Below are 144,179 nucleotides of genomic sequence, written 5' to 3' on the forward strand. Positions count from 1 at the left end.
TAGCGGAATATTAACTACACTGCTTATTTGTGAACTTTGTGACACCTGAGAGCGTCATTAGTTTTGTCCTCATTTGGGGAAACGAGACAAAGATTCAGTCAGGCCTTCAGGTCCTCTGAAAGGCCCACCATCATTGTGTTGTGTCCTTCAAAGTACCGGCGTCGGCACACAGTCGAGGTCTGACAGAATCACTGAATGCAGCCTTTTTCATACAAAAATTCTGAACAACAAGAAAAAAAATTCTTGTATGCTTTTAAGCAAAACTCAACAACAATAACCAAACATCCACAACAAAAACAGCAGCAGATCATCCCTTTAAGCTCTAGAAATCAGTACACCCGTCTTTGACGTGCCTTTTCCATGGCTGGATTACAGACAGGGCTGATCTGTGGAGGAATCCTCCTCCTGCCTGTCAGATACATATGAAAGCTTCTCTGGGGACACGGATAGCTGACACAGCCTTCAGACTCTGAGCGCTACCGTGTTTGTTCTCCGTCAGGCAGCCTTGTTATTGACTTGAACACACCTAAAATTCAATAGCCTGCAGCTCTGTGTCAGTGAATTGAAAGCTCTCCCCGTCATCCCCCTCAAATCATTTGAGTCTTATTATATTTTCGCAATTGGACAAGTGGTGATTCTCTGGTATGCCAGGAGAATTCATCTCCATTAAAGAGCCTGCATGAAGTTTCATTAATCAGCTCCTCTATGAGACACCAGAGACGTCTGAAAAGTATACCAAAGCAATTATTCTTTTGACTTGGAGAGACAGAATGTTATGGACTTGTGTAATTACATGAGCTGCTATCAGAGATATTGATTATTTCTATCGCAGGTTTTCATCAGAACACGTGCGTGTAGCGTGACGGCATTGATCAGATATGCTACCCATGTGGGTGCAGGAACACGCAAAGCTAAGACTATGTTTAGATCTAGTTACTGAAACCAGGGAGTATATGGACCCAAGTGCAACACACAGGACAAAGACAGTAAAGAGCAAAAAACTTTATTAATTAGTTAAAGGAGGCTTTGCTGAGGCAGGGAGCAGGGCTGGTCAAGGAGTCCACTGAAAGGTTAAACAACAAAAATCCTTTTCAGCAAAACTTTAGCCACAACGAAAAAAATCCTTCTTACTAAATAAAACCTCCACAAAAGTCCAAAACCAAAAATCTCTTCAGCGAAAAAATAAAGTTACAACAAAAAACTCCTTCTTCAAAAAACAAAGGGAAAAAAAATCAGAGTCTACTTTAACAAATGAGAAGGCAGGAGGGAAAAATGGAAGCAGGCAGGGTTAGCAACTGGCAGGGCAAACAGGAATACAGAGCTGAAGAGTCATGCAGAGAGGAGGAACAATCTGAAAATGAGAGATGGGCAGGGGTTGCCTTTGTAACCTGTGTGGAGAACAGGTGAGAGCAGTGAGGCTGATTGAGGTGATAATGAGCTGAAGGATGAGGCGTTCAGGGGAAAAACAGAAAAAAACAGTGACTTAGAGACAGCAGATCATGACAGTTACTGGCAAAGATTTTTAATCAGCAGAAAACAACCTACATGCTGTTTGCTGTTAAAAGACTGAAATCAATATCACAGTACTATTATTCCAGAGCTGAAATGATTAGCTGATTCATTAGTTGATCTGAAAATTAATCAACAATAGCGGTTGTTGGAATCGATTAATTAAGACATTCTCGCAGCAAAAATGCCAAACATTTTGGAGTTTTAGCTGTTTTTTTCAGACAAAACAAGCAATTCGCAGCCATCACCCCAGGGTCTTAATCAGAGGTTTTCTCTATGTCATAGACCAAAATAATAATCAGTTAATCAAGAAGAAAAAATCTCTGATTATTCAGTAATGAAAATAAGTTGCAGACTTTTTGTGTTGTGTTGTTGCTGGGATACAGACACGTACTACAGTTTGGAAAGTGTACAAACTTTCATGTGAAATAATCATATCCATGTTGAATACGGTGGACTGTATTCCACTGTTATGGATTATAACAGGAAACATTGTTGACAAAGAATAAAACAAAAAAGTGAATTTTATTATTTTTGGATTATAATAAGAAATTAGTTGGAAATTAATTAGAAATCTGACAACATTGTTTTTTTTTTTATATGATCACATCATTACAATGTGATTTCACCAAAAGTCTAAATATAATAATATCAAATTATTTTTAGTGTACAATAAATGATGGCAAATATGTAATTCTGATGCACATTGAAAAGTGTGGAAGAAAAAACATTAAAGGAGCCAAGCAAAACTTACCAAACTGACTAACATTTCTTTAATTGCATGCATAAGAAAAAGAAAGTAAAGGAAAAACATTGCAAACAGGAGTTGCTGAGATGTGCTGTGCCAGAGGGTGGCACCACTGTTGAAGTGGCATTGAACTCGTGCCTGTAATTAAAGTTGCACCATCTAACAGCGCTGCTTTTCTGGGAAACTCTTGACAAATTAAGTGCTTTCAAAGCCATGGTCACCCCTGAGAACAGATATCTACAAACAACCCTAAATAATTAACAGTGGTTTTTTGGTGCAAGTGCTGTCTGACCTGCTTTAACTAATAATTCAGGATATTCTTAGTTTGAGTTGGCCTCGGGTATCACTAAATGAAAGCAACATTTTCATTATCAGGGTCACGTTGCAGCGTACTGCATGAAAAACATTCATCTCCAAATCTTGTTATGAGTTCATAAAAACATCCCTGTTTTCAAGTGACAATTTATTTTCCAGGTCTTCAGTTTTTTTCAGAAAAATTAAAAATCGCCACATTTGGAGGTTCATTGTTTGCACTTGCAGCAACAGGTAGATTTTAATTCATTAATATATGATTTTTAAAAATATGGCCCCAGGACACTGCCCTGTGGGACGCCGCCAATTATGAACAGCAGTGCTAGTAGACTTCCTGTTAACATCATAAAATAGAATTGGACCCGTTTTATGGCAGCTTCACAGGTGGCTGCTTTATAAGCACAGGATGAAATCTCTTGCAGTGAGGCTGTGCAGTAGGCAGGAAACCTTATTTCCCCTGCTATGTATTCACATTGTTTCTCTGTCCTCCAGCTCTCCATGTCAGAATGGAGGCACATGTACAGATGCTGATGGCCCAGCAGCCTACTCTTCCTGTTTATGTCCCTCTGGATTTTCTGGAGACTTCTGTGAGATCAGCGTTGACAGCTGCCAGCCTAACCCCTGCCTCAACGGTGGCAACTGTACAAATCACGGCCTAGCCTTCACATGCGTCTGTCCACACGGCTTCACTGGTTTCACCTGCAATGACACCACCACTCTCTTGCCCTGCGCCGGCAGGCCCTGCGCCAACAGGGGCACATGTGTTGGTCAACCTGATGGAACCTTCCGGTGCATTTGCCAGAAATGGTTTACGGGTCCCACATGTTCTTTGCCTCACAGGCCGAAGGCCAGGTCCAAGCTGGTCGGCTCCAGGCCCGTGGACCACAGAGTTTTTGCACTTACTCCACAGCACTACTCCCTCCCTGCTCACACCTTCCACAAGCTTCTCAGACCTCGTGAGAGAGACCTGCTAAAAATCACCCTGAAGGAGACGGTCCACTCCCCTGGTGTCCTCGTCACCCGCGGTCAGCTCGTCTGCTTTGGCATGCTGGCCCTGCTCACCTGCCTGGTCATCCTGGGCACTACAGGCATTGTGTTTTTTGGCCGCTGTGAGACGTGGCTGGCTAATGCCAAGTACAGCCAGCTTGTTCGGCAGCAAAGGGAGCACCTGCTGAAAGAGGCTGGCAGCGCGAGCCAGGAAGAGCAGGAGCACTCAGTTAACATCATCCTGCCGGAAAAGATTAGACTCACCAGCTTTGGGAGACACTACACCTCCATCTGATGAAATCATCTCTTCCTCTTCCCCTCTCCCTCTGGAAGGAGTTTAATATGAGTGTCTTAAAATATCATGAAACAAATACTATGACTGTTGTGCAGTTGTGTTACTATGGCGAGATATACTTTACTACACTGGAATGTATCTGAATGTACAGTCTACTCGAGTAGGTGGACATCCATGATGCCGGATTGTAAATGTATTTTTAATTATACTGTTGATATACTACCCTTGATGGCTGATAAAAAAAAAAGAAGATGTCATTGTGTTGTATTTCTTAAGGCCATTTTTGACTTCTTCAAGTTGATCTGTAATACAATAAAGGGGATTAAAATTACAAATAGAGAAAAAAAATTGCCAGTAACAGAGCAGATACAACCCAGATCAATGTCCTTTCGGTGTTTGCAATTAGAGTGTGTGCACCACTGATTTTTAAATTCACAAATTGTGCTCAGACTGCCTCGAGCTGCAACAATTAATCAATTAGTCAACTGACAGGAAAGTAATCCCCAACCATATTGAAAATTTAAAATGTTCAGCTTCTCACATGTGAGGTTTTGATGCCTTTCTCCGTGTGTGATACTTAACTAAAGATCTTTTTTGGCCTGTTGGTTGAATAAAACAAGCTACAAAATATGTTACCAGGACATTTTTTTTTTTAAGACAAACAATAATCAGTTCAGAAAATAATGAGCAGATCAATGAACACCTAACATCTCCATACAGCACACTGTGAATTTGCCATTTGTTAATAAATGCATACAAATACATTGTGAGTTTGTACTCTATGTGCTGTTAAAATGTGTAATTTGTTCTTACTACAGGCCACCCAAGCAGCTGTACTTTCAAATCCTGCAAGTGTCAACTCTACAGTTCATCTAAAGGCACTGCTGTACAGTATGTACCTGGAGGAAGTTCCATTTTCTCTCTCTCTGCAGATGTTGGTGTTAAAGTTCTATATGTAGATGTGCACTCTGTTATGAACAGGTTATTTCACACTTCCTCGAGAAATGCCAATTTCATATTTCCAAAATCATCTATTTGCATCCATGCCATGAATATCTTCATACCCTCGCCAACAGACTGATCTCATTTCCAGTTTCTCTGAGATTCTGACTGATCTTCCAACACTACGTCTTCCTGTCAGCGTTGGAATTTAACAGGTCATGCGCCATGCTTCTCCAAGCCCTGAAATCAATACTGTAATATCTGTTAAATGTTATTGGCTTGTTTCATCGCGCATGAGATGGTCACCCACTTCAAACAGGAAAAAACAATTGTCTGTTACCCAGTAAACATGTGGAAAATATTCCATGTAAAATGCAAAATGTTCAACAGCTGACATGAGGATTATTGTCGAGTGAGAGTGGGAGATCTTTTTCCCTTCGCCGTGACAGTGATACATCCCTTTCAGCCTCCGTTCTGCCCGTAAGGACTTTCTGTCAGTGTGGTGGGTTGTGTTTATCACAGTTGTGTGATAGGGTGGTTATCTTGTGCCAATAAGAGAGTGGCATATCAGTCTGTGCATTACATTATGCTGTAGTTAAGTTTGAATCATTAACGAGTGGCATTTTTCCAGGGAGGAAGTGACTGCAACAGTGCAGTACTTCTGAGTATTTGTTCCAGTCTGGGATTATTTGCCGTTGTACTTTGGCCAGATGTTGTTTTGTTGTCTGTTCATTACTTTTAATAAAATATATAAAATTTTATTTTGTCTGCTTTGGCCTGTTCAGGACCTTAACAAAAAAAAAATCACCAGATTAATCCTGAGTCTCCATCTTTGAGTTGCTGATACCTCTGACACAACAAACAGGTTAACACAAGATCAGATGTTTGGCACCATGTCAGATGTTGCACAGTGTGAAATCCAATCCTGAAGCACATGCTGTATGTGCCACCGCCTACCTGTCTCACATCTGCTCTCCTTTTCTGTAAAGCTTAATAAGTTTCTCCCCAGGGCCAACTCATTATTAATCAACTCGATGACCCTGTCAGCACTTCTCCATTGTCCCTCATGGTGGGACAGATTCAGATGGCAGTCTCTGTCTCCACCTTGTGGAGAAAGATAACTACGTCACCAGGACTTGAGCTTCAGAGAGATCTCAATGAAGAAATACAGTTCAGTTGGTAAAGTCAGCTCTGTCTTTCCTTAAGAGACAGCTTGTCCTTTTTATTTCAGCTTTTTTTTCCAGAAAAAATCTAGGTATTACCTGGAAGTAAAGAATCTGAATTTAAGAGGAAAATAGGCTGCACTTAATATCCAAACAGACATAGTGAGGATTTGGTTTGCACCTCGCTCTGCATGTTCGGTCCTGTGTGCTGACACAAGTGATTCAGTTACACTGATTAGACGTCAGGTCAGGTGAAAGTGGGTGGACCTGAGCTGGTAATTATATTGTCACAAAACTATGTGCTAAATGAATTCCTCTCCCTGCTCATTTCAGTGAAGAACAGGGCGAGACATATTGCAGAACTCTAAATAGGAACGACAGCAGGGATGGCACAGACCTCGCATTCAAGAAAAGACTGACGCGAGTGTAAGAGCTGTGAGAAAGGCTGATGACATTTCCTGTCCTACCTGCTTTTTGTTACGCCAACTAAGTTCACCTGGCAAGTCCGATCGTATAGCAAGCACAGTTTGTACACCGTGTACTGACCTGAGAAGAAGTCAAGTTGGCTAACATAAACCTGCACAAGCTTTAAAATCGACATATGGAATTGAGCAATTTTGGTGTTAAAATGAATGGATTTCAGTCTGAACAATGAACCCAGTTAACTACTGTATATCATCGGGATATATGCAAAATGGATTTTTTTTTTTCAGCCAGTGTCAAAAATCAGTAATCACCTGCTTCTAATAGCCGATATCGATGAGAGAGCAGAAAATTTCCCATTTCTGTATTTTAAGAAGAAGTTTGATACCTGTAGTTTGTGCACACCTGTGGGTAACTAAGGCTAAGATGCAGTGAGAAAAGATGGATGATTTATGGATGGATGTATCTGCCCATGGGCTATAATTTCATCATCAGCCAATAACATCGATTTCTCATCATCAGCCTGATATGCTTTTTATAGTGCACGTGCACTAATATAACATTTGATAATGTTTTTTTTATTTGGCCACAAGGTGTCATCCACCCGAAAGGAGACACACAGACGAGGCTGACTACATCCAGGAGGTCAGCACGAAGCGGTGCCTTTCACTGCACAGAAACCCTGCATTGAATTAACACACACGCCAGTATTCAATAATATGTGTAGGACGCCTGAACAAAAACAAGTGAAGCTTTCAGTGTTTCCTGGTCTCCATTTCACTGATCTTCTTCTTCACATCAGTGAAGACCATATGAGAAGTCAAGGATGAATGATGCCCGTCCCATGAAACTCATCCCTCATTTTCCACTATTTCAGTCAGGCAAGCTGTGGAGCTTTTTTTCCCTGCACTTCATCCACCCATTCCTCACTCATTATTGGACAATGTCTCAGAAACTCCTGCTGTGTTATTGCATGATCCTAACCTACAAAAACTGGCCTTAACAATCTCTGACAGATCTGCAGAGATGCAGTAGATGTGAATATGTTGTAGCAGTTACATAATACATAACAGTTACATCATAAAAAGAAACTGAACGTTAATCAGCATGGATTGCATATGGATTATAATCTTGTCTTGATGTTGCAGCAGCTTTCCACTAAACCGCCTCTTACTGATCTTACTAATTCAGTCTGTACTTGTGACAATGCTGTGACCAAGGCTCTGGTAAAAGTTCCCAATTAAACTTTCTTGAATTACAGCACTTTCGGTTCCCTAACAGTGTGTGTATTCCTGGAAAAATGTCCACAAAGGAGGCTCAAGACTAGAAAGCTGTTTAAAGCAGGGTTAAATGTTAACATGTTTAAACCAGAAATCACACAGGTTTTACTGAAACCTTTTGTGTGTGCTGGGGCCCCAGCTCCCCACCACCAGACATTCATATGTGGAGTTATGACCCCAGGGAGCGAGGGGCCCTCACCTTCAAAGCTGACCAGAAAAGTTTAAAAAACCCACCTCAGCAGACCCATAGTGCTCCCTCTGGGATATTAAAACAAAAACAGAGCAACAAAAGTTAAATACCCCCTCCCCAGCTCAAGACCCTTAACCCTTTGTTCCCAGTCTGCCTTTTCACTGTCAGACGAAACTCAACATCCGCGGAAAATCACACATGGAAAGCATCCAGATCAGACTCTAGGAATTCCAGTAGGGGTTTCTCTTTGGGGGTGCACACCAGGTTACACTTCAAGTTATATTTCATTTCTATGTTTGTGTGTTAAATGTATTCCAGATGAGAAGTCACTGTAAAACCCCTGCAGTCAGTCCAGCACCATATTTTCTAATGCCGCTGGACTTATTCCAGTTTCTGTGACTGCAATGGCTCCAAACATTTTCCTCTGACCCACTACACACTGGATATCTATTGTCTCAGAGCAGTTTATCCAAGGTGATTTCCTTTCATTTTCTGATATTTAGAGGCCGGTAGAGTTTGAATTGGCTATAAATTTAAGAAAAAGAAAGCAAAGATTAGACAAACATGTGGAATAAAATGAATAGTTTTTTTTGTTTTGTTGTATCATTTCTTTCCGTTTTCCTACCTTTAACTGTCTCGTGTAGGGCTGCAACTAACCTTCAGTCTATTGTCTTATCTTTTAAGCATCAGGGGCCGATCACAATTTTCCAGATCCAAGGATGTCTACAAACTGGAGGTTTTGTTTGAACCCACAATCAAAAGATATTCACACTTAAAGATATAAAAGAGAGGAAAGCTGCAAATCTCATTCATATTCGTGAAGCTAGAACCAGCAAACATATGGTTTGCTTGAAACTACTGATTGATTGACTGTCAAAATCTCTCATGAATAATTTTCTGTAGACTGACTAATCAATGAATGTGTTTCGTCTCTAGGCTTTAGATCAGATTTATACTGTGACCCTTAGAAAGGTCCCACCACTCAGGTTGGGACCCACTGTTATAAAGTTCAGGTATATTACTGCATCTCCAATAAAAGTACAAAAGAAGATGTTAACTTGTTCCTGCAGACTAAATTAAAATAACCAAATCTGTCGCTTCACATTCACGCTGTCCTGCTGTTCAACAACATAACCTCCACATATGTGGACACAATGCGTCAGAGTTTTAACTGCCAGGGACTGAAAACTAGCAAGACACGATCAATTTTATCACCAAGTCTCAGACACCAAAAAAATTATGGATCCTGTTTTACTGGCAAACAACAAATGCTTTCTGCTTCTACTTTATCACTACTACTAATTTCAAACATCAAGTGATATTTACAGCAGACAAGCTGTCTCGAAATTGCTCCAAAGCTGCAATTCATAAGCACTGTTTTCAGGTAAAATTAAACAACAATACGCATCCTTGTGCCACATCTGAGTTTCTAAAGCCCTGTTTGTATGGTGCTGGTGATTTACAATCGTGGTTGTTTCTGGAGGAAACAGCTTTATGTTCCAAAGCTGACTATGAATTACAACACTGAGAGAGAGAGAGAGAGAGACAGGAAATCAAAGAATCTGACAAGGTGTTGCTCCAAATGTGCAGGTTTTCATTTGGTTTCCTTAGTCATCTGTAACTGAGGCATTGCCCCCCATTGTGACTGCAGTGCGTCACGACTGGAGGGATTTTCCTTCACTTTTAGATGGTGTAGAGTACAAAGCAGGATGAAATCCTTTTCCAGGAAAACTCTAACATGGTGAATTTCATAGCATTTGGTTTATGTTTATGGTCAAGACTCAAGGGAGTAGCATTAAATCACTGCAGGGAGTTACAGATATTTGAGTATGTCAGATGCGCTGCCCAGGGGAATTCTGTATGCAGCTACGTGCCTTTGCTCCAGACTGTTTTTCTGCTCTGGGATCGCTGTGCTAAGCCCTGAAAACATTTGTGTGTTTAGACCCTTATAGGTGGATATATCACTCAGCATAATAGGATCAGGTGTGATTATCCTCTTTTAATTGTGGGAGGTCAAAGGCTTAGGAAGGGGCTGTGGAGAACAAAGCTCGGCTTTTTCCCCGCAGGGTTAACCAAAGACCTACTGTATAATCACAACCTGTACGGTTTTAAGGGTGTCTGGCCACTAATCTGACACGAGATATTTCATCCTCCTCATTGTGGAGACCAAACGTGCCTGCAGGACGTGGCTGATTTTGCTTCTCATTTAACTTGAGAAAAATCGAGGCCTATGTCAAATTAAAAATCTCTGTCTCAATTAGACAGTGATCTTGTGGAAGGAAAAAAATGTTAGCTTTTCTTCATTTTGAGATGAAGTTGGTTTTAGTTGCAAATCACCAGGAATCTGTGTTCAATAATGCAATAATATTCGCTTTTAAAGAGCTTTTCTGTTTGGAGATTTGGAGCGATCTTATCCGGTTTGAAGTGATTTAAAAGATTTCTTTATATTTTTTTCGGTATCTCCACACCGATTTCAGGGACTGCACTTCTGAAGGGAGACTTGTTGAGGAACCCACGGGAGGCCTGTTGTGGTTTACAGTGCAGGACAATCACCCTTTTGTCTTCTTACTATAAGAGATCAAATTACTGTGAAATCTACAAACAGCATGTTGTTTTTGCAAAAAGAGACCTTGAAAAACGCACCAAGAATGCAAAAAAAAAAAAAAAAAAAAAACAGTAATGCAACTCAATGTAGCCTTTTTGTTTAAAATAAAATAGGCCTGCAATGAAGGAGTAAATCAAAGCATTTTATTGTATGAAAAATATCTCCATAAAACGGAACAATATTTACAAACAGTTGCGCCATGCAGGACAGACAGCAGCACCTTCACCATGATCTCCAGTATGGAAAACATCAGTCTCGGTTCTCTGGTTTCAGACCGTTTAAAAACCGAACTTCACAACAATACTGACGAACACAGTGATGCGCACATCTCGACATCCTGACTGATTCACTGAAGGCGCTTCAACACGAGGAGAGGTAATTCAAAACAAAACGTTTGACACACTAAATACTTTTGTTCACAAACAAATGAGGTCCAGACAAACTAACCTGTTTATGGGTGGATCCAATATGACAGGAAGGAGCCTACTGTGGTACATCCTACAAGGTTGAACAAACTACTTTCATCCAAACATATCAAAAATAAATACACTTAAACCATTAGCATTAAATCAATCTAACCGGAGTTATAATACTGAAAAATCTGCAGCATTTGTTTTGTTCGTCATAGCAGCTCTAAAAAGATGGCAACTAATCTACACATGGATAACTTGATTACTGGATTTGTCCAGCTTCTTTCTGTATTGATCCAACCAGTCTCTGAGCTCTGTGATCCGATACCCTTCAGGTCCTCTGCCACCCTGGTAAACTATCTTTCCGTCCTGTAGTATATAAAGTCTGTCGAAATAAGCTCCGTACGCAGCGTTGGAGGAGTTTTCCATGCTGTCGACCACGACCAGGCAGCCGGGCACCTCCAGGTGCATCAGCTGGGCAGCGTTCAGCCGGTCCTCCAGACACCGGTGTCTGGGGATCTGATAGGGCGCGTCGGTGCTCATCCAGCCGTCGGAGGGATGGGCTTCCTCGATGTACACAACTACAGAGTCTGCTATATCTGCGTTCTGCTCCACGACTCCCCGGAAAGCCTTCAGACGCGCCATGAACGGTGGTCAGGTGCAGCTGCCAAAGTTGAGGATGAGCGGTCTCTTGTCCTTTGCGTAATCGAGGATGCGGCTGCGCCGCTGATCCTCCAGCTGAACAACTTCGGTGTTGGGCGCTCCGTGTCCGAGATGCGCTGCTTTCAGAAAGTCCAGTTTTTGGCCGTGCCACACCGCCTTGAGGGACTCCAGGCTGAAGAACCGGTTTGAGTCTGAAATGCACAGAGGGGGGTCGATGGCATCACCCTCCTGCTCCTTCATTCTGAAGAAAACCCTTTTTCTAATGCATAGAAAGTCAAGCAGCCAAAACATGACTGCTGCCATCAGAAAACGGGGCAGCAAGACGAGACAGACTACTGCATTTTTAACTGCTTTGACTGTATTCATTATCACTTAGAATAACGACCCGTATGGTCTAGTGCCTTGCCACGATCTTGTGGGTTGAAGTTGGGTTACTTGCAACTCCCCCTTTTTATAGCACCGACAGATTTCAATGAATCACACCCCGCCTCCAAACTGGGGCCGAGGCCTCACATGGTGAGGATTACCTTCTGTCAACTCCACAGCTTTGAGTCACAGCCAAAACCTAAGGGTGCAGGACAGGGTGCGGCACAGCAGTGCGTTATACGGACAGAGTCTTCATGTTTTTGACAGCATGCGCCTGTTTAAACTGACAGAAATACCCAACTGCTCGTGTTTTGTGATCAGTGAATGTTGTAGGGTATCGTGTGCGACAACAGCCCTAAGTTGGTGCTTCTGCAGCGCTTCTTGCCGCAGTGACAACGAGCGTGTTGCCGGAACACATTTCAGAGGATGCGGAAGAGCTTAAGTCCACGTAAAGCACACGTTTCTTTAACCACGAAGCTGTCCTCAAGAGTTAGAGTCACCATCACGTTAACCATAATATTAGTCCACATGCAATGCGCCATCAGTCCAAAAATGATGGACCAATGCTCGTCACATGAGAGATATCAGCAACAGAGACGCTATATTCACATGATGTTAATGCAACCACGTGTCTAAACTGCTCAGATGTTTAAATCACATTTGTCTCTTTAATAATGTATAATATGATAAATCAGGTGTATGGTGCCTGGCCATGTAATGTAAGGCAAGAATCAGAGACGGAGAAGTGACCGCCATTAATGTCACATGACTAAAGCTGAGGAAAAACTGAGAAAAATCCTGATTAAATAAAAGTCAGGAATCCGTAAAAAGATTAAATTCTGAAGTTGGATATCTGAACATGAACAAAAAGTCAGAGCGCTTTGGAAAAAATGCCACAATTCTGGAGTCAATTCAGATAAGCGAAGAAAAGTCACAGTATGGAGGAAGAGTCATTCTGAAACTTATGTCTGAATGAAGCACTATTTTTCCACTTGAATGATATTATCTATCAATTATCAACCAAAGCACGCATGCACACACCTGAGTAAGTACTCAAAGAGCCACCCCCCAAAAAACAACTACATATATATGCACTTTTGCCCAGTTCCACCATGAGTTTAACTTTGACTAGCAGTTGTCATGACATTAAAGTGCATGCTGATGAATCTGTTAATCTGTTCGACACCTCAGCAGAGGGTTTGGGAACTTGAGATGTTCGAACGTCACACTGATCTGCTCCTGGCAGCTTGATATCCTTGCAGTTTTCGTGAGAATCAGCTTCATGACATTGCTAAGCCTGCAGAAGGGATTAACTAATTTTACAAGATTATTCCACGAGGTATGGACTGTTTTGCTATCTGCCATCAAAAGTAAGCAGGTCAGTTTCATGTGATGGTTTATTAGGAATACAAATGAAAGACAACAGTTTATGTCATGTTTAAGTCTAACAAACAGGGACTAATATTTTATATGAATATATACACTCATGTTTAATTGCTGTTGTCTTGACAGAATAAATACATAAACTGCAAGACTAATGTGTGATTAACTAAGTTCAAACACAAGCTACTAATAATGAAATCTCAGCACATCAAGCAACCTGGAGCTCAAACCGGTTCTCCAGCAGACCAGACAACTGAGTCTCCAGCAGACCAGACAAGTGAGTGAGGTCTGTAGCACACGACTAACACTGGAGATTTTCAAGCTGCCGGACCTTACCGAGTTATCACAGAGAAATGCACAGCAAGCAGATGGCTGAGCTCTTTTTTTTTGTCAAAAGAAAGAATAAATATGTGAGCCACACTAACAGTAAGATTAGAGGGAGAAGATTACAGATGACTGCTGCACACAGACTCTCACTGAATTCAGCTCATCAGCACCTTTATTAAGATTCTGATTTTACTGGTATGATCACAAGGCAACATGACAGAAGCTGTAACCTAAATAGTTTTATATCACAGTGTGGATATGTAGTCATTTATTTTAGTCTAAATCAATTAAAAAAAATGTTATGCGCAACAAAGGAACGGTTGTTTTTGGCTAATCCTGCAAATTAAATCAATGCAAACATCATACTGGGGTTTGCAGATTTGCCCATTGGCCTAATTTAACATGTCATCAGTTATCTTCTTTCTGCAGTTAATGCTGTTCCCTTCATCTTTTTGCTTTCACTCTGGTTCATTCTGCATCGTTGGACCAAAGTTTCTGAGAACAATGCCAGCAAAGGCTACCTCCATACATACATTCATGCATACACCCTGCAGTCAGCCCACAATTTCTCACCACAGTTGTTACAGACATCGTTAAAGAACCAGGAAACACTTCAGAAAAAATCTAGAGAGGCTCTGGGGGAAGAAAAAGAAAAACATTTGAGAAATATTACACAGGGACTGTTACAGCCTTATTCAAGGCAACTGCCAGGCACTATAGAAAACACCTTAGAAAGCAGCCAAAGGACATCATACAAAACACCCACAGAAATAAACACAACTTCATAAGCTACATGTGTAAGGCCACTAACTAATTTCCAGAGCGATTGTCAAGAGAGGGCCAAATGCCTCTTCTCAGAGCGGTGTTGTGAGGAAATCTTTCACATATTCAGTCTGCCTGCGCACTTCACCTGGAGCACGTGAGTCCAAACGAACAGCAGATCAGAAAGCAGTCATACTGACGTACTGGGCAGTGCTGTATTTGTAGTAGTGAAACCAAAACAGACAGAGGAAAAGATGGTAATGATGAAAGAGACAAGCAGTTAACATATAATGTAAAAATGAGGACTTAATAACAGGGGTTTTAGTTGTACCTTCTGTAATCGCCTGCCTAAAGAAAACACATCACTCATGTTACCTCTCTTTCTCGTGTGTACATCTCTCAGTCTTCACGCACAAAATGCTGATTTCTCAAGGACTTAATGCAGTTAAGTTGTCGGCATTTTTCTGAACACTTTTCTGTTTGATGCTGTTCACCTCCAGAGTCCATTGTGACCAGTTGCCCTTTAAATTTTTCTATTGAAATTACTTCATCAAAATTTCCCGAGGTCAGCTGGGGTGAGCGTGAGGGTGCGTGTCATGTACCTTTAATTACACTCACACTTTTGTCTGTGTTAACTTCATAAAGCTGAAAATGATACCCGTCACTATATCTGTTACTGCCGCTGCGGACTCGCTGTGAGTTACTCCTGCTACAAATGTGTGGTCAGCAATGTTCAGACCACATTATTTATTAAATAGGGGAAATTGATTTACTGTTGTTTCTTTTTTTTAAAATCAGTAACAATAACATTCAGAGGGATTTCACTGTCGGCTTCATGATATTAGGTAAGATAAGATAAGATAATCCTTTATTAGTCCCATAACTGGGAAATTACAGAAACATTATCTGTCTTCTCTTACAACCCCGATTAAAAAAAAGTTGTGACGCAGTGTAAAACATTAAAACAGAATGCAACCATTTACAAACTGTGTTCCTGAGCCCGTTTATTAATATGCTTTATACATTCAAGTTTTACACAAAGTGAGAGCTCCTTTCATACTCCATCTCAATACTATCTCCTGTTACCGATGAACTTGTTTACCCGTGGGATGTTCCAAACGAGTGTTTTTTGAACATTTTTCAGTCGTTTGTTGCCCCTGTCTCAGTTTCTTTGATACGTGCTGGCATTATATTCAGGTATATATTTACAAAATGACGCTGATGAAGTAAAACATTAAATGTATTGTCTGTTTTCTGCTTTCACTTTGGTTGATATCAAAAAGGGTCAGAGATTGTTTTCAAAACATCCCAACTGTTTTGGAATTCGGGTTGTATTTCAAAATAAAGATAAAAATTAAAAACTGATTCTGATGTGTACATTTGAGAGAACAGCGATTGTTTCCCTTGTACTTTTATCTAATGAATATACAGTACTTGCTAATAGTTACTATGGATTGCTAAAAATAAAATCTAAAAAAAATAAAAAATGCAGTCCTTAAACTGAACAGGCAACTGAGGAAAAACAAAACAAAAACACTTTTGTTAAGGCCAGTGATTCACAGCCCCTCAGCCCCTCTGATGCTGAGATGACCGCACATCCATATTTTCCATTACAATGTAGATACATAAGAAGCACATTTATCCTCCTCACACAAATGTCAACGCAGAGGCTGATGTTGATGATGTGTCAGTGTTGGGTCTTGCGCACTGAAGACTGTTTCTGTTCAGTGTCTCTGTCTCTGAGCTCCACTGGAATTCAACATCTGGACACACATATTAGCCATTACTGGCCAAGTGCCATTCACTGGTCTGGTGTGCTTATTCAACAAAAGCATTCCAGGTCTAGTGAGCACATGGTATATTGGTTAAGCCCCAGTCTCCTGTTACGGTAAATCCATGTCATATTTGACTGCAGGGTGACTGTAAACCAGACATGGTGGGGGGGGGATGTCATTTGTCTGTACTTCACAGTCGTCGTGATGACTCATGCTCCAGACGATGGGGAGTAAACAGTAAGCTGATATCTTGGTTTGTCGCAGTTTATAAGCGGCACATCGCACATTACATCGCAATGAGCCCAAAATGCTGAACTATACTAGTAATGAACTGAAAGAAGCATGGAGCCCTGTTCTAGTCAAGAACAATCAAACTAATTTTAGGCTGCAATCTCAGATAAAAACAAAAAATAAAAATCTATTTGTTATTTGGGTTTTTTTTATTGTATTGTTCTTACTTTCAGTCATTTATTTATATCTTACTTTCTCTGCTTTGTGCATTATGTGATTTGGCTGTGGCCATAAAAATATGGAAGATTTGAAATACAATATATGCACGCACACACACACACACAAACACACAAACACACAAAGCTTTTTACTTTGGTGGAAAACTTTATGTATCAATGAAAACAAAATGCGACAAAGTCCAATGGAGTCAGACTTAACAAATTAAGTATGACATCCACCAAAGCAAACAGAAAAAGACAGCAGACGAAAACAATTCATCTGTGCGGAGCGACGAGGACACTATTCCTCAAAAAATATAAAATACCATATTTACATCACATCGTTTTCCAGTGTCTGAGGCTGAACTGTCATTTCTCTATGTACGTCATCTCGTTTCGCCCTGAGTTGTTTATCTGGATCAACAAACTCCTCTTCAGTGCATTCTTCTTTTGCATTTTCCTTTAAAATTTCTGGAAATTCAGTTAAAAATTGCACTACATTTGGATAGGGAACCTTTTGACAATTGAAATACTTTTCTGTCAATCTTAAAACAGCAAAGTGATAAATATTTTAATCCATTTATCAAGCAAAAATGCCAAACCTTCATTTCTTTTAGCATCTAAAACTTTTTATTATTTTATTATATTTATTTTACTTGAAATTAAACACTTTGGTGTTTTTGATTGTGGATTATGGACATTTTACACTATTTTCTAACTTATTATAGAGCAATTAACTGATTAATCCCCATAGTGTTTGTGTTATTTTTATGCACATGCAAATCAAATATTGTACAGCTTGTTCAACTGTGCGTACCAGACATAATATCAACACAACGTCTGACTTTACAGAAGATAAATGGGGACCCTTGCTAATGCGTCTGCTGTGCTTCATTATTGCTACATATGACAGGCTGCTTCTTTATGAGGTCAGCTCATTTAGGTTGGGAGGCAGAAGAATTACTAATGAGCTCATTCTGCTGTTCTCTCTCTTTTTGCAAGTAAGACATTTTAATGAATCTTTTGTCTTTTTGTCCTTCAGTTCTTTCACTTTGAGGCAGTTTTCCCTCCCTATCCTTCCCCCTCTCCTTTCCTGCCCGCACCGAAACTGTATTAACACTCCATTATCTGAACCCTCTTTACTTTCTCACAGCAAGAAAACAGAAGTGTTTTCATGAAAAAAGGCTCTCCCACTGAGTCTAAATCTGCTTTGAGGAATTGCTCTTTTCTTGTTGCGGTTGAAAACCAGAGATGTATTCTAACCTGCTTACTTTTACCTCCAATAAACTTTGCTGGATTTCTGGCAGCGGTTCCAGGTTCATCTGGGGACAATGCAGCTCTGGGAAAACAGCCCCTTTTTCTGCTGCTTACTTATTGAGGTGGCACAGTTCCAGAAACCACAACTGATGGAATATCATAAAGACTAACCCACAAAACAGATTCATGATATCTTTCAGGTCTGACCCATTCTCTTTAAAGTCACTGATATCTCTTTTTTTTTTTTTTTTTGCACTGAATAGAACAGAGGATAAAATCTACCTCTTCCTCATCCTCGCTTCACCTTCCACGACCCCGTCTAAATCAAAGAGCACCAGTGTTCACGCTCAAATTGAATGAACTGCTGTTGCCTGCCTTCGGGGCTGTTTGTATCTCAGCAACTGGCGGGCAAATGAGGAACGGACTAAAATGTTATAATAATCCATTTCATCTTGCTAGTCACATCGCTCACGTGCCGTTTCAAAGCAGCAGCACAGTTTGGACTTTGCTTTCACTGACAGACCAACAGGCACCCATTAAAATCTCAATAACAAGCAGCAGTGTGTTAAAGCATTTAAAGAAAGCATTTTGAGGGAGAGTGAAGGATTTTGAAATCTGCCGTCTATAAGAACAAGTAAAGCTCAGTGTTATTGAAATCGTCACCTTCTGTGTGAGTGTCAAAGTATCACTAATACTGTAACATTATACTGATGGTTACTGTGATGGCATTGTGACGGTCTCTGTGGAGTAGCTTTAGGGTTCATGGTCGTGTTACAAATACAAGACCCAGAGAAGTTCAGATGACCAGGTATTAGTTTAACTGTCTGTCTGAGATGAAGAAAAACAACACCCGTCTGAGCCAAATCTCCAGAAAACACTGACATCTGATCAGGTGGCGGTATGACAGAGGTCGGTATTTCATCTTGCAAACAATCTCAAGCAAACACACACGAAAAAAAAAAAAAAAAAAAGAAGAAAAAAATACGTTACGTATATTATTAGCAAATACAGGGAGATTTAAAATGTAAAGCTACTTTCCTTGCATGTAGACCTTTTTCCATCCTAAACAATTTATCACAGTATAAAAAGCACATATAATAAAATTAGAATCTGAATTCCATTTAGCTGCATCAATTTCAGGATACTGGTGTTATGCATGCTCAATAAATCACTGCCGTACTGTCATGGCTTACTATGAAGACCTGTATTTTCTCTGCGTAGATCAGTTAAAATGTCTACTATGTGAAAAAGGCCCGTAGGTGGTGCAGTCCTTTTTGGATTGGACAAGATTAACAGTGTGTCCTCTATTTATTTGTGATATCATTTTGGTTGGTCACTCAAGGCTTTAATGCAGGCTGCAAAATTAGTATCCACCACTTGCCTAATGCAAGTAAAAAACTGTGAATAAAACTTTGATCACTCCTGCACACAAGCTGATTGACTACGTTTTGGTTTGCATCGACCCTGCACACTGGGGGCTGGATGCATGCCATGTAACCATCAGTAACAGTATGACAGGACTTTGGCGGACCCTTGCTGTCCAACATAGCTATAGTTATCCAGCTCGCTCAGTGTTTCCGCTGGCCACATTCATCTATGGTGTGTAGTGTTACGTTTTACATAACTCTGCAGTGAATAACGCAATAACATCACACGAAGAGGGACTTTTTCTTCTTTATCTTCTTCTATGACCACAAACACAATACGCAGCTTGTCAGTACTCGCCATGTTACAGGCCATGTTACACTAAAGTTATAAGTAACTCCATGGACTTTTCTTTAGGTTGTAGCTGTAGTAAAGGAGGAGTTCATTTTTATCGGTTTTGTACAGGACTATAGCTAATTTATAAGAAAAAAAACCAAAACACTGAAAATAGTGAGAAATGCTGTCACAAGTAATTAAAGGGAAAAGCAACGAATGCTCACATTTGTTACAGTTATGGCCGGTTGAGAATCATTGTGGCATTAACAACCTGACCAAAAAGTTAAGTCTGAATGCTGCTTTAATGACTGTTTGTTGTCATCTTTGAAAAAAAAAAAAAAAACATCCAATAATATTGTTGTTCATCTCTCTAGATACGTAGTCGGACAAATTCTGCATTAAACTCAGAGAGCAAAAATATATGCTTAATTGCATATTTAATTCCTCTGGATGAAAAAATAACGAGGCTTTATGAGAGATTAAGAGAAAGGAAGGTGAGACGCGGACCTTTAGATTAACCTACATGCATCTGCGACAGCAACTCACTTTGAACCCGTAGTGCGACTTTTTACTCACTATTCATCATAACTGCACAAAAAAAACTAGTCTGATTCTCAGAGATTCTTTGGACTCTGGGGCTTCCTGGCAAGTCTTCACACGAGCTAGCGTCTGCAGTTGTCTCTGCCCTTATTTGCACTCCCCCAGTAACGACGATGATGAGCATGTCGGCGGATGTCCTCATGTGGCTTCTCTCACTGCTGCCTGTTTGAGCTTATTAGTGCGTGCCCGTCTGTACGCTCATTGATGCCAGTCCTCAGGGCAGATGGTGGCAAGACAATGCGAGTGAGAAAACCTTTGACACACAGACACACACACACACAAACACACTCCCTCTCTCTCTGACTCTATGTCGCTCACCCTCCGTTGCTGTGAAGAACTTTATAGCTCATATTGTGTGATTTTTGTGACTAATGACCTGTTAAATTTGAATACGCAGAATTCATACAGCTTTAGCCGAGATATTCTGCTGCAACATAAAGGGTTACTACATATCAATCTATTTACAGGAACACTGCAGCAGCATGTATCCTAGATTGTTTGCATGTAATCTATTCCAGTTACTTCTTTAAACAAACCTGATTTTTTTTCTATGTATATGTTTTCTGTGTATAGAGTGGAAAAGGTTAATATGAGGTTTACAGTAGGCTCTGTGTGTTTACCAAAAACCAAATCCCCAAGAGGAGAATCAAAGCACTGCTGTCCTCATAAGGTCATTGTGCACTCAACAGTGTTTAATAGGATGTGTTTTCTGCCCTGAGTTGTCTCTGCGGGAGACCGCTAAAGCAGTGGGACAAACATCAACTGGCAGCATTTGTGATGCTGGACAGGAAGGTGAAGCAAAACACTGATGGCTGAGATCTTCAGGCGAGCTGAGGGCAGAGGAGGCAAACAAATTGAGAAACAGATTCTCTGTGAAACGTGATTAGCTGTGTAGTATGCGTTTGAAAAGCTAATCTATAGATTATAAAATAATGCATGAGTTTTATTTTGCAATATTTAGGAGGTAATCAAAGCTCAAAGTTACTGGTCAAGCTGAGTACGATCTTTTCTTTATCATTTTTCATGTCTTAACATTGTGGTAAGTAGAGAAGCAAAACTTTAGTTTATTTATACTTATTGTTTATTTTGATTATTTTCTCAATAATTTAATAACTTTGTAAAATTACAGCATTGCAGAGTCATAGGTGACGTCTTCAAACATCTTGTTTTGTTTGACCACCGGTCCAAAACCCATTCATATTGAATTTACAGTTATATAAAACATAAAAAAGCTGCAGTCAGACAAAGTGTAAGGACATTACAGAAGAGATAAGTGAGCTTTGAACCTTGCACATGCAGGTGACAATTACTTTGTGCAAAAACCTTCCAGAAAACCTAATCAAAGGTAAAACCATTGCTGAGCATGTGTAGCAAGACTCCTCCACACTGGTGTGTCTGGATACATGACACTGCATTTATCTCTACATGGTTTAGTACCCCGAGGTGCCTGAAAAACATGGTGTTCCTTATTTATCTCTTTAGTTTAAAACTGAAACAACTCGACAAGGAAAAACAGCAGGAACATATTTTTAGTTTCTTCTCTACACAGCAGTTTGAGATGTTTCTTGTCATAAATGTCTGGGTTGGCTTTGTGTCACGCTTAAGTCCAATAAACAGTTTACAGGTGTATGGGTGAACAAATGGTGTAAGGATGGAGGGATTTAAAAAAGGTGTGTTTAAACAGGTAATCATAGAGTTGAAAACACAATATTAGATTTCGCTTGTATCTGACGTTCAGGACATCAGAATGGAAATGTTCAACAACCTAAACATGAACTGGGATGATTTACTGTAAGGCGTATGATTCAAATTTATTCATGCCCAATGTGGAGAGAGAGAAATTATTTCCTCCAAAGTTTTTCTCTGCAACACAGAGCCAGGCAATAAAAGACTTTCACATTACCGTTGTTGTGCATTACTTCATTTATCGTCATCCACAGTTGTGAGTGATGGCTTTATATTTTTCTCCCTCTCTCTCCCATCCATCTTGTTTTCCTTATTTTCCCTTCTGTCTCTCACCAATCTGCGACTATACACCTTCTCCCATCCCCACGTAACCCTCCTCTCTCCTCTTCATTATTGCTTTGGCTTTGTAAGACCCCCTGGTGAATCCTGGCATCACACTCCCATTTCAAAGGAATGAAAATGCAGCACTGGTCTGTGCCATCAGTTTACTCTATTCCTCCTTTCATCTGCCTGGATGTATTAAGACAAGACATGCGAAGCTTTGCAGCAGCTCCCACACGAATCAGTCTGAGCCCCCCAGTGGGAACGTGTGCTGGTCATTTCAGGTCCTGTTTCAGATGAGAGAGAGCGAGGGAGCGAGAGAGGGAGAGAGATTAAGTTAGAGCAAGTACGGGAGGCAAGAGATAGTGACAGAGAGACAACTTCAAGAGAGGCAGAAAGAGAGTGAGGGCATCCGGCTCGTTTTTTGAGGACACAGCCTGTGTTGCCCTGGTGTCCTTGTTTCCTGAGGACACTGTATGCTTTAATTATGCCTCTGTGAAGCACTGACCACTCAAGTAAAGGAGGATCTAGGGCGGGGGGCGGGGGGGAAGGCAGCAACAGCAACATCGAGAACGGCATTATATATGTATTAAAACCCTGTCTCCGAGAAATTATGTTTATATGGTATTAGGTGCAATGTGTAATAGCTCCAAGTCATTTTCTCGTGATCATTCGTTTAACAGTTTACTAATGCTTCCATTGCTTCGAGCAGACACTACAAAGAAATTAAATACTTAGGCAGCATTTAATTAATACATTAATAGAGGATATCATTTGGGTGTCATTTCGTTTCCATCAAAACATACTCACTTGTACGAGTTATTTGTATTTAAAAACGTTTCTGTCAGACAGAGTTGTGTATTCTGATACATGGCTGGAAAACAGAAATGTAAAGGAGAAACATTTTACCATATGTAATATATGTTGTTAATTATCCAAAATTACATGCATACTATTTATCTAATGGCAAATACTATACCTATATGACTGAAGTCTACAACACGTTTGGTTATTCAGCCCTTTCACATGTGCGAACATGGGGCCCTCGAGCTGTTAATAAGCTTATACCTCCCTTTAAGGTGAACATCCAGAATGAATAAATGCCTGATTCATCCAAAATAAAGCAAATTAGATCAATATGGTTTAAGATCCTGGGAAACAGTGGGGTACATTTTGTTTGTATTGTAAATTGCCAATAAGGCAAGGGGCGAGGTGTTTTGGATACAGGTTCTGGAGCAGTAAAAAGGAGGTTAAGAGGACCCATGTTTAGCTGAGGCTTTGAAAGGAGAGATAACTGGGAAAGACACAAGCAAAGAGTCTACAAAAAGATGCTTGTATGGGCAAGAGGAAAGGAAGCCAACAGTGCTCACAAAAACCAGAGAAAATTAGCTTGGGGCACTTAAGAAGAAAGTATCACTATACAAATTAGATTTATTAGGGCTATGTCTTGTACTGAATAACTGGAGAAGGAAAGGAACTGCGTATATACAGAGGCTTGTATGTGATGTTATCAGGCTGAGACACCAGGATGCTGTCATATTGGATTCACAGTGGATGAAAGATGCAGAGTAATTGTGCATTGGGTTCCACTGTAAGTTTCATGAGAATCAGGATGGCAGTTTTTCCGTAATCCTGCTGACAGACAAACAAACACGACTGAAAACGTAACCTCTTTGGCAGAGATGACAAGATTTCACAACCTTCCCACAATGTCATAGCCAGTCACATTCTTGTATTTATAATTGATAATATTCCATGTCTCACTTTCTCCCCTTTTCTCACCCCCGCGTTTTGAAGGTGGCCTTGAGGGTAATGTGTATTCGACACAGTCTGGCAGGTGTGTTTAACCACAGAATCATTGCAGTTATTTTCTTCTGGTGAGGATAAGCTCTGAGTTTTTGAAAGATCTGAAAAGATTAGACCAAACAGGTGACTGACTCAAAGACCCACAGCATTTTATGAGCTGTAAAACTCCAAGAAAACTTCACTTCACAGTATGTCTTACAAGTGAAAGTTCTTCAAACATGAGTTTCGGGCTGGTGAAAGCTTTTGTTGATACCCTCTGCCTCCTACACAGAACTGAGAAACTTTTTGTTCAAAATCATCACATCCTGACAGTCTGGTTACATAAGGAGTCAATACACATCCACTTTCAATTTGCGATTCCATATTTAATGTGTTTGTGGGGGAGGTGAGAGTAAACACCTACCTACGTACCAGCCAATGTGTTGGAGCTTTCTGAAATGGGGAGGAGGGGGGTACAGACTCAGGAGTTTGAGCTGCACACTACTGAACAATTTTGGTTTAGTGAGAACATATTGACTTGGTAAATGGTTATCAAAACTGGTTAACAAAAAATAAGGCTACCTTGGTCAGATTTTTTTTAAAAAAAAATGTTTTTATTTTGTGGCAAGACAGCTTTAAGTTCCCTCAAAAATCTATAGTTTTGTGGTAATATAATTTCTTTGAGTACAATTTTGGATCCCAGTTGCCTGTAGTTTGGAGAAAACCATTGAAATGAAGGTCATACATTTCCACATATTCCAGGTTTTATAGTGTGTCAGTGTCCTGATCATTTTATTACATTTTAACATCTCTGAACGGCCATTACATTTGCTATCTCACTCAAAGCATCGACTTTTTATGGTTCAGAAGAGAACATACTCGTAAAACAAAACAGAAAGGACAAGTTAAAATGCAGATGAGAAGAAGAAAACCTGGCTTGATCACATTTACACCCAGTATTAAAGTTATACTTGAACCTGAATTCAAAGGGTGATCAGAATGTGATAAGACCTGCCAGACCAGAGGTGGTCTGGCTCATACTGCGGTCAGATGTCAGCCAGAGTCTGCCAGGTGTAAAGCAATGCGGTTCATGCAGTGTGATTCTTGCATCTGTAAGAGGTAGTAGAGAGGTCATAAATCACCTCAAATCTTACATTTCTCTGGCAGCAAATGGCTTTTCATGGTTTCTGTTGCCTCCTGCAAAATAAGTCACAAAAAAATGATCTACAGTATCATGTTTAATGGTTTACACTATGGTGTGCCATCTAGTGTTTCAAAGTAGTAGAAAGCATTCATGTCAGCCTATAGTTTGAGATTTGAGTCATAGATCTCGGAAATTTCTGACAATGGTGATGAACTACAAAACAAAATGTCGTCAAAGCCAACAGTGCTGTCAATTAATATCTAAATAAAATCCTAAATGAACAATAGCACAGACAGTTTAGTTATTTTAAAAGGAGTCATATACTGTGCCTGGTTTCACCTGTTAACATAACAGCACAAAAAAAGCTAATATTGGCTGTTTAAATGATGTAACCATAAGGCTGGAAGAACAGTCCAAAGTCATAACAGGAGGTTTTCTCGTTCTTTCCATTCTGCTGGCAGTGCGTGCAGCATTAGTCCACCCCTGCTCTTTTCTACTACCAAGTAGAAGTAGTACTACTGCACTGCATTTACTGTCCTGCATTTTAAATCTGAGATTGGTGTCGTAAGCCACCATCTCTCTTCAAAGATGGATGTTCTACCTGGACATAAATGGCCTCTTTCACACCTCTCTCAAATCATCGATCTTCTTTGTTCAAAAGGTGAACATTTGAGTCCTCAAAGGTGCATCCCTTGACATGTAGATTTACAGCCAAGTCTTGTCCAGATGGGCTGACTCTACTGTGCTGTGCCATGCATCTGGGGAGTGGTTGTTTGGTTTCCCCTATGTAAAGGTCTGAGCACTCCTCACTGCACTTTACCGCATATATCACATTGTTTAGTTTGTCTGTAGGTGTTTTGTCTAGGGTGGACCGATCTTTGTCTGAGGGTATTGCTGAGTTTGAAGTGTGTCGAGATGTTGTGCTTTGAGAAAATCCTTTGGAGTAACATAGGGAACAACAAAGTTTTTCCATCTACTCTATGCATCACTGGTTGAAGTTTGGTGTTGTTTTCTGCTTCCTAGTTGATTTGACAAAGGCCCAGTTTGGATAGCCACACACTGTGTGTGTGCGGTCCACCTCTCTTCCCTCTTCCTTGGAAGGAACGCCCTCAGCCTGGTGGTATAGCATCCTGATGACTCCAAGTTTGTCTTCCAGTGGGTGGTAGGAGTCATAAAGTAGGTATTGGTCTGTGTGGGTTTCTGGTAGACCTCAATGTTCAAGTTTCCTATGAAATTTCCAGTTGCAATTGCTTCTAGCACTTCAACTACCATGACCCGGATGACTGAGAACCTCCATCGACATAATACATATGAATATTCAAAAAACTGATTAATAAAGTGGCTAACTGTATCAGGACTACTACTACATGGCACAAAGGACTGCAGTGACAAATTACTAGTAATAGTAATACAAAATAAGAGATATCTTTATGTATTTTGCAGACAAGGGACTTGACATACCACATTAATTGATAATTACTTGATCAATATTTGAGTGTGTAACTATTATAATTGTACACAGTCTTGGTAATAGTTATATGTGATATGTAATGTATATTTATGTGTGTGGATATTTGTATGTCATTTGAACAGATACCCTCAGGATGTTGGAAGGTGTTGGACTAATCTGTTGTACTCAGTCTCATGCTAAAAAGTTACCTGGGATCTTTTGCTTCTTCTGACTATGGATATGTAAGTAAGCCCAACATAATTATCACATCAGTTCCATGTGCAAGTGGAAGTGATAAGCATGAGTGTATATGGCAATCTACCATTCTATAAAACTACAAAATGAGGGAGACTGAACCAGAAGATGCACTTTTAGGAGCAAATTATGTTCATATATATACATACATATTTTTTGTTTTCCTCAATTATATGTGCATTGCAAACATCATTTAAATTATTTAATACATCTGCTTTTGTTAATGACTTTGGTACCTCATTTGTCACATGCTGCTTTCTACTTTTGGTGCAAAAATACACTCCTTGCCCTGTCGTGTCACACACAGAAAATCAGTTTGTTGCTCAAGAACTACACAGCAAAGGCTGTGGCCTTTAGCACTCCTGGGCGGGGGGTGGGGGTGGGGGAGCTGAACAGATTATTTTAATTTTACTGGTGGCTTATGAAACTGCAGGCTAAATCACTTTGGTGGACTGTCAGTATCATCATCATTGGACTTTATTCAAGGAGTCACCAAGTGTGAAGATATGACGTAGCTGTTATCATGCTAGTCACTGGGATTTAATACTATGACGCAATGCAGTATTTTTAGTTTTCCTGCTCCTTCTGTTGCACTAGTTGCCACGGAAATAAAGCCCCCTTTTCACCTCCATGTCATCAGTGCACTTCTCATTAGGAGAGAGAAGATGACTTTTTCTGCTGTTTATGCAACATTGATGGGCGTATGCGTGTGTGCATCTGTATGCATGTGTGGCTCTTGATTGACTGCATCCCTCTGTGTCTCCGTCTGCAGCTCTGCCTCTTCTTCCTCTGCTGTGAATTCCAAATGAAATTCCTCTCACATACTTATTCCTGATATGAGTCCAACTCAACAGAGTCGCATCTCAGATCTTACTTGCTGACATGCTGTGAGCAGGCGGGAGGCAATGGAGCAAAGCAAGCTAATGCTGAGCAGAGACGGAGAGGGAGAGGGAGGCTAAGCAACGGCAGCAGACTCAGCTGTGTATATGCATCCACCCAAAGTTCAGATGAGGACAGACTCGTACACTCGCTGCCTTGAGATTAGCCACAGTCTTTTTGGAAGGCAGCAGACAGGAGAGAAGGAGTGAATTTCAACTGTAGAAAATGCATCCCATCTACCATCCCAGCTATTTTCACGTGATGATACACAAGACAAAAATCGAGCACACATCTTGTCTGACTATTCCTTCTTTTAACATATTTAAAAAGGTCCAAAAGAAACATGTAGGGATCATAGGGGACCTTTACGGCTCACCAAGCATAAGGGAAGGATCACATGTGGAGTTGCACATCTGAGCAGAACAAAATGCTTTTAAAAGAAGGAGAAAATGTCCATCTGAGACACAGGCTTCTCCGTGGTAATTCTGTTGACACATAAATGGCTAAAAGGCTATAGGCCTGGGGGAAGGATGTCCTCAACATAATGAGAAGCATGTAAGTAAGCATAATGAGAAGCAGAATGTATGTGGAGAGCTCCTAAACTACGTGCTCTGCATGTATGAGGACCAGCACATTTGTTAACTGGCTTAGGTCAGCCTTGCTCTCTCCCTACAGATTGTTTTCCACTCATATTTTATTATCAAAGCACTAAACATTTTAAACGATGCCCTCTCAAAAGTTGTAACTCGATGCAAAGTGACATAAAAGGTTGTCTTTCTGTGTTGCAGCCTACGTTTTCTGTTGTTTCTTACACTTACTGTGAACTGTTCCCTGAAGTTTCCATAAACTATGTGGTGAGGCCCCTTTTCTATAGCCTACAGTATGGACCTCTCCAAGAATCTGGGGGGGGGGGGGTTAACCTAAAACAGCTCTCCCCTGCCAAACAAGAACTTTTGAATGTCAGCCCAAGAGCTTGTCCTTGAAATAACCAGTAGAGTGAGTGAGTGAATGAGAGCTCACGGTTGATTTCCACTGTAGCCTTTACACCCAAAAATGTTAAGGTTGTCATTTGTGAAAAGAGTTTTAAAAAAAAAACTCTGCCAAATGTATGGAGCTGCAATTGCATGTGTAAATGTGGTTTTAAACTTTCTGGTAGGAGTAAGATGCTGTCAGATGAGAGGAAGAACCAATAAAGAAGTATGCAAATTCATTTGCTACAGCCGGCATGAGCCAAGAATACACTGACCTACTTGACAGGAAAGTTTATAGAGACATTTGCAATCATTTGGTTTTCAAAAATCTTAATGGGCATCTTTCTTTCATACTCATGTCACACAGATTTCTGCCACCTTGTGAATTACTTTCACATAAAGCACAAAGCCATGACTAATTGCTTTTACTGTCTGGAGAAAACAGTCAGGATTTCTCAGAAGACAGTGAGGTTTTTTTTTTTGTTTTTTTTTAAAGGAACATGTTTTTGTGATTTGCTGCTGCATCAGTCATGTCTCAACTTACACTGTTAAGATGATGATGATTTCCTGTAGAGGCTTGGGAGCAGTCAAGACACTTTTACTGGAAGACACGAAGAACGGTGGGCAACACCGTGACTCACTTAAAGTTGAGCTGTAGCAGCGCTAGTTCTGGTACAAAGCCCTATTTGTTTCACTAGCCTGCTTTGAAAATGAACCACAATTCAACTTCCTTAAACTGAAATTACATTTGTTTTTCTAAATGTGCATAATATGTGACAATGTGACAACTGTTTCAGATCATGCTTCCAAAGCATTTAAAAAACATATATCATGACTAGCACAAAAGATCCATTTTTTTTTTTTTTGCCAAAATTACTTTTAGCTACACATTATCAATGACATTGACATTGCCTCCCTGTAAAGCAAATCATTAGTTTACATTACTTATGTAACTGACAGCTGAGGTCTGATCATTTGAGGTGGTTGCCATTCATTTCTTTTTTGGGAGCAGAATGAGATGGGTGGTGGAAAAAGGAGCAAAATGATTTATGTCTGGTTTAGTTATTTTATCTTGCTTTTATTGAAGCATTCCAGTGTTGTCTATTAATAATACACGGTAGGGTTGCAACAGTGTGAAATTTTCACAGTATGATAACGGTCTTAAAAAAGTATCATTATTTCACAGTATGCAGTATTGCACAGTTTTTATAGTTGTTATCAGATACAATGACCCTTAAAGAAATGAAAATAGAAGGGTGTTTTTTTGGTTGATCAAATGCTTTGCTATTATTATACAACACTAACACAGTAGAAATCAATACCACACATAAGCAAATACACATGGTGTGATATAGGATTATTCACATCTATCGTCAAAAATACTGTAAAAAAAAATTCCACCTCCTGCAATGTGTAAATTTAATGGAGGACACTCCCATGCATGGCACACACACCTGTGTGCTATCCCCTGTATAATGTTTGGTAGGAGGTTGACCCTGACCCTGAAGAAGACTGTCATGTCAAAAAGTCAGTAATTTATGAAAGCATTTTTTGCATCGCAGCTACTTGAAATATGTATTGACATGAAATCATATGATGTCAGTTTATAACTGGGGGACAAAAACACATTTAGGTCAGTCCAGTCAAATGGCAGCACGGTTTTCCCAATTTGTCACCAGCCAGTTAAGCAGTGGGGCTCTCAAGTCTTTCACAGGGGTGACCAGATGGAGCCACTGAAAATCTTAGAGTGGTACAACAAAATCAAGTCATAACGGACTTTCAGGAAGTTGTACAGCAAAATAAATGCAGATAAAATACTCCGTTCTTGATAGGTTCTAGAATTAGTTTGTAGAATTAAATTCCAGCTTAGTCATTTTGTGGGAATCAGTTTAAATTGTGTGCAAAATGAAAAGAAAACCTGGAATGTGTTTTGAGTTCAGGAATCAGATAAAAACAGCTAACGTTCAAGACAGCTTTAAATGTATAGTGTTTCGCTCAGCCATCTCACCAATCATTAGGTGCTGGGAGACAATTGAAACTCATTCACCAAATGCGTTCCAGATCATTTCTGAGACAAACAAGAAAAAATAAACAAACAAAACACAACTCCAAATCAAACACTTCCAGCACCTGCAGCACAGGCTGCACTTTGTTTCAATTAAGATTAAATGAGGTGAAACCAGGACGTTTATAGCATGACTTCATGGAATCATGAGAGAGAAATGCAGAGATAAAAAAAAACAAAAAAAAAAAAACTAAACAGCCACTGTTGCACAAACCGGTATAATTTGGCTTCTCTAAAGTTGTCAATTCAGCAATCGGTTACCGGTAGTAAACGCTGACCTTCAAAACTGAACTTTGAGTTCAACCGTATTTATTTCACATATTTGTCAGTTGTGTCTAAACGAAGAATGAGAGATAAAAGCATGCACACGCATACACACAAACGTACTGCAGATCATCACGCATAAGTCAGTGGTCCTTTTAACTTCTTGTTGCAGAAGAAGTCGCATCCTGCTATTCCAGGAGCACATAAAAGGATATATATTACAAATTCATGGGGTTATTATAAAGATCAGATCTATGTGTGATTGGGAAAGAGCTAAGGAGCAGAACTGATGCAGAGAACTGCTCTTCTGGTGCCAACCTTCAGGGTACTGTACCTATCACAACACTTCCGCCTCCAGTGGGTCCTGGAGCTGAGAGCAGAAGGACCTACCGTAAACGATCCAATCCATGTGCTCACTGGGGCCCGGGTTCAAAGCAAGGGCTTAATGTAATTCTCAAGCACAACAGGATTTGTAATAGTCCCAAAGGGGTCAGTGAGGTTAAGAGCCGTTAAGTAGTAGTGTTTAAATCCTTCCTAAGCTCAGCCACCACAATGCAGGGCCCCCCACAGTCCTCTGGACTCATTTCACCTCAGGGTGTGGTTTCGACAACTGGAAAGACAAAGGGAGAGATGACAGCTAATGCATGAGGAAGCCAGCCTTTTTTTTGAGGATTTTTTGATATTGTGAATTGCATGCATCCAGTAACTAGCGAGTGTGGTCGTTTTGGTGTTGGTTCTTTGGGTCTTGCAGCGCTTTCCCTCGGTCTGTAAAAGACTTTGGTATGCATGTTTTGTGGGTGAGGGGACGTTTTACATTTTTTTAATTTAAGAATATACAATTTCACATCACTAAGATAGTGCCCAAAACAACATGGGTGGGCATGAAATGACTCAATTATTTAACCAAGCTTGGTTACTGTAAGGGTCATCTTGAGTTATACAGACTCCTATGTCTTAACTTGTCTAATGTGACTTTTCTATCCAAAACTCCTACCGTCGCCTGAAAATAATCTGAAACACGCAAACAACTCTTGATAAAAGAATCACAATGAGCGAAAGTCATGCACTGCAGCACATGGAAGTTTATTAGAAAAAGTCACTAGAGCCAGCATTTGGCATTTGGCTTTGACCAGTAGTTGGTCGGGAATACTGCATGTGCAATTGTCTGTAGAAACAAGAATTTCCCTCCAGGGATTAATAAAGGAATTCTGATTCTGATTCTGATTCTGATTTGCTTTGTTATTCAAAATACGCACAGCTGAAGTTTGTCGTAATTAAGAACAGATTTACTTGACATGCAGATTACATCAGACACTGGCATCAACCGTAACGGGCACGGTCACGGAGGTAAATGAGCTGGTGACCTGGTTACAGATCTGCACCTTCGGGTCAGAGGGCTTACTAGGAATCACTTCAGAACGTGACATGGTGCCCTATTAATACTGTCATGACAGCAGGAGATGAAATGAGAACTATTTATGTGGTACAGCTCTACAAGTACATAGTGGAAAAAATGGAAATCTTACCTGATTATATAGACTAACATCCAGACCAGCAGGGATTAGGGATTCTTTTCTGCCTCCAAGACATTTAGTCTTGCGACATTTTAGGATTACATGGACTAAGATCAAGTAATTCTGATGTATGTATAGTTAGATGTAATTTTACCTTGAAGAGCATATTTGTTAAGATAAATGTTTGATAAAGTATCACTAGACAGGGCAACACTTGGTTCCAAAGAATCTTTCAAAATGCTGGTCTAAAGTGTACCTCCTACGGTGGTGGTGCAGATTTACCTTAGATGAACTGAAGTATTTGGCTGCGGGTAGATGTGGGTGACGGAGGAAACCGGGACAGAGAAGAGGAGAGAGGGAAAAGAAGAGACAGAAAGAGAGACAAAGAGAGAAGGGTCTGTCCCTGAAAAAAGATTGTGATTGGTGGAATATCTCTCTGCTGTCAGGGATAGAAATCAGAGACGGATCTTAAACAGTACAGGTTCAATGACCACAAATTGGAAATGGAAACAGAAAAAAAAAAAAAAAAAAACCTCTTGGCAACCAAAATATGTGCCAACACATGCTCAGTGCTCAACAGCTTCTCTTAAATGTAAAACATTCAGTGAAACAAGGAACATTTACACACACACACACACACAACAAGTGAGAGACAGGAGGAGGGAGACCAATGTGAGCAATCTGAGCAGGCTGAGCAGCAAGAGGTTGATTTATAATTAGAGTAAAAGTCTTTTCAATACCCCTGCTGTTCTGGTGATGGCTGTGGCTTTGCTGCTGTGAACTTAATTTGAATTTTGAAGGACCTCATGTCTTCCAGCACTTACAGAAAACCTGGGATAATGCAGACTTTGAACAAAACTTTCATTTTTGAATGTTTCAGGCCATATCTTGGTTGCAATTGGCCAAATATCAGCAATAACTTCTCTATAAGGATTTAAATTGTTTATCAGACACATATTTATAACCACAGATTAAAGTATAACAATATCAGTGAAACAACAATATCAATGTTCTGTCCATCTGTGTGCTGGAGCGTGCTGATGCATTCACACTCAGCAAGCAAACATTTGACCTGTCAGATATACACTATATAGACAAAAGTATCCAGACGCCCCTTACTTCCAGTGAAAGGAAATCTTAATGCTACCAAGACATTTTGGACAATGCTATGCTTGGACAAGACCCTTTTCTATTCCTTGACTATGTCCCAGTGCACAAAGCAAGGTCCATAAAGATAGGATGGCCTGTACAGAACCCTGACCTCAACCCCAGCATCAGTGCCTGAAGATGGCAATTGATATGATGGCTGTTTAAATATTTGCATCTGGACCAATCATGAACCACTATCTAAACAGCGATCTTTTTTTTTTCAATTGTGCATTAAACTTGATTCTCTTTTTGAATTTTTCACCTGCAATTCAGCTTTCACAACAGCAAGGGAGCTGCATATGGAGGAGGCTAAAAAGAATGCGCTGAAAAACACTGCGAAGTAAGACATTAATATCACAATCAATACGATTCACTTGAAAAGAAGATTGTGGATGCGTTCAGGATCGATCGTGATCTAGAATCATCACATTCCCCACCCCTACTTCAAAGTACAGTATATTATGCAGCTTCTGGTACACTTACCAGTGCATAAATTATCCTGTTTTGAACTTTACAAAAGTCAAAACAGCATCATCGGAGATAAAGTGGGTTTGCTCACAGCATTGTATTCAACAGCCATCTGTGAACATGCTTAATTTTATGAGTTTACTGCCAGTTGTCCTCACTACTTTGACATTATATAAAATACCAGTGATTGCATGTTATGCTGTAGAGTGAATGCTGCCATGAATTCCTCTCAATAAGTCACTATACCAACCATGAAACTTGACTGTCTGCCAGTCACACTTCACAGTAGTCAAAATAACTTTCTGTATGTTCTAGTTACCACTGGGGCAAGACTTGATGTCCCAACATGTATACACTGGAGATATACATTCTCTGTTATTATGGATATGGAGGTTAATTCCCAAAGTTCCAGCAAGTACAGTCAAGAATGCATCTGTGCTGCCTGAAAGGTTTTCTTCAAAGAGGTATATAAACATTTAATAACTATGCCAAACACTAAAAAAGACAGTTGGTGATGAATGAACTTTCCGTCCTGCCCATCATTAACTGCCTCAAATCTGATTCAAATCTCCAGTATATGTGGCTCATAAAAGAAAATGGTACCCTTTGCACCTAATAAAAGACACAAATTAACCCACATCCTCATATTTTTGGGAGACACTGCAGGTTAGAGGGGCATCTAAATAGTTCTGCGACTGCGGCTTTAAGTTCAACGTTCACACACTTACTTAAATTGTCAGTATGTCACGCCATGTAGGATGTGGACGTATATAATTCAGCAGACCTGGTCTTTCCTGACGTGTCAGTGTAAACATCTTGCCTTCTTATTAACATGGTAATTAAAGCTCATGCCATTAACTTCCCACATTCATCAATATTCACAAAGCAGTGTGCATCAGCACTGCACTCTTCAGATGTTTGTCACTTGTAAAGTTTGCCGGGTTCTATATAATTACAGATTTCAACATCTTCGAAAAGTGGCCAGCAGTAACTTTCAAATACACTCTCCTTAACATTTTCTTTCATCTCACAACGGAAAGTGACAGAGGAGATGTGTGAGATATGTGAGGGGCTGAGGAGAGAACATGTGCCGTAACTCAAATAAACCATATGGAGAGATCAGCGGGAGACATGAAAGCTATAAAGAGGAAATGTTATGTAAATAGCTTGCATGTGGGAGGAGTACATACCAGATATTCATTAGTCAGTACGTTGACAATTTTCTCCAACACAGCTAAATCTGTGCAAAATGTACAGATAAGTTTATCATTAAGTACCCTAAATTTGTTTTTTGCCTTTCAGTCAATAAAACTAATGCAGAAATCAAATGAACCCAGAAAGCTTCAACAGCTATATAATGATAAAAAACTGCATGAAATGCATTGGAAGCGTGTCTATGTATGATGCCATGAGGACAGGGGTTGCTGTGGTGAAGTAAAACCTCAGTGAGGTGGTGGCCCTCTGTGACCTAATAAATAGTAGCTGGTACTTTATTAGTACCTTTATTGTTAATGTTAATGTTATTATTGTAACAGTTTTCATATAATATGGCTGAATGGAGTGATGTCAGCAAATTGCAACCAGCAACATATCTGTTCATTTCCTCTCGATCACATGTTGTTTCATCTTATATAAAAATCAGTAAAACATGGGTCGAGAGCCTTCAGCAAAAGGCAGTCATGATGATGTGAAGTTATGTAAAAATAATGGTAATAATAATATATAAAATATAAAATAATAATAACAATAATGTGGAGCTCCTCTTTGATTCTTTTTATTAAACTGTTCAGTAAAGTAGGGGTGAATTGATAAGCGGGATTAGCGATTTACACCCAACATCACCCCCAAATAGCCAACCACTCTATTTTTCTATTTTTACTTAGTGTAACATACCCAGACAGAAATTAAAAATTACATTCAAGTTGCTCATAAACACCCTACAAAGACATCTGCAAATGTGCATCTAATTTGTTCTAATTTATTCTGCTCTGTTTTCAACACTCTTAGGTCCTCACTCACTGAGGATTTAGCAGTGCTAAATCTTGTTTATTTCATGTCAGAAGAGGTCATCACAAAGTACATTTCATGCGGTTCTGCTTAGGATTAGTTCATCAAGTCACTGTAATAAGACTGTTAGTTAAACAGATAATTAAAAACACATTTCCGTGTCTTTAAACTTAAACAGGTTTCTATTTTGCACTGTATCTCATCTCAGTTATCTTAGCAGTCATATCCATTTAAAACATCATTTCTAGGCTAAACACAACCTTCTGCTTTAGAGTGCATTTCACAGCCTAGATGACAGTATGTAAGGGCATGGACGAGAGGCTCGTGTTTGTCACAGGACAGGATGTTAACATTAATGGCGTCCACCCTAGCTCAGCTCCAACTTTAGCTCAGGTGGTTAGCTTGCCTCTTTTCTATGAGTAAGGGCACATTTCCACTGTGATATGGAAGGAAACTAGTTCCACAACAAGGTTTATGGGTGATCTTGATTAACTGGGTCATGATGCCAGGAAATAGACATTACTGTTTAATTCAGCAGTTTTTTTCAATTTCTTCTTTTGCTTTTTTGGCACTTTGACCATTATATCTATTTCCATTATATCAGAGACTGGACAGACATTTCTACATTTGACATCTCCAAAACTCAGCTACTCCTCTCAAAACAATGTAGATAGATAAACAGCATGCATTTTGATTTTGGGGTGAACTGTCCCTTTAATATTGGATGCCAAGTTTGGCTGCAGCATAGGCCACACAACAGGAGCTCAACACTTTGAGGTGAACAAGTTGATTGTGAAATGATGACAATATTACAGTTAATTAAGTAAAACCTAAAGTCACTTACTGCAAATCAAGTAAGACATCAGTCACATTCAGATATAATCCAATGTTTCATTACTCTTTAGCAGACCCAGTAGAAGAAACCGCAGGGGAGGACGTACAGCCAAAACCAATTCAGGCCACAACAGTCATAAAACTTTTAAAAAGTAACCACTAATCAGAAGCATGAAGGCATCATAACGTTTGCCAGACAGCAACAGCCAACAGCCAAAAGCTCAGCCACGAAATACACATTTAACTGCTGAACAAATAAACAAAGCGACAAACTCATAGCTAACTTAAATTACCAACCTAGCACACCAGCTCTTAACCACGTCAGGTCCAAGACATCGACCATCCAAAATACACGTATGAGCAACAGCAGTAAATACTCAGCTTGTTGAAGTGAGGACGTGTGTTAGCAGGTCGGTGTGTAGAGTCAAAGCCCAACTTACACACAAGTGGCGTTCGAGGTCGACGGACAGAGGAATGACGAGCGCAAAAGCATAATATTTTGCAAAAAGTAGGCTAGTCCGAAAATTGGCAGGTGCGCTTGATTTTAACAAGATGGATATTACTGCATTATACAGAGAGGGTTTTCTGTTTTCTTTCTCTTTCTACTGAACTACACTGTATCACTGCGCAGAAAGAAATGTGCATCTACTTACGGATAAGAGGCCTGTGCTCGTGACAGGGCTGAATGGAGATACTCATGGCGTCGTCCTCGGCTAAGCTGTAGCGTTAGCTAGCTTATTTAGCTAGTTTAGTTAGCTGTGTAGTTAGCTAGTGCTTCCCTCCAATGGAGGTCACAGAAAGATAGAGAAAATAGTTCCTACATTAAACATCTCACAGAAAGGTCTGTGAATTATCTTCAGCAAATGTGTAATTATTTCTTTATTTAATTATTTCTTGAAAGAGACACTGTTGCTGAGTTCTTCAATTGAATTCCTTTGGTGCTTTAAGCACCACAAAGTGCCATTTGGTGCCTCTTTGTGATTTCAAGACTTGCAAGATGAAACAGTGTTACATTTGGTTGAACCTTGAATTTGATTCATTCATAAAACTTTCACCGTGACCTGTAATCTGAAACCACCAGTGTGTAGATACTTAAGACAGATTGTGTATTATTTGTCCAAAACAAATACCACTTGATACAGTCTGATCTTAGGATATAGACAAAAGTATTGGGGCACCTGACCATTGCACCAACAGGGACTTTAATCACATTGCAGTCTAAATATATAGACAGCTTTGCAGCTATAACAGCTTCTACTCTTCTGGGAAGGCTTTCCAAACCCCATCAAACACTATGGGTTCGATGGGGTTGAGGTCAGGGCTCTGTGCAGGCCAGTCAAGTCCTTCTGCACCAAACTCATCCAACCTTCTCTTTATGGATCTTGCTTCGTGCACTGGGGCACAGTCATGCTGGAATAGAAAAGGACCTTCCCCAAACTGTTGCCACAAAGTTAGAAGCATAACATTGTCCAAAATGTCTTGGTATGCTGAAACATTAAGATTTCCCTTCAGAGGAAGCAAGGGGCCGAGCCCAACCCCTGAAAAACAGCCCCATAAAGAGGTATACAGTGTATATAACTGATTTCCTGTGGCTGTATTATGGTTTTCCTTTGGTTTATTTTTTAACCTTTTTCATTCCTCTTATTATAAGCTGTATATCAACAGCAAGTGCTTGCTAGTAGACAACTGGCATGTACATGTACTGTAGCTGTAACCTTCACTTGCTGCTGTTGTGCATTGTGATTGAAAAACTATTTATGAGAGAAAACTGTTATTATCAGTTATTATCTATTTTGCCTGAATAGCATGAGGAAGTCCTTGCCTTTCTGACATCAGTACCACCACCCCCTCCCCCTCATGATTAAGCCTTAGTATAGATGTTGGTCTTAGTGCTATAGTGAACGGAAGTTCATATTAAATTACTTGGAAAGAAACACAACAAAAATTTAATATAGTATGCTAATAACTTCCTTTTCTTTGCTGCTTGCTAAGTATGGGGAAACATATAATTACCAAACAAAACAGCAAATAACATCATCTGGAGTAGGTATAACCCCTCATATGATTATAAATCATAATCATATGATTACCCTCAAGACAAGAAAAGATTAAAATCCCCCTCAAACAAAGTACACTAAAACATATCCTGGTTGCGCAGAGGTTTTCAAAACTGTACGTACCCAAAATGACGATAATGAGATGAGGCACATCACTTGAAAACGAGGAATGAGCTCTTCTCATCCCTGGGAAGTGAGAGAGAGGTGCAGAGGCCAAGAGAGTCTCTGAAAGAGCTGATTAGATTACCCTGATGGTGCTGTGGTGAGGCTTTAGGCTGCGACTACCACTCCACCACTCACCTCAGCTGCCCTCTCCTCCATCTCACATCTTTCTTCATCACAGGCTTGTGGTCCAGCCCCTGCAGAGTAACACCTCCCCCTGTAGGATGAAGGCAGGACTTCAGCCTGGAAACCTCAAACACCTGGCTGTATCTCTAAGGCGAGCCACAGCACAGGTTTTGAGTGTATCTTCTTTCTTTTAAAAAATTTTCTTTGATTTTAGTGAAGACAGAAATTGTCATGATTTCTGCAGTGTGTTCAAGACAACTCTGGAGAAAGATGCATCTGCCTCTCGTGTTCCGGTTTGCATCCTATAGACATCCCTAATATGGCATCAGCCACATCTGATTGGTGTGGCAAGCTGCAAGTAGCATGTCCAGTGTTAGAATGCATATTTTTATTATTAAACAATATTTAATGCAACTTTGTACCTTTGGGACAGCTTTTATATACTTTTCAGTGGCTGCCTAAAAGCAATTTAAAACACCATATCTTTTATGACAATCAGCAAAGGAAACATGATCCTACCCAATGACAGGTAGATAGTCTGCGTGTGTTGACAGCAGATGATTTCTGTAACTTTAAGCACATAATAATAATAATTATTATTATTATAGGGAAGAAAAAATGGTGTTGCTGAGTCATCTAAGCATCAAGGGCACTCCCAGAAATTTAGTTCAGGCAGGCTGGAATGTGAAATGAAAAGTTGCAATTTGTTTGCAATTCAGATATGAAACATCCTTGTCAACATCCAGCATGACATGTTATCCTTTATGTCATGCCTTTAATTGACTGATTGATTCACATCATGGGCCACACTGATTATCTGATGTCTTTGGCATTTCTTTGGGATTAAGATTAATTAACCTCTTTAATGTTACACACCTGTCCACACCTTGTAAATTATATGAACCTCCCAGCTAGTTAATATAACACGAAACACAGGCAGACAGACAAATACAGATAGATAGATAGATAGATAGATAGATAGATAGATAGATAGATAGATAGATAGAAAAAACAAACATTTTGTCTATGAGCTGTGGCTGTGGCTGCAGCCTGTGATGTTCCAGATGGTGACAAGTTTCCCTTCCAGCAGTCTGTCTGTCTTGACTCTGAGCCACCTCTGAGTCAGGTAGGGCAAGTGAGGACAGCTTGGCAACGATACACTGCGATACACAAGCCCAGGAGATGCTGTGGGATTTGAGAGCAGACTGGTTTCTGACCTGGATCAGTAAGAATTTATTTCAGTATCGCCTTTATCTCAAACACGTTACACGTGCATTTACAATTCAGCTAAGGTAATGCTGAAATAAAAAGGTAGTAAGGGACATGGGAAGAAGTTATTGTGCATTTGCTTTTCTTCATTTGCTGTTTGAATATATCCATATATAAGGAATATTCACATGATAATAGACTGAAAAGGCAGAGTCAGTAGTTTTAAAGTGAGCACATGATGTTCTCCTCAGGCCAGCTGCACTGCAATGAATAGTAGAGCTCATAATGGAACACTTAAGTGTGGAGATACATGTGATCATATTAACTCTTCTGATGTGAGGTCTCGGTATGGAATGAAAGTAAACAAAATAACTTTTTAAGGGAATGAAATTAGTCTTGCACAGAATTAACAACTTTCACTGTAATAACCATGAAACTGCCTTTACCAAAGACAAGTGAACACAGTAAACATGTAGTTGTAATGGGTGAACTTTAAATTTCCCCATTGTGGGACAATAAAGGAAATCTTATCTTAAATTCTAAAATGAAGTATTAAGGGGATGACTAAAACAATTCAGTTCTTCATCCTGTTAATGCTGATAGTAAACCTTTAGGGCAATTAGGCTCCCCCTAAGGGGAAGCGGGTTTACAACATTGGTACTTCAGACTAGCTGTGTATTGCAGGTTTATTTGCACCAGCAGTATCAGCCTGGGACAAGAAGACAGATCTTGTGGAAATGTCTCAGGAAAACAACAAATGTCTGGTTTCACTGAAATCATCCCCTTGTTTCCTTCCGCTCACCAATCCTTTGTGACTCACAGCTTCTCTGTAACCTTGTATAACATCAAGATTTAATACTCTGTCTGCATCGGAAGATAAGCTACCACAGCCAACTGTTGCAACACAAGGTCATCAAAATGCAAACTCTCTCATTACAGAAACAGGAAGTAATCCATAAAGCACGTGTTGTAATAGAAACAAGGGTTGACTCTTTTCTTATCCTGTTCTGAGAAAAACCTGATTCTGCCTCACTTTCTCAGATGTAATCTGCTCAGATAGACTTAAAGTATATTAAAATATTAGTAGCAAATAACTTTATTTTGAGGAAGAAGAGTAAGAAGTGGATTTACACTCACTTATAGCTAGAGAAACAGTTTTTTTATGTTTTGTATTATATGTATTAGTATTTTTTAGTATTTATGTTGAATAGCAGAATTTAACCTGAATTCACCTTTCAAAGAAGAAAATATTGATTGTCAGTTTATTAATCTAGTCTTGAAGCCACGTAACCGTGTTCCTCATAAATGACAACCTCCTATAAATATATACACACAGTTAGACTCCTAATTATACACACAACTAACAGCTACAGGTGAATATGAATGAATGAATACAGCAATGAATAAATAATAAACGCATGAATGAAATGATGAATGCAGGTTAAATGATTAACCGCTAAATGAGGACCAGCGTACACCATATAAAACAATGAATTGGGGTAAGAATGGAGGAAACATGGCTTTAATCAGCAAAATCACCATAATGCACCATTGAAAGCTGAGAGGGTTTTTTTGGGACACAAGTGAAATAATTTGAGCATTTCCATGTTATTGCCCTGTTAGACTAATGGGAGATATTATTTATGACCAAATGTTTCTTAAGTTACTATCAGAGAATAGAATAGAATAGAATATCAAGCATTTGATTCACCTTTGGGGGTGTGGGGGGACGCTTTGGATCTTGTATGTCAATGCCACCTTTAGTTGGTTGTCTGTCTGAAAAGGTGGTTTATCCTCACACACCCCTAACTGGCTGGGTCTGCATTCGAAAGAAAGGTGGAGAGTGAAGTTAAAGTGTATTTTGTTTTGTATTAACTCGTGTTTGATTGTGTGTGGGACAGATTAAACTTGACTAAACCCAAATATTCACCCGTGCTGACGAGTGTCTCCAGAATGCAGCTACAAACAGCTCTGACACTGTTCTCTCTGCAGACAAACAGAAACGGTGGTTTCTGAAAATAATCCATCTGTGGTGAATGCTGGCAGCAAACCCCTGTCCACGCATAGGAGCTGCAATGTGGTGGACCTCTTAAAATGATTTCACAGAAGGCTTTAGGTCAAGAATTTGTCATGTGCTGCTGGAAGCCAGTGAAACTGATGTCTTTGTTGCTGTGTATGTGAGAAGCTGATTGTCAGGTTTAGCTTTATGTTTTGTTGCTAGTTAGTGAACGCCAGTACAGCCTTGAATGCAGATGACTGAGACCCAAAGTATGCAATTTCACAGACTACTGTGAGTAGTGAGTGGTGTCCTTTTATTGATATCTGGCTCCCCCTTGTGGTGAAAGTAGTCCATTGCCAAAGTTTCCAGACAGTGCAGGAACCAAAGTTGCTGTTTGATCCAAATTTTGATAGTTCTTGTCATAAAACACTCTTGTTGCTAAACTATCCTAATCCCTCGTCACAGCAAATAAACCTCGGTATACAAACATGCCCTTCCAGTAAAGCCAAAATGGATGCATGGTTGAAAATATATATTCAAATAATCTCTTTATTCGTTCTATATAGTTGTACACCACTAAAGACAGTGATAGGAGCACACAACGGGCAGGAACATTTCTCAGTTATATAGAGGAGGAAGGAAACTTTGCAGATTTTCATAATAAAAATGAGAATTTTTTTAAAATCCTTGTCTTGCTTGAAAGTACATCCAAAGCAGAAGAAATAAGACGGTATGTGCCAGATTGACTTCTTTCACTTGCTATTGATGTTTTATTCTGTACAGAGGGACAATTTGTACAAAAATTAATCTAGATATATAACACTACATGAAACAAGGTAAATCATATATACAATATTAAATGAATCATATAGTACAGGTCACATACAAAAGGACACTTTAAGTTATCATGTTCTTGAAATAATATGTTAAAATTAAAAGATCTGCAAAGGTCCTGCAGAAACAGAATAAGCCACCAAATCTTTTGTTTTTTTTTTTTTTAAATCATCTCTTATCACAGGTGACTTTTTTTTCCAGCACTAAAATAAACCTCATACATCTCTTGACTCATACTCATAAAACTCAAAATCCATAAAACATTTCTCCCAGGAAGTGGGACTGTCTCATAAATGCAATGACCTTGACAACAGAAATCAACCGGTTTGGTGAATGGCATTCCTCCAGGGTAAAAGGTACATGTTTAACATGATAGTTTTAATTTACATCTTTTGCATTCAAGCAAATACAGTATTAATACAGTTAACAAGCCAAGTCACAATGTCAGTTTATTTTCATCATCTGGCATTTTTGTGGCCATCTGATACCAGTGTGTTTCAGCGCTGGGCATCCTGCATGGCCAGAAAAAAAACTAAAACAAAATTCAAAACCTGACATCCACGCTGCCAACCTCCAGAGACAAGACAACAAAATACAACACATCAAATATGAAGAACTCTAGCAGACCGTCTTAGTTTAAACAATGGTACTGACTGGAAGATTCCTACCTTGAAAACCTCTTCTTCTCCTCCAAGAAGGATGCAATATGCATAACCAAACACCTACAAATAGGAATGGTCGCAACACGTCTCACCTTTAAATTTTAAGGAAGACATTATTTTGGTAGCTCTCATCAAGTAATTTGTGTGTTATAAGCTACTGAGAATACAGGCCCATGGGACTGATAATAAATTAAAATTTTAATTATAGAGGACATTAAAATCTTTAAAGCGTACAGTGCATCAGATACACCTTCACACTCTTCACAAAACAAAATGCGCAAAGGTTCTAATGTGGTAAACGGCTGCTAAAAATCATCAGTGAGGGTTTTGAGGCATCATGACAGCACAGATCTGCACCTCTTCCACCATTCAACAAAAACTGATCTCTGATTATGTCTCCTTTATAAAGATAATAATCAATATTCAGTTTACAGTATATGTATAAAAGCCACACTGTTGATCTTAGCTTTTTATTCAGTATGCAGTAGTTACATGCAGCTGACGGCTCTCCTTGCCACTTCCAAACTGTGGATATTGCTACTGCAGCATATATGCCTTTGAAATTCAACAAGTAACAAAAACGTAAACCCTCACTAATTTCTGGCTATTGTCTTCAGTGGGAAATTGTACAATCAGTATTAATTCCCAGGTCAAATGACTCAGGTATTTATTGGCTCCAGCTGTGGTCGACTGCGATGGAAATATGACATCCGGGTGTGATAGCAAACAACTTTCATTCAGGTTCATCCTCAACTACGAGTACTACCTTTCAAAAACAGCAAGTACCATTGTTTGAACCATCTACACATCACTACGATCTGGTTTTCAAATATTGCCAGTGAACATAAGGAAGCAAGCATATAAAAAGAGCGTCATATGGCACAAAACAATAGAATGGAAAGCGTCAGATGTCCACAGGACAACTTCTCCTTTCCTTGCCATCTTTCTTGGACATTGCAAGGCAAAGGACAGGTCTCAGTTTGGTCTGGTATGCTCCGTGAAAACAAAAACAAGAAAATCTTTCAGACACCAGTGAAAAACAAAGGCAGGTGTCCTTGTTAAAGTCACAGATGCTAACATGAAACAAACATGAAGGACACAACAGTCTTGGCACTGACAAAATGTCCTTTAGATTGAGCAAAAAATAAAAACTAAAGAAGACATAGAACAGATCGTGGGAAAGTCTTGTCTTTCATCTGACCAACAGGTTCTGTTTTTGTTCCCTTTGACAGAAAAGAAAACCAAGCAGAGACCAAGAGACGATCCTTCGACAGTGAGTCTGTCAGTTCCCGTGTTTCCACGTCCAATCCATTGTGAACACGTTTGCAAGAAGGAATGGAGGAACCAGTGTTGTGGCGTCCGTACTCACAGGGTCCACATTTACAGTGAACACACATGGGGGTGGGGATGGGGGAGATAGGAAGGTAAGGTGGAACAATGAGGGGAAATAACTGGAAAGCAAACTGAATGTGGCGAGGGCAAAAAAGACACACAAACACACACCTGCTTCTCTCAAAAAAAACCCCAAAAAAAGCAGAAATCTGAGGGAGGTGGATACACAGGGACAGCAGGAATGAAAGAGAACTGAGGATCCTGGGTAAACTCAGGGTAGGAGGAGGGATGGAGAGCCCAACATGAGTCGCCAGTGTAATTCTGGCACCTGGGCGAAAAGGATGTCCATGGCTGTCAAGGGTAGAAGGGACAGTTGAACCATTAGCCGCAGGTGACGGGACCTAGAGTCCATCATGAGTGGTTAACATGTCTTCAGCTCTGCGGTGGGACTCCAAGGCTTTTGTGGTGTAGATATCCTGAGGCAACTCAGATTTGCGTCGCACCATGGGCCGCTCTTTCCGCTGGTCATGCTGCAACTGAAAGGAGACGATACAAGTTCAATTATACCATTTGTCGACGTCGTGTCCTGTCAACGCGTCCAATTGTCCCTGGTGTGATCATATCTTTGAGGCGAAGCACAACGGCTTGAGCACAATTCAGTTACCACAACAAAATCTAATTCATGGAGGAAAACCATGACCGAGTTAAAACACGATGCAATGTGCAAGTCGTATCTGAACCAAGAGTATTCTAATGACAACTCCACAAACACAACATCAGACAATCAGCACTCACGTTATGCAGCCTCAACGAGTTCAATATTGAATAAGTAAGACGTTGTGACATAATTGTATGAATAAATGGTGTCAAATACATCCAATACATTGCTGAAGAATTAAATTTTTCAAATTCAGCAAATAATGAAATATTTTCCTTTCTATTTATACTTATCTTTCTTATACTGAAGTTTTATTGATTAAAGTTAATTTTCATATATTGTATTTCACTCATTGTAATAAGAAATGTAATAAGAAATTTTATATATCTTATTGGAGTTTCTTGCAATGTCAGTTATCAGTTTCTTGCCTCTTTTCAAGACAAAAAACAAAATATATTATCTAATATAATACTGAACACTTTGGGGCTTCATATTATTTAGACAACATGCATGGGGAGAAAGGCACACAAAAAAGAAAGTTTTGATTCCAATGTTGAGTCCATGGCCAGATTTATTCCTGTGCTTATTGTTGTTTTTAAATCAGTCTGACTTTTAAAAACTAAAGAGAAACAACCATAAAAACAAAGACTAGAATTTACAGAGAAAGTAAACAGTGATAATTACTACTGTTTAAGTAGCTTCAATTAGAAGACTTGGCAAGCTTTTGGAACACATAAATCTATTAATAAATAGAATGATATAGAATAATAAGAGGAAAGACGAACAGACAGATAAAGTCAGGTTTACCTGAGTCGCACCCTCTTCAACTGTCTTTTTTAACCTCTGAACATCTTCTATCAAAGGGAAATCCGTCTCCATTGCTACAGGACTATTGAGGTCAGAGGAATCAACATACATAGAGAACTATGTTGAAACAAAAACAAAGGGACAAAAAAAGAAACACAAGGATAGAGAAAAAACTTTCAGTCGCATGCAGAGAAGACTGAATCAAGAGGCTCTGAACTGATTAAAGGAAACAACTACAATCTATAACACTTGTCAGTTGAATATGTCTTAGTTGAGGGGTAGGAATCTAAATCACTAAAAAACCACTTTGATCACTGATTCATTGGGTGTTACAGCAAGGGTGAAAAAGCTTTCTTGCAGAGAGTTAGAGAAGACTGATGGCACTCTCACATCTGTCCTGTAACTAACATATGTGGCTGGAGCCAGCAGGATGTTAGCTTAGCTTGGCACGAAGACTGGAAATACAGAGAAAACAGCCAGCACGGCCTTTGTGCTAAGCTAACTGGCTGCAGCTTCAAGTTCAGTGTAAAGATGCGAGAGTGGTATCAATCAATTTATCCAGTGCATTTCCCAAAATGCAAAACTGCTCATTAAATGCCACACTGAAGTGATATTGCTCCACAGTGAAATCTGTTCTGGTGAGGGGCTGAGAGTTCAAAACGCAGGACTTCCAACCTGTATGACATCTGGTCTTTAAATGAATCAAACGCTTCTTCAGAGAGACTTTTACATATGTCTGATTCAACCACTCACCACAACTAAGCACATTTCTTAGCAAGACCAATCACGATCATCCATCTTTTACCAGCAGTGTCATTTGGAAAATATTAACTACCAAGACAGAGTATGAGCAAATAAGAGTCTAAGCAAACATAAATAAGATAAGATGGAAAGGGAACTACAATTCAACAACTGGCTTACACAAAACACAAGACACTTATTTCATATATATTAGTTCTACAAACACAGACACACTTAGGTAGCAAGAGGGAAAACGGGTGTGGCTAAATAACTGCACACTCTCACCTGTGGATTTGACTTGGCGAGGTTCTCGATCTTGATCCAAGCCTCTTCACGTTCTTTTGACTTTGCCTTCTCCCTGTTGGACAAAGCACCAAACCTCATGTCATCACACCTTGTTCCACTGCACCGCTAAATGTGAAACCCAACTCTACTTTAGCTGCAGCGATGAAGCTGATTGTAATTGAGTGTCACTCAGACATCATTACGAAAAAAGAAAAGAAAAAAAAAGACTGAGTGGGAGAAGAGTCTGTGATGCCTACTTGTTTTTCTCAGCCCTGAACTGCTGTGTGCAGTCATCAAAAAGCTTCTGATTCATCTCCATGAAAAGCTTCAGAGCATTGTAGATGAGGCCATGGATGGTCCTGTGAAGCAGAGAGAAGAGAGAGAAGTAAGAGCCGGTCAAGAGTCAACTTTTTACAAACACAAGCAACATAAAGGCTACTTTTGTCCTCCAGTAAAAAACTTAATATGTCAGATTGACAAGTGAAAAAATAAATATTGGCCAAACTGCATATTACTGACAAAATGATGCTGTGACACTTTTATATTTGATGTAAAGCAGGCTGAGTTTAAGGTGTCATCTTCAAATGCCTTACAATAATATATTAGACATTTTCTTATTGAATTGATTAATTAATAAATATAAAAATAGTTGCTGATTACTTTTCTGTTCATGAACAAAAGGATTAATTAATATCCTGCTGAGGATCCTGGTGCAGGAGAGTACATTTTGTGACCACGCTCAAATATCTACACACACTTGAGAGATCATCACCATCGTGATGGACTAGTGTAACATGCAGTGTGGAGTGCAGCGCTGTTACGGACATTAGTAGGAACATGTGTGGAGAAGGTTAAGTGTCTCACTTGTTCCAGTGGGTCTTGGAGTTGCGGTACAAAGCAGGGAACATAATTGGCAGGATCTTTGCTGCGTTGTCGCTTATCAGGCTCATGATGTACTCGTTGTTCCAGTAGTACAGAGCTCTCTCTGCCACCTACGGAAAACAAAACACCTCAGTCAGGAATAGACTAGACACCACCTACCACCAATGCACCTGAAAAAACCTCAGTTATGAATGCGATTGGCCAGGTATGGATGCGATTGACCGTCAGGCACCTGGAAGTGTGGGCTGGACACACACTTGGCCAGCTGTCTGAAGAGAGGCTCCTGCACTTTGACAAACTCAGAGGGCTCGATGACATCCAGGATCTCCTCCAGCTCGTTGAGGAACATCACCTCCTTGGGACTGTGAGTCTTTGGCCAGTACTTTAGTAGAGCCATTACTACCTGTTAGGGTGATGAAGAAAGATAATGCTGACTAACCAATCAAAAAGGATAAAAGAAGAGCAGTTTTGTGGTAAAAATTTAAAAAAAATTAAATATAACTTGGACAAGAAAAATTATTTAGGGATTTATGATCTTGCCAAAAACCTTCAGAGTTCCACTTTTAGAATCAATTTGAGCATCAAATAATTAGTTTCACCAAGCAGGATTATACAAATTTATAAAAATTATAAAAAAATTTTTGGTCAGACATACCGGCTCAGTTAGAGTGCTGTCCTTTTCTAAAAACTGCACCACACAGTAGGCCAGCTGCAAAACACATCCAAAACAAATCCAAACATCAAAATAACAAAGCATTTGAATGGAGGCACAAGCAAGCTAAAAGGTAACATGACAGGAGATGTGTCATGTCTGGCAGGAACATATAACACCAGTTTTTAACTAAACCTACAGAATGACCTGCTGCACTCACAAAAGAGAGGTTTGGACTAACTGACTTAAAATACTTCAAAAAAAGTGACCTGTAAACAATTTATGTTCTGTTTCTCCCTTTCTCTACAGGATCTCCAACTTCATTCTGTGATGAGCAAATGTACCTGTGGATGGTAGACACTGAGTGATTTGACTTTGTGCAGAGGCAATAAAACCTTCAACAGGAAAATCTTGTGCTCTTCTTTTAGTGGTAAGGCAAATCCATTGATTATGCTAAGAAAGAAAACGCAAAAGTACAAAAATCAGGACACTTGAAAAGTGGTGGAATTAAATAGCCAATAATTAGGAAGCTTTCTCAGAACTTTAGCTCAGGGCCTTACCTTCCAAGTATTTCCAGTAGTTCAGCTATACCATTATGGTGCTCTGTCTCATAGATAAATCTGTGAGAACAAACAGGGACTTCTTTCAGTGAGAAAAGACACAGACACAACACATTATGTTTGAAAATCAGCAGAGAATTGAACTGACCTATAGAAAATGTTATTGATCTGTTTTCTGATGTACGCTCTCAGTCCCAGGAACTTTCCATAGATCCTGTGGAGGGTAGTTTTGAGGAAGTCTCTTTCTCGGGGATCCTCGCTGTCAAACAGTTCTAGGAGCTACAACGAAAAGACAGGTGAAATGTTAACGTAACGGCAGCAGATCGTGCCAAGCAATTTAGTATTTCTGTCATACATTGTTGAGTGCTTGTAAAAAATATTCTTGTCTGACCTGCATAACAAATTTCTGGTCGATGTATTTCTTCGCTATGTTGGGCTGAAAGTCGGGCGATTCTAAAAACCTAAGGAAAAATTCATAGACGAGCTGCAGCAGAAACAAGAAGGGGGGAAAAAAAGGAATGAATGCTGGGAAGAAATCAGAGCAAAACATACAAACGCACAATTGTAAATATGATATGGATACATATACAGAAGGAATAAGAATTGTCTGCTTCTGCCATGCTGGGGGAGCTTGGGAATAACCCCCTGACTGCTCTGCAGATGATTAAATGATTAAATGATTTAAATGTCAACCTGGAGGTGAGGCCATGCAGCTTCAAGGGTTGGCTCATCTTCCTCTGGATCAAACTCTGCTCCAGTGGGGTTGGACGATGGAGGCAATGTTCTGAACATGTTCACCGCAAACTGGAAGAAGAGGAAAAACGAAAATGATACCACAAATGTATATTCCACTGGACGGTACGCTGTTTAACTTAACTCCCCTTTGATTTTTTGACAAAAAGCAGCTAGACCTCGACTTCCCCTTATAAGTTTCCCATCATGACATCTGGTTAAACCAACAGTGGGAGCGCATCAGTACATTTTTCATTTCACTCTGCTTGAACAACTAACTGCTTTAAACAGTGCGTGCAGTTAAAGCACCAGCAGCATTTCTGTTACAAAGGCTTCCTCTGGGATACATCTCCACAGTCTGAAGCACGTTAAGTTTCCTCTTAAAAGAGGATTATAAATGTTGGTATTATATGAATATAGTACCTTTATTCAGTGCCTTTGCATTAGTGATGAGGACCTTCTTGTCAATTCTTGATCAAATCAGTAAACATTCTAAAATTAATTTTCTTTTTATAGTTTAACTTTGTCCTTGCAACTGGCCTCTAAGGGTTTTGGGCCCACAATAATCCAAGTGTGTCGTGTTTCTGGTCTCTCACAGTGTCAACTGACTCCCCTGTGGGCTGGCGTTCCCTGCCAGGCAGATCATGGGACAGTGCAGGTGGCCTACTAAAACACTGGAAGCCTTGTTTGAAAAGACAGACTACAAGGTGGATAGACTCTCTGTGCTGTATGGCACTTCAGCCCAGAACAGGCTGTGAAGATGACTGTGCATTAACTCCACAATGTAGACAGTAAATGGAAATGTCATAACTGCAATTATATCAGTGCAGCTGCTGGCTTTAATGATGAACACAGAACAGTTTGGCGTTAGTGGCAAAGTACAGTGTTTTCATCATGTCTAGATCATGTCTAGATGTCAAGATCATATTGGTTGGCTTGGATTCTCTGCTTGGTGAAGTTTAGCTATAAATCAAAGATAGGAAACCTGTCCTCTAATTTCAGACAAATTACTTTGCTTCTGCTAAGAGGAGAAACAGACCGTAAAGTATTGTTTTCATTTCACTTTTTCATTTTCACATTATGCTGAACTTCCAGCTCTGTTAAATACACCACACCACAGACTGCATGGGTTGCAGTAATGGACCAATCACGTAATACCACGTTCGTGTCATATTTAGTATGAAAACATTAGGTACTTAATGCTTAGGCTGAGTGGATTGTCATTGCTTTTAGGTTGTGTTAAACACCAAAATACAGTCCAGATGATAGCTCTAGATAAAAAGCCCACTTAATTTGAGCTAGGCAGTAGCAAGCGTACTAACTGAGTACAAATATTCAGAAAAGGCAGCTGAATAGAGTATCTGATCACCTCAAGAAAATCAGATCTTCTGCCCTAAGCAAATAGCCCCATAAAAACCTGATCACAAACACAAACCCACTGCTCAGTCACATAATCTGTACTCAAATCCGACCAGCTCTGCCTCAAAGCCACAAACTGCCCCTATTGACCCTCTCTTCAGCTTTAAGAGCAAACTTAACCCCACCGGCTCCACTAACCATGTGCACCACCTCCGGGTAGATAGGCTCTGTGATGACATTCCTGTTGTGGGTGATGTACTCCACCATCTCGCTCAGCGCCGCCCGCTTCACTTCCTTCCATTTCAGGTCACTCAGTGGGTCAGACAGGAAGTCAAAAAGAACGCAGCACTGTCGTAGCTTCTGGATGAAGAGCTTCTCTTGCTCTGCGGGCGCCACATCTGAGGAGAAGAAGAGGGCAGAAAAGTGAGATGGGTGAAGAGTCCCAGGTGACCAAAAGAGAACTGAAGGCGTAATGAGGCTACACAGCCATGGTGAAGTAAGGCAGCTGAGAGTATAGGAGAATGGAGCCATGCTCAAAGAGCGAGGGGTCAAAAAGAGAAAGGAAGGAGGTGATGTAATGGTCAAAGATGACAGTTAAAACAGCGCTGTGATAGAAAAAGAAATACAAGGCAGCAAGAGAGTGATGAAGACTGGCAAATGAGTCATGAAGACTAAAGTGCATTGAGAGAAAGGCTGAGATGGTGAGAGCCCGGGGGGGGAGGGGGGAATAACGACAGAGCTGAGTGGAGGAAAAGACAGGATGGAGGAGGAGAGGAAGAAGAAGGATTTGGGAAATAGGTGAGCGGTCACAGGCGAGCTGAGCCACGCAAGCTGAGGGAAAAAGATATTTTTATAAAAGGAAACCTGTCTATTTAAGTCTCTCATTATATTTGTCCGTGGTGGTTTGAGGACTTCCTGATTTCCACCTGAGCACTCAAGAGCACAGCCTTGTAAACAAACAACCTCTGCCAGAGTCAACACTTTGCACACGACAACACAAAGAGGAAACAATAATTTTGGTAACTTTAAATTCCTCTCTGCTCATCGGGTGCAGCAATAAAACACAGTGACACCGTAATTATGGAGGTATGTGCCAAAACTTGTATGATGTGGCTTGTTTCTCTTCATGATGCTTGGTTTGGTCTCTGATAATCCCACTTGAGCAAAATCTACATGTTTCTAACTACTCAAATAACCATGAACAATGAAATCACGATTTGGACACCTAAATAAAAAAGTTCAGGCTATAAACTGTTCAAAGAGAGTTTAACATTTTGGAAAATAAGCTTAATCTCTTTTAGATGAGATGATCAACCACAAGATTAAACTATGAACAGCAGCTGGTGAGCTTAGCTTAACTAACAACTATTTATCAACACTTCACCTAACCACTGCTTTAAGGTCAATAAATCAAGTTTGTCGTGTTCTATAGTACAATGAAAAATGCCTCAAAATCTGTATTTGAAATTACATTTCTGCCTCCCTGCATGCGTTCTGATAGTTCTGAGACATGTTTTTAAAGAATGTTTTCTCAAGTTTCTTCCCTGACTGACCTGATCTAGATCTGATACCGACTCACTGATTCAAGCCCAGCTGCAGCTCTAACAAAGATAGGTAAATTCATAATGTCACCGTACTCCTTCACTAAGCTCAGGTGTGGGTTAACTGAACTGACAGAGGCAACCGCATGCAACATAGATAAGTGGTCTGTTAAATCAAGATTCTCTCATTTGGTCGATAGTGATTTATGAAGCGCCAACAAAACAAAAAATAAGTTAAGTCTGCTCGATTCACATTTATATCTTTATTAGTGTCTCTGCTGGGAAATTATGTTGTCTGTGTCTAATAAAAGATGAGGTTAGGAAGACACGACGATTGAGATTTTGCTGTATTTCTGCAACCACTGTGGTCTCTTAAAAACAGGTACTCTACTCTATCTCTATATAGTAACAATGCAATAAATAGACTTAAGGTAATCCAGTAAGCAAATTCATTCAATCGATTAAAAATAAATACTTAAGAACATTCACTGTGTGTGATGTTAAACCCCAGTGCTGTTAAAGCTATGTTTCCTCTACCCCATAATTACTAATCAGCAAAGGGTGTGGTGTTAACAGCGGGCTAGCACTGAGGCTCGGAGACTGTTTGCACATGATGAGCACATTAGATTAGACCAGATGTACATACATGACTTATACGTCAAAGGGAAATAAACTAGATGAATCCCATTACTTTTCCGTCACCGTGCTGCAACCTGCGGGCAGGGCACTTCCGATTACTGTGATAAGCAAATCAGGCTGTGAGACAAATCGTGATTTATGAGTTTGGCACAAGGTTAGAATGGGGAAACGGGATAAATAATAACAAACCGATGAAGGCAAACAGAGCACTGAAACTGTGCCGTGCGAATGCAGAAATGTATATAAAACCCACGCTGCTCAGAGATAAATTAATTTGATCTCTGTGTTATGTTGCTGTCTTCCATCTTCTTTTAATTAGACTGAAAGTAATGAGCAATTAAACGAATCAGAATAAAATTTTTCAAGCCGGTGTGCAATAACAAGAAAAGCACTGCTGAAAAACCCTGATACAGACAAGTAGAGGGAAATAACAGGCTGTTAAGTCTGTTCACTCATGCTCTAATTTCAATTAATGTATATAAAGGGTTACAAAGGCCAAAGGACAGAACAGAGACGGACAGACACACACACAAGTGCTTGACATTCTTGCAAATAGGCAGATTCTAGGTAAGAAGAGAGATATCCTATTCAGACATGAAGGAGAGTTGGCTCGGACACACGCACACACTTCTGCAGTGTCAGTTTCAAGTCGGCCAATTCGTCTTGATGACAGTGAGAGGTTGGGAATTCCAGAGGATGGAGGGCAAGTGAGTGAACTGTCATTATTGGCCAGTTCCATAAAGATTTGATGGCCAAAAGCACCATCACGGTTACAAGAGAACAACACTGGAAGTGCCAGTGCCAATAAAACACATCAGAAAGAGAGAGAGGCTCATCCAAGACATTTCTCTTTATTAATATGTAGGCAAGATCAAGCCTTTTAGGTCAACTAAGGTGCACCAGACAACTGGCGGTAAGGAGCATTACATTACCATTTATTTATATTTTCAACACTTCTAACTAACTACCTCTGTCCTCGGCCTAGGGTTTGTGGTCTAACAGATTTCCTAATTTGTGCTGGCTGCACTGGGACATGAAGCAGGACAGGAATGTGTTGCCATGCCTTGCACCCCTGGCTGTGTCAGACTTGCGATTCTGCCATTACATAAGTTTGTCTGCCTTCGTTATAAAGTTTCTGTACACTCCTAAAATACCCCAGCGGGTTGTTGTGTAACAGATAAAGGCCCAGTGTTGTGATCCTAAAATTGATGTTAGCCACAATGTGACCTCTATTAATATAACAAACAGAGGCCTTAGGAGGGGAAAAAGCACGAGCATGCACACACACGCATGCACGCAAACGACTATCATGACCTGTAAAGAACAGAGCAAGATTTATCTTGATGCCCCTTGTTCAAAACAAAGATAATAAATAACCAGAGTCACATTGGAACCTCAGTCTCTAATTTTATGCTGTAAATGGGTCAAATGAGCAGCTGCTAATCGAGAGTTAGGGCTGGTTTGGCAATTCACTGTATCGACAGTATGTTATGATCAATGTAAATATTGACTGATCACTATTTATAGTTATGCGAGGGACAGTGTGTTGCCGTTTGGAAGGGATGCGAGTAGCTACATTTGGCACATTTATTCATTAAAAATGGTTTTGGTAAGCAACACCTAAAAATGCATCCGGGATATACACAGTAGAGGAGCATTCTTGGATTACTGCCCAGGTGTTGTCTGGGAATATTCATCATTACCACACTTGCAATTGCACTGCAATTTGGAGGGTCCCTTGTGATTAATAATGCCCTGTTTGTTATTATTGTTATTAAGGTAATATCTTCCATTTCAAAGAAACAAAGAGAAAAAGAGATTCAGAGACCTAGTTAACACTGTGTGAAAATGCATCATTGGCGACTCATTTAGTCTCCCTAAATTTCTGATAACATGAACATGGCTTAAATACAAAGAGGCAAGAGAGCATCCAAACACACCGTGGAAATGAGCCTGATTCTGTGGTGCAGTTTGAAAGCAAATGCATTTCCAATAAAGCTAAATGGCCATCTGATCATTCAAGCTCAGGAAAACATCCCAAACGTGGTTAATTTGTCAAAACTGAACAATGTCCAATTTTTAGTTTAGTAGTAGTTTCAGTTTCTCATGTAAAAACGCACATATGAAAAGGGAAGTGAAAACCACACACAAGTCATCATCCTAACATTAAATGAAGATTCATTCAGGTACAAGGGATCATCCGCAATCTGTTCCAACAGAATCCCGATCCAATGCAGAACGGATACACGACATTTGGTATGAACGCGGTCAGAACGATAGAGACAAACAAAGAGGCAGAGAAAGTGTGATTGTTCTCCAACACTGAGTTGTCATTCAAGGCAGTCGTCTCTGTGGCTCAATAGAGTGTAATCAATAACTGCCCAAGGCTTCATCTAACGCTGGGCTGCACCCGAGTACAGTGGTAACAGGCTGGGCCTTTCAAACATGACTGAGTACATTGTACACACATAAAGAGGCCAAGCCTGGTGCTGTAATCCTAAAAGTTGACTGCTATGTTCTGTCAAAAACGGCTGGGTAATACTGTTGACAAAGATATTCAATTCAGAACACCGGTCAAATTTTATTTCCTTGCCTAAGCAGGTCGCTGACAGGAGGGTAACAAGGGAATAGGGTGGGGAGTTGGAGAAGGGGGCTGCTGCTTTGCTGCAGAGCAGTGGCTGTCTAAGCCTACACACTATGACCAATTTGTGCCCAGATGAACTGGAGTGTGACAAAAACGCTGGGCTGGGCACAGCAGCAAGGAAGGAGGTGAGGAGGGAGGACAACACCGGAGTCCAAGATTTTCCTCCACGGCTGCAATCAGTAATAACTCTCATCATTATTAACACATAAATATGGAAACGCACAAATATAATAGAACACATGAAAAACTAAGGAGAAGACCCTTCCCTAGGCTATGACCTCACTTCCTTTGACATCACTAGCTTGGCGGGGGGATGGGCAGCTAGCTAGTAAAACCAGATTTTTTACGTAGCTCCCGTCTCTCGCAGTAGTGTACACAAGCCTTTCAAACAACAAATACATTAGTTCCCGTTCAAACGCGATACAGCTGCTTCCCAAACGACAGTCACAATTACAGTATCCGAGACGTCTGAATGCTGACTAACCAGGCAGTAAGCAGTGGAGGCGAACAGGAGCAAGCAACACACAGCTCTCTCTCTCCTTATTTCTCTAAGAGGATACAGAATAAATTGTCCTTACGTACCTCTGAAGTGCATAAGAGCCACCGGCTGAAAAGGCCCATTGGAATTAGGTGCATCCACAACCATCCTGTCTCCAGATTTATTGCATGTCAACATCTAAACCTCAACCAGGAAGGCGATCCACTCAGGGCGAGAGGCCAGCCTCCATTTTAGCACAAAAGCAGATCAGAAAATGAAGCTCTCCGCTGCTGGAGGGAACTGGCTAGTTAGTGATGTAAGCAATGAAGGAGCCAGCTGATTGGCTGAGCTCAGAGCGCTCTGGAGCAATGAATGCAACGGCTGCCAGGAAAAGGGGAGGGGATTGGCTGGGAGGAGGCAAAGGGGGCGGGACATGCATTGGAATTTTTTGGTCCGGCTCCTCCTTTCCACTCACTGACGCTCTACAAGGCAGGCCCTGCTACAGATCTGATCAGATTGATTTAAGTCTTTCCCACAGTTTAACCGTTGGCATGGTTTTCAGCATAATCTGACTTAATTTAAGAAGCTGGAAATAACTTAGTCACTTAGTAGTGCTTATACAGAGACAGGCCCTAGCTGGATCTTCAAAGTCTTTGTCTGCTCCTGTCATCTCTGCTTGGTTCTTTTTCAAAGGGAGGTGGGAGAGGGTCAGAGGGGGCCCTCAAATGCTTGGATTCAAAGAGGAACAGAAGGATACAAGAGGAAACCATATGAGGGACTGAGGACAGAACTAGCGGGGACTCAACAACAGCACTCTTCTGCAATAAAAATAAGAGAAATTTGGTAGAAAGCTGCAGTTTGATTATTCACAACTAAAAAAAAAAACCCACCAACAACACTGAATAAATGATTAGATCCAGCCCTGTTTAAGTCTAAGAAGAAATAAAATAGATGGTTCCACGTTTTCTAATCTCCAGTAAGAACAACATGAAGCTTCCATCCTTAGTGGCTTTACATAATATATTTTGTGAGAGGGTTTTATGACTCACACAGTGTTCAGGGCAATGCTAGAATTTGCTGCATTATGATATTCTGAGTGACGTTCATGTGCTTTACGAAATTAGCTGTAAACAGGAAATGAAAGCGAGAGGACAGAAAATTAAGCGCACAGGCACACAGTGCAGGAAACTGCTGCAGTTCCAAGAAGCATTATGTTGCCTACCTGAGAAATCGTCTTAATAATCAGTATGACACAAGTTGACTAAAAAACATATATGATAAAGGTTAGGTACATTCAGATTAATCCCTAAGTGTATAATTATTTCAAAAATCATGTTCATCATGCATAATCTGCATTTCATCTTTGCATAATGAAGCAGCGTGAGTATGAGTTATCAGAAGACACAGGAAGTGAGACAACATTCACACCAAAATGCCAACCAGGTTTAGGGTTCAACACCATTTTCACAGCAATATCACGCTCGTTTTATATCAAAGGGACTGTGTTGTTTTCCAACAATCAATGTCAGACAGTTACCCAGCAGCTAAATAATTAATCAACCAACGAGGAGGATGCGATTTATTTTTCATGTTATAGTTACTTACTAAACTTCAACTTTTTCATTGTCATATGCCCAACAGTTAGAAATTGGAAATGAGGTGGAAATTCTTAATTCTTATGCTTCTCCCAAAGATGCTCAAACAGTATATATAAAAGGTGTACAGGTACACAGAAATGATAAAATGGACTATCTGTAATGGGCAGGATTTCAGACTGGCCATGTACTAAAATATAAATATACTGTAAAGTGATGGTTACACAGCTTGTAAACAGGTAGTAAAAGAGACTGTTTTGCACTTTGTGCTTAACACTTAGATGAGAAATGACAAATTGAGGTTTTTTTCACAGTAAAGGGGAATACTCGGATGGTGCGACGCTGAGAAAGAGAAAGGAGGAGAGGAAGGCCAAGTGTGGCGCTAAGCAGTTGTGTCTCTTAGCATTCTCTCACTGAGGGGCCAAAGCCTCTCCAAGAGGTGCCATTACATTCCACAGCCATGACAACGGGCGGCGGTATTTTCTGAAAGCTGCCACTGTGTATATGTGTGTGTACGGGCTCAGAAACACCCCAGAACTCCTGGACTTTTATTAGACAAGAAATTATTGTGGTCGGATATATTCTACATTTTTGTTTTTGTCAACAAACCACATGAAAAAAAAAGAAAAAGACAACAGACAAACAACATAAATTGATTTTGCTAAAAAGTGTTATGTCTGTAACAATAAGCAACTGGGTGACGTGTTTCTTCAATACCATGAACACACATATTGCAGTTTATTTTGAGTCAGGCCCCCACCCTGATGCTGTAAATACTCACCAATGCACCAAGTGTGTATTATTCTGCAGCTGAAAATAGTCTGCAGCACAGGAAATTTTCAGTCCTGTTAGTGCAACGTTTGATACACACTACAGTTGACTGTCTCTACTTAAAAATTACATGTTTTCACTAGAACCACAGTCTTTCAGCTAAGTGCCACAGAGAAGGTCAGGAAATCAGAAAATATTGACAGTTGGACCTTCTTGATTTTTATCTTTTCAAAGCATTTGCTGACACTGACAAGAGTGCTAAATGGCAACAAATAAAAAAGGTCGCATGTTATACTGAAATACAGCAAAAGAATACCAAAGTATTACTGTAAAAGCTGACTTTTACAGTTAAAAAAAGAGAATTTCCCTCTTCAGCCAGAAGATGGCAGCACATGCTGGACCACCTACCTAACAACCGGCTGTAACACAAGCCCATCACTAAATGTTTCACTGACACTTGGAACAACTTACTGTTTACCCGTCCTCATCAAACATGCATTGTTGCCCTGCTGACAAAATTGTGTCCACACCAGAAAGTAAGACTGCAGTCACATTGAGTAAAAGACAAAAAGCGAGATAAAATGTCTCATATCTGAGGAGACATTTCATTCCGGCTTCCTCCGGCTTCCTCTCTCTCGTACACACACGCACACACACACACACACACACACACACACACACAGATACAGATAACAAAACAGAGCCTGTGGCACTTGTATCTTTGAAAAAAAAAAATCAATTTAAAAAAAACAACATTCATATATTTTAGTGGTCTTTGGTATCTCATAAGCACTGACTTATGAGGGTGAAGCAACAGAGACACTGACATGTTACAAAACATAACACATAAAATCGACATTTAAGAATTTTCTCTTCTATCCCAAACTCTGCATATAAAATCTGCCCAACAGGGTCCCTAAAATACAACAATAATCCTACCAGAGGAACTCATTAGCACACATTAAGGACATTTTACAAAAATGTACAGTCATTATGTCACGTAAGCTATAATGAATATCTTCTGCTCTGTCACAAATAATGCACTTAAACCTGTTTAGAAATGTATGACTCCTTCAAAATAAAGTGTCTGCTAATGCAGGAATGCCCCTTCAATGTGTCTGAATTAAATATCTTTCTGCTGAGCTGTTAGGGTTGAATTAGGGTTCAAATTAGGGTAACTAAAGCTTATTTTTATTATCGATTAATAGGATTATTTTTCAATCAATTTATTATTTGCTTGTCACGTCTTGTTTTTCAGTTCGAAACTCAAAGGTAATCAACCGAAACTGAAAAAGCACAACATCCTCACTTCGGGGAAGCTGGAACTGGATAAAGTTTAACATTTTTGCTTTAAAAGATAACTTCAACTAATCAAAAATAATTGTGGATCATATATGTTCACATCTGGTGATATTAGTGTCTACTCTTCTCATTTAAAAGAGATGAGACAGCTACTAAGACATACTTCAAACAGAACTCCAACCTAATTATTATTATCTTTACATTAATTATTCAGTGTCACACCGTTTGACAACTGTGGCCGTGTCTCCCTCCGACTTGCAAATCCTCTGGGCCGTATGCCTCTATTGCTCCTCCACAGTGTCACCCGGCTCATCCAGGTATGAGAACAAAGCATAGCTGCGTATAGTTTACAGGAAACCACTTAAGCCAGATCCTGCCTGTAATGCTGAGTGTAAACAAAGAAGCCATGAAAGATTGATGTAAATGTTCAAACCTCAACCTCACTGTCTGGTCTCAGAATCGGCATCAGTGTGATTCGTACTAAAAGAGACGATCGACATGGTAAATTAAAACACTGACAGTGGGTACAGCTGGTGTGCTGTGCTTATTATTATGATTAGCTTGCTCAATAACTTTGAAACAAGCGCGTATGCTACAGCGCAGTATAGATTTAAGTATTTATAGGACTCTAAAGATGCACTCTGCTTCAACACACATCAGAGTTTATCTTTGATTTGGGCTTACATGTTGAGTTATTATTGAATGGCCCACATTCCACTGCTGTCTGCTCGTCTCCTGTCCGTTCAGTCTGAGTCAGAGTTACCTTACATGAGCGAGCCCTCCAGGGGTTAATACCTTTTCCTTCCAGGTACGGCTGGAGACGCAGCTGATTGCACATCATTTGCATTACAGATAAAGCTGATGGGCAGTCTGCTTAGCTATAAATTATGTAGTGAGCAAAGACCTCGTGGTTAAAAAGGCAGTTATGAGGATCCACCAAAGCTATGAATTGTTAATATGATTCCCTTCAACCATATAGGCAGAACATGCAGTCTTAGATAAAGGTCATCTAGCATTTTCCAGAAGAAGGAAGGTCAAAAGCTTATCTAAGTATTACAGAGGAGGAAAATGTGGGAAATAAAAGACTGATCGCTTCTTATAGGGTTACTGTACATCGAGGGAGGCATACCTGCCAGGGAAGGTAGCTTTTGCAGCTCTCTGTTAGCACTGAGGGGGAAAGAGGAAGTGCTGAACCTCTTCTCTCTCTTCATGGCCGAGTGTGACCCTGGCTGCTTCACCCTCATCAGCTGAGTTGCAGGAGGCACTTTCTGATTGGAGCCCTGCAGAAACAAGAGTCGCAAAGGAATGGCTCCCGTTACTGGAGCAGGGTGGGGCAGGGTAGCTCCTGCTCCTGAAGGAAACGGCACAGGAATCACTTTACTCCAACGTCTATGTGGAGTCCATGGGAGGAGAGGAGAGGAGAGGGGGAGGAGAGGGGGAAGAGAGGAGAGGAGAGGAGGGGAGGAGAGGAGAGGAGAGGAGGGGAGGAGAGGAGAGGAGAGGAGAAGAGAGGAGGGGAGAGGAGGGGAGGGGAGGAGAGGAGAGGGGGAAGAGAGGAGAGGAGAGGAGAGGAGAGGAGAGAAGGGGAGGGGAGGAGAGGAGAGGTGGTGAGGGGGTGAGGGTGTCGCGGTTAAGGGTCAAGTTGCTTTCCGAATCAGATCAGGTGATTCTCAGTGAAGCAACCTGATCACAGTTGGAGGATAACTGTACTGCATCTGTTGGCAGAGTTTGGGATGGGACCTCAGTGGACATATTAATTGAGTGCAGATGGAGCTGATAAAGCTGTCAATGGGAACAAACAGCGCGGCCAGCAGTCAATCAATCAGGTTCCTTCCAATCTCAATGTACTATACACAACAGCATTTGTGCGCATGACAAATGATAGGGACAAAAATAGCCGCTACAATGCCTCGTATTATACTCAGAGGCCAAAGAAGTCATGGTGGGGGAGAAGTAGGGATTGAATGCAAGTATTTTAAGAGAAAATAAAGTCATAAGATCAAGCTGTGATTTCACACGAGCAAATCTGCCTTCATTTCAAGGGGACAACTAAACTGGAAATAAATGGATGAATAATAAAAATCTAAAAGCAGTTTGAGGTTGTGTAAAAAAAAAAAAAGCTGTGTAATATCCTTGCATGTGATATGTTTACTGTGTATGTCATCACAGTGATGCATTTGAGTAATATCTAAACACTGGTTACCAAAAGGCCTAAAAAAGTTTCCAGCGAAGCCTCCTCAGCCTATTAAGGCTGGCTGTTTTACTCAGTGTGACATCAATGAAGAGTAAAAACAAACAAAAACAAACCAAAAGACTAAATTAACTTAAACTAAACAACAGTAGGAAAAGACCACTTGTTCCATCATCTCTATGAATACAAATGACGATTTATGACACCTATGGTAACAGCCTGGGATATCACAGTCTGTGTGGCTTAGTTTTGGTGTTTTCTACGAGCTACTAATGCATTTTTTATCCAATGCAAGTCCTCTCTACACAGTGTAAGGTTAAACAACAAAACAAAACAAAACAATACTTACATCTTGGTCATCTGCAGGCCCATTTTTGTTCCCAGATTTTTTAGATCTTCCAGATTTGGATGATTCCTACAAAACAATGAGGAATCAATAAAACAAAATTAAACACAACATAAATTAGTCCTACATTATTCTGCATTTAGTAAAAACGTTAAAAGTCCACTTTACCTTTTCTTTTTTGCTCTTGTGCGGCATGCTGAGACGGGAATCCCCGGTGTCAGCAGGTCGGCAGAGAAAACTGTGCTCACACACACTGACAACAGAAGCCTGGTTATCACGTCTGCACACACTGATGTGGCTTTCACGACTGACCAGCCAAACACCATGTGACTGAGTCCGAGCCACAACAAGGTGTTGTCATCCTACTTCCGCGGTGCTCGCATACCACAACTCACGCTTTGTTAAGAAGATATGTCTCATAATTGAAGAAAATACCGATTATGTTCGCTGTCGTCGTCCAACTTAAGCTGACGTGCCCGCACTTTCTGGTTGCTGCTGTATCCTCCAGCAGCCTGAGCGATGGAAGTGTGTGTCCCCCCTGCTGGCTGCAATATGCGATGAGAGCCACGGGGGGGCAGTGTCGCATCACTTGCAACTACAAAGTTAAAGAGGGGTAACTAAATTATATTATTGACCCACTCATTTCATGCGTCGGCCACTTGTTTGAGTAGTGCAATGAGACATATTGTCAATAAGAAGTCACCATAATGGAATTAGACCTCTAAGCGACCTATCCGGGATAAAATCTAAATAACAGACGAGTATAAAGTAGCAAGATGCAACTTACTGCACATTGTGGAATAACAAATTTTTGCTGCAGTTGTTGGTGAACCTGGATTTGTCATGTTGACATAGCTAAACGTTCACAACAAGGCTACAGCAGTGTGCAGTTTTTTACGATTATTTTTCAGAGAACAATATTTATCATGTGTCACCTTCAAATTATCTTTTGATTATTATCTTTTCATTATCTATTACCCTTTTCAATTGTGGATTGATTTAAAGTTTGCAAGTTGTTATTGGTTTGATGTGAAGCCGTCCGCTGGATTCTGGAAATTAGTGGTGAGTCAAGACTAATTGGGTGATGATAATACTGTTACAGTTGACAGATGAAAAAGTTTAAATAGTGCACGGTGAAAGAATAAAAATGCACAAACTTTTACGATACAAATTTAGAAATCCTGCCTCCGGATGCAATGTTGCAGTCTAAATATTTTACAGACGACGGATTGTTGCATCTCAATATACACTGTAAATAAACCTAAACTATAAGAAAATAACACAGTAAAAAGTAAACACCACATATGGAGCCAACAAATCCTCATTTGATTTATTCAAATGTGATCTCATTTATTTGGCTCTTTTAGTTGAGTTGTCTTCGTCTTCCCCATGTATCTCTGCCGTTGTAATACATAAATCAGACCACTTGGTGGCAGTGTTGCACGCTTTTGAACTCTTAACATTCACTCCTAGTAGTTTTTTTATTATACTGAAAACTCGTGTGCACAAGGAAATTGATAAATATTACACTGGGGCCCAAGGAGATTGTGGAAAATTCTGTCATTAGATAACCAAATTCTGTCATTAGATAACCATGTGATGATAATGTGACATTTACAACACAAAATAGCATTTAGATAGATTTAATTTTCAATAAGATTGGAAAACAACTTAAAACACCTGTATAATATAAATAATTGGTTGCATTAAACCAGCCTCAGTTAGATTTTTCTTCTTGAATGTCTTCAACTCTGTCTGTGGGTAGAGAGACTGACGAACTCCTAATTAAATCCAGAGAGTTTAAGTCACCCTTCACCTGTCCTTTTGACGCTTGTTTTCACATCGACAGCAAGCACACACGCATTGTCTCTGATTAGAGAAGAAAAGAACAGATCGACAGGAGCACTGAATGCACGTGTGGGCTCCAGACAGTAGGGCTGTCTTTTGCTCTGGTTGTCAATACAGTGCACTGTTGTGTATTGATCAGGTTGTGATAGTTTTTTGTTCTCTGAATTGTTGTGTTTCCATCTCTCCCTCAGTCCAGTGTCAGGGCTTCATCATCAACATGGTGTTATTACTGGGTGATACAGCTCCCTTCATTTCCTGTCTCAGCAACAGCAGGGAAAAAGGGTCTGTTTTGTTTTTTTTATGCATGCATGTGTGCGTACATGGTTGGATGGATGGATGACTGTGCATGAGACAGCACAATATGTTCTTTCTTTACAAAGAAATGCAATAAATGAACTAGTATTTCTCAGGGAGTTGGTGTAATGAAGGATATCAGTGTTGTGAGGGAAGATTTGTATTTTGCCTTGTATTGTGTCATCCTTCAGTCAATGAATCAAATATTTTTTTCAAATCGGCCCAATAGATTTATTTATAAACTTCAGCCATGGAATAATTTACAAATTTACTCTTTAAAATATTTATTTTTTTCTTCTTCTGGCTCTTCATTATGTTGTTTTTTGGGCTTTCTTTGAAAATGACACAGTTTAAATTGTTCATTCAATTGTTCATTTGCCACAACATTTGAACCTATTTTACACCAGTGTGTGAGTTGCCATAACACCATCTTGTTTTGTAAGAAAGCTGTCCAGCCAATGGGGCTAATGAGTGGGGCTGCTCAACAAGAGCTTGTTTACTTTTCCAGGAGAGAGAAAGAAAGAGGGGCAACAGGAGAGAGAAGTGGACAGCTTGTTGTGATGGAAGAAGATTGCTGGAGAGAACAAAGGAGAACCAGGGGGTTGCTGGGGAAAAATGGCTTGGTTGGTTGTAATTGCTGTGTTGTAGTGCAGGTGCACGATCCCCAATGATAACACATAAATGTGTAATCAATGGTGACACAACCTGTCATGCACAAGCTCACACTTGCGTGCTTGTCTGTTTACCTGCTGGCCTTGTGAAAAATGAGCTGTGTGGCACATTGATTTAGAGGATAACTCATGTTTTTCAAGAGAATGAACTTGTTCCCCTGATTTAGTCCAAAAAAAGAGAAATTGTCCAACAGTTCAGTTTATGACATGATGTGTGTAAAATTAATAAATACATTTACAGTTTCAGGGTATAAAAACAGGTGAATGTGAGTGGTGTTATTAGCGGTGTCCATTCTGGTTGTATTAAACATTTGACCTGCAGTGCAAGAGCTTCTGTCTCCCCCTTCTGGCAATGTGAACAATCACATAAACACTTTCTGTGCCCATTTGCTGTAACCTGCTCAGTAGCAACAGTTGCTTTCCCTTCCAGCTCTCGCAAACCAGTCTTTGCTAGCTAATGTGAAATGCATCACTGCCTGTACACAAGAGCTGTAAAGTCACCAATCTCCATATTTGACACCTCCAATATACTGCGAAATACAGAGAGGTTTATACAGCAAGCTTAATCAGCATTGAACTCATTTCAGAAGGAGTTCGATGTAATGGACTTTCATTTATATGAAAACAATTCTTCACTCCAGGTTTAACTTTCATGATTAAATCTGAAGTCATGAAAGGAGAAAAAAATCTTAAATTATTAAAGTAAGTATAAATCTTGTTGGCATGTCTCTGCCATTCATTGTATATAAAGATGGATAACATGAGAGCTCACCAAAAGGGAAGCCATTCATTCATTTTAGGTAGTTCACATATGTATGTTTTCTGATGTGGGTTTGGTTTTAACTGATCATGTGATGTTATAAAAAAGCCGGATAAAACTATGTGATTGACAGCTGTGTGCCGCTCACGATCGGATCAGTCAGGTGTATGGACAGGAACTCGACCCCAACGCCACATCTCTACTGCACAGATCCAGATGGCATTATTAGTGCAAGATGTGCTGTATCCAGGACATGTTGACCTAAAAGTTGCTTTTCGAGGTTCCTTTTCACCCCTGGAATCAGCTGCCAACCAAACAAAACGGTCTCAAGTACAATTTAGTAGCTTCTTTGGAGATTTCTATCATATCAAACAATCTTCGGAATTGTTTTTTTTTTTTTAATCTTAATAATAATTATTTTCAAATGACTAGATGCTGAACACAACCGGTGGAGCAAACATTTAAGCTGGCCTGAGGCTGTGACAAGAGGAAATGCAATTTATGTTATCAGTTTGCTACTGTTAGCAGATTTAGATGCACAATAGCAACTATTAGTGCTGACATGTTTATGTTTGACAAGATGGAGCTCTGTGTGTGTGTGTGTGTGTGTGTGTGTGTGTGCGTGTACAGAGATAGCATCCTGGTGACCTCACCTTGCCCCAGCAGATGGCTTGTTTGATGAGCTTGGAAGAACATCATATACCGCCTACTTCAGGAACATGCTCCGCTGGGATTCAACTTTCCAGTTTCTCCAAGGTGACCTTCTAGTCTTTTTCGCCTGTAGCTACTTTCTACATTCACCTTGCTGTTTCATGCCAACTCTGTTGTTCTGCAGCTTACAGCCTGTATGGCACCAGCTTCAACCTCTTTTCCTTTCCCTGGGGTGTTGGAGAGCTCTCCAGATAACTCTTCCCCTCTTCCCTTTGCATTTGGGCCTGATTTTTTCCTTTATCATTCGTCATGGAAAAAAGTTGATTTTACATCGAAGCAACTTTAACTTTCAGGAAAAAAAAGTTATTTCTCAGAAGCTTCATTTTTTGATCGTGATAACAAAATCTAAAGGCAGGTCATGTTAACATCAATTTTATGTGTATTGCTGGAATACAACTGGACAATATTTAGAGCATTTAAGAAATGCACAAAATGCTGGTTTATATTAGTGAAGTAATAATAAAATAAAATTACTCTTGGGTCTTTAAGTAATGGTGATACTCTGCACAGTAAGGCAGCAAAGTTTGTGCCCGCAAGTAACACACATGCACAAAACAGAGCTGCCATGGTGAAAATATTTGTATTATTATAGTTGAAAACCTAAAACTGCAATGTGGGAAATCCAATCTATATTGTACTGATTTTAAGTTAAATTTTAAGCTGTTCCCTAAATGGTGCAAGAAGCTAAGAGAGAGAGAATATGAAGGCAAATATTCTCATAGTGGAAGTTTGTTTCTCTCCCATCTATTACATGTCGTTATGGCTGATGCCAGACGGGTCACTTCTAATCCAGAACTTCATTAAAAACAATTACGCCAGCCATTCAGGTCTGAAGCAGACCTAATGGCTATTGATTGTCTGACTTCTTACACTTTGTTTCAGCAGACTGTTACCACCATACTCACCGCTGTCTCCCTTTTGCATTCAAAAGCATCTCCAGAATCAGATTATGCATTCCTTTGGCATCAGTATCTGACCTCCCCACACATTTCAGCATGAAATAAGTGAGGAGAAGACATAGTGAGAGTTACATAGACAAAACTGGGACACCTGACCATCACAGCAACAGGGACTTTGGTGACATTGCATGCTAAATACAGATTTGCAACTATAAGAGCTATAAGATTTTGGAGTGTTTCTGTGAGAATTTTTACCCATTTATACAGTAGAGCATTTGTGAGGTCAAGCACTGATGTTGGACGAAAAGGCCTGGCTCACAATCTCCCTTCCAGTTCATCCCATGTTGGATGGAGTTGAGGTCAGGGCTCTTTGTTGGCCAGTCATTTTCTTTCACACCAAACCCACCCAATCATGTCTTTATCGACTTTACTTTGTGCACTGGGGCACAGCCATGATGGAATAGAAAAGAGCCTTCCCTAAACTGCTGCCACAAAACTGGGAGCACAGCATTGTCCAAAATGTCTTGGTATGTTGAAGCATTAAGATTTCCCTTCATTGGAAGTAAGGGGCCCTGCCCAACCCCTGAAAAACCTCATCCTGATACTTTGTCTATATATTGTGTTTTAAAGGTCTGGTTATGCTTGCAATGTCTCTAACACCAGAGTGAAAAGGGACATTTGTTACAAAACTTGGGTTATTGTATTAAATTCTACATAAAAGTAGGGGATCGGAAACAAATTCAGGTCATGAAGAATTTTCTGTGAGAACCGCACAGATATTCAGCTTTCATTTTAAATTCTCTCATCACCCTGAAAGCACAAACAGCATCTCCACAGTTATTGTCTGGATTGTGGTAGGTCAGAAGGGCCTGACTTTTAAGAAAAGCCTTTAGTTTTGTTTTTTTCATTTTTGTCAGAAAGCACACAGATCCATACAAATGTGAGTACAGCAGGCATTAACCATGTCCAATCACAAACCTACACTGAATCAATGTTGAATGAAATATTGTACTTTGGCTGAATCATTGTTGCCCAGCTAAGTCTTTCTGGGGAAACCTGACAACCTGACACTTGTGCTCTGCACCATTTTTTAAAGGAATTGTTGTCAAAATTTAGGAAGTACAGTTTACTTTCTTGCCCAGAGTTATATGAGAAAATAGATGCGAAACAGCTAACCTGGATAAACATACAATCTCCTATAAAAATACAAACATTGTTTTTAGACTTCAACTTTTGAGTAGATTAAATCAATAAAGTATAAAGTGTTAATTAGTGAGCTTCAAACGAACTGGTCAGCAAATTATGTTACCTTGGTACCTAGCCAGGCAATATGTTGCCCCTTATTTCCAGTTTTTATGCTAAGCAAAACTAACAAATTTAAGCCCTTTCTAGCCCAAAAAAACAATTACCGTAAGCATACTTCGCAAAATATTGATTATATCTTTAAACCTTAAATTCAGCAGCTTTGTAATATCATTAAAGTGGAATGTGGAAAGCCCTGTGATTGACTGGCGCCCAGTCCAGGGTGTACCCCGCCTCTCGCCCGTAGTCAGCTGGGATAGGCTCCAGCTCCACCGCGACCCTGACGGATAAGCGGTATAGAAAATGGATGGATGGATGGAATGTGGAAAAAAATTTGAAAATTTGAAAAAAAAAACAACTACTGTGAAAATACTGTGAAAAATATGACAACCTGAGCCAGTTTTTTTAACACTACATTCAACTGTTAACCTCTGAATATCTGGACTTGTACAAACAAGACAGAAAAAAAGTATTTTGCTTTTATAATAGCATCTGCACACCCACACATGCCTGCACAGACAGACACAGAGCAGCACATGCACTCACAAACATCCTCTCAAACATAACACATTCCCGATGTCAAGCCTCAATTACTGTCCAGGACAGTATGTACAGCATGACAGGGTGAACTCACTACTCTGTAAAGCACTTCCAGTATAGTACTCCCAAAACCCACACCTAACTGCTGCCCAGGTAACTTATGCAGTGTTATTAGCTACAACCCAAATCAGTGATGCCTGGTTTCATTACCAGGGCATCAAATGTCACATACCTCCATGTCTCACTCAGACACAGAAGGTATCCTGTAGCATCTATAGCAGCCACACATGGGTTTAAACTAACCCCAATGTAAACCCATTCATGTCAATATGAATTAATTCTGTGTCTTATTTAACTTGCGGAAAAAGTCAAGGCTTGTGACAGGTTAACGCTGGGGTATCCTCAAAATGAACTGGTATATATGACGTCTTGTCCAGCCACATCTAAAGGCAAAAGCACTTCAGTTGTTTCTAACAGCCACGCTTGAGGAGATGGAGATGCAATAATTCCTTGAAGCCTTTCATAGTATTGCACTGGTTTGTACAGATGAAAAATGAAAGAAGCAGAAAAAGAAAAAGAAGAGTACTTGAAGGATAACTCTCAAAATCTCACTGCGTGATAATCAGATTTGAAAGGATGCAGCCCCTTCAATCCCAGCATGAGAAAGATAGTTTGTGTGGGAAGAGAGTTTCAATTGTTGTTTATGCATCTGAGAAGCACTACGGTTGGGTCATGCTGATGCTTTAACAGTTCTTAAATTTGTTCTGTGGTTCAACTCTTGAAGCCCTGAAGTATACTCAATCAAACAGGAGTACACGAGCATTGGACTGAAGAGAGCAGACATTTAAAACAACATTACACTAAAAAGACCTCTGCTCTGATTGATATGTCCACTTTCAGTGAGGAAAGTCCAGCAACATTGATTATTAGTTAATCATTAGTTCAAGTACCTTTTAGAGAGTGGGGGTACTGGTGGCTTATGGCGGTAGATTTTAAAAATGTCTCCTTGTTTCCTTGCTTTCATACAGAGATAAAGTCCTACTGAGAAGCTTGCGTCTGAAATGAAATAACACTCTGTGTCCCTCCATCAGTGAGTGGTCTCTCTGACCCCTCTGACTATCTCAAACCGTCTTTTCTCTCCTTCTGTCCTATTCACATTTCTTCATGCCATCTCTTCCTCTCTCCACCTTGCACATTTTCTCTCAGCCTCAGCTTACTTCCTCTCCGCTAGTGAGTTCCTCAGGTCACAAAATGAGCCAGCTGCCTGGGCTAATCTGGGGAATACAGGCGGTTGGAGAACGAGACAGAGGTTGACAGAAAGGCCAGCTTTTCCACATTGATAAAAGGCTACACTCGTGTCTCAAATCAGATACCATCCAACTTGACCTATAACTGTACTCGGCCAGCACAGAAAAAGAAATGCATCTTCATGTCTGGTGCGGCTCCATGAAGTTCAAAATCATCCTGCAGAAGTAGAAATTTAAATCTGACATTATTTGGAAAAGATGATGTTGTGTATTGGCAGTGCTGAGGTTAAGAAAATATAAACCATCAACAGGAGATTAATAATATGAATCATGTTCTTTAATCATCTGTCTGTAAATAAACAGCTTTCTGAATGGGTAATCACATAATTGTACGTTACTGTGTGTGGGGGAGTTGTAGATTGCTAATGAGGGCCTTGTTAATTCATGCTTCAAACCTTTTGTCGCTGCAGTGAAAATTTTTGGGTTGTGCATTGCAGCTCAAGGCACAGGACTCAGAAAATGTAAAACATGATTCTTGCCAGGTATGAATTCACATAATTAGCCTTAATGGGGTATTTCAAAATGTGCAGAAAACCAGACTATTCGTTTTCCCATTCCACACTAATTAGTCCCACTGTTAGTTTACAGGCAATATAGCAAGTAAGGAAATTGCCATTACCGTTTTATCTCATCCCGTGATTGTATGGCAGTACTTTATACAGCTTGGAATGACTTGTCATTCTTCTGGAAACGTTAGGCAGAGAAAACAAAAAATCTTTGGAGGATTTCTGGTGCCCTCTCGGTAGAACAATGTTCTGATAGCTGCCTGTTTGTGGGTTCATGTACAACTCGGTTGGAAGGGAACACCGGATTTTCTGAACAGTTATTTTTGTCTTAAAAGTTGACTGTGAAGGGTTTGTAGGAAGAAAAAAAAATCATCAGTTATAGTACTATATCTACTGTTATAGTTACTATAATCATATCCTTTGTCTGTGTATGTTAGCTTAGTGTTATTCCCAGCCACGCTGGCGACGTTCGGCAATTCAACAACTTGCCGATTCACTGCTTTAGTTCAGATTGAAATATCTCAACATCTACTGGATGGATTGGCCCAAAATTTGGTGCAAGCTGATAAATTCTCCTAACCTTGGTGATCCATTGACTTTCCTCTAGCCCTCAGGTTTACATTGGCTCTTGAGTGAAATGTCTCAAAGTATTTTAACTGTACTGCAAACCTAAAGACATTCCCATCAGCTCTACCTCATTTTAACACTTATCAGCAAATGTTAGCATACTGACACGCTAAACTAAGACATGAACACTGAGCACTTACTGCGTTAATGTTAATGCTTAATGAGGCCTGAAGGTTGGGTCTGTGGCGAATTTGATGTATTGCATAAAGAGTATTGCAACTCCTGGGTTCATCATTTAACACACATTTTCCAATTCTTTTGTCACAAGTACCCAGAAATACCTCTTCTTATAATAAGATTAACACTGGGAAAGTGTAGAGATTGTTGTGAATTTTGACTGACAAAACTGCTGCGGTATGGGTCTGGAAAACAAGACATTTTTTTCAATACCTGCAGGAGCTTCATGAAAGAGCAGGAGTTCTGAAGTATTTATTGTAGCTGTCACTGAACAGCATAGGAGGATCACTATGTTCAGGTTGTGCTCTCTGCAGTGTACATGCAGTCCAACATATAAGTCGTGAAATTGAGCTGCACAATGACAAATTGAGCCCTCCCCCCACATGGCAGGAAGTCAGAGTTAAACCAAAGCAAACTAGATGAATATTATAGTCTATATTATTAATGTGTACATATATAATATTATTAATGTATGTATGTAACAAGTTCTGGTTGTTAATAATGCAAACCTGTTTTGCTGTGAAGCTCCAGAGACGTTTTATGAACTAGAAAACTTAACCCGACTTTCTATCTGCATTGGATGGGGTGAGTAGATAATGACTGCATTTACATTTTTGAGTGAACTGTTCCCTTAAGAGTAGTCAAGTCCAGTAGTATTTTAATGTAGCTATTAATATAAGGCACTGGTTTTAATAAACTGCTATTCAAATGACCTGCAGGTCATAATTAAAATGATATTTTTTCTACTCATCCTCTCCATTTACAGAAAAAAATAATTCTTATAAAAGACTTGGAAGATTATTTAATTCGTTTCATTGGCCATCTCTGCATCCACAGTTTTTTTTTTTAAACATGTGCTTTAAATAATTAGACAGTAAATACTTCATTAAATAAAGATGATTGTCATGCCTCATTCCATTTGGGGTTCAGCTGAGGTTCATCCACTCTAAACTAGACAGATCACTGACTGGACAGACAACCCCTGGGCTCTGTGTGTCTGTGTGTCTTCCCTTCCCTCCCATTTCTCCCTCTTCCTTCCCTCACTTTAAAACCTCGCATTTTCTCTGCCAGGAGCTCCTCAGCATGATTAACATTGTTGTGAGCCGTACACACTGTCGCTGCGGAGTTGTTATGGGAGCTGTTTTTGTATTTGCTTATGCTTGTGAGTGAGGTCCTCTTTGTGTGTCTGTATGTGTGACCTGTGCATGCGGCTCATCTACGTAGGTCACTGCATATAAAAGTGTGCATGTACGTAAAAAGGTTTATTTGGTTTCACGGTCTTTCTCTGTTGTTGTGGTAGCTTCACATTTCATTTCTTAAAGGTTTTACCTGCCTTGTGTTGGCTAATTGCTGAAGCCTCAGTGACCAAAATGATACAGGGACCTTTAGTCACATTTAATATCCTGACCTTTTCATGTACAGCACCTCTTCATAGCCCATAGATGAGAATATCAAAGGATAATTGTGCCATGGCAACGTATATCTACAAGGCCGCAGTGAAGCTTCACTGCTTCACAAGCTTCACACACACATAAATGCTTTAGTCCTCATCAAATTTAATGTTTAAAGTTGTTTTAAAATGCTTTTTTCTTCAACAAATATTCCTATTTTCTAACCCATATGCTTCTTTGCACATCATCGGTTTCTCACTCTTGCGTTCTTTCCACTCTCGTCTTGCTTGGAAAAATTTATAAGCATCATCACGAGACTCCTCTCTGACTGTATAAAGGACATGAGACAAGACTAAACTGCTGTATCACAGATCCTTTTGAAGGAGGAAAAAGAGGCAAAAGAGCTCTCTGAGGAAGCGCTTTCTGAATATTTACTCAAAGCTTTCATGGGACCCATTTCAAAGGATAACAGGCCCAAATTGATTGCAAATGGGCCTAGAAAGGTTTGGGTTTTTAAGTGTTGAAAATATCAGACATGGAAAATGGATAGAAGAGGAAGCTTCAGTGTTCTACAAACACAAAAACTGCTTGTATGTGGGGGAGTAAGCTGCAGTTGATTTAGACGGTGGGCCACAAGAGCCACTCGTATGAACACATGCTGTCAAATAAAGTGAAATGAAAAAGTTTTTTTGAAAAATGTGAATTTGTGTAATATAGTGTATATACTTAACAAAAAAAGGCTGTGTTGAAACCTTTATTTATCAAACCTGTGAGTGCTCATGTAACTGAACTGGGCAAACCTGAAGAAGCTACAGGTGAAACGTGTTTCAGTACGCGGTGGTTAATTTTTGATCTTCATCTCTGACTGACTGACTTTCTGTGCTGACATCCTCTCAGGCAGAAAAAAGACCATAAAGAAAGATGACCTACAAATTTCACTAAAGTTGGTTGATCTGACAAACCATTATTTGGGTTTCGGGCATGCGCTTGAATCAACCTGTTATTGTTCAGCGCCTCAAACCAAATGAAACGCTGAGTTAAAATCACAATGTTTGGCTGCTGGGCGTCATAAATATCTAAACCACAAAGCATATTTTACTGACTGCTTCTGGGTTTATTTGATTCTTGGTGGATCCTCCGACATCCACACAACCAATATCTTGTACTGATCTGGTAAAGGTGAGTTCTGAATTGCTCCAAGAAAACTAGAGAGAAGTGGTTTGACTTGTACTCATTTGTACACTTACTTACTCACTTTTAAATTCTGCACCTACAGCTATTTATCATGTCTTTACTCCCTCAGCCTGCCAGCCAAGCTCCTCCTGCATCCTAACACTGTTCCCTCCAAGTCCATATTCTTGCATGGTTACCCTTCAGTCCAATTTGTAGCTTCTTGTGGAATCAGCAAATGCTCAGTGCTCTCCCCATGCTGCCTGATTTTAACACTTTCTTGGTATCCTGCTTCTCCATCCTGTCAAAATCAAAGCCTCAGTTGGGATTCTAAGTTGCATAGTTGGCATAAAGGTTGGTGGTATACAGCAGTGTGTCCGAAGCTCATACATGTTTTAAACAAATGTTTTTAGGGACTCCTGCTGCTCTGGGTCCATGCATAAAATATGACTTCTCGGTTTGTGTGGAGAAACTGTTGGCAGTGTATTTGCAGACACAGAAGAGAGAGAAGAACAAAATAATCTTTGAATCAATCGATCAGCATTACTTATTCATTTATATTGTGAAAACTGCAAAAAGCGTACGAGTATACACAGGTGACACTGATCTCACTATTGACTTATTAATTAATTTTGAATCCCAGCTATGATTCAAGTATCGCAGCTCCCCTGTGAGTTTGGGAAATGCATTTAATTAGCTAGAAAATGATAACTTCAGTTTATGTTGCGAGGGCAGTTTTTATTTAGTCTTCAGTAACTCTCATTCATTTTGTCCCCAGAGTAAAATGTTTCTGTGTGTTTGTGTGCGGCTTTGGTGTTGAATCACCATAATTAATTTCATTCCAAAGTAGAAAGCATATTTTTCCATTTCATTAAAACTCTGTGATATTTTTTTTGTCTCTTCATGGTACACATGAATTTGACTTGACTGTCTTGCACAAGACATGAAATGTAAAATATTCATGGAACCTCTTAAATCATTTATCATCCATGTTTGTGATCATGTATGTTGACTTAGCAGCATAAAAAAAGTGTTTTTTCTCAGTGTAAGCATTAAGAGCATGTAGACCACACTGAATAAATGCATATGTTTTAGAATAATTTTGGTGAATGTGCATGTATGTAGATGGAGAGAGAAGCTTGTCAAATTGCTTATGTGCTTGTTAATCAAAACGTGAGCCAGCTGTGGACAGCACCCTGTCTCGTGTTGAGAACACCTGCATAATTTATATACTGTATCTTCTCTCTCTCTCCAGCCCACTGCAAGGACCAAATTCAGAAATTTGAAAAATATTGTAGCCATGCTAGCTCTAGGTTTACTGCTTTGGTTCAGAGTGAAATGGATAAAATGATAACTATTTTAATATGGATAGTAATTACATTTTGTATGGACATTCATGGTCCCAGAGGATTAATCCTAATGGTTCTAGTGATTCTTTTATCTTTTCCTTTAGCGCCACCATAATTTTGTTTGATTAGCTGTGCTTGTGTGCTCGTGTTTAGTACAAACACTAGCATGCTTAATCTGAGATGGTGACGGCGGTAAACACGAGGGATAAGTGAGAACACCATTATCTGTATTTGTATCTATTCAGCCAACTAGATTATGAACCCACAATCAGAATGGGTGGTGCTTAAAGGAGAAGTAGGTGGTGATTCAATTCGAACAGGCTGGGAATAACCACTATTTGCTCATTTAAGCTTCATATTGATATGGGTTGATCAGAAGTTGCTATATTTAGTATTTAGGTCAATTATTTACAGTACAGCTTCAGCACTGAGCTTTAGATGAGAGTTTTGGATCACAATAATAGGAAGACTATTTACAAAACTGGGTTTTTGTCAACTACAAAGATTTAACTTAAGTTGGTAAGATTTTCCTTCATCAATTAACAAATGATACTATTAAAAGGTGCATTACTGGTGCTGGATACTTCAGCCAAATAGTCACCCACCCCTGGTAAACATTTGGCCTATACCTGCTGAAAAGTCTGTTAGCATTGTGAACATGCTAGTACTGCATCTCAGCACCACGAGCATTACTCTTAGTCTTTTTATTTTAAAATTGATTATTTTAAATGGAAGAGCCTTTGTTGGAGCCTTTGTTAAAAAAGCATTGAACAATCTGAGAGTTTATGTGTTGAGAGTCAATTTTCCATCTGGAAAAATCATGAATACAGGATAAACTGCAAATGCTTTACGGCAGCATTGCCACAACAGCAAACAAACAAACACACAAACAGCTGTTTGTCAGTCTGTGAATCAATGAAGCATGACGATTATGCACCATAGTGTAGGACCAGGCTTCTTTGGTTGCATTTGCAAACATTCGAATTAATGAAGTCCTCATTCATCTCAACTTTTTTTAAAAAAAGGTTCCCAGCTCTACTACCACATGCTTCAATATTGTATTGTAAGTGGTCCCATGGAAATTTTATTTGAAAAGGCGGCTGAGATGGACTGGATATATCTGTTGGACTGTTTTCATGGCTAATTAATGTGATATATGTTTGGTATATGTTTATTATTGCCCTTTGGCCTGACTTGGTTAACCCTGCCTACTGGACGCCGTCTCAAGTGGCTAATTTTGTTTGTTTGCAGGTCTATCACTCTCCTTTCATCCCCTCCCCCTTCTCTCTCTTTTTCCATCCAATCTGCCCCCTCCAACTGCTTTACTCCCTACATGAGTTGAGAAGTGACATTCCCCATCCTATAAGGTTAAGTGTATCCTGACCTTTGGGTTTCACTGCTCAGGGGAGCCTAACATTATCTGAAGCCATCTCCTATCCATGCTGATGCATAGTGACAGAACTACTTTTGGTTCTCTTACTTCTTTAAGCATACTTTTTCTTTTTTTTGTTTTTTTGATCATTTTAGCTTTTATTTAATAGTTCTCAGTGGAGAAAGACACACGTATATTGATTTAAACCCAAGAGGAGTGAATTGTGTGTTATTTTCTTAAACAAGGATGGTCCTTCTGTGTCCTTTCTTGGGTCTTTGCACACACATATTCCATTATAGTAATTTGTTTTGATATCTGCTTTACATGCTAATTAATTAAGACACATTTGTACACCTCTGTGATTCCCAGACACATCAAATCAATAGTTGGTGGGCTAATTATGGGATGGTTAATTCTGTATCCTGAATATTTAGGTTTGTTTAACACTGTTAAATGTGATGCACCTATAAGTTTGGAGAGAACACCCTTTTTGTCACACCACAAGGGTAATGTGGCCTCTCAGAGCTTGGTGCATTCAGTGTAATTAATTGGACACGCTGGGGGTTAGATTAGCCATTAGCTGCCATGACAATTGATTATTTATTTAAAGTTGTAGCTGGTATGCTAATAGAAAAAGCATGAATGCTTTTTATCGCCCCCTCGTTATTTTTTTTCACTTCTGTCCTACTTTGCAGTTAATGTGCAATTTAATTTTCTTACACAATTGAAACTAAAAATCACACTAAAATGACACATATTACGCACTAATGTTGACCTAATTTGGAGATTACTTTGCTGATTATCTTTATTTATTTGTTTTTCAAGGCTTTTTGGAGATGTTTCACCTCCACTTCCTTTTTTTCAAAAATCCACTGTATTTGGTATACATAATGTCTACTTTAGGTATATTTTATTTGGTTACTTTTCTTATTTGACACAACATAGTAAAAACCTGCTTAAAATCACTGTGAAATAGACACAGTGTGCTGAGGCTATATGTTAACATGATCACAATGACAATTCTGGCATGCTAATGTTTAGCAGGTGTAACGTTTATGGTGCTCATCATTTCAGTTTAGCCTGTTAGCATTTACTAATGAGCACCAATAAAAAGTACAACTGAGCCTGATGGGAATATTATCACAGCGATGCATATATGTATGCACAGCAGGCCCTCCTCAGAGACAAACGTGAGGTATTGATGTCAGAAATAGTTGGAGGTCCAGTAGATGACAGTGTTTTTGATGCAGCTGTGGTGACTGTCCTTTGCTGTACATCTGTGGACTGAGCCACTTGCACAGACACTAAACCTATACCGCATGTCTTAATACATGTATATTCAAACAAACTATTTTGTGTTATAGTTTCCATTTAGTGGGTTTATCATTTCTGTATCCTACAGGACCAAACGAATTTCAAAGAACAGAGACAAATTTGACAAAACATTGAATCATATGAGTTTCCTACCTCCCACCAGCCTCTTGAACTGATGCCCACACCGTATTTAAGGCAGCTGGCACTCACTGAACTGTGTCCACACTGGTGGTCCTTCCTGAATTAATCCATTGGACAAACATGTGAAGGTTATCCAGCATCCACTGTTTGACTCCTGTTTTGTTGATTTAACAGATTAAAGTCTCAACTTTAAGATTCTGAGTGTTGATGAAAATCAGGGGTGTAAATATTTTTTGATTGCTCCACAGATGAATGACCTCTCTTGTCGTTGCCTCTCTCTCTCTCTCACTCTCTCTCTCTCTTTTAAACTTGTTCTTCTATAGTCTCCCTCAATCTTAATCATTTCTTAAAATCCCTCATGTTCTTATCTCCTCTGACAGGGTACAGTTTTCCATCATGTCTGAGACTAATTTTAAAAATGCTATTAAATTTGCTTGCGGTTTGCTGACAAACACAATGACTATTGACAAAGAAAGTAATTTGATATTGAATTTCTCTTGGATTAAAGGTTAGTGATTATATGTGATATTGAATTCAATAACGCCACACTGAGGGATAAAAAGGGACAAAAGGAGAGGATAAACATCATGATTTCTAGGGTTTTCAACATTTTAAAGAGGTTCATATTGTTAGCTTTAAGTATACAATAACTGATCTAGTTATTTAGCATGTTTTGAAAAATACATTAATTAATTGGTTGAAAGACTTCATTAGCTTCATTAATGAAGTCATTAATTTTCATTTTGGACATTCATCACAACTGTGTTTGGCACTTAACGTGGATGAAGCAATGTGTCATAAGTCCCAACCCGGCAGCATTGATCTCACAAATCAAGACAGACATAGCCTTTATACATTTGTTAAGATCCTGGCTAACAGATTTTTGTGATGGCCATTGGTTGCTGAACTGATTTAAACAGTGACCACTGAAATTTGGAGTCAGGACTATTTGGAGGAGGAGAGCAAAAAATGACAGGATTTTAGGGCATGTGGACAAATCGACTCCAGTCGCTGCGTGTTAAATGACATACATACAAATGCAGTCTTGAATGGTAAATGGGAGACACAGTGTGATGGATATCATATCATATCATAATAAAAATTATTTCTTACTAAATCTTTTGTTTTTATGGAATTATCAGTTTAATTTAACCATCGACCTTTGAGTTCCACCTCTTATAGACAACAATGACACAGAGACAATATTAAGGACACTGCACTTCACCATAACATCTTTGTCCTGGTCCTTTTTAAACTCAGTGAATCAGGCTCCATCTGCTAATGGTTGAATCTTCCACATAACAGCAAAACAAGTATTTAAACTTGGAAAACAAACACATTAAATCACAAAAAATTTGCCCTCAGCAGCCGCGGCGCTGAACACTTGCCTTAACCTTGTCCTCTTTGCTCCAGCATACAGTTTCATAAGATTTTTGAAAGGGTTTATTTGTTGCTATGCCATTGGGTGTTACTTAAAATTCAGAGTGAAAATGCTGTTTCCATTTCAGTCTCTGTAATGACGAGATGAGCCCCGCTGGAGAATAGCATGTATAAATGTCAAACACTTCACAGTCCTCCCTTGCTCAAATACGCATATAGTGCAGTAAAGCAACTGCCTTCTCACACACACACACACACACTCTCTCACACACACACACACACACACAGAGAGAGAGAGAGACACGCCACTTTCAAATATAATTGCATATATAGTGACACTTATTGAATCTCTGGTTTGTAGTCTTTCCAAGTATTTTACTGTACCACAGAAACATTATATGTGAGCAGCAGATACAGTATGACAAATAGATTAAGACAACATATATTTCATGGCTTTTCATTTCCGCTGTATTGAATCCAGTCCCTCTGAGTTAGCTCATTCCATACAGTTACTCTGATCCTTTTTCCTTCTTTGCTTTTGTCCAAGAAATACCAGCAGTGTCCCTGTGACATGAAATTGACTTCACATCTCATTTTCTATATCTGTTTAAGATGAGTCCCACAATTCTTACGGAGGAAGCAAACATTATCTCTCTTGTTTTATTAGCACGCATGCATAAATCTATATGAAGGATAAGCTGTAAGAATCTAAAGAGCCATGGCACGGAGCTGCTGATGTGAAAAACAAAAACATATCACAGCTATCATGTGTTGACAAGATGGAACATTTAAGTACTATTATTGTCATTATTACCTAGTTTTGTTTTGTCATTTTCACTCCCTGTATTCCAAGTAATATCAGTCTTAATCCACTTTTAGTTCTTTCAGGAGCACCGTCTGAATTTGATGAGTTTTTGGAAAGCCTGTTTGAACTCATCATTGAATGAGGTGTAGATGACAGGATTGATGAGAGAGTTCAGGTATCCCAGCCATGTAAATATATCAAAAAGCACTGGATCGAACCAGCACTCTTTACATATGGCCATGACAAGTGTGCCGACGAAGAACGGGAGCCAACAGACAATGAACGCACCCAGGATGATGCCCAATGTCTTGGTTGCTTTCCTCTCCCGAGCTGCACACAGACGTTTCCTCTCCAGCACGCTGTCTGCCAGCTTCACTTTCACACTATTCATGAACAGAGGTGATCCTCCCCCTCCTCCTCCACCTCCAGCGTTGCCAGAGTGTAGGTGTGCTTCCTGGGTGGAGGCGGAATTAAGAGAACAGAGAGAAGAGCCTGCAGAGGTCTGGATGAGCTGTGCTGTGGTGAAACGTTTCCCAGAGCACGATGGCGTCTTAAAGATTCGAGAGCGGGCAGCAACATAGATCCGTCCGTAGAGAATGATGAGAAGCACTGTGGGGACGTAGAAGGCGCCGAAGGTTGAGTATAGGGTGTAAGAGATCTGATCTGTATTCACCACGCACTCTGTCAGCTCCTCCTGGGCTTTGGCCTGCCGCCAGAAAAGTGGAGGCATGGAAATCGATATAGAGATCACCCACACCACCCCGACCATGACCCCTGCCCGGCGCATGGTTCGGCGTTTAGAGTACTCCAGCGCATCTGTGATGGCCCAGTAGCGGTCCAGCGCGATCACACACAGGTGCAAGATGGAAGCAGTGCAGAAAGTGATATCAGACGACAGCCAGATGTCACAAACAATCTGCCCTAGTGACCAGGTCTTGCTGACAGTGTAGACGATGCTAATCGGCATAACTAAAATAGATACAAGCAGGTCTGTGACGGCGAGGGAACCAATCAAGAAGTTGGCAGGTGTGTGGAGCTTCCTGGTCAGAAAGATGGTGGCAATGACAAAGGCGTTTGAGAGCACAGTAGCCAGGGTGACAACAGCTAATAGCGCAGAGAGGGAGATCTGGAGGCCGAGTAGTGTGGCCTCACTCTGGGGCGGACTTGTAGCAGTGGCAGGAATCTCTGTGAAGTTGCTGGTAAAGTAGTCCAGTGAACTGTTATCCAGTTCCATCCTGCCTTCTTTAGTTCAACGCTCAGACCAGCCTCATCACTGTTATCTAAAACTGTGCATGGATCAGTTCAGGCATGGCCCTGGTGAAGGCTGTACGGTGGCTCGAAACTGTTGTCAGCTGTAGAAAATGCAGACACTTGTCTTTTATGCTCTTTATTTTCCTTCATTTCCCATCACTTGCATTGCCAAGTGATTTCATATCATTCTTTAGCAGACACCTAATTCCATCATTTCAGTTCACAACTAATGCACCTGTAATCGAAGCAGACTAATTTGTCTATTTCGCTTCTCCGACAGTGATTCGCCTCACTGGTGTAGCTGCAGGAGAGACGAATCCTAATTTGTATTCAGCTCCTGTCAGACAGGCACCTCTTTTCTCTCTTCCCAGGGCTCTTATCTCATCTCCGACCGGCAGCCAGCCACCAACACCTTCAGACCAAGCCTTCCTATCTGTCAAATGCTTTAATGGGCTCCTCCTTTTCAATAAAGCTAAGCAGGGAGCTGCATGAAGGAAGAAGATGACGGTGGATACAAAGGTTTGCTTTTTGTCTCTCTTATGTATTCTCAAGCCCACGTGAAGTCTTTTTAATTGTGGTTCTCTACTGTAACTTGGCTTTGCTTCACGTCTTCGATGACACTGGAGAGCCAGAACATTACAGTTACATGATCCACATCAAAAACCAGACTAGGAAAAATCCTAGTCGTCCAGTTGATAATTCTCTGGTAGTCATATAGCTTTTGGCAGTTATATGCGAGTTTGCTGAAAAGCAGTTGTCAGTCAAGCTTTTTTCAGGTTCCCTGTATTTAATGCATTAACTTCTCCTCTTCACGGTTCACAGGCTCTCAGTTATTGTGTCCATAGAGCTAAGAAGGTTTTGGTCAGACCTTTATGAGGCTTCTTCTGCAGCATGTTCATCCTATTTGATACAAATGAGAGGGAAAAACAGGAGGGAACATTAGTCATGTTCAACATGCATACACAAACAAACCACTTACATGAGAAGTTTCAGACATTACAATAAATGCACATGTACAGTTTATGAAATCAACTTTGACCTGTAAATGGAGCGTTATGAATTAACATGTGGTCTTAACACCCACACACCTCCAGTTATTGTGTTGCTTTGTGGTAAGATTGAGATGGAAATCTCCCGGAGACATAAATATGAAAGGAAGGAAGGAAGGAAGAAATCTATTATATCTACATTCTCAATAACTGTAATAATAATAATAATAATGATAACAGTAATTAGACTGTCTTTAGACTTTAGAGCTATCTGCTAGCAGCTCTATGCTTTCCCAACATAATATTAAGTATGAAGATTTTATGGTAGAATTTTATGACTTTCTGACTGGCCAGTGGTTTGAAACACTGACCAAATAATTACAGCCTCCCGGGTTTAAAACTGGCTGGACATTTCCTGGCTCTTCACCCAATAAACGTCAATAAAAAATAATGGCACCTCCAAAAACACTTTTGGTTCACACCTTTCCATCTCTGACTCACTCAGCATTTCATTTGAATTGATTGTAACTATAAATATTCCAAAAAGACAAAAGATCAATTTATTGAACTGGCTGTTTGTCTTAAGCACAGAAACTTCCTAAATGGAAATATCTTTTTTTCTTTTCTATTCTATTTGCTTCACAGTTTTGTTAATGCTATGGTGCTCAGAAACTGGAGCACAGCGGCAGAGGAACAAAGAGACACTGACCATGCTGCCTCCGGGTAAGAGGAACAGAAGATCATCACAGGATGGCGAGCTTACTTTCAAGTACAATGAAAGGGAAAGAAACCGAAATGTAGAAATGAGGTCTTGTGTCTCGATGAGGACCTCAAATGTTAATCACCTCAGAAGTCACTCCCTGCTTTCCTTCAATACATTAGCTTTACTTTAATTCAGTATTTAACAGCAGCAGCAGCAAAACGGATACTGACCACTTAAAATTCAAAGAAATTATGCAAACATATACATTAAGCAACACACCGAAAGGACTCATCAGTTGCAAAAGCTGAAACCACTTGTCTCCATATTGCAACCCACAGAGCAAATACCCCTGAGACTTGACAGCAATTTGCAATGGTAAATGCATTTCTTAATGTTACGTACATGTGTACTGTAAAACTCTGTGCATCGAAAAAAAAAAAAAAGCCAAAGTGGCTGAGGTGTTTACAATTCAGTTATTGGAAAAAGGTTTGTGCAGCTGTTAATTATTTTTCTTTGAACTCTTTTGTATTTCACACATCAACAAGCTGTGAAGTGATGTTGGAATATTAAGGAACAAAGCTGCCAACAAACACATGACAACGCTCGCCAATTTCAAATGTTTGCTGTTTCACAGTTAACACATCCTTCTGCTGCCACATTACGAGTGTCAAGGCTGATTTCTGAGTGTTCCTTTGTTCCTGATACAACTCTGCAAACTCCCCGGCAGCTCAAGTGTTTATTGGCAGCTGGGCTGTCAGTTGTACGATTGTGCTCTGGACGTGAAAATATGTAGGCATATTAAACGGTGGGTGAAACTATCCTTATGTCTTTTGCACACTCCTTTAAAAGCGAACATGAATAGTTTCATATATCAAATTAAGTACTGATCCATCTGTTTTCTTTTCTGATATGCAATGTTTACTCTCAGTGGTGACGACTTTGAAAGAATAATTGAAAACAAATGTCATTATTACCACACTGATACTTAGCAGTTATACTGTTTACCATTATCACCATCTATGTTTAGATTCTTACCATGCTAACATTTGCTAATTAGCACCAAACACAAAATATGTCAGATCAGACTTGACGAACCATGAATGTCTGTTGGGTAGTGTTGGGTACTTTGTCCTGCTCCATGACATTCAAACCGCCATGAGGGTAAGTCAACCAGTGGTTTGCCACCAACAAAGACCTGTACATACCGCGTAGTAAGGAAGCAAAGGGCACAGAGTGCTGATCGTACCCACCCAGGCAAACTCAGACTGAAACACAAACAATGGTCTGACTGAGCTCTGCTGATTTGCTGTTCACTTTTCATGAATAGTAATAATGCTGCAGAACAGAAACAGCTCTTCAGTGTTAAAGTGTAGTGGTTAGTAGAGAAGCTCTCATCATGAACAGCAATTTATTTCGAATCTTGACTGAATGTTCCTGCTCAAAATATAAAATATGTGTAACTGTTGACGATCAAATATGTTACTGTGAAACCCAGGAGATGCTCAGTTTAATAATTTGTGTACTTGATATCATATCATATTCTGTATCTTTGCAGCAGAGAAAAAAAAAGTATTGTGGCGCATTCAGTTACATATTTATAAAGTGCTTCATGAATCTTGAGCTTTTGTGAACTCAGTGACATCCACAATATCACCAGCATTTATAAGGTGAAACAATATCCTGTAAAATACATTTACAGCATCTGGAAGATAAATGAATGTTGTGTTTGAGAGCCAAAACCCAAAAGTAAATCCACATATTTCAATCCAAGATCAAAATAAGAACTGATGTAATCCAGTCAGTCCACTGAGAGAATGTGAAAGCAATAAGTTATGCACAGTTTTTCAATCTAAAGCACAAATTTGCTTTTGTTTTTCTCCATGGCACATTCCTAGCTCTGCAAAGATCCAGAGATGTCAAGTGTTGTAATTACTAATCCATAATAAACGACACAGTAAATATAAGTTTGTCTGTTTAATTTTAGGACCTAAATTCTGAATATTTTAGGTACATAATAAGGAGTACAGTTTAGTGTTTCATTTAGTCTAGTTGAAGCAGAGGTCAGTAAGGTCAGAGGTCAGAGGACTTCCAGTGTAAAATTGAAGCAGTGCCTCTTTAAACATGTCTGTACTTGCATTTGTATTTTTCTTTTGCATGTACTGTAGATTCAAGAAGAAAAACTTCATGTGCAGATGTGTTGGAGATCGCTGTACATACTGATGGGTGAAGCATCACACAGCACGGCTACCTTACAGTCACGCTTCATTGCATCAGTGGAGAAGAGATTGATAAGCGCAGTGCGCAGTCCTCGTGTTGTAATACTGAGTGCACCACACAGCCAGCTAAGTACGATGATTGTAGCGGACAGCATCAGCTTATTTATTCACTTGTCTGTGTTGCAGGCAGCCATACTGTAATATGTTTCTGGTGAATATCATTTCTCTCTCTCACACACACACATGTACAGCGTCATGTATGATAAATGGCTGAAAAGCTTATCTGTTTATACATCAAACAAGTCAAGAACAGGGATTATCTCCTAAGGGTCTGGTTTATAGCACAATGAGGTAATGAGGTTCATAATGAATGAATGAGAGGAAAGGGTTTTCAATTCCGAACAGGCCTTGGACGGTATACTGTTTGTGTGAACTATATTAGTTTCTACATCTGGCTTTGAAATTGAAGATCTTATACACAGAGACATTGCTCAGCCCAAGGTGAGATGTGCATTCATCATCAAGGGGGGAAATGAAAAAGTAGGTATGACAAAGCGAAGTCACTATAAAAAAAAAAGCATAAACAAAACATTACAAATGCATTTGTGTGGGTCTGAAGAAGAGCAGAAATGGAGGTCTACCATATCACAGTTGGCCCCATTACATCACACCCAATTCGCAACAAATCCAATTCATTCCTTTCAGGCTTGGGCCAAATCCAAGCAGATGCTGCAACGTGTGCGGCAGCCTGTTTGTTGGCCTGGGTAAGAGTGTAATGCCCCCTGAACCTGGCAGGCCTGCAAATGCCGCATGGCCCCACTAGAGAGAAGCTAATTGATTTAGCGCAGAGGAGCTAGAGCCATCGCTACCTCTGCTGTCAGCTAATGTCTGGTGTTTACTCAAGCGTGCGCTAAACGGTAGGTGAGCACGGATGTACTGTGTGTGTGGGTGCATGTGTGGGGGTTGGAGGTTCACCTCAGTGGAGAGAGAGGTTGGGGATTTGTGATGGGGTAAACAGAGGAATGAGTCAGGGTATCTGCTGAGCTGCAACTTCACAAAGAATAATGTTGTGAGCTGAGCTTGAAACACAGTAAACGAACACTGGGGATGATTGCTGATCACTTTCACTTTTGATTGATTGATTCTCTTGATAAACTCTTTCTGAATGTTGCTCTTTCATGTTCCTGCTGCCACTTTCCAGATGTGGGAAGATCTGAGTTGATAAATATGTTGAGTATCTGATCATCTGGGTTGCCACAGGCTCCAAGCAGTAAGAATAACACCAGCAGATAGCGGGAGGGCTTTTGCAGCCCTTTTCATGCCCTGGACTTCGCCTCTCAGGCTACAGACAGGCTTCCCCATCTTACTGTCGAATGTTATTGGAGCTGTATGCAGCCTGAGAGAAATTACTGAAGACAGTACCCGAAACTGCACTTTGCTTTTGGTGTTAAATAAATGTTAAATCTACAGTGTTATTTATAGTTATATAGTCCTAAAAGATGCTAGTTAGTCACAGATAAGATGGTGTACTAAACCACTGTAGTCTACAGATAAAATATAATATTTTCTATCATCTGTAGGAAACTAAAATTATTTTAACTTTCCTACTTCATTAAAAATTCCAGAGATTAACATAACATTTTTGTGTATGTTCACTATATACTTCACATACTTTTCTGAAACCAAATCATCGCCCTTTGACTTCTAACATCAATCATTATTTCATTTGTTCGTTCCATTTCCTTTTTGATTGTCCCATGGCCAGTGTCTATGTTTTCCTTTTGCTCATCAGTACGGTCACGACGCAGTCCACGATGCTACTGTTTTGTTTCACAACAGAATTATTTTTTTACAATGTAGTTTGCTTAACACTATGTGAACACTGAATTATTGATAGCTGTCTCCATCATGTATGGGAAAATAAAACTATAAAATATAGATTAGTAGGAATGTTTGAATATCCAACGTGACTTCAGAACTGACATTCGTCAAAGTATGGCCTAAAGGTTAAAGTACATAAAAACAAAACGGACAGTGGGGAAGATGTAGTCCATAATATCAGATTCAACAACAGCAGTACCGGTACGGTGTGCTAATAGAAGCACATTTCATGAATGGATGGCACATATGAATTGCAAAATGCTGGCATGTCGCACTACAATTCAGGAAATAGCGAAATGAAATCTCATTATTTCCTGAGGATTTATCTTATCTCCATTGTTCGCAGATGCCTGGGAGCGTGGAGAGTAGGAGTTTTTCTCAGGCTGCGTGGGCTGCACGTGTGCACAAGCATGCACGTGTACAATCACACATCCATGCACCATTTGCACCACCCTACAACCATCCACCCACGCACAAACACAGACTCAAATGTAAGCATACACATAAAATACCAATTAATCTTCACAGGAACTGGCACTGGAGGACACTGAAGGGGCTTCACAGGTTTGAGCTGATTTATGGTGACTGATTCCTGTGCTAGAAAATGAATTGCAGAGGGGGTGAGAAGGAAGTAATGGAGTGCCAGTGGCGTTCTCAAACCTCTGTGTACAAACTGGGCTGGGAAGGATAATCTCAGCTCTTCTGTAAGACGATAGAATGGGAACAGATTGTTGAAAACGGAAGAATTCAGCCTCTCAGCACAATTTGTCTGTTAATGAAGGGCCCCCAATTTATTATTTTTCAAACACAGCTCTTAATATTTTTTCTCCTGGATCCATTTCTCCCTGAAATAAACTTTATCAACACACCATAGCATCCTACTGCAGAGACAACCTTACCACCAATGTTTTTACACCACTCCACAGTAATACGCTCCTCACTATATATATATACACTATGTACACGACCCTTAGAAAGTGGAACAGGTCCAGTACAAATCTAGGACACCTAAGAGGCCCTTTATTGAGAGTGGGCCTTGGATGAGCTGATACAGAGATTATCTGTCACAGTCGGCTGTGTGCAAATGTGTGTGTCTTAGGAGGAGACAGAAACAGACAGGACAGAAAGGAATCTGGTTTAGGTCTCTGAAGATAAACGAGCTCGAGATTAACATGTTGTTAGTGCTGTATTAACAAAAGATAAGTTTTAAGTATTCTCTCCTGACATTTGTGTTCTTGTGCAGGATCACAGTAGTTAACACCGATTCAACCAGTCTGTGAGTTCGCACTTTCCCAATGCTTGTAAAGAGACTTGCAAAATAATAGGAAATCGGTCCAAGAGAATAAAACTGCATCCATTTTCCACATGAAATAATCAAATTTCCATCCACTTTTGGGAGCACCTCACCTTTAACAAACGAAATTCCTTCAGCACATGAACACCTGTAAACTTTCTTTCCACTGATGTTGTCATCACAGACATTCATGACTCAGAGACACTGTCTCACTTCCAACAAGCTCCATCTCGTCCCATCTCAGCACGCCATTTATATTCTTGTACCTGAATAGAACCATTTCACCTTGTACATGAGCTTGTGCCTATAAATAACATTATAAGTAACTTTAAATTAACCACTGCTGCGAGTGTTCTTTACTAACTACAGTCTACCTCATATTTAAGTAAAACTATGCAGTAAAACTTTTCTAAGATCATTTGTAACCTTCCAGGAATTAATTACGAGATAGTTTTTAATGGTTTCGCAAATTATCACACTGACTTGCATTTTGAAATAGTGCCAGTAGTTACAGCCAGATAACACAGACTGGATGTGAATTGCATTGCCAGTTTACTGCATATTCAGTTGGTTCAGGTTATAATTTCATGCAACAAATTAAAGCGCTAGGGCTTCCCATATTAATCCTGATTACATTACTGAGGTAATTATACATGAAAATATGTTGACATCAGGGGTATTTGCCAGAAATACACCAGTTCAAATGAATCTCTTAATGTTGTTCATCGCAATCATGGAGCTATTTGTCATAAATGAACACACAATTTTTTAGCCACGACAGAAAAGCAGACAGTCATATAGAGTTGCTGGCCTCCTGCCAGCAGAGCATTTTTTTGTAAAGACACTGAGAGAGGGCTGGTGAGAACAGAAAGTGCTGTAGGGACGATATTGATATAGAGTGGCCGACAAACCTAAAAATATCCTTGTGTGAGCTACTGTGTCTGGTGAGTCCTTACGATGTCAAATTCATCACTTAAAAGTATACTTAGAATGATGTGAAATATATAAACCAATGTTTAATGTTTGCAATGATGTAACCTCAGTTAAGTCAGGCGCTAGAAATAATTTGGGATTTCATATGTCCCAAAGGGTAGGGCCTGATACATTCTACTAACCACTTGGCGGATAACCGAAGTGAAAATGAACCCTCAGAGTTATAATCCTCAAACACCTGTGGTTAGTTGTGGTAATGCTTAGTACTTCATAATGGTAGTCTGAGCTTTCAGTTTAAAATAACACATGTATCTATCACTGCTGGCAGGAAACTATAAACTTTGAGAAGCTACACCGTCAGACATACAACAGAAGAAGACAAGTAATCTGAGAAAACCTGTGTTCTTTATAAACACAAATATGTTTCCTCTTCATAATGCCTGAGACAAGCTGTTCCACCAAAGGGTTGTTTTGACCCACCGTTATCCTTATTCACTGATGCACAGACAGCAGTATTACCCACTACTGCATCTGTGCCATATCAACCCACACTGGGTTATGTGACTCGCGATGTGATGCACAAATAACAATGCAATGTATACATTCACCCCCTTTTGAAGTACAAGCTCTGTCCTAATGTCATAACTGCCAAAATAAACAACCCACTGACAGGTGAAGTGAATATTGATTGGATCTTTATACTGCAAAGTTCTGCTGGGAAACCTTGAGTCTTGAAATCCATGTGAATCTTCTTTGACACGTAGCACCCACCCAAACACTGCTGCAGACCAAGTCCACCCCCTCATGGCCAGGGCATTTATTGATGGTAGTGCACCTCACCACACCATGAAAACGAGAAAGAAACATGACAAAAAACACTCAAGGCATTGACCTGGCCCCCAAACTACCCACATCTCAATCAGATCAACCATCTGTTGGATGCGCTGGAACAGATCCAATCCATGTAGGCCATCCCCCCACCCCGCAATCCCCAGGACCCAAATCGGCTGCAACATATTGGGGTCAACTGGTGTCAGTGGTCTTAAGGGGGTAGATGGGACCATCCACGTGAATGTCAGGACTCCTTGTTTCCCAGCATAACGTTGCGTTGTAAAGAGATAATTAATGTTGTTATTCACTTCAACTGTCAGTGCTTTAAAACTTTTGGCTCCTCTGTGTGTATTTAACCCTGCAAATGACACAGCTATTACTGGCCATCACTGTTTACACATAGTGTAAAACTGTAATTTCACAGAATAACAAAATCACACATATAAATTACATTACATAAAATAAACCTGCCCACTCATACAATCTCTGCAAAGTCTGGGCCTCTTTCTCTCTCTTTGTCTTTCTTTTTTTGCACTGTTTGTTTGTTTTTTTAACTATTCAGATAGTCATTCCTAAAGCCTACATATATTGTACATATTGGTAACAACCTTTAAGGTCAATAAGTGAAACAATATCAATAAAAAGTCCTCAGACGAGATGAGATGAAATGAGTGAGATGCATTTTTTAAACTCTGGATGTCATAGTGGTCATTTGACCAACAATATCAATATATGTAAATATGATGAGTGAAAGTGAAGGAGCTCTGCAGTTGGAATTCATATGAACAGATGATAACAAACAGGAGGCCTTTTATCTTTATCTCCCCTGTTTGTGTGTGTGCATGAGTCATAAAAGTGAAGGGGGAGTGATACAACAGAGGTCAGGAAACAATGATCCATCCAGGAGACAACAGCGGATGTTTGTTTTGTGAGTGCTGAAGAGGACAACATGAAAGCACATTAGAGGTTTGGTTTCACTGACTTGAGTAATGAGTAATGACACGGAGAATGTGGAGAAGAGGAATAAATAATACAGATAACACACGACTGAAAATAACAAACTGTTTTACGTATAAAGTAAAGACAAATGGAATATGAGATAGGGAGTGATCAAGGGTCCCAGAGAAATAATCAGGGCAGGAATAAGCAGCAATCACTGCAGCTGAATAATAAAGCCAGTGAGTAACTTGTGAAACTGGGGTTCGAACTTTTATTGGGGGAGTTCATTAAGATGTTTCAGCTCCCTGATCACTAACCTTTGGGAGCAAAAAGTTCCTGCTTCACCTCCGTTTTCCTCTATTAGTCTACAGTGCACACTACACGGCATATCTGTCAGCTTTATTATATTTTGAGAAACCCAATGATACTCCAGCACTGGAACCCTACCTGTCCCAAAGCTGCGTGCTACATATACACAGCAAAGTTTTCAGTTATCATGTATTTGCATTATTTACTGTTATTTATGATTGCTATAAACCCTCAACTAACACTTAATTATTCTGTCAACGAGTTCCATAAGTGTTGGGTCGGAAAAGAGAATCTTTGTACCCTGATTTTGCACAACTTGTATTTTAGATAAATAAAAGGATGGGGATTCATATTTCCTGATGGCATGCTCAGAAAATCAGAAAATGTTCATGCAAAAAACATGTTCAGGGTTGAATGCAAAGAATTTGGAACCTGTCTGTTTTCATGTACTTCTTAGCAGATAGTCTCTCAAGTTTTCAGGTATTTTGTTTATACAGTCTTTAAAAGAGAAATAAGTTGGACCTGGTCATACTGAGGCTGAACATTCACAGGAGAAATACTCGAGTGTCATCGACATGACAGTGAAATGAAACACTGAGATTCATAGGGCCGAGGGTTAGCATATACGCTGAAATTGGACCGACAATTGCACCTTGCAGCCCTGTGCATGTTGTCTGGAGGATGAGCTGCAGCGACGATGCATTGATCTGCAGCTACAGATGATCCAGTGTAGACTGATCTCAGCAGAGACGCTCACATGTGGGCTGATTTGATCTTGTGCACAATCTTATCAACCAACTGTATGCTTCATGCCAAGTACACATACATCTGTGTTTTTGTATACCGTAAATATGATGTCCATATCTAATAGAATTACTCAGAAATGTTGTTAAAAAGTAACAGGATAAGGTTACCGTATACAAAGAACTGGTGGCCAAAAAGACGAATTAAGCAAAACATGACCTACACATCAACAGAAATTTTAATTTCCTTGATTAAACTTCCTGTTCTTTACGCAATCTACTTACATTAAAACTGCGTCTGTTTGTGTTCATTGTGATTTCAGCTGTTTTAATGCATCTCTATGTCCTGTGCTCACTAGAACTCCTTTTTGTTTTGAAAATAAGTTCAAAACAAACAGTATATTTCTGGGAAAAATTAGTGGCTGCACTAATGAAATCAAGAGAAATCAAGAAAAGGAATAAACTGTGGCATTTCTTATTGTAAGCTTGGTCAAACAAGTTACCTTTGTTGTATCTTAAACAGTTTTGAATATTTCTGCAAACGTGCAATACAGGTTAGCTGGATGTAACTCTCATGGAGATAGTGTATTGATTTATATTGTCAATTAAGTAGGATGGATCCATATAGCACCGCAGAACCCCAGAGAAATCATGTGGAAGCCCATTTGCAAGTAAAAAGAACAAAAACTCTGACATCTTGACTGTGCGGTTGGAAGAGCTATCGAACAAAATTAGAATCGAGTTTCTGACGGGAAGAAGCTGTCAATTAACTGAATGAACTAGTTGAAAAAGTGACAGAGCAGCCGCTATCAACTTTGAGTATCGTCTGAAATCTAACTTTAGAATAGAAATATGAGATGTTGGAACATTCAGAAGACACTGAAGCGTGATATGTTAATGAATTTAACAAAAGAGACCATATTCCAAGCCAACTCTACTCATACTGACCCAATACTTTATACAGAGTGCAGCCTTTCAGCCTTACCTAGTTAACACACGGGTACACAAACACCACAACTCTGCGGCAAATCAAGCAAACTTTGAATCTCCTTTGAAACTAACAAGTAAACAGGGTGCTTTTGAATTCAGGTTCTCCATCCTCACTACAGCTTCATTTGACTTTAAGTACTGATTCAAGAGTGCACCCGTTTCACACCTCTCGACGTTTTTATTAGTGCACTAACTGCTTTACATAATGACTAATACTACTGCCTAATTCACCTCTTCTTTACTGATGCCCCTTAAATTGTGATATAAGGCAACATTGGTGGACCCACCAATGTTTGATAAGAAAGGTGCCCTCTGGGATTCCCCTTTGGAAGATAAAGTGCTCTCTACTGTGGCCTAATGTGAAAGAAGAGGAGATAAAGTGTCCTCTGGGGTGCCCTTCCAGTGGAGAAAGTTCCATATAGGCTGCCCTGCATCCGTATAGGCTTCTACGTGTCTATAAGTGGTTAAATAGGTCAAAGTTCCCTGTTTAGTAGTTATACTTCAAATCTGAGTCACATAGTAAAACTATTATATTTTCAACTGGAGTTTAACCAGGCAAGTTTAATTTACAAAAAGTTACCAACGATAAAAGAAAAAGAAATGCGTAGTTTCCTGCTGTTATAAATCAACAAATACAGGACAAAACCAGCCATGTCAGCGCTGAAATAATTACCTGAATTACCTGATATAATTAGAAAATGTCTGTCAACGACGGGTCGCTGGAGCAGTATCACAGGGAGAGAATGATTTAACTTGAGAAAGTATGTCTTTCTGAGGTATGAGACGTTAGAAGAAAGAATATTTTTGCTAGCAGTGCAGCAGAGGATGAAACTGGACCCCCATTAAGTCCCAGAAGCAGCAAGAGGAGTGAAAATGTTCCTAACAATTACTGAAATTCGAGTTGCTGTGTCGAAATATGCTAATAGAGAATTTATAATAAACAAATTTGGCAAGCCATGATTATGTTGATATGGTGAACAGAACATGAGTTTGTCTTTTATTTCAGTTAGTGTTTTCTAACAAAGAAGCACTTTTCGTCATTATCTGTAGCAGCCAAAACTCTTAAAACTTAACTAAACGTTTGTAGGATCGTGAAAGCACCATTAGGGCTGGAACTGTGACGTTTTCAACGGTTGTGGTGATATTTTCTTAACCTGAATGTAATTTTAAGGTGCTGTAATTATGAAAACAGGCTCAAAGGCTCTAAAAACATTTACATTTTTTTTTCAATTCATGGCTTAAGTAGAAATGGTGAAAATTGTGCTAAACCAGGTGTGTGTTGCAGCACAGACACTTCTCATAACACTGCATTTTTCTGTATTGGTTTCTGGTATTTTCCACTAATTCAACATTTCTTCCTGCAGGCTTTCAGTCTACAAATGACAGGACTCTCAGCTCCCTCCTTCAGTTGGGAGAAGCAGGCATCTTTCAACAAGCAGTCAATCTTGAAACACTGACCGCTAATGGCCTACGCGGCTGAGCTGCTGCTGTGAGTACAGGCTTGAATGGATATGACCCTGCAGCCATTTTCATGGTAAGTGAAAAATTGTAATGATCTGTAATTACAACTTTCATCTGAAGGGCCCAATGCTGGTAAGAGATGGGAAGGGCGTACCGGAATAAAAAAAAAAAATACAAAGAGTTATGTAAAGAAAGAGATAAGAGAAGAGTGGTAGAAGAGTAGAAAAAGAAAAAAAAAGTTGAAAAATGCAAGAAAAATTAGGTCTAAGAAGTCAAAGACATGGAGATGTCTGAGGTTAAAATCATGTGGAATAAAAACAAAACATGATTAACATTGCCTTCAGGCCGAACAATGTAGTGAACTGAAACAATGGTGCTGAAACAATGATGTAGAAAATGATGATGGAGAGAGAGAGAGAGAGAGAGTAAAACCTCTTTTGATCCCTTGTGAATAATCCTGCCTGTAAATCCGATGGGATTACCACCGATACGGTCTCAATTTTCTGGATTGCTTTAATTCCAGTGTAAAGAGAAAATTCAAAGGCGGAAACTGCAACAAGAGGATTTGATGAGAAAAGTGAAGCTCGCCATGGAAAAGGAACTGAGTTGCTTAAACCAGGTGATGTGTGCATTTTATGTGCGCATTCACATGCATCGCAAATGTAGTCAAAGTTTGAAACTCTTGCTTGTGAAGACTGCATAGACTGAGATGGGTAAAACGTGTGTCCGTAGAGGGCTAACTTTGACCAGTAGTGTTGAGTTTCGGTGGGTTGGTTGGACAAAACAAGCACTTTCAAACTGTAAGTTTAGATTTTGTGAAATTGTGATGGTTGCAGCCCTAGTTTGCTGTGCCATATAGGTCATAAAAATGTTATGTCTTCCTCCACCTTTAAAAATACTGCATGCACCCAGATGTGTTTGGTATTTCTGGGCATCAGGATTAGAGGTGGGCTTGGCTCTAACCCCGCTGGACTCGTAATCTCACTGCAGCTTGCATGTTACCTCATGGCTAACATTTATACCAGCCAATATCTGAAGATCACTAACTGTGGATCCCATCCTGTAGTTTCTTGAAACCCTCGGCTTCGGTATCAGCCATCCACATATTAGGAGTCTGATCAACATCCTCATGAGGTGGATCACTGAGTCATCTTTGGCTCACAGTTTACAGTTGACCATACAGAGTTTGTTGGCTGGTGGTTGGTCCTGATTGTCCTGCTTTACATTAGCCAGTCTTTAGCCTGTCGCTAGTAACTTGTTCATACTGCTGCATGTTCATTTGTGCCTTTCTTTCTTCGGGTATCATAATGGGACCCACGGTTGCTGCTTTTATGACTCATAGCTGGATGCCTGATATTGTGATGGTTCCTGTTCTGGATGACACTTATGATTGGTGTTATATCATGATTATTTCTTCCACTTGTTCTTCCTGCAGCTTCTTCAGTTTCAACTTTTGATGTCACACTTCACGCTTCACTTTGATGCAAGCTTCCTAAACCTTTTGTATGTTTACTTGATTTTGCTTTCATTGGAAGACACTGTTTGTCTGTTTGTTTTAAGTTTATTCACTTACGTTGTGTATTTTTACTGCTAAACTGAGACGCTGAGACCTGCTGTCACATTAGCTTCATGCTGAGTTCAGGAAATTTCATTTGTCTGACAGTAGTTAGCTTTTTCTCATGTCAGCTTTTGGGCCAAATAATGAGTGCATGTATATGCTAGTCAGTATTCCACAATTTACATTTCAAACACATCATTATGGTTTCTCCGCTACTTGAAAGAGTTGTGACAGAGGCACGTATTCAGGCTGGGTATTTTACAGCTGAACAGTAAAGTTTTCTTCACAGAAGCTGCTTCACCATCTGCTCTGCTGTGATGCTGCTACTAAGCCAACTCATAGTAGTGGGTACTGTAAACAGTCTACATTATGCTACATTATGTCTTTTAGCTGATCCTGAAAATGTGAGATTTTAGGTACAGCCTGAAATGCGTAAACCAAGTGGTGACAAAGGTCAAAATTGTGGAATGACGCTCTAACTCAACTGCTTACATCTGCTTCTTGTTCTCACAGTTTCAGTCCTGCAAGTGATTATCTGTTTCTGCATTGCTTTTGTATTGCAGCACACTAGTATTATGTAGTGTGATAACAAGGACAACAGCTTAAACACTTGTTTATATTTTAACATAGGCTATGTTTTCATTTTTAATGTTACAAGAGGAAAAGCTTTTAGGATGAGAACTAAGTGATGAGTTTGGCAAATGTAATGTTATCTCGGGTATCGAGTTAAGCTGGGGCTGCTAGAGTGTAAACCTGCCCAACTCCAATAAAGAGCACAGCAGAGCCACAAAGCACTGATCGCATCAAGGGGAAATAACAGTAGGCTGTGGATCTGCTGTCATCAACGGGACATTTTGCTTTCAGATTGTCAGTCCACCTTCCTATACAGCCATCCCATTCTCATGAGTGTGATATCTCAGGATCGCCTTGAGCGACATTCTTCCACTTTGTCGTCAAAGGTCAACGTCACTGTGACCTCACAAAACACATTTCTGGCTGTAATTCAATGCTAATTATTACAAAAATTCACACAAATGTCTATTAGGATAAAATTACGACATTTTATACCCAAAGGTTAATGTTCAACTTCACTGTCTCACATAAGACACTCCTCCGTCCTTTATTCAACAGTATAACCTTGAAACTGTGCTGATTGCTCAGCTCTTCTGTGCTGCTGGGGTGTAGGTGTGTGTGAAACATATATATTTTAGAATTTGTAGCTTTCTTTGCGACATCATCCATATTTCAAGCATTGCAGTCCACCACAAGCTGCATGGTTTTGATGGTGTCGAGCCTCAGGTGATTGTTGTTTCACCATGTGACAAAGCTCTCAAAGTAATCTGCAACTTGACTGGCGTAGTCTTTTAATGTGAGGTAACGCAAATGTAATAATGTACGGCACGTTCCTTGGCTGTAGCCGTAACACCTAAGCTCACGACTGCATCTTAGGTTAGTACAGGTAAACGCACTTTCCACACTTAGCTGAATTGGAAATCCATTTTCAGCTCCAGTTCGTATAGGCAAAGAAATAAATTTAACTCCAGGCAAGTGAAAGAAAAAGAGAGCAAAGGTTTTTTTTTTTTTTTCCTTTTTATCCTCACATCAGCCACACGTAAAAAGATGTTATTAGAGAGAACTGTTTTTCTGTGTGGTGCACTCTTGGAAGAATCGAGCATTAATTGCCTCTTCCAACATCAATTATTAAACCAGAATTTCATCCTTTGCCTAATGAGCTACAAATGAGTCCTCTTTGTGATACGGTCTCTCGTGCCCCATGAGGCGAGGAAACTCCTCCATCATCGTGTAAGAAAATGACATATTCAACAGCACTGCAATTCAACATTCAGTGTTTCCATTTTTTTTTTAATTCGATGTCATTATTAAGTAGGTAGAGAGGATAGCATTATATCAATATGGGTTTATGTCATTTTAATAGGTTGTCGATTCACTTCTGTGTGTGTGTGCAGCAGGTCTGCTTGTGTGTGAGAGGACTGGGGAGAAAAGGGTGAGGAGCATGATAGAAAATCCCATGTGTGTGAGTCTCTGATCGAAATGGAGGGACATTGTGTGCTGGAAAATACTTTTCATGAGAGCACCGTGAGGTTGATTCGCTTTCATTTTGCTTTCACATCAGTCAGCTACTTGAAGTAAAAATGTAACTCTCTCTCTCTCTCTCTCTGTCTCTGCGAAGAAAACATGAGGTGGCTTTGCAAAAAGCTTCAGCGCACACAGGATAGGTCTATTTTTTCCTACTTGAAATGGACTTAATGCTAGGGCTGCTCAGCTCTCCTCCTCACCAGCAGCTGCTAATGGCCAAAGAAGCATCTTCTCATGTTATTCAAATGTTTACGTCTTCTAAGTGAAGACTATCAGGCGGATGTTGAAAATTATAATTTTTCTACTTCTTGTCCACAAACAGCCAATTATGGTATCAAAGTATGGTTTAAGCAAGGAGTCAAATTACCACAACACAAATGCTTTTTAATGGTTGACTTTAAACCAGTTATCACCACCATCACCGCAACCGTGCTTTGAAACATGCATATGACCCTACATAGGAATTTAAACTGTGTAGTGATTAAATAAGCTTTGTCTCACTCCTTGCCTTGCCTTCCATCAGCAAAAACCTTACCCCAGGGGTCCACACAGATATGTCAAGCAGTCCAAAAAGTCCATTTGACCTTCTTGTTATCATTATTTTCACAGGAATTACTAGCAGGATCGAGGATGTTTAGCCCATCTGTAAAGTCATGCAAAGCTACAATCAGTGACCTTGACGACCTAAAAAGGGTGCGTTTTTTTTTCAGCTTTTAAACATCACGTCCTTCCTCTGAAGGCATGATCCTAACTCTGAAAATCCGTTTTGGCACATTAGGACTTTATGTAGGTTTTATCCATGTGAGCTTGCATGTCTTAAAGTAACAGCCTTCATCCCACGGAAAGGTCTAAAGACTTCCCCTCAGGGACTTGTGTCTGTGGTCCTCAGTATCGAGTGACCTTATCATAGCCTACTTTGTGACATTTTCCTCTCCACTTAAATAGTCCTAACGGGACTTAAATGGTGCCAGTGACCGCATCGCGCTCTGTTACGTCTCTTGTTTATGAGATTATTTCATGATTTTATGCAGAGCTGGTTGATTATTCCGTAATATTCTTACATGTGACATAAGAGCTCTTTTCGCAAGTAAACACATTATACTTCACTCATGGCTCCGTATGGACTTGGAATATAACCTGGTACCATTTGTTCTGCGACCTCGGATCCGTGCGTAATGGGAACAAACACGGACAGGTGGTGAGGTTATTCTATAAAGAGAATTTCATAAAAAACTTACCATGTTTTTATTCTTCATCTGACGAAATTCTCTCCTCTCTCTCTTTCGTAAAAGCGGAGCACAAAAGCAGTCGTGGAAACAGGCAGAGCTGTCCTTCATTTACGCACGTCCAGTACAAACCAGCGAAACACGGACTGGTTACAGTCAGAGAGCGGCAGCGGCTTCTGTAGGTGTTGTTGTGCGACTGCTTTGCGTCTCGTCTGAAACGTTCAGCGTGTCTCTCTGTACAGAAACACACAGTTTAAAAAAAAAAACTATCCCGCAAACTTGAGCGAATTTATGGCACCCGGCTCACTTGATAATAGTGACTTCAGAGGTGGTTTTTCCCAGAGTTCAATCGCCAAAACGTGTTAAAAGTGTGAAAAAAGTGCGGTGCTGCATCAGCGCGGCTCACTGTGGGTTGTCTCCTCCAACAATTAAACTCCCGGAGGGGCCTCTCGGTGCTGATGCGATTCATCTGACTCCGGGAGGGGATTTCACTCGTTAACACGTTGTGTTTAAATCTGCGTTTCTTGAAGGTTTTGATGGGACTTGGTGCACGACAGAGTCTGTGTGCCCCACCGACACACACTGAGAGTAACTTTAATCGGCTGCGCACACCCGAAGTGTGTTTACAAGAACATTCAGCGGATTTCCTTGACAGTCCACCACGTTGCTGTTACAGTAGGTGGGGCAGATGCTCTGCAGATCGGCTGCAGCGACCTCCCAGAGGCCCGTGACAGTTCAGGATGCCACAGCAAGACGATAACTGATTTTCTGTGAGCTGAATTCTGTTAGACACTTGCAACTATATATAACTTATTATTATATTAAAATTATTTTCAATATCTGGAGAAAAAAAACATAATTCTTGTTCTGAGGTCACATTTATTTTGAAAAAAAAAAAAACTCAATACTTTCAATGTTTTCGATTTAGAGTCCAGACTTTAAAGTCACACTGCACCCAAAGTCAGTCTTTGTGTGTCAAACACCGATCCCAGTGGAGACTTTAAACATGACTGTCAAATGTTTGTAGTTTGTAGTTTCGCGTCCAGCTGCGATCAGCTTGGGTTCAGAGCAGTTACAGTGTTTTTTATCAAGAGCAGCAAAGTGTGAAAACAGCCAAAGAAGCCCAACAACACGACGACCACACTCTGTGTAAGTCTGTGCCGGTGACCTTGCTGAGCTTGAGAGTAGTTGCGTGCATGGCTTTCATTAAAATTCCATGACTTGTAAAGCATCGTCTGTGCACATTACCCTCATGTCAACACAGTGTTTACATGACTTGTGCTGTAATGCTGATGCAGTAGTAACAAATATACCCTGCTGTGTAAGTCATGCTGTAAACTTCACTACTACTGGTGATATTGGAGGTTTGTTTTGCTTTTTTTTTTAAAAAAACAAAACAAAACATGATAATGTGATATTTTCTTATTTGGTGTTTTCTGTATATCCCGGTCTGGGTCCTTCTATGTGGAGTTTGCATGTTCTCCCTGTGCCTGTGTGGGTTTTCTCCGGGTACTCCGGCTTCCTCCCACAATACCAAAAAACATGCACAGTAGGTTAATTGGCTACTCTAAATTGCCCCTAGGTGTGAGTGTGAGAGTGTGTGGTTGTTTGTCTTTGTGTGTTGGCCCTGCGATTGACTGGCGCCCAGTCCAGGGTGTACCCCGCCTCTCGCCTGTAGTCAGCTGGGATAGGCTCCAGCTCCCCTGTGACCCTGATGGATAAGCGGTATAGAAAATGGATGGATGTTTTCTGTATGATGAACATTACATATATTTTAAAACTCATTATGATATAAAGCTAAAGATTTTGCAGAATATTAGGAAGAGAAAACTACAAACTGATACAGATAAAGTAGTTCCTGGCAAAACACATGGAGTTTAGTGGAGAAATACGAACTCTGTTCAGTTTGTTTGAGCAGTTTAATGGCAAAATTACATAACAGATTTAAGAACAGCAGTGTAGAAAACTACAAGTGTCAGCTGATGTATCATCCTACTTTTGAAGAGGTGACTTTTTAGTTATGAGGCTGCAGAAACTTGCTGACAGCTATTTGTCAGTTTGCAGGTACCTTTTTATTTTTTTTCCACAAAAGTTAGGGAAACTACCTGCAGACAGCTATCTTGAAAATGCCTCGGATGATAAACTCACATTTCAGCCATTCTTAGATAAACTTTACCACACTGCAGAGGTCTTTGCTCACATTCTGCAGGGGTGGCAATAATGAGCGGTTAGAAAGCATAAGCAGCTGCCACAGGAAAACTTTTCACTCCTGGATGAGCTTCTGTTTGGATGGAGGGAGGAAAAAAACAAGCACATGTGCAGCTCTTGCACAGCCACATATTGATAGCAGCCTGCATGATGTGAAGCTTCTTCTTGAAAACATGGCCCGCACTGATAACTGGATGTCACACAGTGAATATCAAAGCTTCAGGTGTCATCAGTTGAACCTGAGTGAAAAGGACAAAAACAAAGTCCCCTAAATGATGTCATTGCCTCAGAGAGAATATTCAGCTTTATGTTGCCATGAAAACTGTTTCTCCTGGTTTACCCCAAATACATTTTAAACAGATGCACAATTCAGGCTGCTGGAGACAGTAAAGCTGCATGGCTGTTACCATCACCTTCATTTAAACTGATATTTTCTGTCAAACTACGGCATCAATCAGATCAATCTCCGAAAAGCTCAACTTTTAAGTACAATTAATGTCTCTTAAAATCATATTACTACATGAGCCATACTAATTCGCACACAGAGCGGTCTTGTTAGTTCATTACGTGCTGTGATTGAACTGCTGTTTCTCCCTCCCATCTTCTGTATATTTTATCTGTAATTGAATCAATACCAGCTCCTTGAAAGCTAATTAACAGGCTCTTGAAGTATAGAAAACGTTAATGAAGAAATGAAGTCCACCACTCGCACACATGTAGCACACACACACAGGGTGCACACACACTTTATGGGCTATTTTAAGTGGAAATAAAAAACTGCTGAGTTTTAAGTGGACAGATTTGTCTTTGATCCCGTTGTCTCCATCCTGGGGAGATGGAGCGACCACATGGGAGTGAAGGACAGTGCAGGCTTGTTATTCAGTTTAGCCCTTTGAAATACTTTGGTCTAAACGGAGGGTCAAAAGTGTATCGGTGTCGTGTTTTTCTACCGTTCGTGGGGTTTTCTGATATTTCAGTGAAAGGTTCTGTTGATGAGTTTGTGAGGGTTTTTTCTTGTTTGTTTTATTCCTTTTTTTCAAAAACAAAATTGCGGCTTTTAAGACACTTTGAGGAACTACAGTACATTTATCGTAAAGGGTGGAGAAAAGGTCATTTGAAGCTTTGAGAGGTTTTTCTTCTCCCAGTAGGTACACGACAGATCAGCTGGTCAGTCTGGCACCTCTGAAAAGATTATTCAAGATTATGACTGCAGCCAGCCGCCTCCTTACAGGTGTTTGAGACAGGTTAAGTCATACTACAGGTTTCAGTGTAGGGCTCAGATATCGCAACAAGGATCAGGTTTGGAGTGGGGTTGGGGAGGGGCGTTACAGCCTCTCTTCTTCATTTAGGGATTTGGCACAGATCTGAAAATGATTTCATGTCATTCAGTGATTGAATGACATTTACTCCATTTAATTGATTTCACAACTTTATTTACCAGCCCCCCCCCTCCCCAAAAAATAAGTATTTTACACATAAAAATTGTGAATTGTGAAGAGTTTATAAAATACAATGTTTTTTTTCTAAAGCTATATGTACAAGTACAGCTGAAACCATTGTGGGTTATCATTCCAGCTTCACAAATGAAGTGAGACTCCACTCCACCTGTCACATCTACTGACACAGTGATAAACGATATTGTTGGAGATGAAGCAGGTTGAGTGTGCACATTATATTCTCCTGGAGATTTACCAAGAAGGAACTAGATATCTTTATTGCCTCTCCACTTTAAACACTTAAAAGCTCAAACTTACAGCCACTCCCTGTTTGTGAAGCACAGAACAAAGGCTGTGTTGTATTATCACATCCACAAGGTAAAAACTATATCACTGCATGATGGTAGGGATGAAAGGTTTTAATGGTTGTGTCTGAAACATACATAACTTTTTTAAAACTCCACAGATGAAAATCACAACTTTCCATGTGTTCGTCAGTTCATCTGGATCAATGCAACAACATTTTCGATAGCACAAATACATATTAATGTTGATCTTCAAAAACAAAGATACCTGCTTAAAATGCAGGTACACTATCAATACATTTAGATTTTTGTTTGTTAATATTCACCAGGCACTAATATAATGAGATAAATCACCCAGATGTGTTTTCCACAAACCCCATCCTGATCCTGAAGCAGTTGAGTACATTTATTTTCAAAAACGTGACTGTGCTGTGTATTTGTGATACTGTAGTTCTGTCTTCAGTAGGAGTGAATGTGGTTTGGTGTTCAAATCATCATTATGACTTGTGAGTATTCACATCAGAGAAAAACTCAAGTATGATCACAACATAAAACTATTTTCAGACAAGGAATGTGTGACGTTGCCCAGCTTTCTGTTTTCAGACCTTTTGTATTACGTTACTTCGCTGAAACATGACGGACTTTTAGAGACACAACGTTGGGACGTGGTGCACGAGAGGGAGCAGAAAGAGTTCAAAATGGTATAACGTCAAGAGATTGTTTCTTCTTCTTCGTTCACAGGCAGCATCACTGCTAGATTTTACGGCATATTTTGTCTCTGAAGCCTTAATCAATAAGTATGACGGATGCTGGACCCTCTCACATTAATCCGTCATCCTTCATAATTAAGCCTATTAGAGAGTGAGCTCCGCTGCCTTTCAGGTCATATCAAACAGCACACATGCACTGAATGACAGCTGTGGCTCTCATATAATTCTTATTATGCTGTATTTTGCTGAACGGGCATGTAGATCTAATTCTAACTGTTGTTGTATTATGGGTTTTAACCTCTTTTGTTCCAGTCTCACTGTGAATAGAACATTGATTTTGTGTACTGAATCTCCTCCACAGCTCAAAATTGGCTCTCTCTTTTTTGTTTGTTTAGTTTTATTTAATTGTTTGTTTGTTTTTTCAAAAAATCGATTTTGTACACAAGAGACGATGATTGAGAATTACTGCGCTGATGTTAGAATGTGGAACAAAGACCTGTTTAATCTCTCTCTCTCCTGCATCTTTTAACTGCTGCCTTTACATGAATCTGCTTTCAGTTCAGACTTGCGACATAGCTGAAAGTGATCCAGAAATGTCACACACTAAGATTGCTGTGTTCATATTTATTTTAAAGTGACCAGGGAAGCAATGCTAGCCTAGCCCCTTATCACCGGGACACAAATTCACAGCGGAGCCTTGAACACACAAACAACTCACTGACTGTATGAATACAAAACAACACGGGCTCTGGTGCAGCTACAGCAGAAGATACCAGACTGATGGCAGCATGTCAGCCGCCTGGGTCATTATTCTTCACTGAGAGCGTGAAAAAGCTCATTCACTTGCAGAAAGAAGTTCCCACTGGATTCTTCACAGAATGCAAAAGTCGTGCTGTTGTTATCTGTTTTCCCAACAATGCAAGAAATGTATTAACTATGAATTTTAATTACTCTGTGGCTTCCAATTTGCATGTTTCACACTCACCGCATCACTTCACAACTCAACGCAAATAAATAAAGGATACAAAACACACAACAGAAAAAGGTTGCTGCTTGTGTAAAAACAGCCCAAAGGCAATCTGTCTGCAGAGCTGAGTTTTATTTCTTGATTGTTCACCATGAAAACATCTTTGCAGCATTGTTTCAGTACAAAGGCCAAAGCAATGAGATACAAAGGCAAAAAAAAAAAATCATGTTAATAAAAGGGAAGACTGCTGTAAAAAAGAAAAAAAAGAAGAGATAGGAACATAATATTGGCAATATTAGCAACAGTCATAACAAACAATCTAAAACTCTAGATGTTAATTTGTCTCAAAATGAGCCGAACATGTTCAACTCAGATTCATTTAAACTGCAAACAAGCAATTTAACACTTTTCAGATGTGATCAAAATCAGTGTAACAGGACTCAAACGTATAAAACTGATGTTTGTGATCATATTTTTTCTATGAACAAATGTGTCATCTTCCTACTTAACGCCATTATCGCCTCTGTCACAGTAATATACCAGCACACCAATAAACACACACTGCGCACACACTGAGCCTTGTGCCTCACAGCTGAGAGAGCACAGACAAGCAGAAGCCAAAACATGTGAAGCAGTCACATGTCGATTCAGGTGTGGGTTGATTGACAACACAGGTCAACACAGTGCTGTGCTACGCATTGATCTCTGACATGAACAGATAGTATGTATCTATATTCAAGTTTTTGTTTTCTAAAATACAGATAAAACAGGGAACACCATACAGCTATGTGGAGGGCACAGACAATGTTTTTCCTATCTCTTACTTCAGTCTTTCTAACTCAGAGGCGACTGAAGCTTAAACAGAGACGAATGGAAAACTATTTGTCCAGAAATGTTCATCAAGCATTGCGTCCACCTGTGAGTCTTGTTTAGATCACAGCCAATCAGAGCTGGAGCAGATGAACACCTGCTGCCGAGTCATTTTACCTGAGAATGAAAGCTGATTGCGCCCCTTTCTGAAGACAAACACCACATGTTAGTGGGTGTTAGTGTGTGTTTTGTCCAGTGTGAAAGGGGTTTACATTATGTGCAGCCACACTGCTGTGTAATACAAGCTATATTTTATTCAGCCATATAAGTGGACCAGCATGTCTATCAACATGCCTGCTAGTGTCCATGGGCCACACTGGACTGCTGCAGTGCTCTTGGTACCAACTTAACACTATCCATGCAAAATTATGCACTTTTTGTATGAGGAGGTCTGAACATTGTAACTAATTAATATATATTTGATTTAATGTTTGTTTTTAAAATGATTACTGGAAGTTTTGCTTTAAACATCTGACACTAAATAAATCACTGTTGGTGATGAGTTTATGTGTGCGTAGGGGACAGGACTGGTAAGGCTAAGTATCAGAATTGGTTATTTTGCAGGATGGGTGGCAATGGTCGTTTTAAAAACCTCATCAACAAGCAACTGTAACCTGAGCCACAGAGTAGGACCCAAATGCACAGATCAGGAGACAGACTTCAGCAAAACTAATAACTCTTTGTGAATCAAAAAAAGGCAAGCAAGAGTCCCACAAACTGGGAAGGCGAACAGAAGGAAGCACTGGAACAAAGCACACAACAAACACAAGGAAGACGCAGCATCTTTTATACACACTGGGGAACAAGACACAGGTGAAACTAATTAGGGCGGGGCAAATAATCAATACAGGTGGTGGGAAAACAGACAAAGATAGGTGAAGTGAGACAAAGACAATGACACAACAGGTGATTTATGAAAATAAAACAGAAAATACAAAAACAAGTACAAGCATGAGTATGATACATGAGATGCATCAACTAGTGTCCGTTAAAAATAAATAAATAAATAAATAAATCAGTATCCACAGTCACAGGTTAGATTCAACATGAAGTCAAGATTTCAAATCCTGAAACAACAGCAGTTAAGATCTAATTCCTTCCAGATCTAATTCACACTGTCTCACCTCTTCTCAGCTGAGCGTCTCGCCTCGCTGGACTTCAGCTGTTATTCAGGCCGTGGCCTCAGGGTTGTTGTGGTATTAATGGTAATAATACTCATTGATACACACCTGCACGGACATAAAATCCTAACACACAGTGTGGCATCACGTTCTGCAGAGGCTTCATACTATTTCAGAGCTGGTTTAATGCTATTATAAAATTCACTGAACTTTTGATTTTAGTCAGATTTTAGTCATATCATGTATTTCTTCGTATAAATATAAGTAAAATTCTAGGCAATGCGATATACGTGTATTGACAATAACTGTGACATTTGAAAATACTGATCTCATATTAACAATACATATATAATAATATCATATCAATAATCCAGTGTGGACATTTGGAGTTTTGGTTACAGACCCTCTCCATCTCTCTTCATTTCAATTTTGAGCACAATTCATTTACCAAAAAAGGAACGAAGCATACAACAAACAAATAATGTTGTTGTCATGAATTTTTCTGGCTTTTGATATTGTGATGGCCCTAATTTGTGCAATGATAGGAAGACACCATTTATCCCAGTACAGATCAGACCTTAATTACCACTTCATATTAAGGGCAGCTTCCTGCACACCAGCCAGTGAGCATACGCTTTCCTCTCATGCGAGCGTATATTTCTATGTGATGACAGCCGAGGGAAGAACAGACAGGGATAAAAGAGATGAAACTGTGGAAAAAAGAAATCATTATTTCATCCATTTCTGGACATGGTCAGTTATCTGCAGATATTGTGGAAGAATCAGTTACTGCCAAAGGTGCAATACCAACATCTCAACTTAAAATAAAACGTCCAGTACACGCAGAAATGCTTCAGAAATACAGCTGCCTGTGTTAGAGCTGACTGTTTTCTTTAATGTAGCAATGCAATGAGGAAACATGTCGTCAGTACGAGGAATGTTGGAATGCAAGACGCAACAATATCTGAGCCTTCGCGGCGTCGTGAGTCACGCGTGACATAATGTCATACAGGGAGCTGTGAGAGTTAGTTTTATGGCGGTGGTGAAAACACTGAACTTACAGTATATAATACAAAGCTGTAAACATTTCAACGAGGGCAAAATCCTGATGGCATGCTGCAGCTGTCAGCAAGAAGTGCAGCAGCACATATGAGGATACACCCAGTGACACCCAGTGACAGCTGCAGTGTTACTCTTATCAGTCAGCATATATGTCTGAAGGTCCACACCCCCTGCAGGTATATTAATCATTAATATATCGTACATTTAAAGACAGTACACATCCTATTTACTCACACAGGCGTTTCTACTCATCTGCCTGATTAAAACTCTCCTGAGGCCGGTGGAGTTGTACAAATAAAAAGGTGCTTAACTGACAGCTAAAGATGCATGATGGATACAGCACAGCAAGCCGTCAAAACCATTCGGCATATCTGAATTCATGACTCGACCTCAACACAAGTCTGTTCTCGCAAAAAGCAGATCGAACTGTCAAACAAGGCGGTGCTGATGTACGAATTACAATTCTTGCAATGCGGGCAGCTGCATCCTGTTGGACTCGGTGTGTGTGCACCAGTTCTCTCTCGCTGCACCTGTTAATGCAGAGAAACATTTACATCATTCCTGCTGGTATGCTGACATTGGTTACCTCGTGCTTTTCCATCATGATATCTAATTGGCAAAACAAATTAGTATATAACCAGAATTTGTAGACGGGGTTGGAATGATATGTTGAATTTGTGAACTACCAGTTTAGTTTGAGGATGAGTTCATAGTTCATGGTGAACATGAATAAATTTTTTGACTGAAAATGTCAAATTGGCCTGCACTGATTGGCCTGCCCTGATTTCCTGTTCTCAGTTAAACAAAACGTGATAAGCTTTTGTACCCATTTGCGTGCACACAACAATATACAATCTCTTTATCGGCTTCAGCAGGCCTTTTTCAACAGCAGCAGCAGCATTGGTTCAACAGCTCAATAATCAGATTTACAAAGTAATAAAAATTAGCCCTGGTGATTCCAGATACCCTTTAGAATTGCACCCTGATGAATGCAATCAGAGAAAGTCTGTGCAGCGCCCCAACATCAATACATATACAGTAAATGGAGTTAAAGCTCTCTTTGACCACAGGCATGCACAAGGGGATCTGTAACAATGGCAAGCCACTAATGAGTATTCTTTGTCCGAATGGATTATAAATAACTGTAACGTGTCCCATTAACTAAGTCCTTCTGAAGTAACTTTTTTTTTTTTTTTTTTTTTTGTTAATAGATGTGGATGAGAGCCAGAGCAAGATCATTTGGTCCAATTTTCTTTGTTTTAAAGCATGTGTTCCCTGCTGAAGGGAAAAGCTGCAGGTCCCTAGTGTCCCTGCAACACATATTCAGTTTGCATGAATTGTTGGATCTATGGTGGAAATTAAAACAGCACAAAGCTATCTAGATTGCATGTTGTGAAGTCTCTCACGAACAGCTACTTGTGTGTGCTAGAAGCTTTACTAAGTTATGTATGAATCTAAATCGCATCGGGATTCTTCCCTCCTCAGTATGCCCCAGGATAATGTTGTTTCCACATGACTCACCTGTCTGATGCAGTTAACACGGGGCGATTCCTGCGTTAACTGCACTCAGTCACCATGCGCACAGACCCTCACACACACACACCAAACTTAGGTATTAAGTCAAGTCAGGCTCCTGCTCCTTACAGTTGTGTTGTGTGGTGGAAACGATGGAATTCGGATCAGCTCATTAATCCTTACGCCAGCTGCCTCCGAAAGCTCCGGGACTTGGCTCTTCACCCAAGGTCTGTCAGTTCAAATCCCACGAAGCAGACCGACCTTTAAATGCTGACTAGACAAGGGATTGGATGTTCGGCCGGGAGTTCTTGTTAAGATCCATCCTAGTGGAATGTGTTGCCGGGATGAGCTGAAAAGCATGTGAGGGACTGCGAGCCAGAGAGCTGCAGATGTTAACACCTAACACAGTTGATATTTCAGAACAAATCTATATTAACAGATAGCCACATAAATGCAGAATCTCTAAGGAAGGGAAAAGATTTTGTTATCAGAAGTGCTCTGGGCTCCGCTTGTAGTTCATTTGTTTGCATAGTCGTCGGATGGCAACCAGTGGGTTCCAAGATTGCATCAATTGTAACACAAAGTTGCTTCTTTAGCACTTTGTAGGAAAAATCTCAGCATCAACATCATCTTGTACAATGTACAAAAAGTGAATTCTTTTTGTCAGTTCTGTCATTTTAGCAATTACATTTCAAGTATTGCAATTAAATTAAGCAGAAGACACAGCTCGGACCTCAAAACTTCTCCACAAGTAAGGTAAGACTGCTTTTACACTTTTGCATCCCAGTGTAAAAGCATTGACAGTTTAAGGTCACTTGCGTCACCCCTCAACACCTCCCTGATGCATGAATGTAATAAGAAGTGCAGCCTGCTTGAACGGAGCTACTTAATGCAAAAGGTTTCATCCTTTCTGTTGGTTTGAAAGTTAGAATCTACTGTGACAAACAATACAAGAAGGAATAAAGACGAATGAAACTGACAGGTGCCAGTTTGTGGTTTGGGAGCACATTGGGATTAATATGTTACTTCTGTAGAGGCTTTGTCAGTGATTGGTGTAAACCCATGAGCTGCATTGTTCGTGTGCACTCTCCTGGATGGCTATGTGCTGTAATGGTAAATTTGGCTGTTTTCCTCGCTGGCTGCTGGTATGTGTTTACATGCGTGTGTGTGTGTGTGTGTGTGTCAGCTGAGGCCTTTGTCAGCAGCTGTTCATTATGTCAGTGAACAGCATTGGACTGAGCCGTCAGCGCAGGACATTTACAGAAACAATCTGCTCTTGGTAAACACTCTGCTGTTGGTGTTTAGTGCCTCTCCAAAGATACAAATGAGCAAGAATTAGTAGCTGTTCGGGCTGCCTTTCCATCTGTGCAGTCAGCGTATTCAGACAGTTGGGTTGGATATTTGAGAACTTGTGGGTGATGTGTTTCTGTTTGTTGATATTCAGTGACATATTAGCCAAACACTGTGTGAGTGCAATCTATAATCATCTAAATGTCAGGGAACTGTGTGGCTTTCTAGGAACATTTTAAAAGCTTTTTCGACACCATGCCAGTGTTTCTGCTCAGTTTAGTCCATAGTTACCATTCATATATAATTTAAAGTAATGCTGACCATTGTCCATTGTATATTTGTAAAATATTGGAATTATTATTATTATTGTAATTGTTAGTATAATTATCTTTTTAAAAATGTTGACATACTGTATGTTTAAGAACTGCAGTATTACTGTAGTTTATGTTTCCTCACACAAAAGGGAGAAGAATAAGAATTACTTGACTTTAATTTGAGAATCACTCCTTCAATCTACACTAAACTAACCTCAGTCAAATGAGCTTCCCAAGGAAACACTTCATAGCCTGATTTGTGAGTCCATTTTCTCACTCACTCATCAACTGGTTGCCAGTAATTATGATATGGCATTATGTTAATGTGTGTAATTAATTGAGATAATGATTATACCCATTTTGACAGTGCTTTGGGAGGATATAGAATAGTTTCACTGATCAGCAGATCTAAATGCCCACACATTTCACATGACATATGACAGCTTTTTTCTGCAGCTGCAAACATCATACTTTTATTATGTTAATCAGCACTGAGCTATGCTAATCTCCAATAAAAATAGCAATGCAAGAACCTGACTGATGTAGAATATGTAGACATACAGAGCCATTTTTATCTGTCCATGTCATTGTATATATGTTTACATATATATACAAAGGTAAGAAATAAAGTGTTTCCACTCCCTACTCTGTATGTTATTTTACTGTTTGTTGCTTTAGTGTAAATTACCATAGTCCTATATGAGCTTTCACTGCTGCCAACATCCTGTTTGCATTTGTCCTCATTATCTTCAAACTTCCACTCCACTTATTATTACTGAGACAAAATCCACCTTAACCACAGGCTGCCTACTCTCTGTTGTAATCACAAAGTGTGCATCTGTTAGCATCATTGGCAACATACATACCTTAGCAACTCGTCCCTGTGAGGCAACACGCCTTTCATGAGTTTGGCTTATTTGTACAATCTGTGCAAAAAAAACAAACAAACAAAAAAAAAACACTTCCCTGCTGTGGGGTTGTAATTTTTCAGCAGGTGCTTTAATATACCCAGCAGGCAGTTAGAGCAGCAAAGGTGTGTGTGTGTGTGTGTGTGTGTGTGTGTGTGTGTGTGTGTGTGTCAGGAGTGTAGGAAGAGTATTGCCCTGGAAGTGGGAGGAGCATTTGCCTGCAGCTGGGTGTACACTGCCGTTATAAAAAGGCAGGTATAAAGGGTACGAGTATACAGATAAAAGTTGGACTTCAGGTGTATAAATACACTCTCTAGCAGTATCGTTTGTTAAAATACAAACACACCCCACAACCTTGAGTTTTTTCCTCATCGCTTTAGACTTTTGATCCAAAACTGGAGCTCCCAAAAGCATGGGTGAACAGGTCGATGCGCTCGGTGAGCCGTGTCTCAGTGAAGGCCATGACTCAGCAATCTCTGAAGTCCTGAAAACGAACATTAGTTAGTTCCAGTTCGTTCCTCGGGGACTGGACGTTGCACATGATCACCAAAGACAGAGGAATTCAGGCTTGGCTTTGCTGAGGCTGTTTCCTCAAGTGTATCTGACACCTCTTCGATTACCCCGCTTCTTCTTCTCTCAAGCTAAACTCGCAGATTTTAGATCCCTGATGTACTGTGTTCGAGCCAGGCAGACGGTCCCATTAATGTTGCAGGAAGGCAGTGGACAGAACAAAAAGAGGAACAGAATAAAGAAGCTTGGTTTTAGATTAGATAAAGAAGAGCAAACAATCATAACGACATTCAAACAATTAAAAAGAAAAGGTCACATAAAAAATATCTGAAACAAGCATGAAACTCATACACAAGGATGTCAAACTCTCACTGCCAGTAACTGCATGCACAGAAAAATATAAATAATAGCATGTGAAATCTATGACCATTTAAGGGCTGCTGCTCCATCACCAGTTCTTCTGTTTATTTCAGGAGAAAAAGGGTTGAATACAGTTGAGAGTATTCAATTTAAACATCATTATCATTCTGTTTGCTTAAGAATCTTGGGGTTGATAATTCAGTGTGCTGTCTTTGTGCTGCCGGAGCTTAAATTAAAAATTAGAGGGTATTAAAGTACACTGAAGTAAATTTGTCAGAGCTCTTTGTTGTTCTTTAATCCGTGGCATATTTTCTGTGACTATCAGTCAGGAAATCATTTTGGCGTTCTTCATATGTAATTCTGAATTGGAAACACCTACCTAATGCTCACAGACATTTCAAGCAGCATAAGTAATGCAGAAGTGGTATCAAAGTAACACCTTATTACTGAAGGGTCTTATATTTTAATTATGCAGTCAACCAAGGACAATATTCATAAAGGCAGAGGTATGAATACACACCAAGAAAACCCAGAGAGATGAGAATATATATCAAACCCACATCCACATGGAAACCCCTTTGACACTCATCATGTGTAAAATAGGTTGCAGCTTCTGCCGGCATCATATATTAACATGTTTGTGTTTAGATTGTTAGTACAGATGGATGGATCGATTCTGAATACCTCTACAATGGACACAAGAATCATATTGATTGAGTACAACAAAAGTAAAAGAGGAACCCAAGAACTTGTTTTTTCTGATGTTGAGTTTTTATTGCAGTAAATTTAAAAGCTTCAGTTTGCTGTGGGCAAAGATTAAAGAAGAGGAAAATTATTGAAAATTTAAAAGTAAGGAAGGGATTGCATGCATGCACACACACTGTTTTTTAAACCTTTTTTTTTTCCATAAATTTGTTGCATATTTACAATAGTGACCATGAAACAAGCCAATTTGCAGCACACATTATCAGGTCTTCATGTTAAGCAAACATCACAGATGATGATCACTAGTCTTTTCAATCAATAGTCTTTTCTACTGTATTGAAAGAAGCCTTGGGGCACCATTCTCATCGATCTTGTGTTGAGGGTCAAGATTAACAATTTATTCAACTGGGTAACTGTAGCCTTTAGTTTCCATGTCTCCTGTATTTTCAGCAGTCACCCAGGATTTGTCAGTGCCCTGAAGGATACTTCCATGCTTCAGTTTCACCCAAGTTCACAAGCTTATGTGGTCCCAAATTCATCACCACTCAGCAGAGGTGTTTTTCATTTTCCCCTCTGCCTCACAGAAATGGTTTTGACATTAACAAGTTACAGTCAGAGCAAAAAGGTTAGAACCTGCTCCACCTGCCAGATTCTGGTCCTGACCTCCAGACACACCACCAGTCTCGTCAGTGGTTCCTCCTCCGCCCCCAGTTTTCGGGCAGCCTCCTCTGCAGTCCACACTTCTGACTTTTGTTGACTACTAATTAGTTGTTCCTGTCCCTGATCACTCTCCTGTCTGTTTGGTCCATGTGCCTTCCCTCCTTGTTGTCAGCTTGTCTACGTTTTCTGCATTTGTTCTTTGTGTTTTCTTTCCGTGTTCCTGGTTTCCCCATGTCACCACTTCGCGCTCACTTTTTCTGTATTTTAGTTTTTTGGATTTTGCCCCAGTCTGCTCTTTCTGTACTTGTTGTCTGACGTTAGCTTTATATTTTTAAAGCTCTGTTTTTTTCTTCTTGTCTGCTTGATGTTTTTACATTTGGGCCCCTTTTAAACTGCCAAAACCTTACATGCCCACCAGTATACAGGTACAAGAAACAATTAGTCAATTAATGAATTGAATCTTAACAGAACCATAATTGGAAACTATTTTTTGGAAAAACGAGTCAGTTTCTTGAATTAGCTGGGCACTGCAGTTTCAAGCAAATGGTACTCAAACAGGAGCAAATAAGGCTTTTGTTGCAGACGAGTTTTGGCTGCAGATTAATTTGGTGCACTGCTGAGTGTTTGCAGTACCACAATATTGTTCATCATGATGAAATGTTACCCAGTAACATTTGAGTGGAGGTTAGTAGATGTAGGTGGAATCCAGTGTTAGCTCTTGGTCTTTTGTAGGATCTGATAGAGATGGGAAAAATATAAATATTGTGAAGTTTGTCCATGTGGATATTAAAATCAAAATATTAACCCTCCAACAGCCTTTGGAAGAACCAGCAAAAATACCCTCACTTCCACTGTCTAACTCGCTTACTCACTCTTTCTCTTTCTCTCTCTCTCTCTCACACACACACACACACACACACACACACACACACACACACACTGACATGCTTCACCACCCCTGCGTTGCAGCACACCACCTCCTGTCATAGCCTGTGTGGCTCAGAACTGTGAATCCAATTTAAAGAAAGTGTCACATGACTTTCATCATTAACTGTGATGAAAAAGCACTTTTGTGATGATCAGTCGTTTTCTAGTTTTTCTATTAAGTCTCATCAAGCTGTTTTTCTACTCATCAGGCTCACTGTGGTGGAGGTGCTCAGCCTAAGTTACATTTGGAAGGAGCTGCACTAAGAAATAAATTGGATACTGCAGGCAAAGGAAACAAATCAGAAGCATTTTTAGATAATCTGTGCTGCTGTTTTAGTAAAATATCGCTTGAATGAAACAAGGGTAACGTACCACCAATGAATGTGTTTTTTACAGTATTGATGCAGCCTCCAGCAATTTCCAGTGCTTCCTCCAGTTAGGTCACATTATCATGTGAATATAAAGCAATATTATGGAGCAATATGGCAAACTCTACTGTAGAAAAACAACATCAGAGCAAGCAATACAAGCCTCCTGATGCTTTCCGATCGTTGGCTCCAAGTTCAAATAAACATAAACATAGAAAGCAGACCCTTAAATTAGTTAGAGGGCTTTGTAGGGCCAGTGAAGTGTGAAGTGAAGCAGGACCAAGTTAGAATGACAGTACAGTTCACTGTCTGATTTTGACTTATTGTCGTCGTAATCTGGTTTTGTTGTCTGAAGTAATTTTTCTACATTGTTTGCCCCTTTCTGTCCCACTGTTATTAATCGCGATCCCTTGACTCACCTGATCTGTTGAGCTGTAGCGCTTTGTGGCCTTTGAGAAAGGCTGGATTCTTAGTTATTACCGTCGTTTCAAATAAATCTAGCTTTGCCGGGAACAGAAGCTGGAGGCTCTGGTTTCTCTTTTCATTTACAGCCGTGTCACAAACGTACACAAGTACATGAGTACGCTTTAACAGACATAAACAGATGTTACAAAGGATGTCCTTAAAGGATTCTGAGAAACCGTCCCCAGCACAAAACAGCTGATCTGAGCTGTGAATCAAGCTGACTTTGATAGCAGGTACTTTTCTTTACTAAATAAATGTGGATTTATTATTTATCAGATGAATCTAATTTGTATATTTCTCATCTGGATATCAAGGAATAATGTAAAACAAACTCAAACATATTTAGTTTTTTGTTTGTTTGTTTGTTTTTTAGGGTTCTTTTTTTTTGTAATCATTCCCCCCACTTCCATGGATAAGAGACCCTCCCTAAACCAGCCACAAGTTCTATATATAATTAAGTCAGTATTACCATAGTAGTCCAACAGCACTTCTTGGATGCACACTTTAAGTGTGTTAGACATGCTCTCACACAAACTATAACAAGACTCAAGCACCTCACATATTCCGTATTCAAACTGAAGTTGGTTTAGTTAAAAAGTAAGAAAAAGTTGGAATACTTGGGAGGATTCAGGGTCTCCAGGAGCTCCCAGCCGCCATGTCGCTCAGCTTGTGTAAAAATACACAGCAGTTTGATACTTGCCTGTATGTGACTCGGAATCTAAGTTCAAGGGGAGTCGTTGCAGCTCCAGAGACGAATGAAGGCAGGTATAATGGGCACATTTGAATGTGTCAGCTGGAGTCTGAAAAATGGCATGAACACAAGATAGATGGTGACAGCAGAGCATTGACCCTCACCCAGACATTGTTTTAGTCCCCTGTTCAATATAAAAGAGTTCAGTTCTTCTTACTATGTTTCAGTCCAGTTCAGCTAAGCTGAAAAATAATTTAGTCTGTGAGGCTTTATAAGAGGCCGTTTTTATGAATTGACCATGGCAGAACCAAAAAAGGTTCACATTTGTCAAGTCTATCTTATTATAATGCTCACAAACTAATGTGTAAATTGAACAAACACGTATCGTTTGTCAACAAGTTATCAGATAGGTACCTTTAAATATCTGTGTGTTTCTAACTCTGATTATCATCAAATGGCACTTTACTTGGCCAGATTTGGGAAAAAGATCAGTGGGTTGTGTGGTCAGTTACAGCAACTGTTGCATGTAAAATTGCCACCATAGGAAGAGTGGTTACCTCATTATGTGTCATAGCATAACACTGCATGTCTTCACATACATGTGTTACGGATGCGCAGCGTTAAATGAGCAAGCAGCACTACACATCTTGAAATATTGAAAAAATTTCATTGCTTAAATTGGTGTCTTTAATGTCATTTTAATGATTTAATGATGATTTTTGTAGTCTGGTCAAATTCCCAGACTAATGTGTCATATCAGCCACAAATTCTACCCCAAATTACTACACATGGGCTCACATAAAGATAATGTTAGGAACATTATTACAGATCATATTAATGTTAAAAAGAATGGGATATATGGACAGTAAAAAATGCACATTCACAGTGCTATAGATGTAAGCTCACACAGAGGGAGAATGATTTTTTTAATATTGTGAATGTGAATGAGTAATTACCATGTACTGTAATTCTCCAGTAATGTGCTGTTGGCACAGCATGCAGCTAACAGCAAGGGTGGGCGAATAAATCAGCATGTGCTTCCTGAGTTTATTCTATCTGATCTTACAATCACAAGAGAAAGAGAGAAAGAGTAAAAGAGAGAGAGAGAGAGTTAATGCATTAGTAAGTGATAGATTGATGGATGGCAAAAGAAAATAGCAAACCCTTTTTTCATCAGGATGAATTTTACTTCAGAGACTTAGCATGAAAGCAGTTAAAAGTCAAAGACTTAAATTTTTCAATTAAAAGAAAATAGAGACTATTTGATTTAAAAACACAGTGCTGTATAATTACCTGTTTAACATCACTTTATCTTCACACACCTCTTTCACACACACCCATAAAACCTGAAGTCTTACTCCAGCACTTTGCAACTCCTGTTCATAAAAAAATATCTTGCGACTTAGTTCCAAACTGAAAGATGGTTTACATAAATTATGCTTTACATATTTAATGGAGTAGTTTTACGTTCCATGATATGCATAATTGCTTCATGGTCAATATAAAGCTATCGCTATCTTACACATCTTAGCTTAGCTTAACTTAGCTTATTTTAGCTAAGTGTGACGACTGTAAACAGAGGAAAACAGCTAATCTCACTCTGTCCAGAGTTTAGGTTTAAAAAAATCTGCCTACTAGCACCTCTTAAGATCACTAATTAATATTTTATATCTCATTCAAGCAAAATTATTCAAAAAGACACATGAATTCTATATGAAGCCAAGTATCTGCTGCAACAGTTATGATTAGAAACAATTTGTTTTTAACACATCCCAACACCTGCTGCAAGATTTCACTTATTGACTTCATGCAAATGGATCAGGAAAAGGTGTTTAAGTCTCAGCCTGTGAACATCTGTTTCACCAAACACATTTACATACATTAAAATTGATATTTAGAGTATTTTACATTCAGATGTTTGGTGCTGTAGAAAACAGGACAGGTGTTCACTGGGTAGATTTAAGCTTCCATTTTAAAAGAGTAAAAACCAGAATGCAAACTAAAATCTGCTCATTGCATCAGTGCTTAATTTGGAAGTTAGAACGGGGAATTTTAGTTTTACATTTTATTAGTAACAGCGGAGGGCATGAGTAAGTTCTGGTCTCAGTCACAATTTTGGAAGAAGTGATAATTAACTCTGCATGAGAAAATGCAGCTATTCTGTAGTTTCCCTGGCAGTTTGACTGGACCAAGGTGGAGGTTTAAAGAGATGATGGCTTCATACCCAGAACACAGACAGATGTGTATAGGCTGGCATCGCAGTCTTAAACTGAGCCACCACAACGAGCCAAGGGTGAAAGTGAAAGAACCATCCTGCTCCAACCGTCCTGAATTCTTGAGTGGTCTAATAATAACACATTTAAAAGTAAAAAGAAAAATGTAATAAATAAAATTAAACCCATAAGAAAAATGAGAGAGAAAGATTATGATTGTTTGTACCTCAACTCTGACATTCTTCTTCTGTTGGCAGAGTTTCTTGACATGTATCTGATTCAAAATATAAGCAGGATCAGAGTATATTCCAGTTTCAAAATACTATTTCTCAAAGTGTCATTACTATGAAGATTTCACCCCCCCCGCCGTGTCACAGCTGACATCTGACTAACAGACTGAGGAAAAGTGAAAAGGTCACAGCGCTATTACATCAGGAAACTTATTCTTTACATCTGTCATGCTCTATACAGCTTACAGATTTTTATATCCGTCTTGTTTCCCCTTTGCTAGACCCTCCTATAGTCTTCCTTTTTCTTTTCATCTTGTTTTTGCATGTGAGATTTCTCTTTTTCCTATGTAAATCACAGTTTTTTTTAATTCCCTTTTATCTCTCTACCTGCATTGCATCGAGGCTCACTGGAGTGGGTTGAAGTGTCACATCACATTGGTGAGTCAGCTCGGTCACGCGCCTCATGTCGAGGATCTCCATGTTTCTGCCATTAGCTGAGCCTGTCTTGTAGGTTAGACTCAGAGCCACAAGAATCACAGCACAACGACAGCCAAATTAGTTTAATTTCACTGTCAAATTGTCCCCTTCAAGTGTCTTGAGAGGGTAATAAAACTTGTAATTTGGATGTTATACAACACAGATTAATGGTCTTAGCACACAGCAGGTAATTTCAGCCAGCTATACTTCAGCAATCTGCAATTTGGCTTTCATGGTGCTCTGCACGCTGTGATGGCATTTTTTTAAATCTCAGTGAGTGGGGCACATGTCACTGGTTATTTGGTTTGGAGCTCTGTGCTGTCAAATTCTGTCAGCAGCCCCCCTAATTTCTGTACAGAAAGTCCTCCTTGGTGATATTTATGCCTAAAAACCACAACTTTTCACTGTGTTTTCCATGAATTAAACATGACCAAGAGTCCACAGCCGTGCCAGCAGTTCTGTGGGGCTGTACTTAGGCAGGTGTTGCTGATGAAAAGTTCGCCAGCATAGTTAATTAGGTCTAAACACAAAGTACAGGTGAAGCTTATGTTCCCATCAGCTATTTCGTCATAGATGTTGACATGATCATGGCACTCAATGAAAAGTTGAAGTCCAGTAGGTATTGAGTTAGAGTTTAGTGGCCATTAGTAGTGCAGATTGCAACCAGCTGTCTCACCCACAATCCTGGCCCTTAAAAACACAAAGAATGCAAAAGGGTCCACTTTAGAGTCAGCATTTGATTTGTCCATTCTGGGCTGCCATAGAAACATGGCGGTGCAACACAGAGGACTCCATGCACCTGCTCCATCTGTAGATATAAAAGGCTCATTCTAAGGTAACGAAAACATGGTGGTTCATAGTTCAGTGATACAGCATTCACAATCAGATAGTTGACGAGACAGCTTACTCGAAACCAGAAGCGTCAACCGCATGATGCTCCTAGAGAAAAAATCAGGGGATCACCAAGGCCAGTGGGATGTCGTCTGACAATCTTAAATATACAATATTGTGTAAGTAGACGTTCCAGTGGAAAATAAAAACGTTGAACTCCTGGTGGTATAAGTCACTTGTTACCATGCATGCAACAGACGCTGTAGAATAATCATCAGCAAGGGGGCAAAGGGTTTTCACATGTGGGCACTAATAATTTAATTTGCTAATTTGAACCAAATAGCTATAAAAACCAAAGAAGGAATGCTATTCTTACTGAATAGTAGACCAGATGTTTCTGCATTCATTTATATTTCTATTCCTCACTGTGTATCACCCTTTACACCTCCTCCCCTCCATCATCCCCCCCGCAACATTTTTATCACCTTCTGTTCTCACCCTGTTCCTCCATTCCTCAGTGCATCCGGTTATCAGCGAGAGTGGTTGTGGGAGGCAGAGAGATCCACCACAGGCACGTGTGTGCTTCCCTGATCACTAATTCAGTGATCAGAGGTCACCCACTCAGGGCCCATGTATAACAATGACATTCTCAGGTAGCAGCAGGACGTCAGGCCAGCAGGCAGAGCTGGAGAGAGTTTGATGCCTGTCAGTTTTGAGGAGTGCCAACCTTTCACCCACTCCTCAAACTATCACTAATTATTGTTTTCCGACAGTTTAGTTCCTTGCATCCGTAACCGAGTAACTTCCTCCTCTTGTTAGACATACCTACTGTATTGATACAGTATCAATGTACCGATAATAATCACATTTTGAATCACACAATGCAAGCTAAATACCGTGAGTGCAGGTTTGTTTGCAGGCAAAATCTACAGAAACCTTTCTTGCCAGAGGACACTTTGGCACACAGCCAGGGCAGCGGATTAAACCACCGACCTTCTGATTAGGGGACGACCTGCTCTATCCCCTGCTGCAGATGACCACTGTCACTGTTCAGTCTTGCTACAAACTCAAAATAAAGAGGTGTGATTTAAAAGATAACCACTAAAAAGCTTGAGAAAACCAGAGGAGCATGTTCATTTAACAATGACCACATTCTTTATCAAGCCATAACTAAACAGTTTCTGTGCCTAAAACTCACTACACAATGACAATTACAGTGACTGATCAGATAACAGTCGTATGAATCATTTCTGCCTGGTTTTAGAGGGCAATGACTCAACTTGTAATCAAATCTGATTTATCGCAATGTCTTATGTATTTCTTTAAACTGTGTTAAACCTCCTTCTTTGTGGAAAGGCATCATCCTCCTCCAACTCTTTGCTGATCTGTCAACCTTCAACCTTTCTTTTTCTGAAAAATAAATAAATAAATAGAGGAGTCCCCTCTCCTCTCCTCTTCCCTCCCCATTAGTCTCCCTCAGGACAGAGCTGGAGCAGGAAGATGACAGATCTCCCCCTGCTGTGGCTGAGAGCGGTGAAGTCGTTTTGGAGGTTTCTTCCAGAGATAAGAAATATGGGAGAGGCTGGTGTTACTGCTGGAGGGACAATGCTCCAACCCTGTATGCTCGTCATCATCGCTAAAAGTTCAATGAAACCTTGAGCTGTGGCTGAGGGCGGTAAAGACAACCGCCTTGTTTAGTGACAGGAGGTGTGATGGAGCTTGATATTACTGCAGGAGGACACGTAACATCTCAATGTTCCTGTCTTTGGAGCCTAAGAGGTGAAGCTGACAAAAGCCCAGCAAATCATAACAATGAGTTTAGAAACGAGATTTTGAAAGGGCGATAGATTTGACATCTTTTCAATCAATTTGTTACACTGATGGATATTCAAGTTCATGTAGTTTGTTTTAAACCACGGAAAGACATTTCTCAGGTTTGGGGAAAGATAAAAACTGAGCCTTACTTCACAGAGCAGCCCACCACTGCTGACTCGTGGCTGACACAGTATGGCCACTCCAACTCTAACTGCTGAGCATGCGGATGAATTGCAAAGTGTAGTAGTGAGTGAACTCACCCCTGAAATTTCTCATCCGTTAGGGTCAAAATCTTCACTTGCTCAACATTTTTCTTTTAGGTCACCCAATCTCAGACAAAGTAAGAATCATATATGACAGCATTAATAAGCGAATATGTCTCATGGCTCACACACACGGAGGAACAGCGAGCAAAAGATAAACCTGAATGAACTAGTGGCAAATATACCGCCACTGGCAGCCCTGTGATGGATGAACTGGCAACCTGTCCTGCTTCATCATCACATCCTGGATGGAGGATGTGATCATGAATCAACTTTTCTGCTTTGCGTTCGTACAGTTTGTGACAGACCGGTTTGTCTCTTTTCTCTCCCCAGCAAATGAGCAGTGTCTTACTCTCCTGCACCAGCGACACAGTGGAAAACACTGTGGTGCTGTTGATCTGACAGATGTTCCTTTTGACACGCTGCCTCGGTGACAGCTCGTGTGTGAACAGAACAAGGCTGAATGTATGCTGCTGCTGTTAGCGGTGTGAAATTGTCGTGGTCTGCACAGTACGCTTCACAGCACCTCCACAAGCCATGTAATGTACCCCCTGAAAGTTCTTTGTAAATTAGGGCAATGCCTGCTTTCTGTGCATCAGGAATTAACAGTTCACTCAGTTTCAAACAAACCAGCAGCAAAAGGGTTTAAACTTATCCTGAATGAGGATGAAAATTTGATAGTTGGTTCATAGAATAGAGAGAATGTGGTTGGAAAATCATCTGCTCCTATACAATGGGTGAAGTCTGAATTCTGCAAGTTATGCATGTATTTTCTGAATTATAGAATCAATTAATTAATAATTTTAATTAATTAGTATTCTGCAGGTTGGATGGGAAGCTTTGGCAGGCTGGATGTGGCCTGCGCGCAATCACTGTTCAAAGGTTTTGAGTGCTGGCAGAAGGTGATTTATTAATTTTTAACAGGGGACTTTGACCCCCTCCTGTTAGACAGTGTTACATATATAATTTAATATTATATAAAATTATAGATCCAAGACGTAACTGCCAGACAGGCAGGATTCAGAGAAAAAAGATAAAAATTTAAAAAATTGTCAGTGCTTTGTCTAGTAATGGCTCTTCTCATTGCTGCTTTTAAAGGTAAAGCTCAAATATGAGACCTACCGCTCGTGGGAAGAGTGAACATGTGAGTCTGTCCATTCTCATTTAAAAGTTCTGTTCATGATGTCTACTATGTCTATGTCTACTTTTGACTCACTCAGTGATTCAAGTTGCAATGCTTTCAGTAATGTTCAGATTTCATTGGGCTTTCCTGGATCACTAGTGTGGTCAAGGCTAGAAAAGCTGCGCCAATTAAAATAGAAATGCTCCCTTAAAATTTGATGATTCTCAATAATTCATCAGTTACAGGTCCAGGATGGTGTCTGGGTCCTGACTGCAGTGATGGAGAGACAGAGAGAGAGATAGCAGGTTAACAAACGGGAAACATTTTGGTCGTTTTGCTAACGACGACGAAAGCAGCCACCCTCACCTAAGTGACGGCTCTCTGGATGTGTCTCGGTTCGGCTTCTGGCTGCGAGGGTTTGAAGGGAGCCTGGGGTCCACAGGGTTTGGGCAGAGGGAGCAGGTCTGTCTTACATGTGTGAAAGTCTCCTGACAGATTTTGGAAAGTGTCCTGGAGCTCTTCTCATTGTATCACACAAGTTTGCCCAGCAATTCCATCCAAAGCTTCAGAACAGCTACTAAGTAGATCTTGCAGTGAAACTGCTTTGTCAGTTACTGTTTCCAAGATGGTGAATGAATTTTACGTGCTAAATTTTAAATCAACAGGAATGAGAGGACCATAAAATTCATTTAAGTAGAAAGACATCTGGGCCATGACTGAAATCTCCGGTGCATCAGATATATTAGTATCAAGCAGATTTTGTTTTTAAGCAACATTATTCTTCGGTGCGTTTTGTTTGGACTCATTGCACAGTGACGATACCGTTAAAACACAGAGCTTCATATCTCATATCTCAGCCTCAGAAACAGGCACACAGCAGACGTCTCTATTGTGCTCATCTGAAAACCGGGCCTCTCGCTCCTTTTAAGTCATCTTTCTGAAAATCAGCAGAATCCACACACAGTACAGTAACCCTGGAACCTTGGTCCTGCCTTTATCTGTCTCATGAAGAGGTCGATATGGTCTCTGCTGTCTAAGTCCCTGGTGGGAACCACTGAGAAATGTCAATAGTAAGCCGTATTGGAGCGTCACTTCAAGATCAAAAGACTGACCCTGAACCATAAGAGCCTGTCCACTCATCGGCTGTCGGGTAATTGAACCGTGTGATTCAATGAATACAGATTATTTTGGCTTTTTGTTGTGTCCTTCTCAATTTAAGCTCATTTCTTCACCGGGATGAACTAAATGTTTATTTGAATGGAAGTTTTTGTCGGCCCATGTTGCTGCATTTTCTTAGTTTGACTGGTTTGCAAATAGAGCGATCAGTCTCAGCGATGATGGGAGGGAAACTGCAAAAATCATTAACAGCAATTGAATGTTAACAGTTGACTGAGCGGCAATTACAGTATGCTTCTAATAACGATCAAAGACAGGTCTGGGAAAAATATTGGAAGAGATCTAAACAGCAGGTCTTACAGAATCTTTTGGGCAACCTCTAATTTGATTTCATGGTAATTCCAGGCAGTTTATTTAAGGTTCATCCTACAAATTATGCTGCTGATAAAAGTGTGTGCTCACCCAAAACTATTAATTTAAGAATATTTTTAATCCCTTTCGTTTTATTTCTTTTACCACTTACCACTTTGCACATGTTTCTTGCTTGGTTATTCAAGCTAAAAGTGCTGTTATTTATTTCACTATGACATTTATGCAAATCAAAATGTATGCACACAAACCCTTCAAACTGGATTTGTACAGCTTCTTTCATCACCATATTCAAGTGTAAATTACTGTAGATGCTTCATCTGTGAAACTAATCCACCAAGGCTGGAAACCTTGTGCCCTGAAGAGTCCTTTTAATTTCACTGTCCTCTAATCTGATTTAAGATTCTAGGATCAAAAAACCGTCTCCTTTGCTTGCTTGCCTGACTTGCAGTTAACAACAGCTCCATTACAGGCACCTTTCAGAAAATACCACAGTCACTTGGGGGATTTGCAGCTAGTATTGCTTTTGGTTTGGGTGTTTGTCTTCATGTGCTTGTCTTCACTTTCGAATTTTGTGAGAAAAAATATGACTCGTATGGCCTTTCCAAGCTCCTACACAGACACTCTTTGTTATTAATATACTAATGTAGGGAAAGTGGAAAAAAATGACCCAGTTATATTCATCTAATGCTGCTCTGAAATATCCAGTAGAAATAAATCACAACCTCGACCTTTAAAACAGCAGCTGGCAAAGTCTCAGCTCAAGGTCTACTTACTCGTTCTTTTTCTTTTTCATCCTCACAAGCAGATTGAGTTTACTCTGTTGCCAAGGAGCTGTCGATGTGAAAACATCTCCAGGATTTCTGACCAATGATGGCTTAAAATTTCGTTAAGCTTGCATAATGACAATAAAGACTCTTGATTCTTGATTCTTAAAAGCTGAAAAAAAAAAAACAAAAAAGACAAATCAGGGCCTGTTTTGAAAGACTTTATTGAAGAGGAACTTCACACTTCAAGTTAAGTTTGTAGGTTTACTCCCCACCACGGTGGCAGCCGCAGTGTTTTTTGTCAACAAAACTTTTGCCAAAAAGTATTCATTGACACTCTGCTATTCCATGATTGAACTGTAGCAACAATGCAAATGAAAAATTTACAGCAAAACTGGATGATTTCTGGAAAGAAACATTTTTGTTGAGTTGAGAAAAGATTTTTTGGCACATTTCACATTCAAAGTACCATCTAGTTTCGTCATATTTGAGAAAAGACAGAGATCTTTTACACCTCAACAACTTATACCATAATAATCTAGATGGATGAATAAGAAAATTATGTTAATTTTGGGGTGAACTGTCCTTTTAACTACCACAAATTCCATTGCTAAAGCTATATACACACACCTGGAGAGGCTTCCATCGTAAAGCTGACTGTCCCAGCAGAATTACTCCTTAATAACTGAAATGTACGAATCACCTCAGGCTCTCAAGGTTTCAAAGCTGCTTGCTGCACTGTTTAGCTTTTTTTTGCTGTGCTGTCTGCTGAAAACAACAATATAAGAGCAGTAAGAGTGAACAGAACCATAAAGTTGTGTGTCAGAAAACTAAAACAAGGAGCTGAAAATTGATAAAACGCTCTAAAGAGCTGAGGGAAGCTAGAAGGTAACTCTCTCACTGTGAGCGACTCTCTTCACATTATACATATTCATTTGAGTTTGATTAAAACTAAAAATATAAATAGATCCACTATACAGTGACCTTTCTGCTTCAGAGAAACAAAGGTCACTCTTTTTTCCTGGCTGCCTCTCATAAATCACAAGGAAGGAGATGAATCTGCAACTTCTTTCTTCACTTTCAACAGACAATTTCAGCCATCATCGTGCTCGTGAATAAAACATCTCGAACCAGGTTTGTTTTGAGATATTTCTTCTACTTCAGACTGTTCACATTACAAAATGGTCGAGAATCAATCAGTGCAGGAGGGTAAGGGGATTACGTCTTGAGGGCTCAGTAACCCCTCAGTGCTTTACCGCATACCAAGACGCTGCTTCGACGTTGTCGCCAGGCCTTACTGATGAGGAGGGCTTTAAATGCGGTGCAAAAATGACTGCAGATGGGTCTCAATTTAATTTTCTGTTAGATCTATACCGAATGATATCTTTGAAGCTGAAGCTCTTTTTGGCATTGCTCTCTCTATATAACCTGTAGTCATCTGTATATAAATAAATTTTTCAATTGCTTTTTATGATAGAACAACACTTCTGCATCCCCTGAGAGAGAAAGATGCAATGTGACATCTCAAAAACCTGTCACAGTTGTCATGTTGGACCATCACACTTCATTAGTTCTCCCTCTGTTGCAGCCTCAACCAGCATGAGACATTAGAAAAATTAGAAAACAAATATGAGATTGTGAGGAAACGCCAGCTTTTAGCAGAAATATTTTATTCTTGTATGCAGTTTGGTCTGTCTTGATCAAAAGAAAGATGGAGAGATCCCAGAGTCTCTGTAGTGTTAAAAAAACCAAAAGAACACTTGATAATTATAATTATCAATCATAGGAAAGTCTTCTCAAAGAAGAGAAAAGTGTAAAAGACTAAGAACGTCTTAATGTCAGCTTTTTGTGGTGCTGAAGAGGATGCAAAATACATTTAAAGGAACATTAAAATCAAATGAATTACAAATTACACAACAGAAATGTCAGTTTGAAGTTATCAGAAACAGTAAAAATTTCTTTGAAACACATATTTTTCTGTTCCAGAGCTTCACTAATATTATCATAATATATATTTCATTTCCTGTAGAAACAGATGCCGCATACAGTTATTGTACAAAATAAGCCCATAAAAGTAAAGCACTGAGACATCACAGTGTCTCCACTCTCTGACTGCTTTAACCAAACGATGTCCCTGCCAGGTAAATGGTGATTGGACTGTCCTGAACCAAATGAACACCACAACCGATATGAATTCTCACACTGACTAATATCTCCTTTTAATCTGCACCATTCCCACCTCCAATAGATTGGAAATCAATTGTTTGGAGCCACACCATATCAGTTATTCTGAGCTGCAGTACATCATAGAGTTGCTTGTCTTAAGCTCCTAATTAAATGGAAGCCACACATGAGTAACACACCGTCCAGCTTCACACATGCATGATCTGCTGGGATGACCTTGTAGATGATGGCAGTATATATCGGAAACTGGGGTCATTCATCAGTTTCTGTCCTTCCTTACAGATAACATCATAGCGTTATGCTTTATCGTGCGCTTAAATCTATTTAATGAATAGCTGTTGTCACCTTTGCCACTCCACTTACTGAAGATAAGAGGTGTGGTTCCACATCCTGCTGCTCAACTCGACATTTAACAGTTCATCTTACATTAAAGAAAAAGTGTCTGCTCCTTTCTGTTAAATCAGTTTCTTCCACTGTTGTATAATAGATACAAAGTTGACAATAGCACATTTAAAGTCAGTAAATGTTTGCAATTGTGGTGTTGGAAAAAAAAAACACAGTATCAGATTATCAACACTAAGAGACATAAACAAATTATTACAGAACTCTTATTAAAACATGTTAAAAATTGTGGCTAAGAGATCTTCTTTGTGAGAAAGAAGAAATTACTATTCATCCTGGGAGGGAAATTAATGTACAAAAATGTCATATCAATCTATAATATAGTTGTGAAGACATTTCACTCAAAACCACAAATGTGAGCCCCATTCTGTTGCTACATGAAATGTCAGAACATAAGACATCATCTCTGAACGTCTGGATCAAATTCAGTAGCAATCCATCCCATCGCTGCTGAAATATTTCAATCTGGACCACATTATCAACCTACATTGCCATCTCATAGAGCCACACAGCTAGCAAATTAAGGTAAAAAATAAAAATAAAAAAGGCAAACTGATAGAGATCATCTCTTTGGTCATGAGGGTTTGTCATGTTGTAGACACAGTATATTCCAAGTTGTTTCCTGTGATTGTATCAAAATTGATTTGTTTTTCTGCTGTATAGAAAATCACATGACCGCAAAATGACAGACGAAGGAAATAGAAAGCACCCCTGCATTCCCACTCTCAACATGTACTTAAATCTCTTTTGACTTGACAGCTCCCAGGTTCTTATACTGTACATTTTTTTTTAATGATGGAGGCAGGGTGGGAAACGTGTATGCATAATTAAGCTGTACAGGGCGAAAGGGTCAGACACTACATGAATTATACAATATGCTACTTGGGCTGCTCTCTCCCACAGTCTTGAGTGGTGCTGCCTAAAGGCTCAACATGGGGCTGCCTCCTGCCGAGGCTCGAAACAGTCTGAACTGAAGGATACAAGATTCTGCCAGCTCTGTTCATCTTAGAATACTATTCATGAGTGGTGACGGATATCATTACGGATGTCACTTTTTGTCTCTTCACCCATAAATATTATGGTCATTGTAAGTGACACAGTCTTTTCAGATTTTCTTTTAAAAAATGAATGAAGGTCTTTACAGACCTGTTCACTCATACAGATTTCCTGTTAGCTTGCGCAGTTTGAGAGGGTAAAGATGCAAAAGTGCATGCAGTGAAAACTACTCTGACTCTCTGCTGGCAGAATTTTTCAATCTCTCCAAGATTATCTACACTCAGATGTGGATGAAATGGTCAGGTAGAAGTCAGATTGTGATGAAAGCCAGTCAGCTGTATGAAAGTGTTCTTTTGAAGCCCACTCTCAGTTAGTTACTTGAGATATGTATCATCTCAGTAAAAGAGCAAATGTGGCATCTTGGTGGTAACTATTTCAGTGTGAAGACGCCCATCCAACCACTTTTTCTTCAGCTCAGTAAGGATCTCCAAAGTGATGACCATCTCTCAAAATTCTCTTATGAAGGATGAATGGAACATCCCCTTTTTGTTGTCAAAACACCCTGAATTAATTGTCTTATATTGTTATATTGTCTTATATATTCAAGTTCAGTTACAGTGGTTGAGTAATGCAAAAAATCATGTACATCCAGACTTACTGTATTTAGACATGAAAGAACAGTTAATGAGAAAGCACTCATAACAAGGACTCAACCAAAACAGGTCCTTTGGGCCCCAAAAGTTTAATACATACAGATAAAACTAGTGAAACTAGTGATGAAACTATCCATCCATCCATCCATCTTCTTCACTGGAGCCAGTGATGAAACTAGTTTTTCTTTTTTTTCAGGAAAGAAAGGAGAGGGATGGCAGAGAATGAACATAAAGAGATGGAGTGGTTTAATATAAATATAGACAATTTATAACTGATTCCTTAAATTTTATTTTAAAGAATGAAGTGAACAAAGCCCCTACTGTACCCAGTGGGACATTTCATAGCAGCTCTGAGGCTGCATACCAGCACAGCAATGCTTTGAGCTAAATGCTATTCTCAACATTTTCTGACATTAGTTTTGACCTGATGGTGGTGTTACATAAAAATTCAGGCAATTTAAAAACTTATTAGGACTAGTTCTTTGGGCTCCATGAATGTTTGTACCAAATTATACATTATAAATCTGTACCAATAGTTACTAAGATATTTTAATCTGTGGTCCAACAGATTGACTTGTCCATCCACAGAGCCACACTGTTAGCATGACTAAAACAAACCTGTCAGTTCTCCCTGGTGGATAAACTAAGTTAAATGACACTGTTGCTAAGGCACCTCTTTGACATTTCCAGACAGACATTTCTTGTTACTTATTGGCCAATGTGTAGCGATACTGATATTGGCTGAAATCTGAGAGCAATATTGGTGATTTATTAGTCAAGCTCTTCTTGTCACTACTTAATGTACTGTGTATGAGACAGTACATTACCCAGGACGTTATAGTCCACTGGGACAATCATAGAACACAGTAGCATTATACCAGAAAGTCATCAGCATGCATTCAATGCAACACTTGAAACTGTCATGTAACTATGTTTTACTGATATGAATGTGTAGGAATAGGAGCTCCTGTGGAGGAGGGGTAGTGATGAACTTGATGACTGTCCCTGTTTCATTCTCCTGACAGGCCTGGGGCTTGGGGATGTGGGGTGAAGAGAGGGAGCTGCCTTATTTCTACACTCACTTTGTGTCGTAACATGATGTCTGGATAGTTGGGGAGAGGAAACAAATGGCCTATACAACACCACAGACACATGATGTAGACTCATTCCAGTTTATGCTATGTTTGACAAGCAAGTGTGATGAGGAGATGAGTGATGAGCAAAGAGCAAACTCCTCCACATATTTCTAATTTTCTCATGCAGGAAGTATAATGAATCAAAAACTGTATGTACGCTCTTCCACATGCAGTGCATAGAGTGCTGTGCATAAACCTTTAATGCATGTAGAGAGAGAGAGAAGGGAAGGGAAGAGAAAAGAAACCTGGTCTGCCCTCAGCACATCATCAGAGGTGTTTCCATCCTCAGGTGAACCAGCCAAGGTTTTATCAGGCCCCAGCTCTTGTCCAGGTGGCTAACGGCGCTCCTGTCTGTGCTTCTTTTAATGGCTCAGTTGGCTTTCCTTTTCCTCCCCCCTGAGATGGAGCGGACTGCAGAGCTCCCCTGCATCTAACCTCAAATGGCATGAAGTCTCCAGCTGCTGCGGCTGCAGTCACTGACCAGAAGCTCCTACTGTGTGAACTTCTCAAAGGCCTTGGCCTCAGGCGCTTTCTGTTCCAGCAAGGCAAGTTGCTTCAGTACATCAAAACTATGTTTGGTGTGAGGGTGGTGGGTGTTGTGTCTTTGAGAAAACGGTAGCCCATTCTTCTGGCTTTTAACTCAGATTTGTGCAAAAGTCAAGATTTGGTTTATGCATCTCAACATGGAGTTCCATCTATACAGTCCAAAAATGCTACATCTGACTCTTCAGTACCAGCCAGTTGCAAACGTGATGGTTTCAATCTCCGCTAGTCTGGCTAACCAACTTAATTATGACGGTATACTGCATCATGTCAGAGCCTCTCACCATCAGAGCAAGCGGTTGATTACCAGGTGTCCAAAGCAGTAATGCATTAGAAATGTGTTTTCTAATGGTGAGATGATTAATGGTCCAAGAAGCCCAGTTTGAGTAACTGATTTGTAAGTATGGAGCCTTGTTAGGGATCAAAACACTCCATAGTGGTTTACCATGAGATACAGATTTTCTGCTCTGTCGTGATGAATGCCAGTGAAGAGAAGTAACGCAAACATCATGTTGCAAAATAATAAACAGCCTCACTACAGTGAATGGGGGGTTATATTTTGTTTTAAACTCAGTACTGTTGTCCGTGTTGCAATGTAGATCCTCCCAAATGAGACACAAGGATGGGGGAAATAAACTCACCAAAGGGAAGATCTTCACTCCCTTCAGCATCATTTAGAGGGGATGGCATGCACAGTGAAGAACTGAAGTAACAGTAACTTACATCAATCCTCTGTCTGATAGGCAAGGCTGCTATTTCCCGTTGCCCGTAGGCTACCTGAACGTACACCTTCCTGCCTATCCCAGGCCCTGTTCTGGAAATCCAACCATAAGTGATTCGACTTTTCATCAGACTAATGGCCTGTTCTTGTTTTCTCTCTCTCTCTCTCTCTCTCTCTCTCTCTCTCTCTTTCTTTTCCCAATGTTTTCACCTACTGTCTGTTACTGTCTTGCCTTCCTGTCTTGCTCTTTTGGACTATTTGCACCCTCGGACTGCTGTCTTGTTGTCAAATGCTCTTTGGTTTATGGTTCGCTGAACACCACTTAGGTTGCGACTTTCTGTGTAGTCTGAGAACGAGATAACAAAAACTCAAGCATTTTTATCACCTTATGACATCTCTATACAAAATTTAGGTGAAGTTGTAAAGTACATTTGGAAGAAGGATAAAATAAACTGTGGTGAGGTAAAACTGCAAACTGCCATCCTGTTCAAGGTCACATAAGCCAGTCTTTTCCCCTATTTATTTTTTTTGCTAATAACCTGCTGCAGTCAGCACCTCAACAACAATGATGTGTGTTCCCATCTCACCATTTCTTCCTCTTAAAAACCTCACCGCAAACAGTCCAACAGAGAGCTATTTGCTGATTGATCACCAAGTGTTTTGGATTTTATATACGAAAGGGATCAGCCTTTTTTGTCTTTCTCCTCTTCTTTTCCACCTCTTACCCCTGTCAGGATGCAGTTGATTGTGTTTCTCCAGTCCTTCTTTAATCTCCCAGCGATGAGATGGAGGACGTGAAAAGTGTATTTTCTTGCTTACTGTCTAAGACTCTGGAGGCAATCTGTCAACTCAATCCCCTCCAACCTGCGTGTGTGTGTGCACATGTTTGTCCATGTGCATGAGCCTACTCACTATGCCTGTCACCATTCAAGTGTGTGAGGCCACCCATGGTGGTCTCCATCTCTTTTCACAGCTCTGTGGGTTTCTCCACCAGTGAGGCTGCTTTTCTCCCTTTTGAATCAGCCGTGTACTGCTGATAAGGATTACTACCTGAGGTTACAGCTACCATTAACTGTGTTTGACAGACCGAAGGGACACTGGGGACGTTGATTGTTGTCTACAGAGAGAGGGATGACATGGACACACAGTATTAATGAAATTCCAGCGAACACGAATGCTAACTTGAATTACTGGCTCATGGTTGTACACCTCCATGCACCAGTCAAATTGTAGTTTACATCAAGTGTGTCCACACTCACTGGATGTAAGACTTTGAAATAATTTATGAAGTAATTTTTGGCAAAACTGAATTCATTTATGTGGGCATATATGGAAATGATCTATACTGTCATCAGAGTTTCAAGTTTGCAACTAAGAATAGTGTCATCAATTCAATATATGACCCAATGCAAAATATGGTCACAATCACCCCTTCTGTTCCTTATGAGAAAACATTAGTGTCACAGTGAACATGACCTTTGACCCTTTAGGCATCAAAGTTCATTATTTTATCCTACATTTGTGTGATATTTCATCATATGTAATTAATGCACATACATATATTTATTGTATGAATTGTTGAGTTGTGACTAAAAATGTGTTTTGTGGGGTCACAACTACCATGACCATGAAGAGCTCATCCTTGAGTCCAAGAGGAACTTTCTACCAAATTTGAAGAAATTCCCTCAAGGCATTCTTGAGATATCACGTTGATAAAACTGGGACCTACATACTGATAACCAGACGGACTACCCCAAAACATAAAGCTTTGTGTCACAACTATCATCGGGACAGAGGTATAAAAATGTCACAGGTTTAATTTTAAAAATCTGAACTGTAAATTGTCTTGTCAAGATGTTTTACCCCTGGTACATCACCTCCTGAAGTACTGGCCCAAGAACAGCTGGAAAGTTTTGATTGAATGTGATTTTGTTGTTTCAGCAGAAGATTCACCTTGAGGCAGAGAAGCCTTTAGCGATATATGGCTTTTCCTAGGATTAGACAGGCCGGACACGGTCATACATACTGTACTGTCATGCATGGTTGAGGGAATTTAGTTCGGAAATGATTTGTCAATTAAGTGATGAGATGACTGACTGAAAGAACAAATCAAACTCAAGGTCCACTGACCATCCCCCTCCAGATCTCTCAACTGCATCACATGGTGACACTATTTTTAAGCCTGATTTTCAGCAGATCAGTTTGCAAAACTGTGCAACTGTTCTTTTTTCACCACACAAAGACTGGGGCTATCATTTTCCTGCATTGCTAGCTCACTCAGCCTACACTTGTTAATGTTTAACTCTGCAGCCCACAACTTTACTGTACTGGTTGACTCTCATAACACCATTTTAAGCCACAACAGGCAGCAGTTTTCATTGAATTACTGTAAGAACCCACTGTACACCACCTGCTCAGCACCAAATGGCAGATAAATTCAGTTGGTACCAGGTTGGTGAACATGGAAAAGTATTCAGCAGGGCCATTTATTTCTCGTAGGAGCTGGTAGAGATCAAAAACGGATCATAAAGAAGAGTGAATATCAGACAAATCTGGGACAGGACAGTTCGCCAGATGAGAAGAATATGACTTGAAAATAAATAAATGGATATGTGAATGCTGTGTTCACAGCTTGCTTTCCAGTTGTGAAGTGGCCAAGTGGTGGTAAAATCAATCGTTCTGGGTTTAAGTTACAGCTCTGAGCAATCTCTACTGCAGATGCGTTTTGATGGCAAACGACCTTTTCTAAGCTGAAACATAAGATTAATCTAAAAGAATAATGTACATAAATAAATAACTGCTAGCTGCAGTCCTAGAAGGTCAAGGTCCGGTTACCAGAAGACACCTTCGCTTCACACGTTAGACAAAGAAGTTTGGTCACACATGCACTGATAAAAGCCTGAGCAGAGAGTTAATCAGACGTATACAAATGCTTCAAAACAGATGCAAAATTGTGATTAACTTAACACATCACAAGAGATATAAACCAGAGCTTGAGTCAATCAGGTGGGAAAAGCAACCGTCTGTAATCCCCACAGTCATCATCTTCATGTTATTAGTATATTTTCATGCTCTGTTGACATTTGATGACGGCGTGCTCATCAAATCAGCAGCTATTATCTCCTGTGAATGTGCTGCCAGGCATCCTGCCAATGTGATTCTGTTTTATTTATTTATTTATGCAGTAATACCTTAATACTGCACTGTCTGTGTGTGTCAGTGTCTGTGTGATTTATTGCATGTTTTCGCCCCTTTGAGGATCTGAAATGATGCATATATATCATAAATTGGTTCCTTTTTTTAGTATTCACCACAAGGATTGTCAGTCTATGTGAATTACATTTTAAGCAGCACAGTCTTCTATAATCCTTTCCTTTGGTAAATAAACTGAGGTTGAATCAGCTCTCATAAATGCAATTGAATTATTCTGCATCTGTACACATCAATCACTCATATGAAGGCTTTAGTTTCACACATCTCTCTCTCTCTCTCTCTCTGTTAAATGTTTGCTGAATGATGCAGAGCTTAATGTATGTCGTTTCTTTGTGAGCGTACTACAGTGCATGGTTTTATTGTTCAGCAGCTGTAAGATGCAAACCTCTGACTATTTCTTGGCTTGATTTATTTAAAAAAAAAAAAACCCAAAACATTATACTCTTTTCAAAGTCCACTCCTAAAAAACTTGTACACATACCAAGTTTCAGGAATCTGTTATCAGCTCTTCAGGAATTATTCCTTCTTCTGCAAATCTGAGTGTGTTTGAAAGCACAGCTGTGTTAAGCTGTCGAGCTTTATCGATGGGAGGCTTGTAAAAGACTCCAGAGGAAGCTGTAAATCTTCACTTCTAAGTATGAATGGCAGCTCAAACACTGTGCTTTATGCCTACATAATAACAAATCAGATTACAACAAAATCAATGCAAATAACTGTCCTCTCAAGAACCAATATTGCCTCTAGTCACTGTGACGCCTCCTTGTTATCACTGCAAATAAACACAAGTACATTTTCTGTATTACTGCCCAGGTTAAAGCCCTTTCAAATTCCCCTCAGGGTAGTTGTACCTTCTGGTGGTGAAAAGATCCAAGTTAATCCTTTTTAAACGTTTTTTTGATCATTTCAGAAAACCAGAACTGTGCCTGCTATTCCAATCCAACAGGGCGTAATATGGCAGGGCAGAAGCATCATGCAGAAGCAGCTCCAAACCCTGGTTAAGGTTAAAATTGTTGTATCATGCAACACAGATTTAACTGTAAAAAGTTTACTTTCTAAAAGACTACTTATTTCCTACTCTGTACTACAGCCTTAAATGGACTGCATCTAATTTTCTCCACAGGAAGAGCACTGTATGTGGATTTTACATATACATTGTGCTGGTTTGGTTTGATTCAGTACATCAGCCCAGCATGGCAGGGATCTAAATTCACTGATGAGCTGCAGTTCTGCAACAGTGTGGCCGTTTGTTGAATGTTGACTGGTGCCCGATCTGCTTAATAAGGTCAGTACTGACAGCAGTACTGAGCTTTCTGGTCTTTAAATACTGAAAAACATTCTCTGCACCTTCTCAGAGCACTGTGGCTCGTTTTCAGATTACAGTATGACATTTAGTATCTTAAAACTGTTCTGGTTTATATTTTTTGATAGCAATAGCATGAGATTTTGATTTTGTGAGCTGTGTTTGCAGATTGATAAGGGTAGGAGGACACAACAGCACTGTTGCAACACCCTGATCAACCTGATAACAGTGATAAAGTGTCTTAAACACATGAACATGAAAAATGCAGCTCTGTTAGGCTGAGAAGGGTGTGTGCGTGTGTGTGTATCTGTGTGTGTGTTTGACGACTACTGGGGTCAGCCTTCATGCACATGTCAAGATATTAAGTGGAGCATCTGCAAAAAATGAAAGCTGTGACCTTTCATCCTGACCCCAAACATCTTTGGCCAACTCATTTTCACATCTCCAACTTGAGGTTACAGTATAGAAATTTTGCCTGAAAACATGATATACTTCAGTTTTTCTAGGCCACTTATCACCAAAAGTTGTAAACAAAATTGTTAATATTAATGTGTCTTGTTTGTCCCCTCCTAAAAACAAAGATTCTTAATGAAAAAAATCATTGCATTCTGTTCCCTGTTGTTCATACAGCAGATAATACAAAGGTTTTCTTTACTCTGTTATTTGCCTGCTAGGTAGCTGAGACACAAAAATAAAAATGAGAGCGACATTTTGACCTCTCGGCTGATATGTCAACGTAAAGCCAGCTGAACTGAGAAGACAGCTAGCCTGCGGTGTGTGACTTTAGAGTCCTTTGAGCTCCTGTGCAGCATAAGTTCTTAAATTTTGCACATTACATGGAATGGCACATCCTGTTGCTGATATTTAACATAATTTGCTCCAGATCATAAAAGTTTGCATTCATCCATTTTCTTTTTGGCCTCTCTTTATGTATCTGGGGGCTGACAGCCACTGATGACATGCAACGGGACCAAGAAAAGAAAAGATCAACTTTCTCATTTCATGCCCTCTGTTACACATAAAGTAATGCTGCACGCTTGATATTCCTCTGGGTTTGTGGCTCAGGCATCTTCTCGTCTACCTTGACCTATTAACAATGCCACAAGCAAAAGAGCTGCAGGCCTTTCAGCTCAGTCTGAGCTTTTCTCTGCCCGCTGCAGCTCCGCTCCTGTAAAGCAACTGGATTTATCTCACAGGAGGCTGAAGTTCAGGCAGCTTGTATTTGGTTTAAACTGAGTCACACATGATTTAGCAGGGATATACTGTTCCCACAACATACTGACAACACAGAAAAGTACCGTAAGTGCCACGCTGATCACTGGAAGTAGATTCGGGAAGAGAAAAGTTCAAATGTATTTCTCTTTAATGTGATGATGTTTCGGCCCTCAGGCCTTCTTTAAGATAACCAACATAGACACTGATATATTGGCCACACATTAGAAACAGACAGTCATCCTCCACCAATAGAAAACAAACAATGGCCTTTGGGTAAATCATTCATTCATTCATTTTCTATACCGCTTATCCGTCACGGTTGCATGAAGATACGGGCGAGAGGCAGGGTTCACCCTGGACTCGTCACCAGCCAATCGCAGGGCCGACACACAGACAGAAAACCACACTCTCACATTCACACATCATAGGGGCAGTGTAGAATATGTCAATTAACCTAACATGCATGTTAGGTTAGGGAGGAAGCCGGAGTACCCGGAAAAAACCCACAAGGACAACATGCAAACTCCACAAAGAAGGGCCCAGACCGGGAACCCTCTTGCTATGAGGGAACAGTGCTAACCACTGAACCACTGTGCCCCTTTGGGTAAATCAAAATGCTCAAATAGACAGTGATTCAATCAATTAAATTATTTTGCACTGCAAACAGTGCTTTTTAACATGTGTATAAGATTCATAAGAGGCAAATTGTAAAATGACATATTAAGCTTTTATCTAAATATCCAGTAAATAGGGGTTTCTTACCAAAAAACACTTGACTTAAAAGATTTCTAAGATACACAGATAAGGTTAAAGATCTGAATTCCAATAACATCTTTACACTTCAAGACATAATCTATACTCGATCCATGGGGTGACGGGCTTCTTTAAAGGTGGATTCAATAATGTTCTTTCCTGAACAAGTTAAACATCCAAGTTATTTCCTCTGAGAGGGAGTGATACCTTCTCAATTACATTATTTCTTAAGGGGGAAATAGGATTACTAAACCCAACAATACGTGCTGCTACTGCATAATTGATGTTTGTTGTGGTCTTTCTAACATATGACATACCACAAGGGCAAGTGACAAGATAAATAACCAGCTTAGCAATGACATGAAACAATTAGTTTTACAGAGATCTTCATACTTGTGTGAGGATGTTTGTAGCTGTAGCAGCAGTAAACATATTGACACTGGCTACAACAGTCACAGTGGCCCAGTGCAGACGCAGACACAAAGGATAAGGTGAACTGAATAACTTTAATAACACACTTACTATAGAAATAACTAAGAAGAAACCAAAGCAAAAGCTGCTGCTTTCCTGCCAGGCTGGAGGAAAGCAGCAGCAAACTTCGTCTTATAAATGAAAAACCATTTACATAGTTGAACTTTTCTTCTCAAAAACTGATAGCTGATGGATTTTTTAAATGTAAAAAAAAATACTTCAAGCAATTCTTTGTTTGGGATAATGTATTGCAATTGCAATCACCTTGGCTCATTCAGAGAAGTGTTGCATTGTGAAAAGAAATTAAATCTTTTCAAACCAAGTAGATGAGTTTGAATTTTTGCACTACTTCGTGAATTCAAACCCAAACAACAATGAAGCCTGTTATCATCAGAAATATTTCCCTTTTACTTCTGTGTATTTGATAATCTGCATAATTTAATGCATAACTAAACAGATATGTCACAGTCAGTGTGCTGTAATATTGAATACAGATTACATAGACATCATTCTCATTTCTGAACATGAGCCATTAGTTTGTTGTCAGCATTTTGGCTCTCCAAGCTACTAAATGCTTCCATCTGATTGATTAAACTAGCATGGCTAAATAAAAGCAAATGAATCAGCCAATGGAAATGCACTTTGCTGTAATTCTCTGAGGCTTACAAACTTAATGGTCCTGAAAGCATTTAGTTATGCTCAACAAATTGCACTCCCTTTTTTTCTCCTGTTAGAACACAAATATACCATTTAACAGTAATAAGTGTGAATACGGTAGGTTTTGAGTTACAATTCATTATTCATGAGCTAACATGTATAAGGGACCTAACAGTTTATAATCACTCTATTTGAATACGGCATGAACCCCCAACAAACTGTTGTGTCTAATCATGCCCAGTAATGTATAACAAAATATACTACGATATCTTTAAATGGCTTCCCTCTTTTACCTCAAAGTTGATTTCCAGACAACCCTAAAGCATTTCCTGAGTGCATTTACACGTATGTGCACAAACCATTCAGTTAATGAGTTGGCTCATAAAAAGAGTGTATTCTCTTTACTATGATTATTATGAGCCATGTGCCAAGCTAAAAAAGCTAGCTTGAATGTGCCACTTTCTGACATGTAAGCAGTTTTCAACTGGTTTATTGTGGGAGCCATGCAGGCTCCCATGTTCCTTTCAGGAGTGAGCATCATAATGAAACATTCATGAAAACGTGGATAACTACAACGTTGTGTTATCCAGATAGATATGACTGCAAGAGTATGTAGCCTTGTTAATGGCTCTGCAAAGGCCATACTAGTCACAATCCTAGTTGAGTGAGATAGCATGCTAATTCTCTCTACACACAAACTGAGGTTGATAGGAATGTTGTTGGTTTTGAGGGTATTCACTCATAAATTAAAGCACTGGACAAACTGAAATGTTCACGATGATGGCAAAACAACAGGGGATCACCAAAGTTACTGCAATTCATCCTAATGGGACCATCAACACCTGAAGCAAATTTCATGATAATCCTATCAAATAGTTTATCCAGACATTTCACTCAGAATCAGAAATCTCAACCTGCTTGTGGTGCTAGAGGAAAAGTCGAAAGGTTACAAACGTCATTGAGATTCATCCTCTGGGGGCCACAAACATCTGGATGATATCCAATCCAGTATTTGTTAAGATATGTCAATCTGGACCAAAGTGGTGGATGAATCTACATCGTTATCCTAGAGCCACATTGTTTAGAAATTCAGTGTGTTCAGGGCCATGACTTAACCGTAATAGGCATGTACATGCAACGCAATCCCTGTTCAACATAAGGTTAGCATTGTGTCTGCAAAAGATCAGCAATAGCAGCTAGAAAACAAGAGTGTTGGATGCTGTTTGGTGGAAGTTCAAGTGGTCGGAGTTTCTGTGCAAACTTTATCAATGTAACTGTACTCTCTGCTGTCATTATTCTGACAGCAGAGAGTTATCGACATCTTTCCACGGTCAAGACTCCACAGAGGCAACACTAATTCATATACTCATCACATTTTACTGCAGTGGGAAAATGAGCTCACACATATTGGCCACCTGCTCAGCACGTCTTTGCTCTCACATCGATCTCAGAAATGAACAAATTAGGCACTGAGAAGGAAAATGTTCGTTTTACTAATCCCCATCTTAAATTGCCACATTTGATTTCCTTCACTGAGTGGAACATTTGCTGACCTGTAGCCATTATTTTGCAGTTCATCCAGAGCACTACACAGATTTTCTATGCATTTACGTGGATTCAACCTCTATACTGTATGTTGTCATTAAGTTCATCCTGATTCTGCAGATGTAATATTTCAGCACTTCGCCTCTGTTGTTCTGAGATGTAGGAAGGAAAGTTCACCCACTGCTGATAGTTTTACAGCTGCAGAGTATCTATATGCAACTCTGTGCTCAACCATCCATGTAGGTGGAGGCAGATACAGTGAAATGGATCTAATGAGATAAACATAACCCCTTTGTCAGATAAAGC

General features: G+C 39.8%; 4 protein-coding genes and 2 long non-coding RNA genes across 11 annotated transcripts in view; 2 read left to right on the plus strand and 4 right to left on the minus strand.

Moving 5' to 3' along the window:
* Positions 1-4,615, plus strand: part of LOC124072484 (protein delta homolog 1) — a 9,211-nt gene extending 4,596 nt beyond the window's left edge. For both annotated transcript variants that reach the window (XM_046413946.1, XM_046413947.1), the window contains one exon: positions 3,062-4,615. In XM_046413946.1, coding sequence (XP_046269902.1) covers positions 3,062-3,851 — 790 coding nt within the window. In that variant the 3' untranslated portion in view covers positions 3,852-4,615. The remainder of the gene's footprint in view (positions 1-3,061) is intronic.
* A 5,965-nt stretch (positions 4,616-10,580) lies between these two features.
* Positions 10,581-12,765, minus strand: dio3a (iodothyronine deiodinase 3a). The gene has a single exon (XM_046413961.1). It carries the CDS (start codon positions 11,891-11,893, stop codon positions 11,108-11,110), a length of 786 nt encoding a protein of 261 aa, XP_046269917.1. The 5' UTR covers positions 11,894-12,765; the 3' UTR covers positions 10,581-11,107.
* Positions 12,766-21,214: 8,449 nt separating this feature from the next.
* Positions 21,215-37,706, minus strand: LOC124072303. The gene is made up of 3 exons (XR_006845472.1): positions 37,593-37,706; positions 24,917-25,049; positions 21,215-22,441 (listed from the first exon to the last, which is right to left on the minus strand). It is a non-coding gene; the product is annotated as an uncharacterized LOC124072303 (long non-coding RNA).
* On the plus strand, positions 37,649-40,279 carry LOC124072304. Its single transcript, XR_006845473.1, has 2 exons — positions 37,649-37,780; positions 39,340-40,279. It is a non-coding gene; the product is annotated as an uncharacterized LOC124072304 (long non-coding RNA).
* A 2,955-nt stretch (positions 40,280-43,234) lies between these two features.
* Positions 43,235-64,022, minus strand: ppp2r5ca (protein phosphatase 2, regulatory subunit B', gamma a). Of its 5 annotated transcripts, none has more exons than XM_046412713.1 (16): positions 63,672-64,022; positions 63,507-63,572; positions 62,096-62,246; positions 52,195-52,394; positions 50,599-50,709; positions 50,297-50,389; positions 50,054-50,184; positions 49,906-49,965; positions 49,690-49,798; positions 49,349-49,402; positions 48,926-49,096; positions 48,676-48,803; positions 48,069-48,170; positions 47,812-47,884; positions 46,786-46,902; positions 43,235-45,856 (listed from the first exon to the last, which is right to left on the minus strand). In XM_046412713.1, the coding sequence occupies exons 1-16, from the start codon at positions 63,696-63,698 to the stop codon at positions 45,722-45,724; spliced, it is 1,728 nt and encodes a 575-aa protein (XP_046268669.1). In that variant the 5' UTR covers positions 63,699-64,022; the 3' UTR covers positions 43,235-45,721. The 5 variants fall into 5 exon arrangements, with proteins under 5 accessions (XP_046268669.1, XP_046268670.1, XP_046268671.1 ...); XM_046412716.1 differs by having other exon boundaries at positions 45,721-45,856; positions 46,786-46,867; XM_046412714.1 differs by lacking the exon at positions 46,786-46,902.
* Positions 64,023-81,622: 17,600 nt separating this feature from the next.
* On the minus strand, positions 81,623-102,427 carry htr1d (5-hydroxytryptamine (serotonin) receptor 1D, G protein-coupled). Its single transcript, XM_046413883.1, has 2 exons — positions 101,501-102,427; positions 81,623-84,218 (listed from the first exon to the last, which is right to left on the minus strand). Exon 2 carries the CDS (start codon positions 83,299-83,301, stop codon positions 82,147-82,149), a length of 1,155 nt encoding a protein of 384 aa, XP_046269839.1. The 5' UTR covers positions 83,302-84,218; positions 101,501-102,427; the 3' UTR covers positions 81,623-82,146.
* Positions 102,428-144,179: the final 41,752 nt, after the last annotated feature.

The sequence above is a fragment of the Scatophagus argus genome, chromosome 15 (genome assembly GCF_020382885.2).
Source record: "Scatophagus argus isolate fScaArg1 chromosome 15, fScaArg1.pri, whole genome shotgun sequence".
Taxonomy (NCBI): domain Eukaryota; kingdom Metazoa; phylum Chordata; class Actinopteri; family Scatophagidae; genus Scatophagus; species Scatophagus argus.

Bases quoted from the DNA above. Each gene is read 5' to 3' on its own strand.
- ppp2r5ca (XM_046412713.1), bottom strand. From the start codon at position 63,698: ATGCCGCACAAGAGCAAAAAAGAAAAG. The intron at 50,390-50,598 runs GTTGACATTTAA...TTTCTGCTGCAG, and splicing joins CTGCATGGCCTCACCTCCAG to CTCGTCTATGAATTTTTCCT. The intron at 46,903-47,811 runs GTGAGAGTGTGC...GTTTCAACATAG, and splicing joins TCGCCAAGTCAAATCCACAG to TTCTCTATGTATGTTGATTC.
- htr1d (XM_046413883.1), bottom strand. From the start codon at position 83,301: ATGGAACTGGATAACAGTTCACTGGACTACTTTACCAGCAACTTCACA.